Below are 135,043 nucleotides of genomic sequence, written 5' to 3'. Positions count from 1 at the left end.
CCGCGAGCCACAACTACTGAGCCCATGTGACACAACTACTGAAGCCCATGTGCCTACAGCCCGTGCTCCGCAACGAGAAGCCACCGCAATGAGAAGGCCGCGCACCGCAACGAAGAGTAGCCCCTGCTCGCCGCAACTAGAGAAAGCCCGCGCACAGCAACAAAGATACAACACGGCCAAAAATAAATAAATAAAATAAATTAAAAAAAAAAAATATATATATATATATATATAAGGTGGCAGTTGTAGAATCTAGGTGGTGGATGTAGTATTCATTGTAAAATAACTTTTGTGTATGTTTGATATTTTTATAGTAAGATACTATTACAGGAGAAGGGGGAGCGAGAGAATGGTCATTTCCCAGGTCTCAGGTGAGTTCCTGGGATGGGCCACCAAGTGAGGGTGTGCTTGACTTCAGGTAGGAAAGAATTCAAGAGCGAGCCAGAGTAAAGTGAAAGCAAGTTTATTTAGAGAGATACACATTCCATAGGCAGAATGTGGTCCCTCTCAGAAGGTGAGAGCGGGCCCTGGGGTACGGGGTTGTTAGTTTTTATGAGCTGGGTAATTTCATACAGTAACGAGTGGGAGGATTATTTTAACTATTTTGGGGAATGGGCAGGGATTTCCAGCAATTGGGCCACAGCCCACTTTTTGGCCTTTTATGGTCAGCCTTGGAACTGTCAGGGCACCTGTGGGTGAGTCATTTAGCATGCTAATATATTACAATGAACGTATAATGAGTCTCAAGGTCTACTGGAAGTCAAATCTTCTGCCATCTTGGGCCTAGTTGGTTCTAACCAGTTTTTGTCATATTCTCAGCAGCTGTGTCATTCTTTTAACTGTTGTGTCCTGCCCGCTTCCTTCCTGTCTCTATACCAGGAAAAAAAAGTCACTAGAATAAAACAGTATATATTCAGAAATTGTTACCAAACAGAAGTTTGTGTCACACAGTGAAGCCAAACAAACTGTCCAAACTGAGTTTGGAGCAGAGAAAATTTTATTGCAAGGCCAAGCAAGGAGAATGGTTGGCTCAGGCCCAAAAAACCTAAACGCCTCCAGTGGTTTTCAGGGAGGAGTTTTTAATAGGCAAAATTTGAGGTGAGGGCTGCAGGGTGTGTGTGACTTTCTTCTGATTGGTTAGTGGTAAGGTAACAAGGTGGTGTTCCAGGAATCTTGTGCTCAGCCTGAAGTTACCATCCTCCACCCGGGTGGGGGCCTTAGTTGCTGCAGAACTCAAAGATATTGTTAGGTATATTCGTTTGGGAGGAACCACGACCTTGCCCCATCATGTACTATTGTTTCTTGACTGCTCCTCCTTTGTTTCTGCATCCCTTCACTTCCATGATTAGCAATTGTTTGAATCTGCCCTTTGGAACTCAGGGAAAGTCTAGGGGGCTGAAGCCTATTTCCTACAAACAAGAAATGGGGAACACAGAGAGGATTTATACCCAGGAGGGCCCCATGGGGTCCTGCTCAGTTTCAGATTTTTGAAAAATTCTAGGATTCAATTGGATACAAATAATGAAAATAATTTAACTCTGTCACTAGGCCACAATTTTGATGAATTGCTACATAATTTTAATCATAAGAAGGGCTCCAGATGTGACCTTGTTAACTCAGACCAGTAAGTTTCATTTTTCAAACTTAGCATTGATTTCTCAAGCTCTTTTCAAATTCTCACTCCTCCGTGAAACTTTTTGATTCCCCCTACTCTCTTGTTAACTCCAGTCAAATTGGATCTATACCTCTCTTATGCAAAAGTCCCATTCTTACATGAACTGCTTCCTGCTTGTTCCAGCCCGTCCCAGACATTTGTAGGCACTGAGAGCCTGCTACTTGCAGACTTTGCCCCACCAGCCCCAAACTAATGAGGACCTTGCCTGGCACAATTTCTGTTCCTTGTCCTCTAATGGGGATGTGTCTTCTGCCCTAGGCCTTGTGTGAACAGTCTTGGATGTCTGCAGGAACAACGAATTGAGTCTTCCTGTTTACCCCTCCAATGTGCAGTCTAGACAAAGACTTCTGGCCTAGGTCCCTGGTTCTCACTCCAGTTTCCTGCCAGGGTTGCAGCCTGCCCCTGGAGCATATTTCTCAGCCAAAGCTCTGACCCCTTACACAGTTTCAAACTATCATTTCTTGCAGTATTGCTTACACTGACTCATATGATTCTCTCTTTTCTACTTGTTGGCCAGTATCTGCACTGATAAGAAATCCTACAACCATGTCCTGACCCCTCACTTTGGGATCTTCAGAGACCAATCCCAAAATTATGTTCTTTGGACTCAATGATGGGGCTTCATCCCAGCCCCCCCTGCTTGATCCTGATCTCCCCCATTCTTAGATCCTTACTAGAAGGTCCCAGCATGTGAATCTGAGAGCTGTGTTATTACAACATTTCCACACATCTTATTTTTCCAATTATAAGAGCCTTTAACGTAAAAGCTATGTCTAATTTCTCACAATACTTAGCATATTTTTTGCATAGAGTAAATAAATCACAGACTGGCCAAAATATATAACAAATTAGAGGGTTCTGAGAATATTTTCATCAATTGCTGGGAAAAAAATTCTCACCCCCAGTCAAACTGGACACCTAGGTATGTCCAAATACATTCTGTGCTTGCTGGGCTTGCACCTACTTTTTTTTGTGTGTGTGCCTCTCTGTGCAGCATGTGGAATCCTAGCTCCCCAACCAGGGATCAAACCCGTGGCCCCTGCAGTGGAAGCACAGAGTCTTAACCACTGGACTGCCAGGGAAGTCCTACACCTTTTTTTTTTTAATTTTTTTTTTTTAAATTTATTTTATTTTTAATTTATTATTGGCTGCATTGGGTCTTTGTTGCTGCACGCGGGCTTTCTCTAGTTGCGGCGAGCGGGGGCTACTCTTCGTTGCGGTGCATGGGCTTCTCATCGCAGTGGCTTCTCTTGTTGCGGAGCAAGGTCTCTAGGCGTGTGGGCTTCAGTAGTTGTGGCACACGGGTTCAGTAGTTGTGGCCCGTGGGCTCTAGAGCGCAGGCTCAGTAGTTGTGGAGCATGGGCTTAGTTGCTCCGTGGCATGTGGGATCTTCCCGGACCAGGGCTCGAACCCATGTCCCCTGCATTGGCAGGCGGATTCTTAACCACTGAGCCACCAGGGAAGCCCTTTTTTAAAAATTTTTATTTATTTATTTTATTTTTGGTTGCGTTGGGGCTTCGTTGCTGCGTGCTGGCTTTCTCTAGTTGTGTCAAGCGGTGGCTACTCTTCGTTGCAATGCGCGGGCTCCTCATTGCGGTGGCTTCTCTTGTTGTGGAGCACGGGCTCTAGAGCGCAGGCTCAGTAGTTGTAGCACATGGGCTTAGTTGCTCCGTGGCATGTAGGATCTTCCCGGACCAGGGATCAAACCCGTGTCCCCTGCACTGGCAGGTGGATTCTTAACCACTGTGCCACCAGGGAAGTCCCTACACCTACTTTTTAACTACATATATTCTCAGGATTCATCCTAAACTCACTGAGGAGCAATCTCTGAGGGTAAAGTCACAGTGTTTGTTGTATGGGTAGGGGCTTCACACACAGTTTTACAGAGCAAATTATTACAGGGGCTCAGATGCTAGCACTAAATCACCTACTCCAGAGCCCCCTCACTTTAGGGTACCACCTGGGGAGCTTTTCAAAGGCAAATTCCTTAAGCCCAGTTCTGAAAACTGGAAGGGCTTGACAGGAGGACCAGAAATCTGTGTTATAAATCAGCACACAGTGGTTGTGATGCTGGCAGCGCTGGGACAGACTGTGAAAAACACGGACTTGAGAAATTATCTTTTCACCAGTAGAAATTCCTGTCATTCCCTCTTGGCTGGCGTCATCACAAGGAATGCTTTCCCTTGTGTCATTTGGTCCATCCGAGAGTCTCACCTCTAAAATCTGATACGCATTCCCTTAACTCCCCAGTGTGACCACCTGCCAAATCCCCTCTCTGATATAGCATCAAATCCCGTACCAAATCACTGTACCAGCCTGCCATCTCCTACAGCCTGTTCACCATTCATTCATTCGCTCCCCCTTTATTCATCAAACATATCAAATATTGACCATGTACCAGACAACTGGCCTACAAAGTTGAGCAAGACCTGGTTCTCGCTTAAAGATTGCAGCTTGAGGAAGACAGACCCCAAAACCAATCAGTATGACTCAATGCAGTGAGTGCAAAGATAGTGATAAGCATGGGGAGCTAAGTGACACTCCTAACTCAATTTGGGGTGGTGGTGGGGGAGGACATCAGAGTTCTCCTGAAGGACAGAATACCTGAGTAGGAGTTGTCCGTTCTCCCTCTTCCTCAGGGAAATCACTTTAGAAAGCCGACTGTATCACTCTCACTCAAGAACTACCTCAGTTCTAACAACCCAGATAAATGAGACTTACCAGCCTGAAAAACAATAGCAAATCAGCCATCATAAACATCCTAAGTGTAGAAGAGAACAGCTGCAATTCCAATCCCGAGGTCTCTCTGGAACATACTCTACAATGACTTAAGAATTCCTTCTTGGAATGTAATGAAATGGGGAACTAAGAATACATACTTAAACAACACATTTTTAAAAAATTGTGGTAAAATACACAAAACAGAAAATTTATCATTTCAACCATTTTAAAGTGGACAGTTCAGTGATATTATGTCAACAAATTTTTAAAACTTTCAGATGGCACCTGAATAAAATATGTGTTGTCCATTGGTGATTTTAATATATCTGGTATATAACTAAAGTCACCACAAAACTTTTTCTGGGAAATTGGCAGATCATAAACATAAAAAATTTATTTTGCTTTATATTAAACCTTATTGTTTTACTGTTTCAAAATTCAAATTTACTCACAAGAAAGAGTCAGTTTCATATTAGATTTGGTTTAACAAATGCTGCTCCTGCTATTCATTCTTATCACCAAAAAAAAAAGACTATTTGTGACTTAACGATAATATGTTCCAGAAAATTAAAAGTTAAGTTCTCTTAGAAACAATACAAACGTTATCAGTAGAAGTGAAGTATACCAAATTTATATATTCAGGAGAATGTGAAACTTATACCATTGATTGTTAAAGGGTTTTAAAAGCTTTTTATTACATTTGGTAACAAAATTCTAGGCTTAGTTGTAAAATCCTGGGTTAACTATCATTTGGAAATTTAAATATACATTACAGTAAACATTTAGAAAATGTTTTTCTAAAATGTTCCATCTAGGTCAATAAACTTGTCTGTAGAAGTCTTTTATAAGGATTAAAAAAAAAAAAAAAAAAAAAAAAAGAATACATACTTGACATTATACACTTCCTTCCAGGTTTTAACACTACCTGCAAGAGACATGATTTTTTTTTCAGTACACACTGCTCTTTCTCAAATTCAAAAAATATTACTATGTGTTCATTACTGAAAATTGGATAAAGAGCTTAAAAAAAAAAAAAATCAGCCATAATCCCACAATGCAGAGATGACCACTGATAGTGTTTGGGTGCATTTTCTTCCCATCTTGTTTTACTATAGATTTTCAAAAACAAATTTAATTTGTAATGCTGATTATTGCTTTCTAAAGCATAATGTAGTATGAGCATTTTTCCACATTATTAAAAATTCTTCATGAGCATTTTAACGGATGCTTCATGTAGATTTACCATAATTAATTTAACTCTTCTTATAATGCCTAAGCTATTTCTAAATTTTTTCATAATTAAAAATAATGCTGTGGGGCTTCCCTGGTGGCGCAGTGGTTGGGAGTCTGCCTGCCGATGTAGGGGGACGCGGGTTCGAGCCCTGGTCTGGGAAGATCCCGCGTGCCGCGGAGCGGCTGGGCCCGTGAGCCACAATTGCTGAGCCTGCGCGTCTGGAGCCTGTGCTCTGCAACAAGAGAGGCCGCGATAGTGAGAGGCCCGCGCACCGCGATGAAGAGTGGCCCCGCTTGCCGCAACTGGAGAGGGCCCTCGCATAGAAACGAAGACCCAACACAGCCAAAAATAAATAAATTAATTAATTAATTAAAAAATAATAATAATAATGCTGTGGTTGACACACGTGTCTACATTTCAGGTTTTTTAAAAAATTTATTTATTTTAATTTATTTATTTTTGGCTGTGATGGGTCTTCATTGCTGCACGCGGGCTTTCTCTAGTTGCGGCCAGCGGGGGCTACTCTTTGTTGCGGTGCACGGGCTTCTCATTGGGGTGGCTTCTCTTATTGTGGAGCACGGGCTCTAGGCACGCTGGCTTCAGTAGTTGTGGCACGTGGGCTCAGTAGTTGTGGCTCACAGGCTCTAGAGCGCAGGCTCAGTAGTTGTGGCACACGGGCTTAGTTGCTCCGCGGCATGTGGGATTTTCCCTGACCAGGGCTCGAACCCGTGTCCCCTGCATTGGCAGGTGGATTCTTAACCACTGCGCCACCAGGGAAGCCCTACATTTCAGTTTAAATTCTTAGATTTGATTTTTTAAAGTAGAATTACAGAACCAAAGGGCTCAAACATCTTCATACCTCTTATATTATTGTTGACTTCTCAAATGTTTTCACTGAGGCTGTTTCTTCTTACTCTTTTGCGACCCCTTTTTTAAAATTTTAGATATAATTTATATATAAAATTCACCCTTTTACAATGTATAATTCAATGGGTTTTAGTATAGTCACAAGGTTGTGCAATCATCACCACTATTTAAATCCTGAACATTTTCATCACCCCCAAAAGAAACCCTGTGTCCATAAGCAGTCACTTCTCATTCTTCTTCCCCACAAGCCCCTGGCAAACACTAATCCACTTTTTGTCTCTATGGATCTACCTATTCATTGATTCAACAAACATTCACAGAGTACCTCTTATACGCCACACAATCTTCTAGATACAAAAGATATGTAGGACTTCTATGGGAAGAAGTATTAACCTTTTTAGAGAGGTGTTAAAGAAAACCTAAATAGAGAGGTATGCCAAATTCATGGTTTAGAATTTATTATTTAGTAACAATGTCAATTCTCCCTAAAGCAATTTGTAGATTCAATGCAATCCCAATCAACACTCTTAAAAGTTTTGTGGCACTTACAATATTAACATTTTTATGGATATACAAAAGGCCAAAAAGAGCAAAGATTCTTTTGAAGAAGAACAAGAATGAGTTGTTTTGGAATACCAAGATCTATTATAAAGCTATAATAATTAAGACAGTGTGTTATTGACATAAGATAGACAAATCCCCGATAAACAGAAGAGAGAACTCAGCAACAGACACTGACATTGGATGCACAGAGTATATCAACACTGGATATCTGATAGTGGGAATAATGTGCCTTACCAATAAATGGTGCCAAATAATCAGGAATCTGTATTAAAAAAAACAGTAAAATTGGATCCATACCTCATATTATATTTAAAAGTCAATCCCAGGGGCTTCCCTGGTGGCGCAGTGATTAAGAATCTGCCTGCCAATGCAGGGGACACGGGTTCAAGCCCTGGTCCGGGAAGATCCCACATGCCGCTGGAGCAACTAAGCCCATGCGCCACAACTACTGAGCCTGCACTCTAGAGCCTGCAAGCCACAACTACTGAGCCTGCATGCTACAACTACTGAAGCCCATGCACCTAGAGCCCGTGCTCCGCAACAAGAGAAGCCACCACAGTGAGAAGTCCGAGCACCGCAAGGAAGAGTAGCCCCCCACTCACTGCAACTAGAGAAAGCCCATGCGCAGCAATGAAGACCCAAAGCAGCCAAAAATAAATAAATAAAATAAATAAAAATTTTTTTTAATTATGAAAAAAATAATAAAATAAAATTAAATAAAAAGTCAATCCGGGTGTATTATAGACCTAAATGCGAGTGGCAAAACCAAAAGGATATAACAATGGAAATATCTTCAGAAACTTGGAGTAAAAACGTTCTTAAGACAAAAAAGCACTAACTGAAAGAAAACAATGATATACTGGACATCATCAAAGTTAAAAACTTCTATTCATCAAAGGATACCTTGATAAGCGAAAAAGGAAACAACGGAGTAGGAGAAAAATGGGCAAAAGATCTGAACAGGCACAAAAAAATTCCTAGTCAATTAGTATGTATAACAGTGTTCAATCTCATTAGTATTTAGGGAAATGCAAATTAAAACCACAATGAGCTATAACCATTTACTTACCAGATTATGTTACCTAAAATTCAAAAACTTTTACCTAGAGTCAGTAAGGATGTGGCACATTTGGAACTCTTGTACACTGTTGGTAGGTATGTAAAACCATTTTGAAAAACAGTAGGCATGCCTAGTAAAGTTGAAAACACACATAACTAGCAATTCCACTCCTGGAGAAATTCATGCACATTTGCACCAGGCTACATATACAAGGAAACTCATAGTAACACTGTTTGTGACAACCAAATATGGGAACATTGATAGTGGTGATGAATTGTACCACATTTCCTTTTCAAAGAACTATATATCTCTTCCCACCATGTGACTTGTCATGCCTCCTGGGGGAGGTGTATACATACCACCTAATTAGCTTTTGATTTGGCCATAACATACGCTTTGGCCAATAGACTGTGGGCAGAGTAGACATAATATATATTATATCCATGAGTTTCTGTCAGAGCTATTGCTTCTACCTCTTCCATAAAAAGTCATGTCCCAGGGCTTCCCTGGTGGCGCAGTGGTTGAGAATCTGCCTGCCAATGCAGGGGACCCGGGTTCGAGCCCTGGTCTGGGAGGATCCCACATGCTGCAGAGCAACTAAGCCCGTGAGCCACAACTACTGAGCCTCCGCGTCTGGAGCCTGTGCTCCGCAACAAGAGAGGCCGCGATAGTGAGAGGCCCGCGCACCGCGATGAAGAGTGGCCCCCACTTGCCGCAACTAGAGAAAGCCCTCGCACAGAAACGAAGACCCAACACAGCCATAAATAAGAATAAATAAATAAATAAATAATTATAAAAAAAAAAAAAGTCATGTCCCAGAGTTTGCTGCTTTACTCTGTGTCCTGGAATGAGAAAACACACGGAAAAGAACCAAAGCTGATACAGTTTACAAGTATCAAGAGCAAGAAACAAATGTTTGTTACTGTAAGCCAGTGAGACTGAAGGGTTGTTTACTGCAGCAAAACTAATACACAAAAATGGGATAGATAAATTGTGGTATATACCAAAAATGGGATACCATATAGCAATGAAAATGAGACATAGACACACACAATATATAACAACAAAATAATATTGAATAGGGGCTTCCCTGGTGGCGCAGTGGTTGAGAATCTGCCTGCCAATGCAGGGGACCCGGGTTCGAGCCCTGGTCTGGGAAGATCCCACATGCCGCGGAGCAACTAGGCCCGTGAGCCACAATTACTGAGCCTGCGCGTCTGGAGCCTGTGCTCCGCAACAAGAGAGGCCGCGATAATGAGAGGCCCGCGCACCGCGATGAAGAGTGGCCCCCACTTGCCACAACTAGAGAAAGCCCTCGCACAGAAACGAAGACCCAACACAGCCATAAATAAATAAATAAATAAATAAAATAAACCCAAAGTTTAAAAAAAAATAATAATATTGAATAAAAAGAAGCCAGATACATGTGAGTTCCCTGGTGGTCTAGTGGTTAGGATTCAGTGCTTTCAGTGCAGTGGCTGGAGTTCAATCCCTGAGATCCCACAAGCCGCGTGGCACGGACAAAGAAAGCCATATACAAAAGAATATATCCAGTATGATTCCATGTATATAAAGTTCAAAAACAGGCAAAGCTACTCGTCTGCTGGAGAATTCATAGGTAGATGGTGACACTGTAAAGAAAAGCAAGGACATGATTGCCATAAAAGTCAGAATAATGGTTATCTCTGGGGGTGGGGAAGTAGAAGGGAGTTGTGACGGAAAATGATACAAGGTAAGGTTCTATGTTACTGGCAATGCTTTAGTTCTCGAACTGGGTGTTCATTTTAGAGTTTTCTTTAAACAATCCGTTTTCATTATATACATGTCTATGAATATTTCACAACAAAAAAAAAAGTTTTAAAAAATTCCCTGTCATTGCTCATTTGTTCCTCTAAGCCTTCTTTGAAAGTTTCCAGTTACCACTCTCACCTGGAAATCACTATAAATTAATCTCGTAATTGAGATTTCACAAGATGCTAGCTCGAAATGCTTTACTGATAGTCCAATCTAGAATATCTAATACTTCTCTTCTTCTCTTGTTCCTGGAATTTAAAATCCAAAAACCCCCCAGAAAACCACTCACGCCAATCTGGCAAGGTCCACTATTTATTTTTTATCATTGCTGTTGATTAGTCAGAATTCCTTCATCCTTTAGAGGCTTACACATTTTTTCTTTTTAAATATTTATTCCACTATTTTATTTAAGGTTGAGATCAGAGTTGCATGATGATTTCCAGGAACATTTTTTGAAATTCATGTATTTATTCCTCATTCTTCCCTAATTCCTATTACTTATTCAGCGCCTGCAATACAGATGGAGATGAATGAAAATAAAATGATATACTGTTGAGATTTTAGAAAAATTACAATAAAGAGAATATTTAACCCATGCCATATAATGAGAAGCACTATTAATGGGCAGTGCTTTGATTTCCATGTTGTTTTTTAAACATTCGCAATGAGTTATACGACAGTACTGCTCTTTGCAGTTCATCATGACTGGGCCTTTTCTCCCCCTTACTGAAGGGAGATTTTCAGTGTACATTCAGCTTTTCGGTCATCTGCCTGACTTTAATTTTCTAATTCCTCCTTGGTTATCAAATTTTGTCTAGTTTTATTTATTAGATATCACTCCAAAGACCACTTCCTTTCCTACAGTTACAATTCATTAATATACCATTTTCCAAAACATCCTTGCAAGTTTTCCTCATCTAATTCCAACTGCATCTCTGAAAACAGGTTTGTCTTATACCTCCAGGCATTACATGGGTGGCAGGACACAGATAAGACCACACCAATCCATGCAATGTAATTTTCTGTCTCTGGGAGAAATCACAGATGATTGCGGTAAGCACTACAGGTACCCTCTTAGGACATATCTCAAAAACTATGTGGTACACCCCTATATCTGTCAGGATCTAACAAGGAAAGCAGAAAGCACAAATATACAGATATAATATGATTATCAAAAACTGTGGAGACAGCACTTCCCTGGTGGTCCAGTGGGTAGGACTCCACGCTCCCAATGCAGGGGGCCCAGGTTCAATCCCTGGTTGGGGAACTAGATCCTGCATGCTGCAACTGAGAAGTCCGCATGCCGCAAAGAAAAAAAAGATCCTGCACGCTGCAACAAAGGATCCCGCATGCCACAACGAAGATCCCGCATGCTGCAACTAATACCCGGTGCAGCCTAAATAAATAAATAAATATTTTTAAAAAAAATTGTGGAGAGGATGGGGACAATATATGCAGAAAAAAATTCTTTTCAGTAATCATAACTTGGTGGTGATGATTACTAGTATTACTAGTATCACTATTATAACACTTCAGCATGTATAAAGTAGATAAAGCAAAGGAATAGTTATAGGATATTCTAACATCCTCTGTATCCTTCAGAACCACAATTCTTTATGTGGAAGAGATACAGATATAATATGATTATCAGGATTGTGCTTACTTTTAGAGAGAAGCTAGGGACTGTGATGGAGTTGGGGCGTATGAAGGATCTTTTGAGATGGTAGGCAAAGTCCTACTGCATGACCTGGGTGGTTTCTACAAAGAGTGTTCACCTTATTTTAGTAAGCTATAAAAATATATATCTCCTAAAAGTAATTATACATCCAAAGTATTAGCTAAAGAAATATTTAAAATAATTTGTGGTTAATGATGCAGTCACTTTGAAAAAGTTTGGCACTTCCTCAAAAAGTCAAACATATAGTTACCATATGACCCCACAATTCCACTTAGGTAATGAAGACGTGTTCACGCAAAATGTTCATAGCAGTTATACACAAATGTTCATAGCAGCTTTATTCATAGTAGCCAAAAAGTGGAAACAACCCAAATGTCCATCAACTGACGAGTAGACAAATAAAACATGGGATATCTATATAATACGATGTGATACAGCAACAAAAAGGAATGAGGTACCGATACATGCTACAACATGTATGACCCTTGAAAATTTATGCTAAGTGAAAGAAGCCAGCCACAAAATAACACGTGGTGTATGATACCATTTAAATGAAATACTCAGACTGTTGGTTGTTTAGGTCTGGGAGAGGTATGAGGGAGGTGAGGGGTAACAACTAATGGGCATGGTGTTTCTTTCAGGAGAGACAAGATGTTCTAAAATTAGATTGTGGTGGTGGTTGCACAACCCTGAGAATATACTAAAAAAACCTGAATTGTATATTTATTTATTTATTTATTTATTTATTTATTTGGCCGGACAGCATGAGGGATCCTATAGTTCCCCAAAGATCGAACCTGCGGCCCCTGCAGTGGAAACATGGATTCTTAACCACTGGACAGCCAGGGAAGTCCCTAAATTGTATACTTTTAAATGGGTGAATTGTATGGTATGTCAATTATGTCTTATTAAAGCTCTTAAAAATAGTTTGTGGTTGATATGTTCACAATGTGTTCATCAAACCACAGTGAATTATCTTCTGGTTTACATGAATTTTCTTCCTATTTGTCTGCTCCTTCTTGGTATCTGTGTGTACCTCTTTCTCCTTACCCTCCTTTTGGAATGTGATTCTCATTGCTTTTCTCTTATACTCCATACTCAAAGCCTTGAAAATATGGTACATGTCCATGACTTCAAAGACCATTTACATAGTGATACATTCCAAATCTCTCTAGCTCAGATCTTTTTCTTGCTCTGTATCCACATATATCCAACTGCCTATTAGATATATCCATTTCAAAATTCCAAATGTATCCTTAATGGGAAACATGTAAAATTCAACTTCCTATGGAATCACTGTTCCTCTAACTGACCTCTCAGTGCATTCTGTCTATAAATGGCACCAACTTTCAAACAGATGTTCAAAACAGAAACCTGGGAATCAACCAAGACTCTTCCTCCCCTTTACCACACATATTCAATTGGTCTTTTGATTCATTCTACTTACTAAATATCTTTCAAAAATGTATTCCTCTTCAGATTACCAACTTCCATATCCCTGTCAAATGCAAGCATTCAACATCTCCCCCAAATCAATGCAAGAGTTTTTGTACAAGTCTCCCTCATACTATTCTTGCCCCCTTTTAGTCCATCCTCCAATTTAAACCAGGATTATCTAAAGTCTACATTTCTGATCATCTTAGTTTCCTATTCATAATTCTTCAATGGTCTCCTTTAGTCTATAGGGTAAAACATAAACTCAACAAGACATATCCTCAGTGCACTTACATTCCTTTGGGAATTACCTTTTCGCCACTGTGGACAGTGTTGCCTGCCTCAGTAGGACAATAAATCAAGGTGCCCTGGATGGGTGGGTTTATGATATAAAGTCAGTTATGCCCTCTCAGAATTTTGAATCCTGAGTCAAATTATGCAGGGATGGGAAAAAAAAAAATGTACTGGCACTCAGTCACTCTGACAGAAAGTTGAATAGTTCCTGCTGCCTAGAGTTCTGCAGCTGCCCTTGATCCTATTTCCAAGCCTAGTCCTCCAGCTTTCCCATCAATTCTGTGAGCCACTCATCTTTCCAATAAATCCTTTTTGTTTACATTAGCCAAGTCAGTTCTTTTGCTTATGACCAAAAAACCGTAACAGAAACATGGACCCTATTTCCCAGCCTTACCTCTCATAATACACCCTACATGTTTTCCTCTCTTGTAATAGTGAACTCCTTGTAGTTTTCTTAGCCAAAATGCACCCTTCCCCTACCTCTTTCAAAGCCCTTTGACACACAACACAGTCGCAAGGGCAAGTGCTATCTCCTCTCCAAGGCTACTCTGCCTCCTTCATCCCAACCCCCACCAGCAATTCACTGGTACACCTTAAACATAACTATCATTAAGCAAACTATGGATGGCATCCCAACAAGTTACACAATAATGAAGAGAATTTCTTTCTCTTTTCTCCCTCATTCCTGGAACTTGCCATTTTGGCTCTTCTTAAGGAATGTTTTCTTTAGAACGTGTTTCCATTACAAAGCTTTTATTTAAAACTTTCAGGGTTTAGCCATCAGGTGCCTTTCAAGTTATAAACAGTAATGCTCTTTGGGGAATTTGAGAACTCCAGAATGTGGAAATATCTCATATAAATCAGAGAGGCTACTGTTGCAATGTGGAGAGATCAGCAGCATTGGGCTTAAGTTACTGGCTCTTCTGGTTTACATTACAATTAAATGCTTTTCATCAACTGCTCCATATCTACCAGTTTACACTCTAGTTCATTGAGGAAAGAGGGGAAAATAAAATATTAAAAGTGGATGCCTCTGGGGAAAAGGACTAAGGTCAGGAAAGGATGGGGCAGGGATATTTATTTTCATTATAAGCCTTTCTCTATCATTTATTTTATAACCATGTGCATATATTACAGTTTCTTTTTAAATTTGTTTAAATTTTATCTGACTATATTAGCAACACATATTTGCTTATTTTGTCCATTGATATCGTTACCAAATTGTTGCAGGAAGGTGGACCCCTTCCAGGGCCTGAGAGTGGGCTCTTGTCTAACACTCGGAAATAAATTGTCCGAGGAGACACATGTGCTGACAAAGCAAGAGACTTTATTGGGAAGGGGCACCCCGGTGGAGAGCAGGAGGGTAAGGGAACCCAAGAGAACTTCTATGACACATGGCTCACAGTCTCGGGATTTATGGTAATGGAGTTAGTTTCCGGGTTGTCTCTGGCCTATCATTCTGACTCAGGGTCCTTCCTGGTTCTGCACGCATCACTCAGCCAAGATGGATTCTAGCGAGAAGGATTCTGGGAGGTTGGTAGGACATATGGACTGGTGTCTCCTCTCTCCTTTTGACCTTTCCCGAATTCTTCGAGTTGGTGGTAGCTTGTTAGTTACGTGTTCCTTACCAGGACCTCCTGTTGTAAGATAACTCATGTGAGTGGTAATTATCGGGCCTGGCCAAGGCGGGCAGTTTCGGTCAGTGGTTCCCCTAACAAAATTAGTCAACTGGACCTGCACTGGGGTCCTAGCTTGGGCAGAGACCCCCTGTCTCAGCCAGGTGGGTTTTTTTTCTGATTGGAGTCATGCAGCCAACAATGAAACTGATGCTGAGGCTGGAATAGCACAAGCTTTATTCAGTGGCCAAAGAATGGAGAAGCAAAGAACCTAGTTTGCAAAGCAGCTTCTCAACTCAATTGCTGTGGAGACATCAAATATACAGGAAGGTCGAGTTAAAAAGGAGGGAATTGGAAAGAGTGGGAGGAATATTCGTGAGTTATCCCAGAACAGGGGTGTGGTTTGGACCTGGAACTGATGCAACTCTCCTTTTCAGTCCTTGTATGGGCTTCTCTGGTTGTGGTCATGGCAATCGTCAACTGTCATGGCTTTGGTGGATGTGTCATTTAGCATGCTAATGTATTACAATGAGTGTATAATAAGGCTCAAGGTCTACTGGAAGTCAAATCTTCCACCATCTTGGGCCTAGGTGGTTCTAACCAGTTCTTGTTTTTTCTCTTTGCAGCTTCCTCCGAAAACTTTAGTAAGAGTAATTAGTTTCTATTCAAGGGAGGGGCAGCGTTATGATTCTGGGGCTACAGCCTTGGTAACAATATCATTTAACAAAATGTTGCAACTCTAATGATTATTTCCCCCATACCCAGTAGACCAGTGGCTTCCAAATGTTTTTAAAATAAACTTTATTGAGGCATAGTTTATGTACAATAAAGTGCACATACATTTCAATGAGTTTTGACAAATGCATTGGTGTAACCACCACCACAATCAAGATATACAACATTCATATCACCTGAAAAAAATTCCCTTGTGCCCTGTTGCAGTCAATCCCCAACCCCTTTCCCTAGCCCCAGGCAACCACTCATCTGCTTTCCTGTCACCATAGACTAGTTTTGTTTTTACTAGTTTCATATAATAGAATAATGCAGTATGTACTCTTTTGCATCTGGCATCTTTTGCTCAGCAAAATTTTTTCAGAGTTGTCCATGTTATGTGCATGATAGTTTGTCCCTTTTTATTGCTTAGTACTAGTCCGCCGTATGGATATACTGCTTTTGGTTTATCCATTCACGTGTTGCTGGAAATTAGGATTCCAGTTTAGGGCTATTAAGAATAAAGTCGGGACTTCCCTGGTGGCGCAGTGGTTAAGAATCTGCCTGCCAATGCAGGGGACACGGGTTCCATCCCTGGTCTGGGAAGATCCCACATGCCGCGGAGCAACTAGGCCCATGCACCACAACTACTGAGCCTGCGCGCCAAAACTACTGAAGCCTGCACGCCTAGAGCCCGTGCTCTGCAACAAGAGAAGCCACCGCAATGAGAAGCCTGAGCAACGCAACAAAGAGTAGCCCCTGCTCGCCGCAACTAGAGAAAGCCCACGCACAGCAACGAAGATCCAACGCAGCCAAAAATAAATAAATAAATAAAATTAAGGAAAAAAAAAAAGAATACAGTCATCGTGAGCATTTGTGTCCAAGTCTTTGTGTAGATATATGCTTTCATTACTCTTGGAATAAATCCCTAGGAGTGGATTGTGGGGGTGAAACGGGCAAACTGTTTTCTATAGTGGTTGTACATTTTATTTTACTTTAAAGGGTGGTTTTTAGTTTCTTTTTTAATTAATTTATTTACTTTGGGCTGTGTTGGGTCTTTGTTGCTGCGTGCGGGCTTTCTCTAGTTGCGGTGAGCGGGAGCTACTCTTCGTTGTGGTGCGCGGACTTCTCATTGCGGTGGCTTCTCTTGCTGCGGAGCATGGGCTCTAGGCGTGCGGGATTCAGTAGTTGTGGCACACGGGCTCTACAGTGCAGGCTCAGTAGTTGTGGTGCATGGACTTACTTGCTCCGCGGCATATGGGATCTTCCCGGACCAGGGATCGAACGCGTGTCCCCTGCATTGGCAGGCAGATTCTTAAACACTGTGCCACCAGGTAAGTCCCAGTGGTTGTACATTTTATAGTTCTGGTTGCTCCACATTCTGCAACACTTGGTATTTTCAGTCTTTTATTAACTTAGAAAAAAATCAACTTTATTGATGCATAAATACCAAGGAGTTGAACTTCTGGATCATATGTGAATATTACACTTTTAAGAAATAGCCAGAACTTTTCCCAAACTGGTTGTGCCATTTCACATTTTCACTAATTATGTATGAGTTCTGATTGCTCCACATCCTTACCTATATTTGGTGGTATTGGTCTTTTTAATTTTAGCCACTGCAGTGAATGTGTGGTGTTAACTCATTGTGGTTTTAATTCACGTGATAATAAAAAATACTGAACATTATTTCATGTGTTTACTGGCCATTCTTATATCTTCTTTCATGATGTTTCTATTGAAATCTTTTGCCCATTTTTAAATTGTATTGTCTTACCGAGTTATAAGATTTCTTTATACGTATTGGATACAAATCCTTTGTCAGAATATATGTATGGCAAATATTTCCTCCCAGTCTGTGGCTTGCTTTTTCATTTTCTTTGAAGTGTCTTTCAAGGAGCAGAACTTTAAAATTTTGATGATATCCAGTTAATAGGTTTTCTCTTTATGGTTTGTGCTTTTTGCATCCTAGGAAGGAAATTTTTGTCTATCTCAGCGTCATGAAGATTTTCTCATATGTTTTCTTTGAAATTTTTTATAGTTTTAGCTTTTACATTTAGGTATATGATTCATTTTGAGTACATTCTTTGTATGACGTAAAGTAAGGACTGGCTTCTTTTTTTTTTTTTTTCCATATGGATACCTAGCTGTTCTGCAACCATTTGTTAAAAAGACAGTTTTTTCTTCCATTGAATTTACCTTGGCACCTTCGTCAAAAATTAAAAATATTGGCCAATTAATATTGGACTTAATATGTGTGGCTCTATTTCTGGGATCAATATTCTGTTCCATTAATCTCATGACTACCTTATACTAATACCATACTGCTTTGATTACTGTTGCTTTAAAGTCTTTAAATCAGGTAGTAAAAATTCTCCAACTTTATTCTTCCTTTTCTAAATTGTTCTAGCTAATCTAAGTCCTTTGCATTTCCATATAGATTTTGGAATCACCTTGTCAATTTCTACATAAAAGCCTGCTTGGATTTTTTTAAAATATTTATTTATTTAATTAATTTATTTCCTTATTTTTTTGGATGCATTGTGTCTTAGTTGCAGCACACAGGGTCTTCATTCAGGCATGCAGGATCTTTCGTTACGGTGCACAGTCTCTTCACTGCGGCGCTCGGGCTTCTCTCTAGTTATGGTGCGCAGGTTTTCTCTTCTCTAGTTGTGGCGTATGGGCTCCAGAGTACGTGGACTCTGTAGTTTGCGGCATGCAGGCTCTCTCGTTGAGGTGAGCGAGCTCAATAGTTGCGGCACGCAGGCTTAGTTGCCCCGCATCATGTGCGGTCTTAGTTCCCCGACCAAGAATCAAACCTGTGTCCCCTGCCTTGGAAGGTGGATTCTTTACCACTGGACCACCAGGGAAGTCCCACCTGCTTGGATTTTGACTGTGATTGTAATGAATCTATACATCAATTTGGGGATAATTTACATCTTAACAATACTGAGCTTTCCATGGTATATTTCCCATTTATTTACATCTTCTTTAGTTTCTTTCAGAAATATTTTGTAGTTTTCAATACACGAGTCTTGCACATATTTTATTGAGTATATCCTTAAGGATATCATGTTTTTGGACATTATTGTAAATGATATTTTTAAAAATTTCAGTTACTGATTGACCATTGCTAGTATTTTTTGTATACTCACATTTTTTTATATTGGCAGTATACCCTGTAACATTGCTAAATTCACTTATGGGTTCTAGTAGCTTTTTGTAGATTCCTTAGGATTGTATATGCACATGATCACGTCATGTAAAAATACAATTTTACTTTTAAAACTTCTAATCTATATGCTTTTTCTTTATTTTTTCTTGCTTTATTCCACTAGTTAGTACCTACAGTACAATTTCAAATTGAAGTAGTGAGAGCAATTATCCTTTCTTGTTCTCTGTTATATGGGGGGAAACATTCAGACTTTCACCATTATGAGTGTGATGTTAGTAATAGTTTTTTCCCCCAATTTAAAAAAATGTGGTAAAACACATATCAAATTTACCATCTCATTCATTTTTAAATGTGCTGTTCACTGGTATTTTTTTAAATAAATTTATTTATTTATTTACATTTTATTTTTGGTTGCATTGGGTCTTTGTTGCAGCGAGCGGGGGCTACTCTTCATTGCGGTGCACGGGCTTCTCATTGCAGTGGCTTCTCTTGTTGCAGATCATGGGCTCTAGGCATGCAGGCTTCAGTACTTGTGGCGCATGGGCTCTAGAGCGCAGGCTCAGTAGTTGTGGTGCACAGGCTTAGTTGGTCCGCAGCATGTGGGATCTTCCCAGACCAGGTCTTGAACCCATGTCCCCTGCATTGGCAGGCAGATTCTTAACCACTGCGCCACCAGGGAAGTCCTGTTCACTGGTATGAAGTACATTCATATTGTTGTGCAACCATCAATCTCCAGAATTCTTTCAACTTGCAAAATTGAAACTCTACAAACAATAACTCTCCATTTCTTCTTTCCCCCAGCCCGAGCAACCACCATTCTACTTTCTGCCATAATTTTGATTACTCTAGATATCTCATATTTATTTTTTGTGACTGGATATTTCACTAACCATAATGTACTCAAGTTTCATCCACGTCATAGCATATTGCAGAATTTCTTTCCTTTTAAAGGCTGAATAATATTCCATTGTATGTATATACCACATTTTGCTTATCCATTCATCCATCTGTTGATGGGTGCAACTTGGGTTGCTTCCACCTTTTGGCTATTGTTAATAATACTGTTATGAACATGGGAAACAAATATCTCTTCAAGACTCTGTTTTCAGTTCGTTTGGGTATATATCCAGAAGTGGAACTGCTGGATAATATGGTAATTGTTTTTAATTTTTTGAGGAACACCATGTTGTTTTCCATAGTAGGTACACCATTTTACATTTCCACCAACAGTGTACAAGTGTTTCAATTTGTCCACAACCTTTCAAACATTTATTTTCTGTTTTTTGATAGTAGCCATCCTAATGGGTGTGAGGTGGTATCTCATTGCAGTTTTGATTTGCATTTCTCTAATGATTAGTGATGTTGAGCATCTTTTCATTTGCTGATTGGCCATTTGTATATCTTCTTTGGAGAAATGTCTATTCAAGTCTGTTGTCTGTTTTTGAATCAGGTTGTTTGTTTTTTTGTTGCTGAATTTTAGGAGTTCTCTATATATTCTGGCTTTGAATCCCTTATCAAATACATGATTTGCAAACATATTCTCCCATTCTGTGGGTTGTCTTTTTACATTTTTTTCTTTTTTTTTTTTTTTGGCTGAGCAGCATGTGAGATCTTAGTTCCCCAACCATGACTCTCGAACACGTTTCCCCTGCAGTCCTGTAGTGGAAGTGCGGAGTCCTAACCACTGGACCACCAGGGAATTCCCTTTACTCTTTTTTTTTTTTTTTAATTTATTTAATTTTTGGCTGCGTTGGGTCTTTGTTGCTGCTCACGGGCTTTCCCTAGTTGTGGCGAGCAGGGGCTACTCTTCATTGCAGTGCACAGGCTTCTCATTGCGGTGGCTTCTCATGTTGCAGAGCATGAGCTCTATGCCTGCGGGCTTCAGTAGCTGTGGCTCGTGGGCTCAGTAGTTGTGGCGCACGGGCTTAGTTGCTCCGCGGCATGTGGGATCTTCCCGGACCAGGGCTCGAACCCGTGTCCCCTGCACTGGCAGGCGGATTCTCAACCACTGCGCCACCAGGAAAGCCCCCCTTTACTCTTTTAATATTGTCTTTTCGTGCACAAATTTTTACAATTTTCACAAAATCCAGTTTGTCTATTTTTTCTTTTTTTGCCCATGACTTTGGTGTCAGTAGTAGGTTTTTTTAAAAAAGAACTTTATTAAGTAGAGTAAGTCCCCTGCTAATCCTAGTCTGCTGACAGGTTTTTTTTTTTTTTTTACCATGAATGGATGTACAATTTTGTCAAAAAATTTTTTTCAGTAGCTACTGAGATAATCACATGGTCTTTCTCCTTTATTCTGTTAATTCGATGTATTACATTTTCATGTTAAATCACACTTGCGTTCCTGGGATAAACTCCATTTGGTCATGATGTATTATTCTTTTTATGTATTTCTGGATTCTATTGCCAACATTTTGTTAATGTTGCAACTTTAGTGTCTATGTTCATAAGAAATATTTGTCTATAGTTTTCTTTTCTTGCAATGTTGTTGTCTGCTTTTGGTATATGGTAATGCTGGCCTCATAAAATGAGTTGGGAAGTGATCCTTCCTTTTTTTTTTCCTGGAAGGATTAGTATTATTGCTTCCTTAGATAGAAATTCACCAGAAAAGCTACCTGGGGACAAAGTTTGCTTTAGGGAAGGTTTTAAATTGTGAATTCCATGCATTTAGTTGATTTTGGGCTATTCAGGTTTTCTATTTCTTCTTGAATCAGTTTTGGTATTTTGTGTTTTTCAGTGAATTTGTCCACTACAACTAAGTTTTTCAGTTTGTGGGCACAGAACTGTTCACAGTAGCCCCTTGTTATCCTTTTTTTTGGCTGTGTTGGGTCTTCGTTGCTGCGCGTGGGTTTTCTCTAGTTGCGGCAGGCGGGGGCTACTCTTCATTGCGGTGCGCAGGCTTCTCATTGTGGTGGCTTCTCTTGTTGTGGAGCACAGGCTCTAGGTGCGCCAGGTTCAGTAGTTGTGGCACGAGGGCTCAGTAGCTGTGGCTCACAGGCTCTAGAGCACAGGCTCAGTAGTTGTGGCACACGGGCTTAGCTGCTCCATGGCATGTGGGATCTTCCCGGACCAGGGCTCGAACCCGTGTCCCTTGCATTGGCAGGCGCATTCTTATCCACTGCGCCACCAGGGAAGTCCCTATCCTTTTAATATATATATACAGGATCTGTAATAATAATCTTTCATTTCTGATATTGGTAATTTGTGCCTTTTTTAAAAAAAATCTTGGTCAGTATGGGTAAAAGTTTAACAATTTTACTGATCTTACAGGTTTTGGTTTTATTGATTTTCTCTCTCCACTTCTAATTGATTTCTATTCTTATCATTATTTGTTTAATCCTACTTAGCCCAAGTTTAATTTATTCTTCCTCTTCTAGCTTAAGATGGAAGCTGAGATCACTGGTTTTAGATCTTTCTTGTTTTATTGTGTAAGTATTTAAAGATATAATCCTTCTATGCTTATCTTGAGCTGCTTTTTACTGCAACCAATAGTAAAAGTACACATACTCTGGCATACAACAGAGAAAAAAAGTTTCACAAAATGATACTTTCCTTTACTATGTATATCGCACTCTGATATTCTCTATTCTATTCCATTGTTTAAGAAATGCTGTTCATGGGCTTCCCTGGTGGCGCAGTGGTTGAGAATCTGCCTGCTAATGCAGGGGACACGGGTTCGAGCCCTGATCTGGGAAGATCCCACATGCCGCGGAGCAACTAGGCCCGTGAGCCACAACTACTGAGCCTGCGCGTCTGGAGCCTGTGCTCCGCAACAGGAGAGGCCACAATAGTGAGAGGCCCGCGCACCGCGATGAAGAGTGGCCCCTGCTTGCCGCAACTAGAGAAAGCCCTAGCACAGAAACGAAGACCCAACATAGCAATCAATCAATCAATAAAAAAAAAAAATGCTGTTCATGACTGACTAAATTGAAGCATAGTTTCGACATTTTTTATTTGCAATATATATATTAAGATTGGGTTGCTGATTATACCGATTACAATTTGACAGCTTTTCCTGTTTAAGGAGGTCTATTAAATTATAGTTACAGGCTCAACTCCTGTGAGTATGTGGAATAGAATGTATTAAATTTTGTCTTAGGGTAAGCCTAGCAATTTAGCTAAGATTCTTTCTCGTTTCGTATAACAATAAATATCATTTTCTATGACATCCCTGATGAGAGTTCCAACACATTTCAAAGATGTCTTTCATCATGAGTATATAGACTTTGGTTTTATTTTAGGGTTTATATGATTAAAATATTTTACCCATAATAATGTCCTTACTTAGAGATCAGGGACATTTATCAGAATTCAAATATTCCCAGTATGTATGTTTTTATTAATCTTCATGGTATCTAATGCAGGTAAGTTACAAAAAATAACAGGAAACCTTTCAGGTTTATGGATAAAGAAGTTAGAATTTTGAAAGTCAAAAGCATGCAATGCCTCTCAAGAAAAAAATCTAATGCTCTCAATGGTGCATCATTACTACAAAAATTGGAGTGGCAATATAATTGGTTAACACTTTTGAAAAGTAACTTAGCAAGAGCTGTAAAAAACAAAACCAAGAAAACCTCTTTGAGCTATGTCTGGAATTTAATTGACAAAATGATTCAAAACATGGAAAAAGCAGGAAATAAGGAATGGAAACACCCTGAATATACCAAAACAGAGCTAAGTAAACCATGGTGTATCCACTTAGAAATATTATGTAGTCATAAAAATCTTGGGAATTCCCTGGCGATCCAGTGGTTGGGACTCTGCGCTTTCACTGCCGAGGGCCCGGGTTTGATCCCTGGTTAGGGAACTAAGATCCCACAAGCCGCGCAGCACAGCAAAAAAAAAAAATCTTGGTACTTCCCTTGTGGCACAGTGGTTAAGAACCACCTGCCAATGCAGGGGACACGGGTTCAATCCCTGGTCCGGGAAGATCCCACATGCCACGGAGCAACTAAGCCCGTGTGCCACAACTACTGAGCCTGTGCTCTAGAGCCCGCAAGCCACAGCTACTGAGCCTGCACGCCACAACTACTGAAGCCCACACGCCACAACTACCGAAGCCCACACACCTAGAGCTCCGCAACAAGAGAAGCCACCTCCTGCACACCGCAAGTAAGAGTAGCCCCCGCTCGCTGCAACTAGAGAAAGCCCGCGCACACCAACGAAGACCCAACGCAGCCAAAAATAAATTTAAAAAAATATTTTAAAAAAATCTTTACAAAGGGTGTATAACAGCATAGGAAAACATTCATAAAGTAGAGTGTATATATATAACTATGTAGAGGGTAAAACCTATGCATAAACACTGACATTAACAAAAATATTACCTGATTTTTCTGTTGGGTTAGAGAAATGAGTAAATTTTTTCTTATTTTCCTCTATTTTCCAAATTCTATTTAATAGCATATTAATTTTAAAATGAAACATCTGTTTAAAATGTTGGTTGTTAGGATTATAAAATGGAGAAATACTTGATATAAAAAACACAATAAATGTATTTACGGTATGGTTGTGATTGTGTGTGTGTAGAGAGATAGAGAATGAGAGAAAAAATTGAAAGAAAAGTGCCAAAATGCTAGGAAGGGTGGTATAATGTGGGATGATAGTTGAGTATTTTTTTCTCAATATTTTCTAAATTTTTCTGTAAGGTATTTATTGATGTTACCTTTATAGTAAATGCCTTTTTGATAAGTACACCTGGCTAATCACCCTCAGCTCCCCAAGTTTGCACCAAGCCTTATCTTGGCTTGCTGCTGTGACTTGCCTTGTGTCAAAACGACGACAGGCCTATAGTGTATTAAAATTCTTTTTTTTTTTTTTTGGCTGCGTTGGGTCTTCGTTGCTGCGCGTGAGCTTTCTCTAGTTGTGGCGAGCCGGAGCTACTCTTCATTGGGGTGCACAGACTTCTCATTGTGGTGGCGTCTCTTGTTGCAGAGCACAGGCTCTAGGTGCATGGGCTTCAGTAGTTGTGGCATGCAGGCTCCATAGTTGTGGCACGTGGGCTCTAGTGTGCGCGGGCTTCAGTAGTTGCAGTGCACGGGCTTAGTTGCTCCACGGCATGTGGGATCTTCCCGAACCAGGGATCGAACCCATGTCCCCTGCATTGGCAGGTGGATTCTTAACCACTGTGCCACCAGGGAAGTCCCAGTGTATTAAAATTCTATTGTGTCATGTTAGGCTTTATCAAGCTCACAGCCAGATTGGAGGCAAAGCTGCTGCAATGATTTTTCATACTATAGTTGAAAGAACACTGAATGGACCAAGAAGTAAGAAACACTGGTTCTATTCTCAGTGCAGCACTTTTCTTCAGGGAAGTCATTTAACTCTGTTTCCTAATTCCCAAATTAAAAGGATCAGATTGCTTTTGAGAATCTCTAACTGCAGATCATGTACAGAAAGGTCAGACCTGAGTAGGACAGATGCAGGAATTCAGTGTAGACTGAAGCAAGACTCCCAAGAGTTTGGGAAAGCAGGCAGTATGGTTTATAAACTCTCAAATAGAAAAATATAGAGTAAGAACTCAACAATTGGTTGGGTCAAGAACCAAAGATTTTCCAAAATTCTGAGCAAAATTTAGATAAGAAATCTAAGTAATGGCACAGAGCACTAGCAACAGGGCTTGAATAACCCAGGGATTTTTTTTCACTCTATCCAGGAAAGGACAGAAGTTCATGGTTGGATCTGAGCACATGGAATTTAGGTAGGCACTCCAGGCTAGAATGAGAATATGGAGAAAAATGCAGTTCCAGTTATGTGACCGTTTCACTGAGAAAATACTGTGATGAAACCCGGAAGGCTCATTTAGTTCTGAGAGTCAAAGTACTTCTCAAATAGCAGTGTCCAATAGAACCTTCTGGAATGATGGAAATGTTCTATATCTGTGATGTTCAATATGGTAGCCACTGGGTACATGAAACTATTGAGTACTGGACATATAGCAAGTGCAACTGAGGAACTGAATTCTTAATTTTATTTCATTTTAATCAATTTAATTTTAAATTTCAATAGCCACATATAGCTACCATATTGAGCGGCACAGCAAAGGTCCAACAGAATCCTGTTGTTCTTTATTAGTCACAAAATACATAATGAAAGAAGAATCCTTTTTTTAAATATGAAGAACATCACATTTTTCTTTGTAGCCTGTATATTTACATGTATGTATGTATAAAAATTGTGTGTGGTATGGTTCCATGAGAAGCTAAATCAATTCTATGAATTTCACAGAAATTCATGCCCTTTCCAGAGTAAACCTAGATTAACCACTTTCTGGGCTCAACCTGAAAACACATTCACCCAGGATGAACCAGAAACCACCTTGGCCTCCAATGACCTTCTAGACTATGGACAAAGTGAGGGACAGCAACTGCAGGGCTGAGCTGACTGCTCTTGGTCCTGCCTTCATCTTAAGCTTAGACCAGATCTGGGCTCTGGGATTTGGAAGACACAGCTGTTCTTTCAGTGGTACTCATGATAGAATCAATGAGCAAAGACAAGGATGTTCCTAATTATAGACTGTCCCTGTCTCCCCTAAGTAGTAGAGGCCTGTATAACAGTCAAATTGCAGATTTCTAGGGAATTCCCTGGCAGTCCAATGGTTAGGGCTCGGTGCTTTCACTGATGTGGCCCAGGTTCCATCCCTGGTCAGGGAACTAGGATCCCACAGGCCGTGCAGCGCCGCAAAAAAAAAAAAAAAAAGTTACGGATTTCTCACTGGATTCTAGACCTAGAAATCCAGACACATTCCAATTTATTCCTACCCTGACCCAATGAAGAAAAGTGAGAGATAACCTAATACCAAACAGGTTTACTGGTTATTATACACAAAAGAATGAGCAACTTGCAAGTATTCAACATAAAAAGGGCTCAGTACAGGCTACCTTCCTTTCACCCTAAGAAGGCATACCAACTCCAGGCAGAGTGGAATCAAACTTCAAGTTTACATAATAGACATACTCTAAAGAAGGCCCTGCTTTGTTAGGGAAATGGACAAAACTCTCTAAAAGTAAATGGAATGAAAAGAAATTAAAACTGGGATATTGATTCCTGTAATAACATAAACTATTGTTTGTCTATGACATAAGACAGACCAAACATTTAAAATTCAAAAATAAAGTTAATATTTTTCATCTTTATTGAGGTATAATTGACAAAGTTAATATTCTAAAAAGGGAAAAAGTACAGGTAAATTTGTCAGGTACTAATATTTTTAAACTTATGGCTAAGAGTTTTACCAACACCCTTCAAACCAGAAAAAACAACAAAAAATTTAAAGTATAGATTCTTCCAGACACTGAATCCAAAATTTTTCCCTTCTTCAAATCCTTTAAACCCAAATTATGAGAAATAATTCAGTCTGGCCACAGGGAACATTTCTACACAGTGACATAATCAGAACATTTACTTTTTCCATTATTTAACTTATTCATTCCCATCCTAATCAAATTCCAAGAATATAGGAGTAAGCAAGAGGATATAATTTCCCCCAAAGCCTGTGACTAATTTACAACACAAGAAACTTAAGCACTGAGGAAGGCCTTGATGGCAGAGGAAATAAGCCACCTTTATTGGCCTCAAGAACAAACTGCAGATCTCTAAGGCAGATTGGGAGAATCTGGATTTATCCAGGAATCAGTCTTCTCCAAAGCTGGGCAGGGAGGAAGTGTGGGAAGCACAGCTTTTCTAAAAGGATGAAAAATGTCACTTGGAGACACTCTGGTTTCCTGAGGAAGGGAAGGAGACACTAAAACATCTTGTTTTGTACATTTTAGATCTTCCTTGTTTTCCACCATCATTAACTGTTCTATCTCCTCTTTCAAAGATAAATTTGTCTGAAACTCTTGTTTAGGTATCTTGAGGTATGCTTTTTGAGTTATTCTCTGGTCCTTAAACCCCTCTGACTCAGGGCAAATTTGTTTGTTACTGGAATCTTCACTGACTTCTTCCTTTATGGGAGGTAGATGTTGAGGTTCCGCTGTGGTTTGCTTACTCTTAGATTCTCCTTTTAGCAAATTTACATCCTTGTGAGATGTAAAATTTGGAGCTTTATCTAGCCTAGAATTTTTACAGAGTAAGAAACCTCTTACTTTTCCCTCTTTCCCTGCTGTCTCTGTCATAGATTTCTTTGGATGTAGTACTGTCCTTATTAGGAGTCCCTGCGCATTTACTCTATATTCTTTTGCAGCTCTCTCTCTGCGCTGTCTCTGGAAGTCCTTGAGTTGAAGCAGTTCCTCTGGGAGCTCCATACATGTACGCTAAGAAAAGAAAATGAACACAAGTCTACTATAACTAAACTTCTGAATATGGTCCTTAAAATCACTTTAAAATCACTTCTACTACACTTAGTATTTGTCAAGCAAGGGTCTATTCAAATGTGTTCTTATGGCACCCTCTAGTGTCTTCAACTATAGTAGTACTATTTTTCAAGTAATTTAAATATTTTGAATCCAATTTTGTGTGTATATTGTGCATGTGTGTATGTATAAAGATTATACAAAGACAAGTAAGGGTCCATTCCAACCTCGCCCCAACTGCCTTAGCAGGTGCATCCTCTAAAAAGCAGCTTCTTCTGTAGCCTCCAGAGACAGTCTTTGCATATATGATCCCTTACTAAATATTTATCTATTCATTGGATTACATTTTTCAATTTTTATTTTCCCCCAACTTTTTATTTTGATAACTCTTTCTAAAATTATTTTATACAAATGGTTACATAATATTATATATTCTTCTTCTTCTTGATTTTTCCAACTAAAAAATCTGTCTTGGAGATTTTTCCATATTGGCAATTTTAATGGCTGTATGGGTATACCATAGTTTGTTTAACCAAACCCTTGTGGATGGATATTTGGGTTGTCTTCAGTATTTTGTCATTACATAAATGCTACAATAAAGAATATATTAAGAAAATTCCTCTTTGTTACATGAGGCAAATAATTTTTCCTAGGTTGCTTGCCCTTTGACTTTGTTCACAGTATTTTGGCCATACAAAATTTTTAAAGTCATACTTATTCATCTTTTATGAGTTCTGAGTATTTCTGTGTTGCATAGAAAAGCATTCCCTCATACAACTCAATAGCAAAAAAGCAAATACTCTTAATTTAAAAGTGAGCAAAAGACCTGAATAGATAATTTTCCAAAGATATTTAGATGGCCAACAGGTACATGAAACAGGTACATGAAAAGGTGCTTGAAGTCACTAGTTATCAGGGAAATGCAAATCAAAACCACAATGAGGTGTTACTAACACCGGTTAAGATGGCTATTATCAAAAAGACAGATAACAAGTATTGGTGAGAATGTGGAGAAAAGGGAACACTTATATGCTGTTGATGGGAATGTAAATTGATGCAATTTACATTCCCATGTAAAACAGTGGAAAACAATGTGGATGTTCCTCAAAAAATTAAAAATAGAACTATTATATGGTCCAGCAATCCCACGTCTGGGTACATATCTGAAGCATATGAAAACAGGATCGCAAAGAGATACGTACAGTCCCTTGTTCACTGCATCATAATTCACAATAGTCACAATATGTAAACAACCTGTGTCTATCAACAGATAAATGGATAAAGATGTGGTGTATATACACTATACAATACAGTATTCTATACAATAGAATATTATTCAGCCATAAAAAAGAAGGCAGTCCTGCCATCTGCAACAATATGTTTGAACCTGGAGGGTATTATGCTAAGTGAAATAAGTCAGACAAAGACAAATACTGCACAGTATCACTTATATATGAAATCTTAAAAAACAAAAACAAAAATCTGATTTCATAAAAACAGAATAGAATGGTGGTTCCCAGGGGCTGAGGGAGAGGAAAATGGGGACATGTAGGTCAGAGGGTACAAACGTTCAGTTATAAGAAGAATAAGTTCTGAGGATCTAATGCACAGCATGGTTACTGTAGTTAATAGTTCAGTATTGTATACCTGAAAGTTTCTGAGAGTAGATCTTAAGCATTCTCACTACATAAAAAAAAGTTAGCTATGAGGTGATGGATGTTAGTTATCTTGATCTTGATAATCATTCCACAATGTATATCAAATCATCACGATGTACACTTTAAATATACACAATTAATTTTGTCAACTATTCCTCAGTAAAGTTGGGGGAGGAGACACATTCCCTACTGTGACATAATTTTCTTTTAATACTTTAAAAAAATATTTATTTATTTACTTATTTATTTAGCTGCGCTGGGTCTTAGTTGCAGCACATGGGATCTTCATTGCCGCATGTGGGATCTAGTTCCCTGATCAGGGATGGAACCCGGGCCCCCTGCTTTGGGAGTGCGGAGTCTCAGCCACTGGACCACCAGGGAAGTCCCAATACTTTTTTTCCAATACTTTTATAATTCTAGTTCTTACATAAATACTTGATCCATGGGATTTATTTTGGTGTAGGGGAAAGAGATAACAATCCAACTCTGATTCTCCTCCCCCACAATGGTTAGTCAATTGCCTGAGGCCATTTACTAAATACTTATCTTTTTCTCATTGATTGGAAATTCCACCTTTATCCCAACCATTACTGATATATATGAGATCTATTTCTGGGTTCTCTATTCCATCGATCTGCCTATACATGTACCACTCATATTTAGTGCAGACATATAATATGTTTTAATATCTGACAGGACTATTCTTATTTATGCTTATTTATCTCTATAAACACTATAATCACAGTTTGCCAAAGTAATTATGGCTTTAGCATTTTTCTTAGAAGAAAATTAAATTTAAAAGTTAATTTAGGGCTTCCCTGGTGGCGCAGTGGTTGAGAGTCTGCCTGCCAATGCAGGGGACACGGGTTCGAGCCCTGGTCTGGGAGGATCCCACATGCTGCGGAGCAGCTAGGCCCGTGAGCCACAATTACTGAGCCTGCGCGTCTGGAGCCTGTGCTCTGCAACAAGAGAGGCCGCGATAATGAGAGGCCCGCGCACCGCGATGAAGAGTGGCCCCCACTTGCCGCAACTAGAGAAAGCCCTCGCACAGAAACGAAGACCCAACACAGCCATAAATAAATAAATAAATAAATAAAAATTGTATAACTTTAAAAAAAAAAAAAAGTTAATTTAGGGGGCTTCCCTGGTGGCGCAGTGATTAAGAACCCGCCTGCCAATGCAGGGGACACGGGTTCGAGCCCTGACCCGGGAAGATCCCACATGCCGCGGAGCAATTAAGCCCGTGCGCCACAACTACTGAGCCTGCGCCCTAGAGCCCACGAGCCACAACTACTGAAGCCCGCGCACCTAGAGCCTGTGCTCCACAACAAGAGAAGCCACCGCAATGAGAAGCCCGCACACCGCAACGAAGCGTAGCCCCCGCTCACTGCAACTAGAGAAAGCCCGCGCACAGCAACAAAGACCCAATGCAACCAAAAAAAAAAATAATAAATAAATTAATTAATTTTTTTAAAAAAGTTAATTTAGGAATAACTGATTGCCAAAAATACTTAGTGTCCCCATTCATTTAAGTCCTCTTTTACGCTGTTCAGTAATACTTTAACATTTTTTTCATCTCTATATTTCACATTTCTTGTTAGATTTATTTCTAGATAATCTATTTTTTGTTACAATTATAAATGAATTTTTTCCCCCATTATATTCTGTAGTTGTGTATAGGGATATAGGAAAGCTATTAAGTTTTATGTTATATTTGTACCCATTTTACTAAACTGCCTTTTTGTTTGTGGCAGTCTTTTTCAATTGATTCTCTTCAGTATTCAGGTATATCATAGGCAAGTCATCATTCCTATTCCTCCTGTTCAATTTTTATAGTTCATCTTTTTTTTTCTAACCTCACTGGCTAATAGCTTCAGAAACTACTAAAGTAGTGGTGATAGTCACCATTTCTGTATATTTCTTGATATTGATGTTCCCAATCAAATATTAGGTAGTCTTCTTGCCTGAGATATATGCTTTATCATGTTAAAGTACCTATTCCAACTTTAATCAATAATGTATATAGAATATTATCAAATTTTTTCAGCAATAAACAGTGAGAGCAAAATATTAAAAAGTTAAAAAATTGTCCTTGGCTTTACAGTGATAAATGAAAAACATTAAAATTCTCCAATCAAACAAACTATGAAAGGATTTTTACATTGCTCTTTTCTTGTTAAACAGTGAGAGCAAAATATAAAAAAGTTACAAAATAACTTTTTCAGCATTTATGAGATAATCATAAGACTTTCTTGGCCCTAATAAAATACAGAATTTAATATAATATTAAATATTAATAAATATTAATATAATATTAAACCATGCTCGTAACTAGAATCCAGAGACACATTAATAGAAAAGTATAACACATCTAAGTGGAGTTTGTACCAAAAATGCTATTATTTTATTTAGGATTTTGCATCAGTATTCCTAAATGAGAATTGTTTACAGCAGTAGCCTATGAACTTTTTATGTAAGGAGTCAAATAGTAAACATTTTAGGCTTTGTAAGCCACAAACATGGCTTTTGCATATTTTAACTATCCTTTAAGACTGTAAAAATCATTCTTAGCTTGTGAGCTTTACAATAATAGGCCATGGGCCAGATTTAGCCTAATGCAATAGTTTGCCAACAATGTAAGTTTTCTTACATTGTGCTGGCTTCATAAAAATAACTAATGAAATTTACCCTTTCTTTGAAAGATATATTTACTGGAAACATAACTTAATATTGTGAGAAAATTGGTACAATATTTAAGAAAAGAGTTAGGACTTCTAGCACATCAACTTTTAGTTTTATTGAAATACACATCACCAGTTGCAGCATATAAAATAAATGTCAGTGATCATAAAAAATATATATATATATTGTAAAAAAGTGCTTAAGGAGCTGAATTAAGCCCAAGCTATAGCCGCTTCAAGAATATTTATCATCAAGTCTGTTGAAAGAAATTTGGTGCAGCTGTGAAGAGTGGGTATCACTGTGGCCCCCACGAGGACGCAGAGGTCCTGAAAACACAGCCACAGAGAGTGGCACCTACCTCCATGCCTCCCAGCCAGTCTGCAGACCCTTCTCGGTAGGTGTTTAGGTACCCGTCCACCAGGGTAGTTAGATCAGACATCATTTCATCTAGGAGTACCAAGCGAAGGGGGAGCAGGTAGGTAGCTTCCAGGGCCAAAATTTTTAGCAAAGAGGGTGAAAGAGGTCGTGTGAACCATAGTTCTGGGTTTTCCTAGAGACACCAAAACAATTTTCTCTGAATAGTAAGCAAATCTTTAAAGAAAATAATGGTTTATCTAAGTGCTGCTTAACTTAAATCACCATTACTGTCATTTTCTTCAATTATTACCTTCTACTTTCACACTATGGCTAGCCTTCTGAGAATATACACACATATACATACACACACTTATTGTGTGTATACAGTGAGTGTGTGTATGTGATGGGGGAAAGATGTGGGGAGGGAGGGAGGGAGGGAAGAAGAGAGAAAGAGAGAGAGATCAGGGCTTCTCATTCAAAACTGGAGGCAGCAGGACTGATTAGATTATATGGCCAAAATTGCAGCCAATACAGTCATGACCTAAGTTTGCATGCAAGGCTATTAGAAGCTGAAGAAAATCTATCTTACTTTGGGAGAAATAACTGGCATGATTTTTGTTCCACTGCCTTAATCCAAATTCCCAATAAAATCCCCACTTGTCCAACTTGAAAATTTATTTCAGAGTACTTTTTAATTGATAACCAACAAATCTGGATGCTGGCTTTTTTCCACTTGAGACCACAAACAAACTGTTCCCATTTGGAACAACTAAGATTTTGGCAATGTTCATACGCTTACACAGCAGCTGTCATTTCTCTATATAATATGCTGATAATCCCACTCACAAGACACTTGAAAATATTGTTATATGGGACATAGGTTAATACTCACCCGAATCCGTTTTTGTCTCTCTTCCAGAAAGGAGAGATATTTAGGGGCTATTTTAAGGTGTTTGAGTAAACTCTCCTGTAAAGTACTAATGCAGTTTGGAAGAAAGCCGCCTGTTTCCATGGAAAATTGAAGGACATCTGCTACCTGTGGCATTAAAAAAAGACAAACAGACCAGTCTGTAGGATATATACAGAGAGCTATCTCATGACAGAAATAGCAGAAATACATTTAGAGAAACATCTTTAAATACCATTTTTCCCAAGGACCCACATGATAGACAATGCCATTAGAAAATTTAAAGTTGTTAGGTTATCTTATTCTGAAAAATTAGAAAAAAGAAAAAGAAAAAGAAAAAGGATCACCCAACTTTAATGTGTCCCTGTCTATTTTCTTTTCCACTTCTTTTATTTGCCTGCCTTATGGTTATTTATTACTCTTTGGTGCCTTCAAGGAATGGGGAAAGGAAGATAAAATTAAAGAATTACTTTTACTTATTAGCAACTCTGGTAAAGTTTTGGTAAGGAAAGCTAATAAAGTTAAGAATTGAAATCATTATTTGTCTGTGTGTGGTAGGCTAAATAACGGCCCCCAAATATATCCACATCCTAATTCCTGGACCTGTGAATGTTATCTTAAATGGCAAAATGGACTTTGCTGCTGTGATTAGTTAAGGATATTGAGATAGGGAGATTAACTTGAATTATTCAGATGGGCCCTAAATGTAATCACAAGTATTCTTATAAGATGAGGCAGAGGGAGATTTTACTACAGTCAGAAGAGAAGGTGATGTGATGATGAAAGCAGAGACTGGTGCACTCTGAAGATGGAAGGAGCCACAAGACAAAGAACACAGGTGAAAGCTGAAAAGGCAAGGAAACAGACTGTCCTCTCAGAGCCTCCAGAAGAAACCAGCCCTGCTGACACCTTGACTTTCACCCAGTGAAAATGATTTCAGACGTCTGACCTCCAGAACTGTAAGAGAGTAAATTTATGTTTTAAGCCACAAAATTTGTGGTGATTAGTTACAACAGCAATAGGAAACTAATACACTGTGTTAAAGGAAGACAAATTGAAATAATTCTGAATTCCTGCTTCTTGTACTATGAAAATCTGAAAAGAAAAATATGGAAAGATATGCCAATGTCTTCATTAGACAATACATACGAGGTCTAATCAAGAAGCCTGATGGCCTCAAGGGAACAATGAGCAATTTTCTTACATTTTGGAGTAAGCATAGAAGCAATCTCTATATAGTGAATGCTCTTGAAAGAAAACCCAAAGGAACATGTAAACAAGAGAAGTGGCACAAAGTTCATTATAAGCAGATACATAAAGAGCAAACTAAAACCACATACAATAACATAAAGTTGAACTTTTAGGAATTTCTGTTAAAAAATAATTGGCTAACTCATTATTTTAACCCCTCTCCAAAGGCTCTAGGTTTATATATTCAAGATCTCCCTTTCATGGCATTAACCTAGAAGACTAGAAGAACTTAAAGAATACATAATGAAAACTAGTGGGTTTATGGCTCTCACAGCCAAACCAGAAACCCAGATCTAGTATAATCTAGGAATTTCTCATTTCTCTAGGTCCTTTAGATCAGAGAAAAACCGCTTATCTTCAGGCTATCTGGGGCCAGAATAGGCTTTGGGGGAACATCTAGGACAACCTGCATCCCTGAGCTAGATGCCAATTAGCCATTAGCCTTAACTGATACATATGTGGTAAAGGTATAGACATGACTGTCCACCTCACAGTAAGAATCCATGTCAGATTTCCAAATGACCCCAAAATTGTTTGAGTTTCTGAATGCTACAGAGTATGGAGCTTGCTTCTTATTTGAAAATTTCTGGAGCAAAGTGAAAGGAAAAAACCCTAAATAATTATAAGTAACTTTTCTCCAGTACTTCTTCAGTGCACCAAATGTTCTCACATATTGTACAAACATCTTACATGAGAAGTGGGCAGGAATGAGGCACACACAAGAAGACTTTCAATCATTCATCAGACAAGGCCTATTTTCTACAGGAGCTATATACACTGCATTGATTCCAGTGTTTCCCTGCATGCATGTACCTGGGTGTCAAAGACATTATTCAGCAAAATTCCATACTGATGACAGAGGCAATCAGAAAGCCAACGACAATCATGGATAACCTAAGGAATCAGAAGACAGAGACAGAGTTATTAGAACCTGGCTGTTATTCTTACTAGCAGACGAATCAACTTACACACTCACCTTCAAAATTCTCTTGTCTTCTAGTACCATCTGAAGTCCATTGCTGAAAGCACGACTTCCCAGAAGGAAAATGTCAAATAAGTAAACTCGGCTATTTGTGGCCACCTACAACAGACCATCCAGACACACATAAGAACGAACTAGGGAAGGGGGTCTGAGGATCAAGAAAGGCATGTGAAAAATATGTAACAGCCTCATCTTTAAAGTAAACAATAGGCACTCATTGATTCTTAGGGAAAACAGGTTTAAATTTACCTTAAGTAAAAAAAACCAGAACACAAAAACACTATCACTGTGATTTTCAAAAGGAAAGAAAAGGACAAGCTAGTAGTTTAACCTTTAGCTTTTTTTTTCTTTAATGTTTTATGTCTCACCTGTGGCATTCTAAAATCCAGGGATTATAGGTTTAAGGGAAATGAACAATATTTCACTCTCGATAACACAAAATACTATTTCTCTGAGTTCCATAATATGCATGATTGTCTTGGGTGTTACATAAAATTACTCATAAGGGAAGATCCCTGTCCTCTAGCAGTTTAAAACAGGCAACAAATACACTGGCACAAATGGTAGGATGTGAAATACTGTCATTTTGATCAATTTTATACAATTATAAGTATTCTAGGTTGTTTCTGATCATAAAAGTCAGGGAGGCCGTACAGCTGGATAATCTACTGAATCAAAGAATGAACGCAAGAACAGATCCAAATAGGTCTAGACAGCCAGCCACAGGACAGTCAGATGCCATCTTTGTCATTTCAGGAGCTAACTATTGATACAGCTACAATTACCAGGCCTACCAGGCACCCATTCTCAGATCTTTCACGTTGTTTGCCAAAATTTGACACCTGAAATAGTCAATCCCAATCTACCTCTTTAATTGTAAAAATTGAATAGACACATTGTAGAAGTTTGGAAAATAATTCTCTGCTAGACTGTAAACTCTGTGAGAGAAGAGGTTATGTCAGATTCACCACTCGTAACTGAAGCAACCACTAGAACAGAGCCAGGCACATGGACGGCTGTTATCCATCTCTTCAGTGAATCACTGCATCATGCCACACAACACCCCCTTCCATTTTTTCATAGAAAAAATGTATAACACTCTAATAATATGCATTCAAATCTATATCCCACTTGTTTTCATAAACTTTCAAACATTTTTCTATGCTGCATTTGTCATCGATTTTGACAGCCACATAAGATCTATCAAATGTACTGTAATGTCTGCTACTGTTAACTAAGTGGCTTCTGATTTTTCACCACTATAAATGACGCCAAAATGAATAGGTTCTCATGGAAATTTTTCTTCATGTTTTGAACTATTTAGGATAGATTCCCAGAAACAGCCCTGAGAAGTAGGCCAAAGGACAAAAAAACCTTTAAGACTCTTAAAAAATATTTGCTACCTTAAGACATAATATTATACCTGAAAATATCTGACCGCAGATGAAGGTTAAACATTTAAATAATTTAAAGTTAAAGAAAAGCAGTGGGAGGGACTTCCCTGGTGGTGCAGTGGTTAAGAATCCACCTGCCAGTGTGGGGGACACGGGTTCAATCCCTGGTCCGGGAAGATCCCACATGCCACAGAGCAACTAAGCCCGTGTGCCAGAACTACTGAGCCTGCGCTCTAGAGCCCGTGAGCCACAACTAATGAGCCCATGCACCACAACTATTGAAGCCCACGTACCTAAAGCTTGTGCTCTGCAACAAGAGAAGCCACTGCAAATGAGAAGCTCGCGCACCACAATGAAGAGTAGCCCCAGCTCGCCGCAACTAGAGAAAGCCCGTGTGCAGCAATGAAGACCCAATGCAGCCAAAAAAAAAAGAAAAGCAGTGGGAAATACTGACAGAAAGAAAGCAGATTAGAAAAAACAGAACAAAGAAGAAACACAAAATGAAAATAAAGGTTTAGGAATTAAAGGTGCTAGATACTGAGGAAAGTGAGGAGCTGGAAATAGAGGGATAGGCTGGAGGTCTGTATGTGAAGAAGTAAGCCTCCAAGTTATCCCTTCCCACTCCCACGGAGGACAGAAGATATATTCTCTGGATAAATCCAACAAGAGAGGCTCTAGGGTTGGGAATATAAGATATAGAAGAGGGCAGAGGTTTGGTAATGGACTGAAAAATGAGTCTGCACACAATTGTGAGCCTCCAGACCTTTTCCCTTGTAGCTTCCAGCTTGATACCACCAGCCTGTATTGGAACAGGAGGATAGAGGGCTCCAAGGAAGATGGCTTCAAGACAAAGATGCAGCACAGATTATCAGGATAGATGTAAGCATGTGAAAAACTACATTGAGGGAAAAATGTGGGAAGGCTTCGTCACAAATGAAAGGAAAACAAAGCTAGTAAGATGAGGCAATTATCAATTCTATGAAAAACAAAAAGTTGGGCAAGAAAAGAAACAATCTTACTGGCCCAACAAGGAGCAATGGTTACATAGCCATAATCACATATAGCCTGAATCCTGTCTTAACCAAAAATTGGGATATAACTTCCCCCCAAAAAAAACCAAAAACACTAATTTGAAAACATACATGCACCCCAATGTTCATAGTGGCATTATTTACAATAGCCAAGACATGGAAACAACCTAAGTGTTCATCAGCAGATGAAGGGATAAAGAAGATGTGGTGTATATATACAATGGAATACTACTCATCCATAAAAAAGAATGAAATTTTGCCATTTGCAGCAACATGGATGGACTTGGAGGACATTATGCTAAGTGAAATAAGTCAGACAGAGAAAGAGAAATACTGTAGGATATCACTTATATGTGGAATCTAAAAAATACAACAAATGAGTGAATATAACAAAAAAGAAGCCGACTCAAAGATACAGAGAACAAACTAGTGGTTACCAGTGGTGGGGGGAATATAGGGGTGAGGCAGTGGGAGGTACAAACTATTGGGTGTAATATAGGCTCAAGGATGTATTGTACAACATGGGGAATACAGCCAACAATTTTGTGATAACGGTAAGTGGAAAGTAACCTTTAAAAATTGTATAAAAATAAAATCTTTTAAAATTGGGATATAACTAAATTGGGAGGCTCTAGGGAGGTGTGGGTGCTATAAGTGAGCAAAATCTTTGTTTAGCATAATAAAAGTTAATAATTTGTAAAACTGATGAGTAAAGAAAGAGCAATAAGCATATTATCAAAAAAGGAAAATAGACACATTTCAACATGTTAAAAGTAGTTGCCTCTGTACTTTTTTGTGTCTGGTTCCCTGGTTTTTGAGGCTGCTACCAGAGGACACCCCTTGATGGCATGGCTCTGGTGGCCAGGGTGGCTTGTATTCCTGGGTCTCGTGGGACTGTGGCAATCGGAGGGACAGTTCTTGGCAGGCTACCACCCCTAGGGCACTGCACAGACAGTGGACTGGGGCACACTCTCCAGTCTTTCTGTGAAGGAGGGCTCTTCGCTCATCCTGGAGCTTCAGCCTGAGGGGCAGGCTTCAGGATTGGTACACATTAGTGGCCTATGGAGCTGCTCTCAAGAAACATAAGCTGTGGACTCCATCTTGACGCTCTCCCTTGCTCCAGCTCACCTATATCACCCAGAAAAGAGCTTTGACACTCATCTGGAGCCCTGATTTCTGCAACTGCTGCTCAGGGGACACCTCTAGATTGCCTGGCTCTGGTGGCCAGCAAGGTTTATGCTTGTGGTCCCACAGGAATGTACATATTTGCATACTTAAAAAACTGATGCCTGAGGGTCTCACTTCCAGTCACCCTGAGTCTATGTGCTGAGATCCTCCCCTTTAGGACACTGACAGGTCTTGGCACATCCTCAACTACTGGGAGCTATTAAAAATATAATAGGCTGCTTGGACAAGGCAAAGAGGTTTGAAACACAACCAGGAGCTGAGGCAGGGTTGAATGACAAGGTTCATCTCCTACATGAGGCCACTCCTTAAACACTGGGAGGAGTGGTTGTTTCATCTACTATATAGAAACCAACACAGAGAGTCAACCTCAGGAAAAAAAACTTAATGAAATGGAGAGAAATAATTTACCTGATAAAGAGTTCAAATAATGGTCATAAAGATGTTCACCAAACTGGGGAGAAGAATGGATGAACACACTGAGCACTTCAACAAAGAGATGGAAAATGTAAGAAAGTACCAAATAGAAGTCACAGACCTAAAGAATATAATAATTGAACTGAAAAATACACTAGATGGGTTCAATAGCAGACTAGATAAAGCAGAAGAAAAGGATCAGTCAACTCAAAGACAAGGCAGTGGAACTCACCCATTCAGAGCAGCAAAAAGAAAAAACAACGAAAAAAGTAAAGACATCTTAAGGTCTTATGGAACAGCATCACATGGACTAACATTTGCATCATAGGTCTCCTACAGGAGAATGAAATGAAAAATGTAAATGAAATAATGTTTGTCAAAGTACTTTGTCAACTGTAAAGTGCTGTACACATGTACTTTAACAACCTTGTTACTGGATTCTTAAAAAAAAAAAAGCACCACCTCTGAAGAGAGAAATGGAGTGAGGATTTTTCTGTCCTCATAAGCCTTTTAGCATTTTTTTTTTTGCTTTTAATACATAGGGCATGTGATACTTTGATTTAAAAAATTAAACATACAAGTCCAAGGACCTGGTGGGAGAAAACGTGCCCACTGATTTGCTTCTGGTCACAAAGACGATATTTGTAACCAACTGGATGTCCCCTCTGGTATCTAGACAACAAAAGGGGAAAAATTAGGAAATAACCTAGAGGTGCCCAGGCCTGCATTACCAGGAAGTCCACCCTTTTGTTTTGGTAGAGAGAGGTTTTGGTTTGGTTTCTTCCTCCCTCCCCAGCTTTATTGAGATAAAATTAGCATATAACATTGTGTAAGTTTAAGGTATATAACATGATAATTTGATCTAAGTATATACTGCAAAAGGATTACTATGATGAGGGTAGTTAACATATCTGTTACCTCACATGGTTATCTGTGTGTGGTGAGAACTTTTAAGATCTACTCTCTTAGCAGCTTTTAAGTATACAATACAGTATTGTTATCTATAATTACCGTGCTGTGTATTACATTCCCATAACCTATTTATCTTATAACTGGAAGTTGTACCTTTCGACTACCTTCATCCATTTCCCCCATTCCCCCACTCCTGGCAACCACTACTCTACTCTCTGTTTCTATGAGTTTGGTTTTTTTAGATTCTGCATATAAGTGAGAGCATACGGTATTTGTCTTTCTCTAACTTATTTTACTTAGCTGAATCCCTCCAGGTTCATCCATGTCATCACAAATGGCAGGACTTCCTTCTTTTTTATGGCAGAATAATATTCCATTGTACATATATATATCACGTTTTCTTTATCTATTCATCCATCTATGGACACTTGGTTGTTTCCATGTATTGGTTATTGTAAATAATGCTGCAATATGAACAAGGGAATACAGTTATCTCTTTCAGATCCTGTTTTCATTTCCTTTGGATATACACCCAGAATTGGGATTGCTGGACCATATGGTAGTTTTATTTTTAATTTTTTTCAGAAGCCTCCGTACTGTTTCCATAGTGGCTCCACCAATTTACACTCCCACCAACAGTGCACAAAGGTTCCCTTTTCTCCGTGTACTCATCAGCACTTATCTCTTGTCGTTTTGATAACAGCTGTCCTGTGTGCGGTGATATCTCATTGTAGTTTTTTTTTTTAAATAACGATAGCTATATTTTAAAATATTTTATTCATTTTATTTATTTATTTTTGGCTGCTGTGGGTCTTAGTTGCAGCACACAGGATCTTCGTTGCAGCACATGGGATCTTCGTTGCAGCACGCACGATCTTTTGTTGTAGCACGCAGGCTTCTCTCTAGTTGTGGTGTGCGGGCTCCAGAGCTCGCGGGCTCAGTAGTTGCGGCACACGGGCTTAGTTGCCCCGTGGCATGTGGGATCTTAGTTCCCCGACCAGGGATTGAACCCACGTCTCTTGCGTTGGAAAGCGAATTCTTAACCACTGGACCACCAGGGAAGTCCCTCTCATTGTAGTTTTGATTTGTATTTCCCTGATGATTAGTGATGTTGAGCACCTTTTCATGTACCTGTTAGCATTTTGTATATCTTCTTTGGAAAACTGTCTATCCCAATCCTTTGCCTGTTTTAATGTTTATTTATTGATTTATTTATTTACTGGCCACACCGCACAGCATGCAGGATCTTAATTCCCCGACCAGGGACTGAACCCGTGCTCCCTGCAGTGGAAGCGCAAATTCTCAACCACTGGACCATGAAGGAAGTCCCTGCCCATTTTTTTTTTAAATTTAATTAATTTATTATTTTTGGCTACATTGGGTCTTCGTTGTTGTGCGTGGGCTTTCACTGGTTGTGGTGAGCGGGGGCTACTCTTCGTTGCAGTGTGCAAGCTTCTCATTGCAGTGGCTTCTCTTGTTGTGGAGCACGGGCTCTAGGTGCGTGGGCTTCAATAGTTGTGGCACGTGAGCTCTAGAGCGCAGGCTCAGTAGTTGTGGCGCACAGGCTTAGGTGCTCCGTGGCATGTGGGATCTTCCCGGGCCAGGGCTTGAACCCATGTCCCCTGCATTGGCAGGCGGATTCTTAACCACTGTGCCACCAGGGAAGCCCCCCTGCCCATTTTTAAATTAGATTATTTTTTTTTGCTATTGAGTTGTTATGAGTTCCTTATATATTTTGGATATTAACCCCTTATTAGCTATATGGTATGCAAATATTTTCTCCCATTCCATAGATTACCTTTTCATTTTGTTGATCCTTTCTTTTAATGTGCAGAGCTTTTTAATTTTTGTTTTGTTTTAATGTTTATTTTTTATTTATTTTTTCTTATTAGTCATCCATTTTATACACATCAGTGTATACATGTCAATCCCAATCTCCCAATTCATCACACCACCACCACCCCCCGCTGCTTTCCCCCCTTGGTGTCCATACGTTTTTTCTCTACATCTGTGTCTCAATTTCTGCTCTGCAAACTGGTTCATCTGTACCATTTTCTAGGTTCCACATATATGCGTTAATATACGATCTTTGTTTTTCTCTTTCTGACTTACTTCACTCTGTATGACAGTCTCTAGATGCATCCATGTCTCTACAAATGACCCAATTTCGTTCCTTTTTATGGCGGAGTAATATTCCATTGTATATACGTGCCACATCTTCTTTATCCATTTGTCTGTCGATGGGCATTTAGGTTGCTTCCGTGACCTGGCTATTGTAAATAGTGCTGCAGTGAACATTGGGGTGCATGTGTCTTTTTGAATTATGGTTTCCTCTGGGTATATGCCCAGTAGTGGGATTGCTGGGTCATATGGTAATTCTATTTTTAGTTCTTTAAGGAACCTCCATACTGTTCACCATAGTGGCTATATCAATTTACATTCCCACCAACAGTGCAAGAGGGTTCCCTTTTCTCCACACCCTCTCCAGCATTTATTGTTTGTAGATTTTCTGATGATGCCCATTCTAACTGGTGTGAGGTGATACCTCACTGTAGTTTTGATTTGCATTTCTCTAATAATTAGTGATGTTGAGCAGCTTTTCATGTGCTTCTTACCCATCTGTATGTCTTCTTTGGAGAAATGTCTATTTAGGTCTTCTGCCCATTTTTGGATTGGGTTGTTTTTTTTAATATTGAGCTGCATGAGCTGTTTATATATTTTGGAGATGAATCCTTTGTCCGATGATTCACTTGCAAATATTTTCTCCCATTCTGAGGGTTGTCTTTTCATCTTGTTTATGGTTTCCTTTGCTGTGCAAAAGCTCTGAAGTTTCATTAGGTCCCATTTGTTTATTTTTGTTTTTATTTCCATTACTCTAGGAGGTGGATCAAAAAATATCTTGCTGTGATTTATGTCAGTGTTCTTCCTATGTTTTCCTCTAAGAGTTTTATAGTGCCCAGTCTTACATTTTGGTCTCTAATCCATTTTGAGTTTATTTTTGTGTATGGTGTTAGGGAGTGTTCTAATTTCATTCTTTTACATGTAGCTGTCCAATTTTTCCCAGCACCACTTACTGAAGAGACTGTCTTTTCTCCATTGTATATCCTTGCCTCCTTTGTCATAGATTAGTTGACCACAGGTGCGTGGGTTTATCTCTGGGCTTTCTATCCTGTTCCATTGATCTATATTTCTGTTTTTGTGCCAGTATCATACTGTCTTGATTAGTGTAGCTCTGTAGTATAGTCTGAAGTCAGGGAGTCTGATTCCTCCAGCTCCGTTTTTTTCCCTCAAGACTGCTTTGGCTATTCGGGGTCTTTTGTGTCTCCATACAAATTTTAACATTTTTTGTTCTAGTTCTGTAAAAAATGCCATTGGTAATTTGATAGGGATTGCATTGAATCTGTAGATCGCTTTGGGTAGTATAGTCATTTTCACAATACTGATTCTTCCAATCGAAGAACATGGTATATCTCTCCATCTGTTGGTATCATCTTTAATTTCTTTCATCAGTGTCTTATAGTTTTCTGCATACAGGTCTTTTGTCTCCCTAGGTAGGTTTATTCCTAGGTATTTTATTCTTTTTGTTGCAATGGTAAATGGGAGTGTTTCCTTAATTTCTCCTTCAGATTTTTCATCATTAGTGTATAGGAATGCAAGAGATTTCTGTGCATTAATTTTGTATCCTGCAACTTTACCAAATTCATTGATTAGCTCTAGTAGTTTTCTGGTGGCATCTTTAGGATTCTCTATGTATAGTATCATGTCATCTGCAAACAGTGACAGTTTTACTTCTTCTTTTCCAATTTGTATTCCTTTTATTTCTTTTTCTTCTCTGATTGCCGTGGCTAGGACTTCCAAAACTATGTTGAATAATAGTGGTGAGAGTGGACATCCTTGTCTTGTTCCTGATCTTAGAGGAAATGCTTTCAGTTTTTCACCATTGAGAATGATGTTTGCTGTGGGTTTGTCGTACATGGCCTTTATTATGTTGAAGTAGGTTCCCTCTATGCCCACTTTCTGGAGAGTTTTTATCATAAATGGGTGTTGAATTTTGTCAAAAGCTTTTTCTGCATCTATTGAGATGATCATATGGTTTTTATTCTTCAATTTGTTAATATGGTGTATGACATTGATTGATTTGTGTATATTGGAGAATCCTTGCATCTCTGGGATAAATCCCACTTGATCATGGTATATGATCCTTTTAATGTGTTGTTGGATTCCGTTTGCTAGTATTTTGTTGAGGATTTTTGCATCTATATTCATCAGTGATACTGGTCTGTAATTTTCTTTTTTTGTAGTATCTTTGTCTGGTTTTGGTATCAGGGTGATGGTGGCCTCATAGAAGGAGTTTGGGAGTTTTCCTTCCTCTGCAATTTTTTGGAAGAGTTTGAGAAGGATGGGTGTTAGCTCTTCTCTAAATGTTTGATAGAATTCACCTGTGAAGCCATCTGGTCCTGGACTTTTGGAAGATTTTTAATCACAGTTTCAATTTCATTACTTGTGATTGGTCTGTTCATATTTTCTATTTCTTCCTGGTTCAGTCTTGGAAGGTTATACCTTTCTAAGAATTTGTCCATTTCTTCCAGGTTGTCCATTTTATTGGCATAGAGTTGCTTGTAGTAGTCTCTTAGGATGCTTTGTATTTCTGCTGTGTCTGTTGTAACGTCTCCTTTTTCGTTTCTAATTTTATTGATTTGAGTCCTCTCCCTCTTTTTCTTGATGAGTCTGGCTAATGGTTTATCAATTTTGTTTATCTTCTCAAAGAACCAGCTTTTAGTTTTATTGATCTTTGCTGTTGTTTTGTTTCTATTTCATTTATTTCTGCTCTGATCTTTATGATTTCTTTCCTTCTGCTAGCTTTGGGTTTTGTTTGTTCTTCTTTCTCTAGTTCCTTTAGGTGTAACGTTAGATTGTTTATTTGAGATTTTTCTTGTTTCTTGAGGTAGGCTTGTATAGCTATAAACTTCCCTCTTAGAACTGCTTTTGCTGCATCCCATAGGTTTTGGATCGTTGTGTTTTCATTGTCATTTGTCTCTAGGTATTTTTTGATTTCCTCTTTGATTTCTTCAGTGATCTCTGGGTTATTTAGTAACGTATTGTTTATCCTCCATGTTTTTGTATTTTTTACGTTTTTTTTCCTGTAATTGATTTCTAATCTCATAGCGTTGTGGTCAGAAAAGATGCTTGATATGATTTTAATTTTCTTAAATTTACTGAGGCTTGATTTGTGATCCAAGATGTTATCTATCCTGGAGAATGTTCCGTGCGCACTTGAGAAGAAAGTGTAACCTGCTGTTTTTGGATGGAATGTCCTATAAATATCAATTAAATCTATCTGGTCTATTGTGTCATTTAAAGCTTGTGTTTCCTTATTAATTTTCTGTTTGGATGATCTGTCCATTGGTGTAAGTGAGGTGTTAAAGTCCCCCACTATTATTGTGTTACTGTCAATTTCCTCTTTTAGAGCTGTTAGCCTTATGTATTGAGGTACTCCCATGTTGGGTGCATATATATTTATTATTGTTATATCTTCTTCTTGGATTGATCCCTTGATCATTATGGAGTGTCCTTCCTTGTCTCTTGTAACATTCTTTATTTTAAAGTCTATTTTATCTGATATGAGTATTGCTACTCTAGCTTTCTTTTGATTTCCATTTGCATGGAATATCTTTTTCCATCCCCTCAGTTTCAGTCTGTATGTTTCCCTAGGTCTGAAGTGGGTCTCTTGTAGACAGCATATATATGGGTCTTGTTCTTGTATCCATTCAGCAAGCCTGTGTCTTTTGGTTGGAGCATTTAATCTGTTCATGTTTAAGGTAATTATTAAGGTAATTATTATTACCATTTTCTTAATAGTTTTGGGTTTGTTTTTGTAGGTCCTTTTCTTCTCTTGTGTTTCCCACTTAGAGAAGTTTCTTTAGCATTTGTTGTAGAGCTGGTTTGGTGGTGCTGAATTCTCTTAGCTTTTGTTTGTCTGTAAAGCTTTTGATTTCTCCATCGAATCTGAATGAGATCCTTGCTGGGTAGAGTAATCTTGGTTGTAGGTTCTTCCCTTTCATCACTTTAAGTATATCATGCCACTCCCTTCTGGCTTGTAGAGTTTCTGCTGAGAAATCAGCTATTAACCTTATGGGAGTTCCCTTGTATGTTATTTGTCGTTTTTCCCTTGCTGCTTTCAATAATTTTTCTTTGTCTTTAATTTTTGCCGATTTGATTTCTATGTGTCTCGGCGTGTTTCTCGTTGGGTTTATCCTGTAAGGGATTCGCTGCACTTCCTGGACTTGGGTGGCTATTTCCTTTCCCATGTTAGGGAAGTTTTCAACTATAATCTCTTCAAATATTTTCTCGGGTCCTTTCTCTCTCTTCTCCTTCTGGGACCCCTATAAAGCGAATGTTGTTGTGTTTAATGTTGTCCCAGAGGTCTCTTAGGCTGTCGTCATTTCTTTCCATTCTTTTTTCTTTATTCTGTTCCGCAGCAGTGTATTCCACCATTCTGTCTTCCAGGTCACTTATCCGTTCTTCTGCCTCAGTTATTCTGCTATTGATTCCTTCTAGTGTAGTTTTCATTTCAGTTACTGTATTGTTCATCTCTGTTTGTTCTTTAATTCTTCTAGATCTTTGTTAAACATTTCTTGCATCTTCTCAATCTTTGCCTCCATTCTTTTTCCGAGGTCCTGGATCATCTTCACTATCATTATTCTGAATTCTTTTTCTGGGAGGTTGCCTATCTCCACTTCATTTAGTTGTTTTTCTGGGGTTTTATCTTGTTCCTTCATCTGGTACATAGCCCTCTGCCTTTTCATCTTGTCTATCTTTCTGTGAATGTGGTTTTTGTTCCACAGGCTGCAGGATTGTAGTTCTTGCTTCTGCTGTCTGCCCTCTGGTGGATGAGGCTATCTAAGAGGCTTGTGGAAGTTTCCTGATGGGAGGGACTGGTGGTGGGTAGAGCTGGCTGTTGCTCTGGTGGGCAGAGCTCAGTAAAACTTTAATCTGCTTGTCTGCTGATGGGTGGGGCTGGGTTCCCTCCCTGTTGGTTGTTTGGCCTGAGGCGACCCAACACTGGACCCTACCCGGCTCTTTGGTGGGGTTGATGGCAGACTCTGGGAGGGCTCACGCCAAGGAGTACTTCCCAGAACTTCTGCTGCCAGTGTCCTTGTCCCTTGGTGAGCCATAGCCAACCCCTGCCTCTGCAGGAGACCCTCTGACACTAGCAGGTAGGTCTGCTTCAGTCTCCTCTGGGGTCACTGCTCCTTCCCCTGGGTCCCGATGTGCACAGTACTTTGTGTGTGCCCTCCAAGAGTGGAGTCTCTGTTTCCCCCAGTCCTGCCAAAGTCCTGCAACCAAATCCCGCTAGCCTTCAAAGTCTGATTCTCTAGGAATTCCTCCTCCCGTTGCCAGACCCTCAGGTTGGGAAGCCTGACGTGTGGCTCAGAATCTTCACTCCAGTGGGTGGACTTCTGTGGTATAAGTGTTCTCCAGTTTGTGAGTCACCCACCCAGCAGTTATGGGATTTGATTTTATTGTGATAGCGCCCCTCCTACCGTCTCACTGCGGCTTCTCCTTTGTCTTTGCATGTGGGGTATCTTTTTTGGTGAGTTCCAGTGTCTTCCTGTCGATGACTGTTCAGCAGTTAGTTGTGATTCTGGTGTTCTCGAAAGAGGGAGTGAGAGCATGTCCTTCTACTCTGCCATCTTGAACCGATCTCGAGCTTTTTAATTTGATGGTGTCCAAATTGTTTATTTTTGCTCTTGTTGTTCGTGGAGGTTTGTTTTAAATAATTTTCATTTGTGCTGCTAACTCTAACCTAGTCATCTAAAAGCTAAGGTTTACCTAGAAAGTGCATGGAACAAGAGGGAGGCAATTTAATCCCTGAGCAAAACTGGGCTTGATACCTCCATTCCTTTCCCTTTGAGAAAGTAAACACTTCAGAGGAAAGAGTTCAAGAAGGCAGATTGCCAATCCTAATAAAAATATTCTCTCAGTAGGCTGATGTAGGTCTTCACTCAAAGGATGGAGGATGTTGATTGGGAACTCAGCTGGCTTTCTTGGCCCACTCCCCCTTAAATACTGATGATGCTGAGTTTGATCCAAAGGTGGTTACCCATCCTCTAGCTATTCAAGGCTCACTACAAAGTTCTTTGGATATAATGTATATCCTCACCTACATCTCCTTGATCCAGGAAAATGAGAATGATGTGGCAGAAATCTTCTGTGGAAATCTACCAACCAGAGGAAAGATAAGAAATTCTCTGTATTTCGGGACTTCCCTGGTGGTACAGTGGTAAAGAAGCTGCCTTACAATGCAGGGGACGCAAGTTCAATCCCTGGTCAGGGAACTAAGATCCCACATGCTGCGGGGCAACTAAGCCCGTGCACCAGCTACTGAGCTCGCGCACCTCAGCTAGAGAACCCGCATGCTGCAAACTACAGAGCCCACGCAGCCTGGAGCCCGTGCATCGCAATGAAAGATCCTGCAGGCCTCAACAAAGGTCCCGGGTGCCACAACTAAGACCCGACACAGCGAAAAATAAATACAATAAATAGATAAATAATAAATCTTAAAAAAAAAAAAATTCTCCATATGTCTAAGGCAAGAGAACAGAGCTGGGAAAGAAGACCTCAGGTAGAGCCTCTGAGACAGCAGAGACAGCAACGATGATTATAAAGCTCTTTCCTTTTTTTTTTGGCCGCACCACACAGAATGCAGGATCTTAGTTACTCGACCAGGGATCAAACCTGTGCAGTAGAAGCAGAGTCTTTTTTTTTTTTAATTTATTTTTGGCTGCGTTGGGTCTTCGTTGCTGCGCGCAGGCTTTCTCTAGTTGCGACAAGTGCCAGCTTCTCATTGCGGTGGCTTCTCTTGCGGAGCACGGGCTCTAAGCGCGTGGGCTTCAGTAGTTGTAGCATGCAGGCTCACTAGTTGTGGCTCGTGCTCTAGAGCACGGGCTTAGTAGTTGTGGCACATGGGCTTAGTTGCTCCGCAGCATGTGGGATCTTCCCCGACCAGGGCTCGAACCCATGTCCCCTGCATTGGCAGGCAGATTCTTAACCACTGCGCCACCGGGGAAGTCCCAGATGCAAGGAGTCTTAACCACTGGACCACCGGGGAAGTCCCTGAAGCTCTCTCCTTTGAAAATAATAAACTGAGTACAAGAAAATTGAAAGACATTCCAAACAAGCTATAGGACAGTGACACTGGGGTGACATAAAAAAGACAATTAAAATAAATTTACCAGTGAATCTACAATTATTTCAAAATAAAAAGTTTTAAGGAATCTTTTACCTGAAGCCAACATAGTTTCCCATGACGACACACATTAGCTCCTTCTGCTGCCACACTCAGGACACTTTGCTTCTTGATGTGCAGCATCTGGTAAGAAAAGGAAGAAAATAAAAATCTCCAGGAAATAAATGTTGCAATTATGACATCATGAATGGCACAAGTAAAATGGCTAGAAATAAACAAAGTGGATCATATTTTTTTAAACTTACAAAATCCAAAACACATGTCTACTTCACACACACACACACACATACACACACACACACAAATCACACTGAATGCTTCTGATCCTCTTTTCAGTGTTCACAAAGTTATTCCACAACTGGAAAATAAATCATTCATATTGCAAATGCTAATAAGAGTTGAAAACTCAGATACCTTTTGTTACCACTGATGTTACAGCGAAAGGTTTCTAGTCTTTATGGCAAGATTCCTCATGCAAAGAACAGCAATTTACTTTACCTAAAGGGAACTCACACAGTGGCTGAGTCTCATAGTATCTACTGTTCAGAATGAGAAAAACACAGACTCAACAGGTCCTTTAAAGTCTTGGATTCATTAAATTATTCAAAACTGAAATAGGGGTATCCTGGAAACACATGCTGGTCCTCTTATTATCTATATTCTTATATTTCAAAACATTATACAATTCTAAAATCTTTACTGCATAATCCATGAAAATATCTGCGTGGCACAAGATTCTCCCCATTTTACAGGTAGATAAATTACTCAAGAATAGAAAGGCAAAGTAACTTACACTAGCACAATATCTTCCTTTACAGAGCATAAAGTGTTCTATATTCTGAGTATCTTTCATCAATGATAAAAAAAGGGGACTCAACTTCAGTTCCATTCTCAATCAACAAGAAGGCTGCAAAACTAGGAACAAAAGCTGTATTTCCCTACTGATAAGAATTTCCAACTAACTCTTTAAATTTCCAGAGCAAAAATTCTTATCCTATTATTTGTTGTTGTTGTCATGGACCCTTTAAAGCATCTGTTGATATATAAAGAATTCTTGTAACTCAATTAAAATGGCAAATGAATAGATATTTCTCTAAAGAAGATATACAAATAGCCAATAAGCCTATACGGGAAAAGAATCTAAAAAAGAGTGGATACATGTATAGGTATAACTGATTCACTTTGCTGTACACCTGAAACTAACACAACATTGTAAATCAACTATACTCCAACAAAAATTAAAAAAAAAAAGAAAGGGCTTCCCTGGTGGCGCAGTGGTTGAGAATCTGCCTGCTAATGCAGGGGACACAGGTTCGAGCCCTGGTCTGGGAAGATCCCACATGCCGTGGAGCAACTAGGCCCGTGAGCCACAACTACTGAGCCTGCGCGTCTGGAGCCTGTGCTCCGCAACAAGAGAGGCCGTGATAGTGAGAGGCCCGCGCACTGCGATGAAGAGTGGCCCCCACTTGCCACAACTGGAGAAAGCCCTCGCACAGAAACGAAGACCCAACACAGCCAAAAATAAATAAATAAATAAATAAATTAGTTAAAAAAAAAAAAACTAAATGGGAAGCATCTCTTTAAAAAAAAAAAAAAGAAAAAAATAGCCAATAAACACATGAAAATATGCTTAACACTATTAGCCTTCAGGGAAATGCAAATCAAAACCACAGTGAGATACTACTTCACACCACTAGGATGGCTATAATTAAAATGACAGATAATAGTGTCAGTAAGAGTGTGGAGAAATTGGAACCCTCACGCCCTGCTGGTGGGAAAGTAAAGTGGTGCAGCAGCTTTGCAAAACAGTATGGCCAATCCTCAAAAAGTTAAACACAGAGTTATTACATGAGCCAGCAATTCCACTTGTAAGTATCTATCCAAGAGAAATGAAAACGTGTCCACACAAAAACTTGTATATGTATGTTCACAGCAGCACTATTCATAATAGCCAAAAAGTAGAAACCACCCAAATGTCCATCAAATGGTGAAAGGATAAATGAAATGTGGTATATCCATACAAAGGAATATTATTTGGCAACAAAAATAAGTGAAATACTGATACACGCTATAACATAGATAAACCTTGAAAATATTACGCTACGCAAAAGAAGCCAAGCCAATCACAAATGACCACACATCGTATGATCCCATTTATATGAAATGTCCTAAACAGGCACATTAATAGAGGCAGAAAATAGATTAGCAGTTGCCAGGGGCTGGGGGTACTCAGAAGGGATTAGAGGTGTTGGGTAAGGAATATGGGGTTTCCTTTTGGGGTATTAAAAATGTTCTAAAATTCATTGTGGTGATGGATGTACAATTCTGTGAATATGCTAAAATCCAGTGAACTGTACATTTTAAATTGGTAAATTTTATGGCAAGTGAATTATATCTCAATAAAGCTGTTTAAAAAACAAAGAATCTGCTGAAAGCTAACACTCTCTTAAAAAATACACCTGTGCAGGGGCTTCCCTGGTGGCACAGTGGTTGAGAGTCTGCCTGCCAATGCAGGGGAGACGGGTTCGAGCCCTGGTCTGGGAGGTTCCCACATGCCGCGGAGCGGCTGGGCCCATGAGCCACAATTACTGAGCCTGCGCGTCTGGAGCCTGTGCTCCGCAACAAGAGAGGCCGCGATAGTGAGAGGCCCGCGCACCGCGATGAAGAGTGGCCCCCGCTTGCCGCAACTGGAGAAAGCCCTCGCACAGAAACGAAGACCCAACACAGTCAAAAATAAAATAATTAATTAATTAATTAATTAAAAAAAAATACACCTGTGCATACACGAGCATAAGCTTGCTTCTAAACAAAAAACTTAATGACTTCCCTAAAGTCTAACTGTGAACCATACCCTAGGCTGAATAATTAGTTACTGCCATATCTCAAATTAATAAAAGATTATAGAGAAATTGCCTAAATAGAGCATCTAGACTGGTCTTTTAAAAATATAAGTAAAAAAATTTCTGACTCTCCTCTAAAACTGCCGATGGCTCTCCATCTTACTCAAGTCAAACTCAAAATCCTTATGTCTACCTGACCTGCCTCCTGCCCCCTTCCATTCCCTAACACTCTTTTTCACTGTGGTCCTGCCACAATGACCTCCCTGCTGTTCCTCCACACAAGTCAAGTGTGCTTCAGCCTCAGGGCCTCTGCACTTGTAATTATGCCTTCTTTAAGTTTTTTACTAGATATCCACATGGTTAGCTCCCTTACTTCTTTTAGATCTCTGTTCCAATGTCACCTCTTCACAGAGGTTTTCTCTGTCTACCCTAAATAAAATAGGAACTCCCTGTCATTCTATTCACCATACTACACTTTTTCTTCATAGCACTTATCACCAGTTGATATACAATTATGTGTTTATTTTCTTGCATTAAAATAAGCTCCTTCAGGGCTACAACTTTGTCTTGATTATTATTTTAACCCAGACCTCAGAACAATGCCTGGCAAATAGCCGGCTCTCAGATGTTTTGTTAACTCATTAGGAAAAACATTAATGATCTTATAATAAGAGAGAAATTTATGAGACATAGACATGATACCCATTTGCAGATAATACGGAGAATGATTGAGGGCAATACTTACTGCAGCACCAAACTTCTGCTGGAACTCATCAATGACTGTGTATGTCACCTCCTCTTCCTCTACAGGAGAATGTTATTATACTATTTGTCTTCCTTGGCAATAGAATAGCCCTCCCACTAGTTTTAGCCATAATCCTAAAGTCCTACTCTATTGCAACTCAAATGTCTAGAACTACTGAGACTAAGCCTAGAATACTGAGAACTATTTCATTATCACCTGCGTCAGCCCATCCCATAGTGAACACTATTAGCATCCTATTTGTCAGCTGAGAATAAACAAAAGCCCCACTGATGATATCTTATAAAATAAAATATTTACTCATTTCCTTTGATAATCTAGTAATGTTTCCTTCATCGTAAGTTTATGTCTTGAATACTTCAAGACACGTACTTTTAAAAAAAAATTTTTATACAATTTTTAAAGGTTACACTCCATTTACAGTTATTAGAAAATATTGGGGCTTCCCTGGTGGCGCAGTGGTTGAGAATCCGCCTGCCAATGCAGGGGACACGGGTTCGAGCCCTGGTCTGGGAGGATCCCACATGCCGCGGAGCAACTGGGCCCATGAGCCACAACTACTGAGCCTGCGCGTCTGGAGCCTGTGCTCCGCAACAAGAGAGGCCGCGACAGTGAGAGGCCCGCGCACCGCGATGATGAGTGGCCCCCGCTCGCCGCAACTAGAGAAAGCCCTCGCACAGAAACGAAAACCCAACACAGCCAAAAATAAATAAATAAATTAATTAATTAATTAAAAAAAAAAAAAGAAAGAAAATATTGGCTATATTCCCCGGTGTTGTACAATACATCCTTGTAGCCTATCTTATATCCAATAGTTTGTAACTCCCACTGCCCCACCCCTATATCCCCCCCAACACTAGGAACCACTAGTCTCTTCTCTGTATCTGTGACTCCGCTCCTTTTCTGTTATAGTCACTAGTTTGTTGTATTTTTTAGATTCCACATATAAGTGATATCATACAGTATTTAAGACATGCGTTTTCTAAAAGCACATTCATAATAAAAAATAATAGTTTAAAATAAATTAGTCCCGGAGACGGACCAATGTCCACACGTTTGGAATTCTCTGGATCCTGAAAATTAATTATTTTTCTAATTATGTAATTTAAAAGATAAGAGGTATAGCATAACATATAATTCTTCTTCATCTCCCAAACTTTAAAACTCTGGAGTGGCTCAGGACATAGTCCATAAACCGCTTCCTTTTTTCTATCCATACTTACTCTCTTGGTGATCTCATCTAGTCTCAAGGCTTTAAATATCATTTATAGGCTAGATCTTGAATTTATATCTCCACCTCAGATCTTTCTCTTCATCTCTCAGCTTACACTCGAACTTAGGTTGACCAAAACTAAACTCCTAACCATCTCTCCAAAACCTTTCCCACCCAGAATCCTTCCCATACTTCAGGCTGCTCAAGCCCAAACCCCTGAAGTCATCCTTGTTTCCTCTTTTTCTCTCACAACCACATCTAATCTGTCAGTACATTGTGTTGGCTCCACCTCAATATAAATGCAGAATTCCACCACTTCCTACCAACCATACTGCCACCACGAGGGTCCAAACGACCGTACCCACTAGACAAAATTATTTCAGTAGCCTCCTAACTGGTATTCATGCTCTTACGCAGGCCCTCCTCTCAGTATCTATACAGTATCCAGAGTGATTCTGTAAAAACAGAAGTCAGATCATGTTACTCTTCTGCTCAAAACTCTCCAATGGAAAATAGAAGTTTTAAAAAATACCTTCTGTAATAGTATAAAAATAGAAATACTTAGGGATAAATATGGCAAAAGATGTGTAAGACATACAATGAGAACTACAAAACACTGCTGAGAAATTAAAGATCTAAATAAATGTAGAGGTATACTGGGTTAATGGAATGGAATACTCAATACTGTTAAGATGTCAATATTCCCCAAACTGATCTATCAATTAATTGTAATCCCAAAAAGGATTCCAGCAGAGTTTTTTCTTTTTTGGTAGAAATTAACAAGCTGATTCTAAAATTCATAGGGAAATGCAAAGAACAGAGAACAGCTGAAACAACTCTGAAAAAGAACAAAGTTGGAGAACTAATACTACCTGTTTTCAAGATCTACCATATATCAACAATAAACAAAACAGTCTAGTATTGGTGTAAAGATAGAAAAATTAGATCAGTGTAACAGAATAGAGTGTCCATAAATAAATAAACCTATATACATACGGAAAACTGATTTTTGACAAAGGTGCAAAGGTAACTGAAGGGAGAAAATACAGACTTTTCAATAAACGGTGCTGGAATAATTGGATGTCCATATGGAAAAAAAAAACCTTGTCCATATCACATCATATACAAAAATAAAAAATGGATCATACAGGAGTAAAGACGCAGACGTAGAGAATGGACTTGAGGACATGGGGAGGGGGAGGGTAAGCTGGGACGAAGTGAGAGAGTGACTTATATATACTACCAAATGTAAAACAGATAGCTAGTGTGAAGCATCCGCATAGCACAGGGAAATCAGCTCAGTGCTTTGTGACCACCTAGAGGGGTGGGACAGGGAAGATGGGAGGGAGAGGCAAGAGGGAGGAGATATGGGGATATATGTATATGTATAGCTGATTCACTTTGTTATAAAGCAGAAGCTAACACACCATTTTAAAGCAATTATAGTCCAATAAAGATGTTAAAAAAAAAAGTATATATAAACATTAAAAAAAAAAATGGATCATAGACCTAAATGTAAAACCTAAAATGTCTAGAAGAAAACAAAGGAGAAAATCTTTGTGACTCTGAGCTAGGAAAGATTACTTAGATATGACATCAAAAGCACAATCCATAAAAGAAAGAAAATGGATAAACGGTACTTCATCAAAATTTAAAATGTCTGCTCTTCAAGAGATGCTTTAAGAGAATGAAAGGACAAACCACAGACTTGGAGAAAATATTTGCAAAGCATTTATTTTAGAAAAGACTTGCATCCGGAATATATAAAGAACTCCCAACACTGAATAATAAGAGAACAATCCAATAAGAAAATGAACAAAAGATATGGATAGACATTCACCAAAGATATTCAGATGCCAAATAAGCACATTAAAAAATCCTCAACGTCCTTAGTCATTAGGGAAATGAAAAAAACAACCAATCAACCTCCAATGGCTTCTCTTCTCACTGCAGAGTAAAAGCCAAGTCCTTTCAATGATCTACAAAGTCTTCCATGATCCACTCACCCCACTTCATCCCCTACTGCTCTCCTTGCTCCAGCTACACTCATCTCCTTGCTGTCCCTTCAAGATCATGGCATGTTCCTCTCTCAGGCCTTTGCATCTGCTAATTTTTTATGCCTAAAAACCATTCCCCCCAGATATTCATACATCTTGGTCCCTCACTTCCTTCAAGCCTTTACTTCAAATGTCACTATTTCAATGAGACCTGTCCTGGACACTCAAAAATTGTAAAACCACCCTCTCCACACATTTCTTCTTTTTCTTCTGTTTTTTTCTACTTAACATGTGGCACCAGCATACTATATAGTATACTAATTTATCTTATTTAGTGTGTTTCCTGCACCATAACTCAATGAAGGTAGAGATACCAAACTTTGGTATCGCCAATGTCTGAAATATAGTGTGCACTCAAATATTAAATAAACAAATGAATCATGATATTTTATCTTAATTCGGACCCTAGAAACAACAGCCTAGATGAGAATTCCACATAGAACCTTGACTCAGGGTTATACCAACTCTGAAGAGTTCTGAACCACAAGAGAGCCTAGAAAATTCAGAGCCCTGGTACTCACCTGATGGGCTGTACTTGAGGTCATTTAGCAGAGAGGTGGTTGGTGCCTCAGGGGCAGGAGAAGCAGGCTTATATACATTTAGGTCTTCATCTTTTATTGTATCCATCCTGTTTCTTTCTGTATTTAGACTATGCTTACAAAAAACAACACTTAGGTGAACTTGTTCTTTTTTGTTAATGCCACAAACACATCAGTTGTAAGGACTCTGGATCTTTCATAGAGAACCCATTCATCCACTGCTTACACTGATTTGAAGATGCCATCTAAAGATGGAAGGAAACATCCACCTATTTCTTCTCATTTTAGGAATTACACAGCTAGTGAATTACAGTTAAGGCTTTCTACCCTAATGTGTACATCTGGGTAACATCATAATTAAGAAAATCATTCCATCATACCTAACAGAAGATGCCTTTTCTCTTACTGCACCTTGTTCTTCTTCATCCAGTAGTTCCACTGTAAAATAACCAAACGGCTTCCAACAGGGCTTCCAATCTGAAAGCAGTTAACTATCCCTCTGTCCCCTCCACACCCACAGTTTGATTATGTAACACAGACAGTAATTGGGAATGAAATGTTAGTCCATAGAGGCCTTCATCGGCCAGAAATAAATAGAGCAGAAAAGACTATCCAAAGTACTGAAGATCCCTAATCTTACATCCCTACATAGCTTCCTTGGTCATTTAGCAGGATTAGGAACCTCTCTACATATCCACTTTACCCTTTTTGTTCCAGGACACCTTTGTGGTCATGCAGATTGGTTCTAGAGATATCTTTTCTTTCCTATTTATTCCCATCCTAATGCATTTTCCCTCACACTATGTACTGTTTGGGGGTTTTCTCTTAAATCATTCATACTGTCCCTTCCACTTTCTCAGGCTGGTGCATTAACAGTTCAGTGACGTGAAAGGTAATAAAAGCTAGACTGGAAATCACAAAAGAAATATGAGAGAAACATTCCACAGAGACTCTGAAACCATTTATTTTTAACCTAACAGTTGAAGGAATACAGGGAAATATTGTATATCATTGATTCTAAGACGCACATTTTAAACAACTCTGAAATTGGATATGATTTACAGTAAATGCACATGATAGTTTAATTGGCAGCTTCTTTTTCTTTCTTAGGGTGGGAAAAGAAATAATGCACCTTGTCATTAATGGCATCTAAGATTCAATTAAGTACACTTAGGTACTTTTCATGGAAAAAGTTTCTCAGGGGCCACTATGTTTCAAATGTCTCTTTCTCCTACACTGTCTAGAAGTGTTGAGTCTGGGTCAGACAAAGTAAAATTCACTAAAAACTCAGATTAATCAATTATTAGCCTTTATCTTGATACTTCTTATTCAAGGTGCTTTTCAGGGAGAACCCTCTATGGCTGATTGAGCCACAGGGCAAAGAAAGAAGAAGGAGGCCATCCTTTGAGCTTAGAAATTATAAACAAAGGCCAAGTCCTGAGAATGAATTTAGGAAGAAATGAATCCATGTGTACAGATCAGAAAGCTGGTCAGTGGTCAGCCTTCTCCTGAGTTAGGAGATAGTAGTAGTGATTCCTTCATTTTTCTTTACAAACTCATCCACAGCCTAGCTTTGTTCCAGTCCAGAGCTCTGTTCTACTGCAAAGTCTAACAGTTAACACACAATTAACAATCCCTCTACTTCTACCACCATCACTGCCATTTTAAAAAGGTGCTCAAGGGACAAAGAGTGTTTACAGTAGCGTACTCAGTAAGAAACGACAGTTATATAAGCTGGCTGGGGACTTCCCTGGTGGTCCCGTGGCTAAGACTCCACATTCCCAGTGCAGAGGGGCCTGGGTTCGATCCCTGGTCAGGGAACTAGATCCCACATGCCGCAACTAAAGATCACGCATGCCACAATTAAAGATCACGCATGCCACAACTGAAATATCCTGCATGCCACAACTAAGACCTGACATAGCCATAGAAAGAAAGAAAGAAATACTAAAAAAAAAAAAAAAAGCTGGCTGGACTTGTCTGCTTTAAAGTAGGTCTTGATTGGCAGGAGTCCTTTCCTTTCCTCATATCTGCCCCAACGGTAAGAAATGCACAGTTCTATGAAGTCCCAGCTCACCCATTCCGCCACCTCCCTCCACCCCACGCTGATATTCACTCCTCCTTGGAAGGCTTTTTGCTTTTGAGTTCTTGAAAGAAAGAATAGTTCTTGTTCCTAACCCTTTTCTCCTACCCCATTTGGCTTGTCTGAAGCACACTGACCAGATGAGCTTCTATAGCTCTTCCTTTAGGCAAACAATTGTATCTATTCTTGCTAAATTCTTTTAGCTGGCAGAAATAAAGAACAGGGCTACTTCCCACAATTCCAAAATCCCAAAAGGTCTGAAAACCAAAAATTTTTTTAACTCTTTTGGCAGCAAAACCTGAACTGACATACTATTTATAGTCCTATTTTATTCCACTTAATATGATTATCCATCCATTTCTCTGTAGAAATGTGTTTTATTACAGAGTGCTGACCAGACCCACTTGAGGTGTTATGTAATATGACCAGTATATACCCTTTGTTAGCTTTTCGAAAAATCCAGAACTAGCCTGAGATCTGAAACATTTGGCCCCAAGGTTTCAAATAAGGGACTGTGAATGTACTGTGAATGTCTGGTGTTCAATTCGCTTGCTGAGCAAGACAGTTCCTTTCTGTTCAGATTCCTAACTCTGCCTGCGAGCTGAGTCTCTAGTACTGAGTACCAGATGTCCTCACATTGTAAAACCAACATGATTAAAATTCTCTACAACTGTTCTGTTCATAGTACCTACCGAAACAGTAAGATAAGGGACAATTCCCAAATACCAGCTTTAAGAGTTCATAAATGCAAGATAACATCTTAGTTTTCCCTCCCACCCCCAAACACTGAAATGAGGCAGAGCAATGAGTTTATTGCTACTGCAAATCCCGATACCAACATTTAGGGAACATGAAGTTCTCACCATTCACAATCTCGTGTCCAAAAAACATCTTCACTCCTGGGACACTTCGATCAGTCTCCACATTCTTCACTGTTAGAGAAAACAATTCATTTGGTTGATAAAAAGTAATATTCCCTAAAACTATAAGAAAATATGTCTCACAAAAGTGCCCAAATCTGAGTTTTATAAAAATCCCCAAATTATCTTCCCCAAGGAATAAAAAGTCAATAATAAATTACAAAGCTATAACCTTGAAACAAGTAGTATAAAGAACAGAGGGAACCCCAGAATGGTCCAAGATACACTAAAAGGGCAGTAGTAGTACACTGAATTTAAACTTCTTCCAAAAATATTCTAAGGCCTTTGGGGCTAAGGATTATCTACTTATTATATTTCTACTGATTTTTACTCCACCTAACTCCAGAAAAAAACTTAAGTCATCTGACTACTTCTAGAGTCCACACCCTGTTTCATGTCATGCTACATGCTTGAACTATTAATTGTCAGAGACAACAATCCAACTCGTGGCCCAATTACAGGCTCTTCTATGAGTAGGTAAGGGAGTTGGGAGAAGTTTATTTGTCATGTTTACAATACAGTGTCATTTTTTTCTAGATGGCAGTGCTCACAGCAGCTGTATATTTCCACGTTTCTCAGCAATCCAAAACAAATGAGTTTTACCTTCACTAGTCCACTGAATATATTCTTACATAGGTCAAAGATCACCAACTGCCTATTTGTCAAATCCCCAAAAAAGTTTACAATCTTATACTTGGTTCCCATGCATCCACTGACAATATTGTTCTCTCCTTTCTTCTTTGGCTTACAGGACACTCTTAGTGTTTATTTCTTTTCCTACTAATTATCTAAAGCCACCACACTGAGCACCCACTCCAAACCAGGCATCTTGCTAATTATTTGCCTGTGTTTGACTATCCAGTAACATAATGAGATAGGCATTTCACTATCTCCATTATGGAGCAATTTGAGGCTCAGAAAGGTTGAATAACCTGCTCAACGTCACACTACTAGTAAAAAAAGAGTCAGGATTCAAAACCAGGCCTCACTGATTTTAATAAGCATCTTGTAACCAGTGTTCCACTGTCTCCCTGATTTGCTCCTTCCAGGCTCCTTAGCTGTCTCTACCACCACTGCTTGCCCCTTACACACTGATAATCCCTAGGGTGATACTCTTCATGCTTCTTTCTTCTCCTTGAATGATCACATCAACTTCCTAGTTGTCCTGACATACATTATTTCTCCAGTACGGATTATTTCTCTGAGCTCCACTCTCATTTTAAACTAATAGCAGACTTACTGCAATATTTTTCAAATTGATCATTATCTTCTCCCACTAACCAACAAACCTGTTCCTCTTCCCATTTCTATCGATTAATAACAGTACTATACACATAATCTGAGTTATAAATGTAGGAGGCTCTTTGACTATCTAATTCAGCAGTCCCCAACCTTTTTGGCACCAGGGACCGGTTTCGTGGAAGACAATTTTTCCATGGACTGGGGTGGGGGGATGGTTTCGGGATCATTCAAGCACATTACATTTATTGTGCACTTTATTTCTATTATTATTACATTGTAATATATAATGAAATAGTTACACAACTCACCATAATGCTGACAGGAGGTGGAGCTCAGGCAGTGCAAGTGATGGGGAGCGGCTGTAAATACAGATGAAGCTTTGCTCGCTCGCCTGCCATTCACCTCCTGCTGTGCAGCCCGGTTCCTAACAGGCCATGGACCAGTACCGGTCTGTGGTATGGGGATTGGGGACCCCTGATCTAATTGATTACTAGGTTACTTACCCTCACTCCTAAGCATTTCTAGAATCTGTCTTCTCTTCTCCATTCCTTGCCAAACCTTAGCTCTGACTCCCATCGTTTCCTCTTTATTGGGTCCCTTGATTGTCTGAATAGTTCCCTGTCTATTCTCCTTGTCTCTAGTTTATTGCTACTTCAAACCTTCCTTCATGCTGCTGTCATAGTGATGTCACTCCCTGCTTTGTCCAAATGGTACATAAATTAGTAAACAGGTGTAACAGTTCCACCATCAATTCCTCCTTTGGGAAGCCTTCCCCACTGTCCTAACCCTACCATTCTCAGATCTAAATTAGCTGAAATTTTGTGTTTCCATAGCATCTTGTGCGTCCCCCTATCACAGAGGGTATCACACTGCATTACATCTTTCTACTTGTTTACCTGTCTCCTTACTAGACAAAGTTTTTTGAGGACAGAGACCATGTTATTCTTATCCATATCCCTGGTACCCAGCACAGTGCCTGGGATATAAAACTCAGTAAATGATTACCAAATGAATTAATATTGCAAAAGCCTGGTATAGTCCCATCCTAGCCTACAAAAGTCTATTTTAACTCATAATATGGCTTAACAATAACACTAATCTCTCAAATGTCATTTACACGTTTCAACTGTGAACTTGAAATTTATTGTGCCAGGAAATCAACTACTCTTAACAAGTCAATATTCTAGCTGAATAAAAACTATATACTGGGGCTTCAAGGTGAGCACATGGAGGAGGCTAAGACGGTGGCATGCCTAGAGAGGGTAGAAACTCTGAGCCCCTTCCCACACACCTTGCCCTATAAATCTCTTCCATCTGGCTGTTCCTGAATTTTATCCTTTAAAAATGAATTGCAATTGAAACTGGGAGGTGTAAAGGCTACCTTGTGACCAGGAGGATAACACATGGTCGCTGAGGTGGCAGAGCAGGAGCACAAGACACCTGATCCCTCCTGGCATCTTTCAGCCACCGCACCATTCCTCAGTGGTCTGTCTCTGGGCTTCTTTTTGCATGAGAAAAATTAACCCCTTACTGTCTTTGTGAATTTGTCTGTTGAAGCCAAAAGCAATTCTATCTAACACAGTGCTTATTTTTAATTTCAAGGTGCATATGGAAAGAAATTAAAAGAAGTACCCAGTTAAAAAAAACTCTATATATTGAAAATTTCCACTATCATGTCAATAGAAGTATAGAAGTGGGGACAAGCCAGCATATGCAGCCATGTTGCTCTGTTAGGAAAAACAGCATTCTAATCCTCCTCCCACCTTTTCCCTAAAATAGGAATAATGCCACTCTCCCAGTTGCTAAGGGAGCACAGAACCATCACCCAAACTGAGTTATTAGTCTCCTAAAAGGCAGGAGATTATGAGAAATAAAATGAGACCTTTCTTCAGGACAACAATCTTGTTAGGGTCCACATGCTGGAGCACTCCCTCAAAGATGCCACAAACCAATGTGAGTTTCACTCTTCTCCACAAAATCTGGTTGAGGAAATGGTAGTCACTGCTAGGATCCATGCTATTTGATTCCAAAAGGAGTCTTCAAATAATCTTCTTTAAATAACCAAACCCTTGAAAATAAAAGAGATCTATGATTTTTTAAATATTTTGGGGAAAATGGGGTTATTTTTCCTTTCCCCATACCTGGGATAAGAAAAATAAAAATATTAGAGTAATTCAATTCTGTTCATCTTTTTAGAATGATAATGAGAAAAATATCATTGCAAGCACCAACTCTAATTTATACATGGGAAACTGAAAAGTATAAGACTTCAGGCAAGGTGGGTTTGACGTCTTTGTCTATAAAATGGCCTAATATCACTTTTCCTTCCTTAGCTAAATGGAATAAGAAGAACATTTAGAGGCTTTTTAATAGCACATGCATACATCATTTTAACAGCAACCAAAAAAACTGAAAGAACAAATGAAAAAAATTGATATTGGCAAACACCTGCCAACACATTGCAATGAATTGTTTACCCAGAAACGTCTGGGATCTAACCTCTTCTAGATGAATCACATTTCCAGAGTTTCACAGTGTAACCAACCAAAGAATAAGTGACTTAGAACTATCACAATTTATGCATTACCAATACAGCTGCCATGTCACTGCGAGGGCCATTCCACCCCACCCTGGCCACAGCTCAGGGACTGGGCTGCTGTAATGTCACCAGTCATGTGCAGCCTGACAGATTAACTGACACATGCCACACACTGGTTTTGTAAAATTCAACTGTTTTTGTAAAAATGATGCATGCTCATAAAAAGGACAACAATGCAGAAATGTACAAAGAAAAAACTTTATCTTGCAGAAATAGCTATCATTCATAGTAGACATTCTTATAATCCTTAGTGTAATACTGTAAATTAAAAGATAAATCTTTTCTTTAAAAAGTATCTTTTAGAACAATCCTGTTACTCGGATGTCTTTGTATTTAGAACCTCAGCTAAGTGTTCCTCCACAGTGCTTAAATTTAAAAGTGGCTTGCCTTTGCCCCCCTTGGAATAGTCAACCAGTGAATTTTGCAATTTAGTTTAACTATAAAACACTGACCAAATAACTAAGGCCCAATTTGACTAGGAAGAGGTGAGAAGTTACATAGCATTTTTAACCAGATAAATAAATTACACTTTAATATTTTAAGGTCTAGCAAGTACCTTCACAACTATTATTTGTTGCCGACAACAACTACTTAATTTACAGATGTAGAAACTGAGGCTTAAAGATTTAAGACACCTGCCCAAAGTTACACAGCTAGAAGGTAATGGAACCTGAACTAAAACCAGGTCCCTAGTGGAGGATGTGTGCAGTCTAGTGCAAGACAAAGTGTTATGCATCCAGAGAGAACATAAAACAAGTCACCAGAGTGCCTGGAAAAATCATTCTTCTTTGTTCAAGTCAATCCAACTGGTAAAAGGGGAATTTTTACAGAAATAAAAGAGAACATAAAACTGGAAAAACCGGCCCTTAATAGAGGTAAAAATTAATTTATATTTTTAAAAGATACATAAGAAATAAGCTTGTGAAATGCCTGGATAATAAAGAAATTTAAGAAATGTTAAAGTAAATCAGAAAAACATTAACACAAAGCAAAGAAAGCCTCGACTGAGGATGGCTGCAAAAGGTTAAGATTCAAGATTACGAAGGAGCGAGTAAGGTCAGGACCTAGAGATGGGCTTCAAGACAGACTCAGAAAATGGACATTCACGTCGGTGACATCACAGGTTTTTCTACCATACTTACGCTCTCAGGATAAAAAGAAGGTCCTGTGGCCTAGATGGGCATATCCAACATTTCACACTCTGCTTATTCAGGCAGACATCATTAGGTCAGACAAGAGGAAGTCTATCGTGAAAACAATTCAGTAAGACTAGAACCTCAGTCTCCTGCTAAGCCGTCAAAGCCTTAGGTAAAGCTTAAAACTAGTAACCTAAATTGACTTGACCAGCTCGCTAATACAGTGTTCTAGTGCTTAAGTACTAAGCGAAAGCGGTCAGAATTTGGTTCTTCCATAACTCAAACCAGTTCTGTACAAAGTAACACTCAAGGGATGGGTAAGGGGTGTAAAGGCACTGAAGCCACAGGAAAAGAACTGGTTCACCTGAAAGGGTGTACTAATTAGAAGGGGGGGGGGCTCTAAATGTTTCCAAGAAAACAAACAAAAATATGCCACAGGAACAAAATGCAAATTTCCTCGTTTTTAAGGCAAAATAAGAAACTTCAAATAAACGGCGGGTCATACGCTAGAAATTCTCTCCTCCGCCGTTAGGTTTGTTTTTCTTTTTCCTCCGACGAAAGTTTGGGAAATCTTGTGTCTATTTCAGCCAAATGGTGAGTCCTCGAGCTTCAGTCTTGAAGTGAAAAAAGAGGGACTGCTGTTAAGGAAGAACTCTCGGGGAGTTTCAAGGCCGCTGTGGCGGTTATCAAAGAACAGTCCCGAAAACAAACTAAAGTACGCAACGCTGGGAACCCACACTACAGGTCGGACGCCAGCCGGCCTGAACCAGCGGTCCCGTCTGTTTCCCGAGGAGCCAATCGGCGCGCAATCCCGAGGCTGGCTCCCGAGCGCCCCTTGCGGCCGGGAGGAGAGAGGGCCCCCAGGAAGAATCAGGAGGTGCAACTCCCAGCATGCAGTTCCCAGGAGACACACCCTAGCGTTCACCCAAGCGACGTTTTGTCTGTTTTTATTGTTTCTCTCCGCAATCCATGCCAACCATAGGGTGGGATTTCTAGTGTTAGAGTTCTGTGAGAAACAGGTTGGCTACACCGCCTGCCACACGTTATTGTGTTGTAAAACAGTGGTTCAGTGGCGTTGCCCTTTTAATTGCGGGCGCTAGGGCCAGAATTGCCCCTTTAAGGCCGGTGGCATCATGTTTCCGGGGGCGTGGTCCGTCTTTAGCTAGACCCGGCCCGGCACTGGGCTGATTCATTCGGGGGCTGGAGCTAGGAACGTCGACGTCGGCTCCGGCGCTGGGCTCAGCCTCACTCCCAATTGGCTGGTCCTCCGGGCCGCCCTCCCCCGCGCGCCACCCCTGGGTTCCCTTCCCAGTCCGCAGTAGAACCACTGCCCTCTCCCTTCTTGACCCCTGGCTCTTCCTCCCCTTCTTCCCTCCCTACCGCTGCCGCTGTCGCTTCTGGCGCCGCTGCTCCCGGAGGAGCTCCCGGCTCGGTGATGGGGTCCCGGGCCTCCACGTTACTGCGGGACGAAGAGCTCGAGGAGATCAAGAAGGAAACTGGCTGTGAGTTCGGGTAGGGGGTGGGAACGCGGCCGAGCGCCTCTGGCTGGCCTCAGGACCAAGGGCGACTGTCGCTGAGGTCTGGAGATGAGGTGCCGGGAGGTTGGGGGGGTCCTGGGCAGCCTCCAGCGCTGGAGCTTCGGGGATGATGGAGGACCTGTTCTTAAGCTACAGCTACCTGGAGCGGGGCAGTGCCTCTTGTGGGGCTGTCCTTCCCATCAAAGGCGGGAGTCATGATCACCCGTAGATCACTGATCCCGCTCTTTTCTCTTCCCCCTGCTCTTGAAAGCCCCCGAACTCTTTTCCTTTATCTTTCCTCGCACCAACCTCAAATTCAGGAACTGTGGATGGATTCTGTAGAAAACATTCTGTCCGTTCCTGTGACGTTTCTGGGCAAGGACTTAAAACCACTGACAACTGTGGGAAATCAAACAAATTCTTGCCACAACCGGAAAAATAAATCCAGAAAGTGAGATCGTACAGTAAGGCTTTGGAAGACGGGACGGGATACCTTAAAGAATCAGGGGTCTGAGTATGAGACTTCTTTCATTCTGAGCTTGTGGAGAGAAAGCACAGATACTGTGACTACCAGTTTTTTATTTACAGTGAGGATGCTTGCTGTCCTAATTTCAGATCTATTGATTTCTACTATGCTGGTGTATTTCATGCAGTCGCCGTGGAAATTGGATGTGCTCCAAAAACGTCAGTGTGAATTTGTGCTAGGAACTGATTTTTTACAGTCCAGTCTCTTCCTCATTAACTTGAAAGGGGCAACAGAGTTTTGGGAATTCAGAAGCCCGGTAAAACACCATCATACATTTGTGTAGCCCTTGATAATGCATACATTATTTTCTCTTCTCAGTAATTCATTATGACTCTTGTATTTTACGTGAGTTATGTAAACATCCGTGCTCTGAGTCTTCATGATACCTGTCTTTGATAATGAGATGGCCAGTAAATAACTCAGTGGTCCATTTGCAGATAATATTGAGTGCTGGGGGAACCTCAGAATTATTCAGGCAATGGTGGCCTGAGATAAATTAAATGCTGTCCCGTGCTTTCTGACAAGTTCAACTTTCTAGAATCTTCAAGTTGGAAGGGGTGTTATCTAGCCTCATCCCTTGTCAGATTGGTTTACTGCTTTCAGCATCTCCTAACTTACCTTCATTAAGCCTCTCCATAAAGACTTTAAGGACCTCACCGCCTACCAATGTAGTCCTTTTGATGATTTTGAATGAATGACAGAAAGTAGTTAGCTGTTTATAATGTGCAGTACTTATTTGGGCACTTGACCTTATGGTCATTTTATGACTTAGCCTGACTCCAAGAGTAGAAATGTAGGCAGTTTGGACTCAGCAAACGTTTTATTACATTTTGTGGTTATGACCTCTGGCCACACTTGTGAGAACATAAGAACTACTGTAGGTCTAAGGTGACACCAGAGTTAAAGCATTCATGCTTAAAATAAAAAGTCACATAATGAGGGACTGTAAACCAGAGTGAGGGTGGGAAAAAGCTATTTTTGCCTCAAGAGGAAGGGAGCAATAATCCCATTCTGGTTTTATTACATTTGACCAAATGAAAGTGGCCTCGATTGCCTTAGGACTCTGGGTTATATTTTACTGTGTGACCTTGTGAGAACTGAGTACTCCTGCAGAGCTATTTTCCTAGTTGCCGAAAAGTGAATCAAGCCTGAGGGACTCAACCACAACCAGTACAAATGTATGTATTGAGCCAGAAAGCCTAATGAAACAAGTACTTATTGAATTTTTGCAATGTCTATATTCAGTACGACACTGGGTACTCAAAGCAGATGGTGACAAAAGATGCTCACAAACCTGTCATGGAGATAAGCCCACAGGAGTTAGGATTAGCATCAGGACATACAGTACCTGAAATTGTGTGGCACCTCTTTCAGAACTCAGGGAAGAGTCCTTGTGCGCTGGCCTTGAGGAGGACAGGAATTGGGCCTTGATACATGCATGAATTGATTAGATTTGGATAAATTAACCTAGGGCATTTTGGGTGGCTTCCAGGTGCTTTCTCCCCCAGCATGCTACCTGTCATTCTTCTGCTCTGGGAGTTGAGCCATCAGTTTATCCAGTTAGTGCCGATCAGCAGAGTTGATTTTTAAAGCATTAATTTTAGCATGATGCAAAAGGTTTAGAAGAATAAAAACAGTGGATACCTGAGGGTGGGGTAGAGAGGTGGAATTAGTCCTATTTTCCTCTGCTTCTTGTTCTATTAAGAGTTTGGGGAACTATCAATCAGAAACACTTCAAGTTAAGAACAAGTATAAGACATTTCACTACTCGCTTTGTCAGTAAGAAAATGTAGCATAATTGAGTAAAACTGACTTTATATTCAGTGTGAAAGCTTTGCATTCATAAGTCTAAATTGATTAGAATTCATGTATGACTAGGTTATCCGGTATTTGAAATTTAATCTCTAAGTGTTTGGAAAAGTAATTCTAAGTAAGAATTCCTTGTAAGCCTCAACTTCGTCATCTGTAAATGGGAATAATAATAGTACCTACTTTATAGGATTCCTAGTGAGAATAAAATGAGAAAAATGTAAACTACTTAGAATAGTGTCTGGATATGTAATGAGCACCAGGTGTTAGCTATTACCTTTTGAACCATAGATAACAATCATCTTATTGGGAAAATACCATTAGCATATGCTAGTTATAAAAACTATGTCTTGAGCTATATAACTGGAGAGGTGACAGCATTTTACACTTTTCCTATTTTCAGGGGATATTGGATTAGGAATCAGGTTTTCCCAATTCTAAGGAAATAAAACTTTGAAAGGAGTAGAGATCCTGTTGTTTCTAACAGTTTAAAAAACACTGTCTAAAAACACTTTGTGTTGGCGTAAAACATTTGCTATATTGTCTTAGTTCTGTCACCTTCTTTCACTCGTCAGCATTTCCATAAATTAAAATCATTTCAATAAAAGTTGTCATTAAGGGAAAGGTCATAAGTGTCTTGGGAGTTTCTGTATTCTCCACCTTTAGTTCACTTAACTGTGTGGCAATAACCTGGCTGTGAATTACTTAAAACCTTTTAAAAAAAATAGCCACATAATCTGTGAGAAACAACTCATGCCAACTGAGTAGTAATAAATGCCGATTGATTTATTTTTAGCCTCTACCGTCTCGTGTGTGTCATGTGACATGGCAAAGATATTGAACAGGTTTGGGAAGTAAGTTTTACAGGCCAGTGAGGTTTTGTTTGTTTGAAAGGGTGTAGTGATGATAGAACTAGTGTGGGTTTCTCTGTAGTTGCAACAAAGAGCACAAGACAGGCAAAGGCAATTGCTTGAGAATAATTTCCTGGGCTAGAATGTTAGTGAAAGTTCAACTTCAGGCTGCTCCTGCCTCAAAATGCAGGACCCCTTCATGGCCCTCATCTGCCTTGCCATAGTGCCTGAAGGTTCTGTCACTACAGAAGACCCTGCTGCTGTCTTCCAGCTCCTATTTTTTTATTTTTGGCTACGTTGGGTCTTCGTTGCTGCGGGCATGCTTTCTCTAGTTGCAGCAAGCTGGGGCTACTCTTCGTTGCGGTGCATGGGCTTCTCATTGCGGTGGCTTCTCTTGTTGCGGAGAACGGGCTCTAGGCGCGTGGGCTTCAGTAGTTGTGGCACGTAGGCTCAGTAGATGTGGCTCGTGGGCTCTAGAGTGCAGGCTCAGTAGTTGTGGCGCACGGGCTTAGTTGCTCCGCAGCATGTGGGATCTTCCCGGACCAGGGCTTGAACCCGTGTCCCCTGCATTGGCAGGCGGGTTCTTAGCCACTGCACCAGCGGGGAAGCCCTATATATATTTTTTTGATGAACCATTTTAAAGCTGCAGATATTAGAACTCTTCACCCCTTAAGCCTTCTGCATGTATCTCCTGAGAATAGGGATTTTTTTTTCTACATAACCAGAATACTATTATCACACCTAAGAAAGTTGACAATAATTCTATAAATATTATCTATCATTCAGTCCATATTCAAACTTCCCCAGTTATAAGAAAGTTTTTGTTTTTAATCTCTTTTAAGTCTCTTAATCTATAGGTTTCCTGAGAGAGTAGGCCAGCTCTTGAAGTCCTCTTGCCAGGGGAAATGTGAAATATTGGGGTGTGGAGTGTTCAGGAGGAATGGTTAGGGGTGCAGGCTTCAGCCTCTCAATCTTTTGAGAGTTACCTTCGGTTGCACATATGTGCTTTACCTAGGTTATTAATCTGTTCTTCTGCGTTAAGATTTAAGATAAAGGCAAGGGCAAAATGACTTTTTTTCTTATTCCCTTTTCATTTTTACTCTTCACTTTGCTTTTCCTCCTTAGGGCTTGGCATTTCTCTCAAATGCCTTCTTTCTCTGAGCACAGTGATGATAGAAAGGCATTTAGTCAGGAAGATTAGCAGTGTCTTTTAAGTAACCTTTCAACAATAGAAACTAATTATTTGCCCATCAGTGGAGAAAAATATAGCTTCATTCAAGATATGCCCACATTCACAGCCTTTTCTGAGAGTAATTGTCAACTCCTGAGACTTCCTTTGGGTTTCCAAGAATGATGCAGGTTTTGGGCACTTGTCCTGCTAGCCTAGTGCCTTCTGGTAAGAATAGTTTACTGGAAACTTGTCCTGCCTTCATTTGTGGCAGTTCCAATACCTTTTTGTTCCTTGACGTTACTCTGAGGTGTACACCTTGGAGTTTGCTTTATATTCTTTGTCATTAGTGAGTTCAGCACCTGAATTAAAGCCTGCTTACTTGCTGCTGCTGCTTCTCCTTCGTCTCTTTCTCCTCCTTCTTCTTCTGTTCTAACAGAGCTCTTTGTAACAATATGATTGTACCATTGGTTCCGAAATTTAGGAAGTAGATTGAGATGTAACCATATTGAGTTGTGTTAAAAGTTGGCATTTGGTTGTACATTTCTCCACTGATTTCCACATAGCCCAGTTTGTCCTGGAAGATAGCAGTTTTATGGTTGTTTGGATACTTATTTACACATTTATTTTTAACATATTGGTAAATTACGAACTCAAGCAGCCATAAACTGATCTCTTTTTCTGAAATATGGGATGTAATGTCATACCATTACTCACTAAGGGAATTTTAAAAATCGTACTATAAGGTTTCAGTGTCCCTTTCTTTTGGATGGTGTTCTAGATTAGAAAGATGTCTGATGGCTCACTTGTTAGTTGAAGAAGTTGGACAAGTTGACAACATTTCTTCCAACTTAAAAATTTTATAACTTGCTGTACATACTTATATATACATACATATGGAATTTCTAGAAGGAGTCACAGTAAACTGGTAATAGTGTTTGACTCTGGCAAGGGAGACTGAGGAACGCGGTTGTTAGGGTGACTTTTCATTATGATCACTTTTGTACCATTTTTACCATGTGGATAGATTGTTTTCTCAAATAAAAAAAAAAAAACTAGTATAAAAAGAACTGCAATTTGAATATGTTCCTTGTTAAAGAAAAGTAACCTGAAATATATAATACTCAGTGGACTAAATATTATGCAGTTATTAAAGAGGACTCCAATATAGAAAAATTATGAATTAATAAATGAAAAATAAGCTATTATGTTTATGTAAAGTACACAGTGACATATTAGATGATATATGAAGAAATGAAAGCAGTGGTGTTGAGATTGTGAACGAATTTTGTTTTTTCAAAAAATCTTTTGGGAAAGTTAGTCATTCTTTAACTGACTTATTTTGTGAAAACTAAAGGGAACTTTAGTTCTAGAGCAGCCTTCGAGGCCCGAGGCCAAAGCCTAGTCAGGTTCCTGAAGAAAACGGTTGTGACTGGCAGAATCAGGAGAAAGCTGGAGATTAATTAGTACAGCAGTAAAACCGTACCTGCAGGCTCACAATGTAAGGATAATGATGATAATAGCTAACCTGGAGTGCTTACCAAGTGCCAGACCTTTGCCAAGCACTTTCCTCTCCTGTTAGTTCACTCCACAACCCCACTCACTCACCCCTCACTGGTAAGCTGTGGTGCCGTGATTGGAATCAGAACCTGTCAACCTGACTCACAGGAGTGTACACCAAGCTACTGACACCTACCTGACTAGCAGAAAGGTCCACAACTGCTTCAGTGTCTGGACCCCTGCTGGCTCTGCCCTGGCTGGGAATGGTTCTGCCTTCTCCTCTGCTCTCTGCTCTCCTTAGAGAGCCAGTAGTACAGAACGGAGCCCAGCCTGCGCTGAAACCTGACGCTGAAGAATTCACAGCTTTGCCCAGTGTGTCCTCTCATCCTAGCTCTGGGCCACTCACTTCCTGTTTCTCCTGCCCGTGCCCCTGTTTATTTTATCCCATTGTTCCTAAAACCGAAGGTGGATTTTTGTTCCTTGAGCTGGGGGAGGAAGACAACTATCAGAACTCCCTCAGCCACCCCTTTACCCGTGAAGGTGCAGCCTAGGACAAAGTCCACACTTGCCACACCCTTTTTGGCTGTTGTCTTTTCTCCTTTGATAACTTTTTTTTTCCTCCTACCTCCAATCTGCCACGAGACTAAACTATTTCCCAGAAATTCCTTTTTGCATTTCCAAAGTTTCATTGTCTACCTGTAGTTATTACCTCATAATTGTCAGCTTGTGCCTGAGTTAGTCCAAAATGAGGAGCAAAACAGCTTCCTTGTAGATGTCATCTGATGATAACATGACCATTTTACAAATTACCTAATTTCCTTTCTTGGAGCCCTTTCCTTTACTGGGAACTCAGTGGAGGTCATGCCATCACACAGAAGAGGCTGACCCAAGGCTGTGGTGATCTTTTACCCGAAGATCAGTCCTGAGGGAAAAGATAAAGCCACTGATGCTTGGGGTAGGAGTAAATCAGATTTTTAAAATACAAGCTGTTTCACAAGCCCCGATCTTTAATTCAACACAAGTTACCTACCCAGCTGTGCCAGCCTGAAACATCAAACTGATTAATAGAGATGTGTTTTTAATCAAAGCGTGCATTTTCATAGCCTCTAAGTCAGGGTACTGAAAGGTGAAAGTTTCACAATTTCCTTTTAAACTAAATTTGGCCTTGTTTTGTTAAATCTTAACTACCTGACATTTAACACAGTCTTAATTAAGCCTAGACTTCACTCCTGAGAGTCAATTTTGTTTACTCTTGATTTAGTTTATTTTCTAACTCCTTTCATTCTTTCTGCCTTGACACTCTAGAGGTTAGTTGGAGTTGAGATTTCGGCCCACTTTACTGACTTTGAAGCGTTTAATGGTGGCCCGGGACCAGAAGGGCAGCTGGCTTCTGAAGGGCCACATTCAGGTTCAGTTCGAGTGGAGGGCAACTTCTCCAACTGGAACTAATTTTCTGTTCTTTAGTTTCCCACAGTCAGATCACCCGCCTCTACAGCCGGTTCACCAGCCTGGACAAAGGAGAGAATGGGACTCTCAGGTAGGCAGTTCCTTTCTTTATTTTCTGACAACGTCTGAATAGCTGCCTTTATCCAGAGAGCAGACACAATAGGCATCTGGCATGCAGAGAACAGGGACCATTTCTTCACTCATCTTTGAGTATCATTGATCCACAAGGGACTTAAATACTAAGCAGAACAATGAATTTACATTTATCACTAGGTGCTTGCTGCTTTACTCCAGCTCCCCTTAGTTTGGGTGGCCATTGCTCTGGTCCTATGAATGTACCTTTGGGAATTTTGGCTCTCTCTGCTTGAGTTTTCCCACAGCTCTTTCCCAAACATGTTAGCTTTCAGGAGGCTGACCCATAGCAATCCAAGATGGTGTAGGTTGTTTGTCCTTTCCCCTCTCATTTCCCAAGCCAACCCATATTCCTAGGGTACATCAGTTTATATGTATTAATGTTAGATAAGATGTTCAGTATTTTCGTCTAGAGCAGTGGTTCTCAACTGAGGGCTATTTTCCCTTGGGTGGCCAAATATCTGGAGACATTTTTGATTGTCACAGCTGGGGAATGCTACTGATGTCTAGTGGGTAGAGGCCAGGAATGCTGCTGAACATCCTAAAATGCACAGGACAATCCCCCCTAAATGTCAGTAGTGCCACAGTTGAGAAACTGGTCTTGAGTAAGTATATGATTTCAGAGTAATGTAATGCTGTATCATTTCATATTTGTAATTGTCTTATAGTCAAATGAAATATCTCCTTACCACCACCTCCCAACCTAACTCTCAGTAGCAGCATTTTGTTACTATTGTTCCTCAGCTTTGATTGACTGATATAGAATGAAGCTGTTTGCCTTTCTGGCGGCTGTCAAGAAACAATGGAGGACTTCTTTAGAAGCCTTGTAGCATAGGTGTGGGGTGTAGCATAACGGGGGGAGGAATATAGTTGCTAAGCCTTTGTGCATAATCCTCAGGCAGAAGAGCTAGAAAATGCTGATAAATCCATAGGGCCATGTTTGTTTAGGGCAAAATCTGGCTTCACTGTAAGCTGGAATTGACCAAAACCATGCTGCCCAGTCATTAAAGTCAATGACTACGGAATACCTATCACGTGCAAAGACCACGCTAAGTACGTTTTCTTTTTCTTTTTTTTACCGTACTGCTCAGCATGCAGGATCTTAGTTCCCTGGCCAGTGATCGAACCCGAGCCCCCTGCAGTGGAAGCGCAGAGTCTTAACCACTGGACCGCCAGAGAAGTCCCCTCTTTGTCTTTTTTTAATTGAGGCAAAATACGCATAACATAATATTTACCATTTCGAAGTGTACATTTTAGTGGCATTAAGTACATTCACAACACTGTATAATACGTTTATATATTACCACAGTCTAGTTGCAGAACATTTTCATCAGCTCAGATGGAAACCTCATACCCATTGAGCAGTCACTTCCCATTCCTCTCTCTATGGACATTTCATATAAATGGAATCATGCAGTATGTGGCCTTTTGTGACTGACTCTTTCATTTAACATGATGTTTTCTTTTTTTAATTTATTTATTTTATTTATTTTATTTTTGGCTGCCTTGGGTCTTCGTTGCTGCGGGCAGGCTTTCTCTAGTTGCAGTGAGTGGGGGCTACTCTTCGTTGCAGTGTGTGGGCTTCTCATTGCGGTGGCTTCTCTTGTTGCGGAGCACGGGCTGTAGGTGCGTGGGCTTCAGTAGTTGTGGTTCGCGAGCTCTAGAGCACAGGCTCAGTAGTTGTGGCACACGGGCTTGGTTGCTCCACGGCATGTGGGATCTTCCCTGACCAGGGCTTGAACCTGTGTCCCCTGCATTGGCAGGCGGATTCTTAACCACTGTGCCACCAGGGAAGTCCCCTAACATGTTCAAGATGCTTCCATATTATAGTGTGTATCAGTACTTCTTTCCTTTTTATGGCTGAATAATATTCCATTGTATGCATAGACCACATTTTGTTCATCCATTCATCAGATGGTGGAGATTTGAGTTGTTAACACCTTTTGGCTACTATGAACATTTTTGTGTGGACTTATATTTTAATTCTCTTGGGCATATACCTAGGAGTAGAATTGTGGGTCACATGGTAATTTTATGCTTAATTTATTGAAGACCCACCAAACTCTTGCACAGCTCTGTACTGTTTTACATTCCCACCAGCAATGTAATGAGGGTTCAAGTTTCTCCACATCCTCATCAGCACTTATTATCTCTCTTTTGATTTTAGCTATTCTAGTGGATGTGAGTGGTAGGTCACTGTGGTTTTGATTTGCAGTTCCTTAGTGGCTAATGACGTTGAGCATCTTTTCTATGTGCTGGTTGACCATTTGTATGTCTTCTTTGGAGAAATGCCAATTCAAGTCCTTTGCCTGTTTTTTAACTGGATGTTTGTCATTTTGAGTTTTTTGTATGTATATGTATACACACACAATATATATATGTATTTTTTGGTGTATTTATACAAAATGAAAAAAAAAGAAGGGGCTTCCCTGGTGGTCCAGTGGTTAAGACTATGCACTTAACCCACTGCAGGGGGCGCGGGTTCAATCCCTGGTCCGGGAACTAGGATCCTACATGCCGCGCAGTGCAGCCAAAACAAAACAAAACAAAACAAAATGTGTGTGTGTGTAATGATAGATAGAAATGTAAGAGTCAAACTTTATTTTTTGGCCTGTGAATATCTAGCTGTTCCAGCACCATTTGTTGAGGAGACTATATAAATTTGTATTAGAAAAATTAACCAGACTAGAAATTTCTATTTTTCCTTCAGCCCAAATACTTGAATAATTTACTTGAGTTTGGGATTACGTCTTCATAAATTCAGATTTAACCACTAAGTGAAGATACAGAATTCACATTAGTTTTGAGTCCTTTTCTTCTTTCTAGAAAGTGGGTGATTTGTAAATGTGTGCTTTAATCACTTTCATTGTTTGCTGGAAAACAATGGAAAATCTTTTGTAAAAGGAGCTGTTTCTCCTCAGAAAAGGTGAAAACTTTCCATGTGTCAGTTAGTGTTATCTGCTCCTTAAAATCTAGGCAAGATTTTCTCTGCCCCTAAAACATAATTTCACACTCTATGGAAAGCCAGTGAACTAACTCACTCATTTGATAGGTATTTATTGAATACCTATGATGCACTAGGCACTGCTTTCTGTTCTGATTTCTACAAATTCTTGGTAGGGGAAGAGGTGGTAGGAAGTGATAGGGTAATTTTTGATTTCATGGTTACCTGAGTCTAGCTGATTTTTTTGTATTCAGCTTTACAAAGCACTTGATCTGAAATCTGTTCTTTGATCTCCATCATGGTGTGGATTAAAATACGGGAAAAGCCCCAAGCCACCTTGAGTGCAAGAAGAAATTACCCCATTGTACTACATAGTAAACAACTAGCATGTTACAGTTGACCCTTGAACAATGCAAGGTGTTAAGGTGGTGGCCCTCTGCACAGTCAAATCCGAGAATAACTTATAGTCTGCCCTCGGTGTATGTGGTTCCACATCTGCAGATTCAACCAATGATGGATCCTGTAGTACTGAAGTATTAACTATTGAAAAAAATCCATGCGTGGATGGACCCACACAGTTCAAACCCATGTTGTTCAAGGGTCAACTGTGTATATATCAATAAATCATTTTGTTGGACCCTCCCAATATCAGGGATTTCACACTGGCTGTGCCTCCGACAATGGCCATCTCAGCCTCTGGCCATCTTGTTATAGATTGTCGTCCCCTCTCCCCCAACCCCATCTTTTCTACTCCCTCCAGCCGTAGAGATAACCTGGTAAACTCAGAATTCTTTTATAATAATAGAGTGATTTAGCTCTCTCCAACCTTTACTGCCAAACTCAGCTCAAGGCCTGTCTTGACCTTTCTAGAACCCATTAGGGTGCTCAGCCGAATATAAGTTACCTCCAGTCTTTTGTTACCTTTAACAGGCCCCACTTTCCTACGAAAGTTAGTAGGAGAAGTATTTTTCCTTCCACATTTTCTTCACTTTCCTCTCCCAAGATGCTCTATGTCTGCGGCTTGAAGCCAAATTCTGCAGAGTGAGAGACTATAGTGTACCGTCCAAGGTATTCTGTACTCCTTTTTTTTTTTTTTTTTTTTATTTAATTAATTTATTTATTTTGCCTGTGTTGGGTCTTCGTTGATGTGCGCAGGCTTTTCTCTAGTTGCAGCGAGCGGGGGCTACTCTTCGTTGTGGTGCGCGGGCTTCTCATTGTGTTGGCTTCTTTTGTTGCGGAGCACGGGCTCTAGGCGCGCGGGCTTCAGTAGTTGTGGCACGCAGCCTTCAGTAGTGTGGCTCACGGGCTCTAGAGCGTAGGCTCAGTAGTTGTGACGCACGGGCTTCGTTGCTCCGCGGCATGTGGGATCTTCCCAGACCAGGGCTCGAACCCGTGTCCCCTGCATTGGCACGTGGATTCTTAACCACTGCACCACCAGGGAAGCCCCTGTACTCCTTTTTTAAAAGTGTCAGTCTCAGTGGGAACATGAAGCAGAAACTATGGAAGGCTTTGGTTAGAAATGGAGCTTCTGCAAAATGCTTTCAGAGATTCACCCCCAAAGTATGTTTTATAGAACACTAATTCCTTGGCCTACCAATAGGTGTTGAGTTAAAATGATTGGTAATCTTTAGATCGGTATTTCACAGAATATAAATATATACTATAACCTCACAAATCTTACTTTCTTCAGGTGCCATTATTTTGGGTGAAATATTTCTACCACTGCCATTGAAATTGGTCTTTGAAAAGCCAGCTGGGTCCTATAAGGTGCCCTGAAATGGTCCTTTGTAGGGCAGATCAGGGTGAGACCCTGGTCATTATCTGAATACAAAGAAGGTTTCTTTTGTTTAAGTATCCTTGGTGCTGATCTAATCTACTGTGTTAGATGTCAGGATAATGACTACCCTTTGGGGAGGGGAGCAGATAGAGACAAAGGGAACATGAAGGAGGTATCTGGCTACTGATAGGAACCGATTTTTTGATTTGGGTGCTGGTTATAATCTTCACTTGGTGAAAATTCATCGTACTGAATGCTTGTGATTTCTGCTCTTCCCTGTATGTGTGTTATACTTCATTAAAAGTTTACTTTAAAAATATCCTGTGCATTGAGCTTTTTTTGAGCAATTTTAATATTGGATTTTTGTCAGACACTTTTTCTCAAATAATACCATGATGAAAAATATTCCTGGATGGTAAATCCATGCAGGTTAAATTGACTACAGGGGACAGTACAGACCAGTTAAACTCTGCGAGAAAGTTATTACTGAAATTACTAGTTGGCTGTGTTGTTATATATCACTTTAAAAAAGATTACCTCTAGGGAATTCCCTGGCGGTCCAGTGGTTAGGACTCGGCGCTTTCACTGCCAGGGGCCCAGGTTCACTCCCTGGTTGGGGAACTAAGATCCCAAAAGCCGCAAGGTGCAGCCAAAAAAAAATTAATAATAAATAAATAAACAAACAAATAAATAAGATTACCTATAAATTCTAAGAGATTGTGTCCTGAATGGTAGCCATTTATCTGCTTAAAAACTAAGTGCTTTTGAGACTCATTTTCTTCTTTGACTTTATCCAAGAGGGCAGATGATTACAGTATCCTGGATAAGCACTTGCTTTGTACACAATGGTATCAGTCATTCCAGAATGGAGTTTCACAGAACCACGATGCCAGTCTAATTCTCATTCTTTTGGTAGATAATCTTTTTTTTTCCTCTCTGAAACCTTCAAATATCTCCTCCTGATGTTCTGAAATTTCACAAAGTTGTACCTTTTTGTGGGTTATTTTTCATTATTCATTGCTCAGTATCAGGTGAACCTTCTCAATCTAAAAATACATCCTTGAGGGATGTCCCTGGCAGTCCAGTGGTTAAGACTCCACGCTTCCAATGCAGGGGGCGAGGGTTCAATCCCTGGTTGGGGAACTAAGATCCCACATGCTATGCAGCACGGCCAAAAAAAAAGTTAAGAAATGTCCTTTAGCTGGAAAGTTTTCTTCTGCTATTTCTTTATTTCCTCCCCCTCTTATTTCTTTATTGATTTTTATGGCATTTCTGCTGGTTGGCTATTGGACCACCATGACTCAATTTTCTCTCATATTTTCTGATTTTTTTCCATTGCTTTCTGAAAGATATCCTTGAATTTATTTTGTAGACCTTTTGATGAACTTGTCCACAATCATATTTTTAATTTCCAAGAAACTATCTCGTTCTCTGACCTCTGCTCTATCATAGTAGCTTATTTTTGTTTTACAGATGCAAGAACTTATCAAATATCTATTGCGTTACTTACTAGAATGTTTCAGAACTCCTTTTTGTTCCCTGAATTATGATTATCTCTGTTCATCTTGATCCTACTTTTTTATGTTATTGATTTTCCCAAAATGCCAGTAAGTGTTGGTTATCCATTCATATTTATGAAAAAGTGTGGATGGATTACTGTAGAAAACTGGCATGGGCTTGTTTGTGGTTGCTTTCTCCACAGGTCTTTGCCTGGATGGAAGGACTGACTTCAAGCCCTCTGTACTCTGAGCAGGGCCAGTAAGTTGCTAGACCTCACTTTAGGGCATACGGTCAGGGAGCAAGGGGAAAAATTTGCAACTCTTTTCCCCAAATAAAAGGACTGTGTTCCTGGGGAGCCAGCTTCCCACACTTGGCCGAAACCCTGCCCAGGTGGATCTTTCAGTTTCCTTCCATAGCAGTTCTCCATTTTTATCCTGGGGACAAATGGTTTTATATTCTTGGGATGGGTCCTGGCAACAGTGGGCAGCCGATCCATTCTTTAAGAGTTCCTTTAATTAGTTTTTCTAACTGCTACTTCCCTCACCTGGCAAATCTGAAAAAAAATTGTATTACCAAGACAAAAAAAATCATTTTTATCAATTTAATTTAAAATATAAAATGTTTTAGATAACGGAAATTATTGTCATTTCAATGTTAATAAATACAAATAATTACATAATAAATATAAATAGTAAATGATTTATCTCTATTATACTAAAATGTGGAAAACTTCTTTTTTTAAAAAATTAATTAATTATTTTATTTATTTGGTTGTGCCAGGTCCCAGTTGCAGCTCCAGGCCTCCTTAGTTGCAGCAGGCGGCCTCCTTAGTTGTGGCATGCAACCTCTTAGTTGCAGCATGCGTGTAGGATCTAGTTCCCTGACCAGGGATCGAACCTGGGTGCCCTGCATTGGGAGCGTGCAGTCTTATCCACTGTGCCACCAGGGAAGTCCCCAGAAAACTGTTTTCTTAATTGAACGTGTGTTCCCACAGGTATGTCCAACTAGCAGACTTTAATGTCCTCATTATGTATAAGTTATCTAAGCATCTACCCTGGGTCCTTAAAATATAAGAAGTTAACTGTGAGGCTACATCTCTGTATAAGAGAAAGAACTTGAACAGTGAAGATCAGTGTAGAGGGATGGCATTTCTGGTTACTGAGGTCTCTAAAACTGGTTTCCCAGAGCATCTCTGTGCTTGTGCATATCTGGAAAACAATTCTTCATTGTGAATTTTTTGGCCATAAAAAATGCCATTATACATGGTTCTGCTCTTGGATTTGCCTACTACCGGTAATAATGTCTTAATCCTCAAGGAAGATTTTCCTAGGTATACTATGAGATAGAATATAATATTGGTATGTTTTTTAATGAGCACACAAAAATTTGCATTTTGAATGAATTATAACACTTGTGGTACGTGAGCTGCTTGGAGTATTTCTTTTTCTCCATTAGATTTGTGTTGGCAGACAAATTTGAGAAGCTGAGTTTTAGAGATACTGTCCAGATGATCTCCATTCCACTATAGAACAACCAACAATAATAAACTGTATATTGTTTAACAGTTTATAAATTATTTTTTATACTCTTTCATTTTTATTTGTATATTTTCAACTGTATTCCCCTTGATCTTATAGACCCCATTTTATATACAACCTAAATTCTAAGAGTAAAGTTTAAAAGTGTCATAAGACAAGGTTTAGGTCCTTATTGACATTGGAAGTCCATGACTAGATTCTTCATTGAGACCGAAGGGGTTAGGCTAGGTTGTGGACTCAGCACCTGATACTAGGCCTGGTATTTAAACTGTATCTTTTTGCAGCTAAAATTACTTAAGCTCGTTAGACATTAAACTGAGGTATGTGGCCTTGCAATTCAAATCAGCTTTAATCTTCATTTAAAAGGGAGTAATTATTGTTTCTTAACCTCTGTCAAACAAGAGGAGCTACATTGTGTTGATAATGTAGACTTTGTATCATAGAACACATTATATAATAAGAGCTTAGTACATGTTTGTGGAATTAAATAATCAGGACTCCGGTAATTTTCTTTCTTTCATCATTTTAAGCAACCTAGTTATCTTATGAATGGCTTCTTCTAATTCATTAACTGATATAAAAATTATTACCCTAAATGATGAAAGAAGATTAGAATCTGGAGTTATTGTACCAGAACTTTGTGCTTAGTCCCCTGGGTCATTTTCTACCTGTGTCACCACCAGATGTGGTGGAGACGAGCTTGTTGAATTAATTAAGCAACCTGTAAATGTTAAACCACAAGAGGACCAGAGAGTTGAAGACTCCTTGGTAAAATACGAACATTTCATTAGCTTCTAGTGCAAAGAAGGTGAAGGAATAAGTTTTATCTCTTCTGTTAGTAAACGTCTTGAAGGCAGGAATCACCTTTTGAGTTTGTATTCCTTTTTTCCCCCTTTTTATCTGGAAATAATTTCAAACTTACAGAAAAGTTGCAAGAATAATGCAAAGAACTTCATATACTCGATACCCACATTTACCACTTGTTAACATTTTGCCATCTACTTCAGTGTGTATTCCCTGTAACAAGGACATTCTCATATCAAAAATCAAGAAATTTAGCATTTTGATATAGTACTATTATATAATATTCCATATTCTATATGGTCCATATTCCATTTTTACCTATTGGCTCAGTATTGTCCTTCATAACAGTTTTTTTTCCTAGTCTAGGATCATGCGTTGAGTTCAGCTGTATGTCTCTTAAGTCCTCTTTGATCTAGAACAACCCTCTGCCTTTCTCTGTCCTTTATGACATTGATATTTTGTACATATATTGTCTATGTTGTAGGTAGCTTTATATTTTTGGCACAGAATATCAACCAAAGAATTTTAAAAAAAACAGTTACTGAACGTTTTTTGGGAGAGCATCTTTCTTTCAAAAAGTTTATGTACTATGGGAAAGAAGTGTGTTTTTGTAGGAAAAAGAACATGTGCTTTGACTTACAGACTTAGATTTAAATTGCAGTTCTGCCACTTTATACCTCTGTAGCACTGGACGAGTCACTTTATCTCACTGACTCTCAACTTCCTCAGCTCTGGGTCTTCCCTGGCAGTCCAGTGGTTAAGACACCGTGCTCCCATTGCAGGGGGCATGGGTTCTATCCCTGGTCAGGGAACTAAGATCTCGCATGCCACATGGCACGGCCAAAAAAAAAATCAATTTCCTCAGCTCTAAAAGGGTATAGATAAAGTGGTGACATAAAGAAATGCAATGAAGTATATAAACAGAGCTAGAATGTCACATAATGTATATACAGTGAATGGTAACTAACAATATTCACTTCAACAGACTTCAAGTTCTGAGAGGATGACTGCTCTTGCCATATTCCGTTGTTAAATACTTCTAGTCTGTAGAAGGCAATGGAGAAAAGGCCAGTCAATTAGTTGTCACATTTTATTCTTTTCTTTTTTTTTTTTTTTTTTAGCTGCACCGGACCTTAGTTGCGGCACATGGGATCTTTAGTTGCGGCATGTGGGATCTTTTAGTTGCAGCATACGGGATCTAGTTCCCTGACCAGGGATTGAACCCAGGCCCCCTGCATTGGGAGCGTGGAATCTCAACCACTGGATCACCAGGGAAGTCCCTGTCATGTTTTATTCTCTACTTAGATGTAAATATCACCTAAGAATTCCTTGCATTTCATAAGTGCTGCATATCTTCTTATCAAGGGTACAGAAGCCCCTCTGAATTTTTCCTCCCATATTCAAGCTCTGCAGTGTTTGATACTTTGCAGTTGCTCTTCATTCTCCAAACTTACTAAGTACAAAATAGTAATGTTCAAGGAATCATTTACAGGGACAGCTTAGTATTTGCTTGTCAGTTGGTTTACTGACATAACCTGTGTGCTGAATTCACTAGAATGTGGCATAGTCAAACCTGGCTTCTTCCACTCCAGAGTTGGTGCAAGAAACACTTGGCAGCTATTAAAGTGCTATTCTTTGCAGTTATTTGGTATAATTTGCCACAGAAGTAAATTCCAGGAGGTAATATCTTTGCTAGGTTGTACTCTAGCATGACTGAAGGAGTTCATGCTAAGGGCCAATGGTCTCTAACCCAAGGTGATTCTCTTGGCAGCCGGGAAGACTTTCAGCGGATTCCAGAACTTGCCATCAACCCATTGGGGGACCGGATCATCAATGCCTTCTTTCCAGAGGGGTGAGTCCCTGCATATTTATTGGGCTTCCTTTCTGAGGCTAATCTGGAATGTTGCTATCGGTTGGGTCATCTCAGACCATGATCCTCCTGACTATATTAGGCCTCTCTAACTCAATCATATCTAAAATATCTCTACCCTCATCCTTGTTTTAAACTTCAGATAGGTCTATTAGCCCATCTTCAAAGTTGTCTTTAATTTCTGTTTATCTTTGATGTAAAACTAAACATTTTTAAAACTTTTATTTGGAAATAATTTCAAATTTACAGAAAAGTTGCAAAATTAGCAAACAGTATGAGGAACACCTGTGTGTCTTTTCCCAGAAGCATCTGTTGTATTGTTAACATTTTGCCTCATTTGTGTATGCTCTCTGTCTCAGTCCTAGCTAATAAAAACATCATTCAGGCCACATACATAGTTACTACAAATTTCCTAGTAGTCACATTTAAAAAGTAAAAATAAACACGTTAAATTAATTTTGGATAAACAACTTAAATTAACTTTGGCAATATATATTTTATTTAACCCGATATATCCAAAATATTATTCAATATGTTATCAATATTTTAAAACTATTATTACATTGTATATTCTTTTTCATATTAAGTCTTTGAAATCTAGTATGTAATTTATACTTACCACACCTATCAAGTGCTGTAATAATATTAATATAAAATATTATGTATTCTTTTTTTCCAGCTTTATTGAGATGTGACTGACATATAACATTGTATAAGTTTAAGCTGTACAACATAGTGATTTTATATATGTATATATTGAAAAATGATAGCCACAATAATATTAATTAACACATTCATCACCTCACATAGTTACTTTTTTCTTTTTTTTCTCTTTTTTATTTTTTAGTTACTTTTTCTTGTGATGAGAACTTTTACTTCTCATAGCAACTTTCAAAGATACAATTCAGTGTTGTTAACTATAGTCACTTTGCTGTACATTTTATCCCCAGAATGTATTCATCTTATAACTAGAGGTTTGTACCCTTTGACCACCTTCATCTATTTCCCTCATTACCTATTGTATTCTAATATATTACTGATATTCCAATTTTATCAGTTTATCCAACAATCTTTTTAGCATGTTCCCTTCCTCCAGTATAGGATCCCAGTCTGGCTCAGTTGTCATATCTCTTTAGCCTCCTTTAATCCAGAACATTACCTTACTTTTCTTTTACGACATCGACTATGGATATAGTTCCCCTACCACACACACGCTTTCTCAAACAGATTTAGGTTTGTGTAATGTAAAACTAGGCTTTTGATATGCTTCACTAACCTAATACACTGCCTTCAAAGTGCTGAGTCGATATTTACTGATTCAATTAGGTACCTTTTCCTGAATAAAGCTTATCATATAATCTTGTTTTAAGTAATCTCTTTAACAATGTCTTCCTGGTTCCTTGTGACTTGTTTATATGACCCAGAGGACTTTAAAATGTTATCTGGTTGCCAGTTCTTAATAATGAGACTAAGTGTCAGTGAGTACACCATCAGGTAAAATATGTGGAGAGGAAATTTTAGAACTCTGAATTGAGAGCAAAGGAATTTGCAAGTTGAGAAGATGGTCACTCAGTAAATTTGAGTGACAGTCAAAGGGGAAGACTAGCAGCCAGTTCATGTGAAGACAGGACTCAGTCAGACTGAGACCTGCCCTTTTCAGACGAGATCGGGCGTGTTCAGGGTGGTATGGCCGTAGACCCTGCCCTTTTCAGATTCATATTGACCATGAGTAATCACCTACACTTCCTCATTTTCTGATTTTTTTTTTTTCTCTCCCTGAAATGCCCTGTTTGTTTCAGGTGTGGTTTTAGTGCTGAATTCTCACCTTTTTTCACTTCCTTTTTTTAGCCCTTTCAGAGAACTGTCCAGAGATAACTTTCACTGCCGTTTTGTATCCAAACCTTTTGCAATGAAAAGTAAACCCCGTAGAGTCATTTTGCCAGCTTTTTTTTTTTAGTGTTCCCTAGTCACCATTGATTATTTGAAGAAGCAGCTTGTGGAAAGCTGTTTTATAAAGGCCAGACCACCTTTGTTGTGACTACAGTGTCGCCTGTCATCCTTTTCACTGATCTCTTTCTTGCTAAGGACACAATGTGTGCTGATGTACTTGAGGTATATATGAGGAGGCTGAGCATGTCGCTGGGCTACACTGCTCGGCTCTTAGCACGCTGCACCTCTGCTTCTTGCTCTAATCAGATACAGGTATTTGGCTTCTGGGTTTTTTGTTTTTCTCTGGTCGTATTTAGGTTCAATTTGTTTTTAAAGAATGAGATTTGAAAGTAGGACATTGGTATTTAGTTCCCTTTTACTCAGAGACATGCCAGTGATATATGTACTCATTTATCTGTTTTTTCTGGCATGTGACTCAGATCTTATTACACATTCCTTGATTCCTCAGCTCTTAACTCACATTTTTTAGAGATAACGCTCCATTAGCAGTATAGCTACTTTAAAGAATGAAAGGTCATTCTTTTGAGTACAAGCGGCTCACAAGCTAGCCTTTGAACTCTACCTTTAGAAGGTCTCTGATCTCTGTGTTTGCTGGCACTTAGGAGACCCGACATACCACATCTGTTCAATGGGGGCAAAGACTCAGGTATTTTTAGGTAACCACAGGAACCAGGCAACCTGTTCTTTCCATGACTGTCTTAGATAAATAACTATGTCACATGGGACATTCTTTTTTAATATTAAAAACATTCTTTATTCATTCAAGTTTTAGAATTATTTCTTACAGGGTTACTGATTAGCCTGTGGTGTGATAAAAAGATTTTCTCTAATCTTAAGTACCCAAAAAGCTTTATACACAAAGAGGTCTTTCAAAACATTTTGAGGGAAATATCTATCCAATTATGAGGGAATAATAAAATCATGATACAGCCACACAATTATTATGCAGATGGTTAAAATGTTTCAAAGTGTTTATACTGATTGTAGACATGCCTAAAAGTTTTAAAAAAGCAAGCTACAAAATTATGCAGTATGTTCACAATTATCCAAAAAACATAGAAAAATTACTGGGAGATATATTAACAATGATTGTGATTGATTGGTAGAACTAGAAGTGGTATTTTTCTTTTTACTTTTTATCAAATTTCCAAAAATGTATTTATTGTTTCTATAACGAAATAAACTTTATTTCAAAAGCAGCTTTTACATAATATGCCTTAACGTTAAAATATCACTAGGTACATGTGACTGCAGGGGAGACATGAGAGGTGGTTAGGGAGACACTGGGTTGAAATGACTTAACTTGCTGTTTGCTGCAGAGTCTGAAGCCAGTGAGTTCAAGTTCTGGCTTGTCTGATAGCACAGCCCTGCTGCTACTTAAAATCCTCTCTGGGAAAAGAGAAGTAAATTCAATAGGTAACTGACTCTGGTAAGTCCTGTTACCTCTCTAAGTCTGGTTAATAATTTGTAAAGTAAGAATAAAACCTCACAAGCTTGTGGCAAGACTTAACTGAAGATATTTTATGAGCCCTAAAGTACCGTGCGTATGGAAAGAGACCTCATTAAATGGACTTTCAGGCCACTCTAGCTAAACCTGTTAATGTATTGAATTCATAAGAAATAATCACCTTGCCTTGACTGACAAGATGTTCTTTTTGTTATCTTTCCTGATCAGAGAAGACCAGGTAAACTTCCGTGGATTCATGAGGACCTTGGCTCATTTCCGACCCATTGAGGATAATGAAAAGAGCAAAGATGTGAATGGACCAGAACCACTCAACAGCCGAAGCAACAAACTGCACTGTAAGGAGATAAAGTCTTCTGGCTTAAAATATTTGCTTTTCATTTCTCCCAAATCATTTATTTACTCATTCATTCACTGAACAAGCATTTATTCAAACATAGTGGTTAAGAGCTCAGACCCTGGAGCTAAACTGGCTGGATTTGATTTAATTAATTAATTTATCTATGTATTTTTGGCTGCGTTGGGTCTTCATTGCCATTCACGGGCTTTCTCTAGTTGCGGCGAGCAGGGGCTACTCTTTGTTGCAGTGCACGGGCTTCTCGTTGCGGTGGCTTCTCTTGTTGTGGAGCACGGGCTCTAGGTGCGCAGGCTCAGTAGCTGTGACGCACGGGCTTAGTTGCTCCACAGCGTGTGGGATCTTCCCGGACCAGGGACCGAACCCTTGTTCTCTGCATTGGCAGGTGGATTCTTAACCACTGCGCCACCAGGGAAGTCCCAACTGGCTGGATTTGAATCCCAGCTCTGCCACTTTTTGGCCCTGTGTCTTTGGGCAAGTTACTTAAAATCTTTGGGCCTCAGTTTCCTTTTCTGTAAAATGAGATATTAAGGGGTTTCAAACAGGAAGGTTGTGAAGATTTAATGACTTAATATATGTCAAGTACTTCAAACAGTGCCTGGCAATAAGAGTTAGCTGCTAATATATCCTGTGTGCCAGGCACTGTGATAAGTGCTAGAGTGACAACAGTGAGAAAGACCCATCCCACCTTAGAATTTGATAGATACTGGGATGTGACTTAAGTAGGGGTGGACAGCTAGGTTAGTGCAAGACTTAATTTTTGTCCCCATGCCTCTTGCCACCTTTCCTTGGATACTTGTTAGATTTCCCTCTGCCCTTTGTCGATTCATGTATGATATTCCCTAATCCCTTACAATACTTCTCCAAGAAATTAAAATTAAATTTCTCTTTTCATTCAACACAAGTTGAAACTGAAATTGTATTGAACTGGGGACTTCCCTGGTGGTCCAGTGGTTAAGACTCCGCGTTTCCACTGCAGGGGGCATGGGTTCGATCCCTGGTCGGGGAACTAAGATTCTGTATTCCGCGTGGCGCAGCCAAAAAAAAATTGTATTGAATTGATTGAGCCCGAGCTTCTCTTGCTTGGGTGCACAGTGAAGTCTATGAAGCCACAGAATAAGTGGGGCCCATCAAGTTTTTACTGAACGATTTAAAGAAAAATTAAAAGGCTTTTTAATATTGAAACAAATATAGATAATACATTACATACATTTGAAATATAGATAATACATTACATACATTTGAAAGATAGTACATGAAACTTAAACTTTTAATTTGTAGCGCTTGGGCCGTATCCCCAGATCTCCCTTGCTTATAGGAGTGTGAGTTCACTCCTCTGTTAGTATTTCAGGTAAAGAGTTTGAGAAGTACTGAAATAAGTTTTGTTGTATAAGACAGGGAAGATTTTTGAACCAAAATAATAAAACACTACTTTTCTTTACCACAGTATCATATACCTTAATGAAGAGTGGAAAACTTAAGTACAAAGAAAACTAAATATAAAAGAAAATAGAATTCTAATGAATTGGTCTCAAATTTATTGGATACTTTATGTTTATTAGTGAATTTCACTTTCTTCTTTCAAGACTAAATACTGTTTGAGACAAAGCCTTGTGTCTTAATGTTTTATGAGTTTTAGTATATATTTATTACATGTTTGCCTGATGCTGGCATTAGTATAGTAGAAATTTTCTTATCTAAAATGTTGTCAGAACAGGAGTTGATCAGTAATTGAAAAAGTCAGCTAAAGCATAGAATCATAGAAAAGAATACATGGTTTAACATTTTAATTTACCTTAAATTATTTAAAAACACATTCACTGGCCAGTCTTTAGATGTAGGACCAAGAGTTGTTTTCTTTTGTTTTGTTTTGTTTTGGTAAAGTTCTGCTGATGGGAGGTGTGTGACGTTTTTGTGTAGAACACATCTATAATGTATAGTCTAAGGTTTCTGGTTGCAGTTTCTTTTCAGTGGAAAGAGAACTTAAAGGTACTTATAAAGCATTCTGAGAATAGAATCTTCCTGCTGTTTACATTTTTTCCTTGATCTTTTGCAGTTGTCCTTCCACACATACTTTAGCAACAGTTTGGTGGGGTTCTTCTTCTTCAGTGCCTTAATATTGAGTCTTTCAAAAGCAGTCAATCTAATATTCATTTAAAAAATAACTTTCTTTTCACACGTTTCATTTCTTATAAAATTATATAGTTTTATGAAAAATACAAATAGCACAGTTCTAGCACAGTTGACACACCTGACTCTCGGTAAGCATCCAACTCAGCGGGTGGAGTAGACACTCCAGAGTCACCCATTGGCTACAACTATGCAGTGTGCTGCCACATCAGCTGGACCGATTTGCAGAGGGGAGGGGGAGCATCTGTGAATCCAGTGAGTTGGTTAAGAAGACATTTAAGAAACATTCTGTGCTAGGGACTTCCCTGGTGGCGCAGTGGTTAAGAATCCGCCTGCTAATGCGGAGGACACGGGTTCGATCCCTGGTCCGGGAAAATCCCACATGCCGCAGAGCAACTAAGCCTGTGCGCCACAACTACTGAGTCCGCGTGCCTAGAGCCCGCACACTGCAACGAAGAGTAGCCCCCTCTCGCCACAACTAGAGAAAGCCTGTGCGCAGCAACGAAGACCCAACGCAACCAAAAATAAATAAATAAATTTATTAAAAAAACAACATCCTGTGCTCTACGAAACTATGCTTCCTTTTCTAATCCAGGATTAGAGGAGGCTTTAAAGGTTATCAGGTGTAACACAGACCTGTTACCTGAATTCCCTCTACAGCCTGGGCTCTACTTTTTTCACGTCACGAATTCCCTTGGCAGTCTGGTGAATCCTGTCGACCCCATCTCACAGTGTTTGTGAATGCATAAAATGAAATACATAGGATTATAAAGGAAACCAATTATATTGAAATACAATTAACAAAATGTTAAAACAACTTTGTGATACAGTAATAAAGGTGTTTCTTTATTATACGCTAAGTAACAGGATGTGACATTGGAGCCCTGTGGCTGTGGAGCAGCTCTGTATCTTGAATGTGGTGGTGGTTACATGAAACTACATAGGTGATAAAATTGCATAGAACTACACACACATGCACATACACACATGGTGAAATCCAAATAAACTCTGTGGATTGTACCACTGTCAGTTTCCTGGTTTTGATGGTGTATTATAGTTATGCAAGATGGTACCATCAGGAGAGGCTGGGGTGAAGGGTATATGCAAAGTCTTGAGATATTTGTACACCCACATTCGTGGTGGCATTATTCACAATAGCTAAAACAAGAAAGTAACCCAAGTGTTCATCAATGAGTGAATGGATAAGCAAATTCATTAATTCACATTGACCCTAAAGAAAATATTCCAGGTAGCATTAGGGGATTTGGTAGTTACTTAGTGTATCAGTGAGGATGCCTTCAGCTGACTCAGCTGACTTCAACAGTAAGGAGATGTATTATCTCACTTTACGAGTGAGGTGGGGCAAGCATCAGGGTTGATTGTGATGTCAAGGACCCAGGTTTTTCCTATTGCTCTGCTCTGCCATCCTTCGGGTCTGTTTCATCCAAAGGCATGGCTCCTGATGGTCACATGGTGGCTTTCAGTGGCAGTTGGGCTATGTGCTTCCCTATTCATATCTGACAGTGGGGAAAGAAAGACAGAGACAGAGAGACAGAATGCCCCCTGAAGCCATGGATGAGCTTCTTTTAGGAAGGAAGAAGGCCTGAATGCCACCGAAATGGCAGACTTTAGGGTGAGATAGAATAGTAAGTGCTGTGCAAGTTATGCATGGTTTTTACCATTACTTTAGTCTTGGCTTTCAGATCAACTTTTATAGGAAGCTGAACATGAATTAGAATTCTGTTGCATCCTATATGTTAGGATCACATTCATGTAAGTAGACCAGTGAAACCAGAGCTACAGAGGAGTCCTGGATGTCTTCTTCTCTGTCTGTATTTTGGTTTGCTCTGAATTTCCCACAGAGCTGTGGAAGCAGCAAGATGGCGCGTCTTGTTGTAGACTGAGAGCAACTGAACATCGTACACCTAGCAACACATTTGCCACTAAGGCAAATTTGTTTATAGTCCATCTTCCTCAGAGAATAGTCTCTTCGGGGACTCTGAGAGCATGCTTTGTCCTATTTCTTTTTTATGCCGCAGTGAAAGAATGTCAAGGACAATCAGCAAGGCTGAACTGTACGTATGTAGGCACAGGCCCAAGCACACATAGTACTACTGCTCTGTTTGTCTCCCAGGAATGGTTCCCTTATTGTTCTCCTCTTCAGGTCAGTGAGGTTATAAAGTCTAATGTGGAAGGTACAACCCATCTTAGAATGCTCCAGGGCATGGTAAGCTTCCTTTTTGATGTTCTAATTGTCCTCTTAAATAGTTTAAGTTTTTTATAACACATAATGAGTAATGTGGGAAAGGAGTCTGCATGAAGGTATTTTATCTGGACGATGAGGAATATTGTTGAAGTGGCGTTTGGGAGAGTAGCCAAGAAGAAACTGAGCAGCATTATTCACAACAGCCAAAAGGTGGGAGCAACCCAAGTGTCCGTCAACATGAATGGATACACAAAATGTGGTATATACATACAATGAAATATTATTCGGCCTTAAAAAAGGAAATTCTGTCACATGCTACAACATAGAAAAATTTACTTATGCTAAATAACAATAAGCCAGACACAAAAGGGTGAATATTATTTGATTCCTCCTCTATGAGGTTCCTAGAGTAGTCAAATTCATAGAAAGTTGCCAGGGCCTAGAGGCAGGGGGAAATGGGGAGTTATTAATGGGTCAGAATTTCAACTGGGGAAGATGAAGAAGTTCTGGAGATGGATGGTGATGGTTACACAACAGTGTGAAAGTACTCAACTGTACACTTAAATTTTATGTTTACTTTACTATAGTGTTTTTTTGTTTTTTTTTTTAAAGAAGTACCGTGATTAAAATGTAAAGGTTTGACTGAGATCATTCATTTGGTCTTTCATTAAGCAAATGTTTGAGCAACTGCTGTATGCCAGGCACTATTTTAGGCCCAGGATACAATGGTGCATAAATCAGATAAGGTCTTTGCTTTCAGAGATCTTACAATGTAATAAGGGAGATAGACTACATGGAAAAAGACAAGTGAATAAACAGGATTTATGATCGTGGCAAGTTCTGTGAAGGAAATGAATAAGGTAAGATGAGAAAGTGATGGGGGAGGGTGTCACTGCTTTAGAATGAGTGGTCAGGGAAACCTCTCTGAGGAGTTGAAACCCTAATGAGCCAACCATGCCAAGAATAGCAGAAGAGCGCTCTAGGCAGAGGGGACAACTGGTGTAAAGGTCCTTGGATAGAAATGAGTGCTTGGTGTTCAGAGAACAAAGAAGCATTATCAAGAAAGAAGTGAGTGGTAGGAGAGGAGGGCAGAGAGGCGACGGCAGGTAGATGACACTGATTGAGCTCTTCCTGTGTGCCAGGCACTGTTTAAAGTGCCTTTTGTGTACTAACTCATTCAGTCCTCACAACCCTATGAGGTGGATTCTGTTACTCTCATTTTGCACCTCTTGGGCAACTGAGGCACAGAGAGATTAAGTAACTTGCTCATGTAGACACAGCTAGTAAGCTGTCAGGCAGGACTCGGCAGAGTTAGAGTCTTTATTTATTTATTTATTTATTTATTTATTTATTTATTTATTTATTTTAACATCTTTATTGGAGTATAATTTTCAGCTTTCTGTAAATACTTTGGCAGAAAGGGATGTAAGTGTTTATTACAGTTACCCCCCAATTAAGAAATTCAGAAACAGATATTTATGGGTTATATAGCAAACAGATTTCCATCGCAAAATCTTTAGTAAATAACACATTTTATGGTATTTTAGAAAGATGACAGCATATGCAGAAGAGTGTGTGTGTGTATGTGTGTTTAGTTTGGGGAATATATATATATTTTTTTCCATTCATCTGTTTTATTTTTATTTTATATTGGACTATAGCTGATTTACAATGTTGTGTTAGTGTACAGGTGTACAGCAAAGTGATTCAGTTATACATATACATATACCTATTCTTTTTCAAGTTGGGAATATATTAAACACACATTCCTTTAGGAACACTTATGATCCTTGCCTCCTTCCCCTTGGAATCCAAACCTCCTAAGCATATAAAGTCTCAAATTTGATAAAGATAGTTACTCAACTAACCAAATTAAAGAAAACAGACAAACATCAGAGAAAGTCTCTCCTAGTTACTCCCCCTTCCAGAATTTTAATATTGTGCCTTACAAAAAGTAAATTCGATTTTTCTAAAAGTTTTACTTAGACTTTTAGTGGACTCAGCATGTACCCCCCCCCCTTTTTTTTCTTTCAGTGGAGGCAAGGGGTGATGTTTAAACTTTTAGATATTCATCCATGTTCTCTTGCCCTTGTACCTAGTATTAGCTCTGCCTGGAATGCCACCCTTCATCAGATTTCTGTTTGTCTTTCAAGACCTTGTTCAAATGTTACTTGAACCAGAAAGGCACAACTGCTATATGCTTTGTTCCCTCGTATTTCATATGTATGATAGCACTTAGACTGTATTAAAGTGCATAGTGTGTGTTGCTTTCCTCTACTAGGCTGTGGGTTCCAAGGACCAGATCTAAATCTGTATATCTTAATAACTCTAAAGCTGGATTTGGGCCTCTTGATATTGGCAGTACCTACTGAAAACCAAAAATCTTAGTGGCATACTTGAAGTGATTCAAAGCCTCAAAACTACAGTATATTCAGCTATAATTATAAGGTAGTCACTTCCTCAGTGTGATTTGTCACAGTGCCTATAAAATCATCCAGTGTTACCACACTTTTCACTTGGTGGCCCTTCAGGAAAATGGCACTCTCTGAATGATTTTTGCTCTTCTGAATTCTCTCTGTCAGATATCCTAGTTTCTAAAAGGCTTATCTATTGTTAAAGAGGGAGAAGCATGAGAAGGCCAGGACACCATCAAATTCTTGGCATTTCTATTTGACACTGAAGTTCTTTACCTTCAGGATTTCCAAGTAGTTGAGGATTATTTGAAATTTGACATGAATTTGCCGAAGTGGTCATTTTTCCAGAGTAATACTTTGTGTAGTCACCTGTTTGGTTGCCTCTGTGGCTCCTATTGTTGGCTCCCCCTGAGTGCGGTGCACGGTAGACTTGGGCTGTGTGAGATGGCCTAACTGACAGAGCCACTTACGGGTTTTGGATTTTTTTTTTTTAAACATTCTAAGTTAAGAAAAAGGACATTAGACTTATTAAGTTTTTGATTTGTGCAATGAAGGGCCATACTTCATCCAAGCTAAGATGCCATCAATTATGAGATGCATCCCAGTTTCTTAAAAGTTACAATGTCTTTAAAAGCTCTACAGGTAATTGCAGTTGCTTTTGGAAAAACTATTAATTCATTGTCAGTTTTCTGTCAGGTGTCCTTTATATATTTAGTTCCTTGAGAAGGGGCAAAACACTATTGAATTTCCACTAAATTCTTGTTTTTTCCTACCAGTTGCTTTTCGACTGTATGACTTGGATAAAGATGACAAGATCTCCCGTGATGAGCTGTTACAGGTATGTGGGAGAGCTCCCATGCACACGGATAACTTATTCTTGTGGGCAGGAATAGTTCTTTCCTTGAGTAAGCATTTATTTAACACCTGTTGTATGCAGAGTCCTGTCCTAGATATAAAGCAGAGCGGATGACCTGAGGAAACTTGAAATGGCTCCTTGAGTTCTCACAGATGTCTCCACTATTTAAAAGCTAACTAAGTGCAGACTGGCACTAAACTATGTGAGATGGTTTAGATCAGATAGTTCATTTATTGTCAGTTTATTGGTAATTCTGATGACACGAAGGTAAATGCTGCTGTTTCGTATGTCCTTAGGCCTGATGTAAGAGTCAAGGTATTGCTGCTGGGACAATGTAGCTGAGCCACTACTCACTCGCCTTTGTTGCTCCCCGTAGATAATTCCCTGTTCTAATAGCAGTGACTGGCATTTCATCCTATTAGCATTGCCGTTCTCTTTCTCCCCGCTCCCCCTTCCCTAAATACAAGTTTAGGTGGGGAGAAAATTCTCCTTTTTTCTTTTCTTTTTTTAACATTTATGAATCTTTAGGGACTTCTGGCGGTCCAGTGGTTAAGAATCCACACTTCCAGGGCTTCCCTGGTGGCACAGTGGTTGAGAATCTGCCTGCCAATGCAGGGGACACGGGTTCGAGCCCTGGTCTGGGAAGATCCCACATGCCGCGCAGCGACTAGGCCCGTGAGCCACAATTGCTGAGCCTGCGCGTCTGGAGCCTGTGCTCTGCAACAAGAGAGGCCGCGATAGTGAGAGGCCCGCGCACCGTGATGAAGAGTGGCCCCCGCTTGCCGCAACTAGAGAAAGCCCTCGCACAGAAACGAAGACCCAACACAGCCAGCAATAAATAAATAAATGAGTGAATGAATGAATGAATGAATGAATCCACACTTCCACTGCAGGGACACAGGTTCGATCCCTCGTCAGGGAACTAAGATCCTGCATGCTGCGCGGTGCGGAAATAAATAAATAAATAAGTTAACTAATTAATTAATTAAAGGTATTTAAAAAAATATTTATGAATCTTGAGGACCCTAGGGGGCTAACACATTCAGGAATTTCCATGGGGAGATTTCTCTATTTTAAGATAAAACTAAAAAGTGAAGTGGTTTCTACTCACCCTGAAGTAAGTCTGAACTCATTGCCTTGAGAAGTCTTCTAATTTGAGGTTAAGGACCAACCCAGGGTACTCCTGCATTTCTGTGTCTGAGTAAAAACCAAAACAGTCTGCAGGTCAATGATAGTGTCCTTTGGTTTTGAATTGGGGACATCTTTCTTTTTTTTTTTTTTTTTAATATATGTATTTATTTATTTTTGGCTGTGTTGGGTCTTTATTGCTGTGCGCGGGCTTTCTCTAGTTGCAGTGAGCGGGGGCTACTCTTTGTTGTGGTGCGTGGGCTCCTCACTGCGGTGGCTTCTCTAGGTGCGCGGGCTTCAGTAGTTGTGGCGCATGGGCTCAGCTGCTCCGCGGCATGTGGGATCTTCCCAGACCAGGGCTGGAACCCGTGTCCCCTGCATTGGCAGGTGGATTCTTAACCACTGCGCCACCAGGGAAGCCTCGGGGACATCTTTCTTCAGTAAGAAGAATTTAATTTATTTAAAATTGCTACATCTGGGCTTCTGAGTTCTGAAGAGAAAAAATAGAGGCAATCGCTCTATAGTTGCATGTTTTTATCCTCTGGTCCAAATCTAGCTGCCAGAAAGATATTTTTTGGAGTGGAAGGTTGATTTGTTTTCTATTATTAGGATAAAAAAGCCTGCGGCAGGGAGTGAGGAGGAGATCATATGGCCAGAGTGCCAGTCAGTGACTAGAGTGTTCCTCAGGCCTGAAATGACTTTAGGACAAATGTGCTCAAGGATTGTTGAGGTGTCAGAGAACTAATTTTATCCTACCAAGAAGAGGATTTGAACATTTTACCAAAGTTTACTTTTCTAGACACTGCCATTTCTAAAACATTTGGTAATATGTAGTTCTTAATTATTCAGTGGATATTAAAAAGTTTGTTCTTGGGACTTCCCTGGCGGTCCAGTGGTTAAGATTCTGCACTTCCACTGTAGGGGGCTCAGGTTCAATCCTTGGTCAGGGAACTAAGATCCCGCATGCCGCTCTGTGCAGCAAAAAAAAAAGTTTGTGCTAAGTTTGTTATAAGGAAAGGCTGAGTGGTCATATTTCCCTGTTATGATTTTTATAAAAAGTTTTGGTTGGGGAATTCCCTGGCGGTCAAGTGGTTAGGACTACAAGCTGTCATTGCTGAGGGCCTGGGTTCAATCCCTGGTGGGGGAACTAAGATCCCTCCCACACGCTGCGAGGCACAGCATAAGATAAGATAAGATAGGATAAGATAAGAAAATAAAATTTCTGGTTGAACTTTTGGGGGTGATGGATATGTTTATTATCTTGATTGGGGTGATGGTTTTACAAGTGTGAACATATGTCAGAACTTATCAGATTGTACATTTTAAATGTGTACATTTTACTGTATATCAATTATACTTCAATAAAGATAGTTGCTATACTCATTTTATGAGGCTAGCATAACTTGGACATGAAAACCTTGTAAGGACTGTAGTAAGAAAATTACAGCGCAGTCTCTTTCACTCACATAGATGTAAAAATCCAAAACAAAATATCAATACGTTGAATCCAGCAATATATAAAAAGGATACTATATTATAGCCAAGGTGGCTTTATACCAGGAATTCAAAGAATTCAAATCAGAAAACCAATCAATAGTATTTCTCCACATTAACAGATTAAAGAAGAAAAGTTGAATGGTCTTTTCCACAGAATTTTAATAAAATTCATCATCCATTCATGATTTTTTTTAAGGTAGCAATGTTGACTTTTTTTTTTAATTTTTAAATTTTTATTGGAGTACAGTTGATTTGCAATGTTGTGTTAGTTTCTGCTGTACAGCAAAGTGAATCAGTTATACATACACATAGGCTCACTCTTTTTTAGACTCTTTTCCCGTATAGGTCATTATGGAGTACTGACTAGAGTTCCCTGTGCTATACAGTAGGTCCTTATTAGTTATCTATTTTATATATAGTAGTGTGTATATGTCAATCCCAATCTCCCAATTTATCACCCCCACCGATTCATGATTTTTTTTAAAAGTCTTAGAAAAATAGAGATGGGAGCTTTCTTAAACTGATAAAGGGTATATACAAAAAAACCTCACCACACATTAAAAAAATAGTAATAATAAAAGTTCCATGTGCTAATAAACTTCTGACTGGAACCAAAAGTGACACCATGGAGAGGTGGAAAGAGCATTGGCAGGGTATGGAGGCCTGGGCAGGCGGCTCAGGCCACTGGCTGTTGGGACCTGTGTCCAGGCACTTTTGGACCTTTATGTCCTCATTGACAGACTGGATGAGTGATTTTTAAGACACCACCACTCCTGTCTCCACCCCACTGTATACACACAGCACACACGCACAATTCAGTTCTATAATTCTAAAAATAAAACACTTCAGAGAATAATTAGACTGGGACCTGAAGAAGCTGCTGTTTGAGGATGGATTCGTCTAGTTGGCCACACACAGGGAAGATGGCAAATGGCTTGGCCGTTTAATATTTTTGTTAGCATTGCCACTTTTTATTTATCCTTCAATTTGTATACATTTCTACCCAAATGTACAACTTCCGATTTTCAAGAATTGATTTGTGGGTCGGGGGTGGGGGGAACAGTCTTGATACAAATCAATATTTCAGCTCTTTTTTTCTTTTCAGAAAATCCTATAATATACTTTGAAAAATCTATTTCAAGAGAGTGGGGAAGGATGTAAAGGAATAGGGGAAAGGGAGTCCTGTGAACAGCTGGGCTAGAAGGCCTTGCTTTCCTGGGGTAAAGCTCAGCTCTTAACCTGTTGAAGACAGAGGTGGTTGACTAGGGCAACGCAAGGCATCATAAAAGCACCCTGTCCCCCATTTCATATTGTCTAAGAGCCATGTCATTAGAGTTGCTTGTTTTGCTTAAGGTAGCAGTTTTCAATGTATATTCACACCCTAAAGATGTTAGAATAAGTGGGGAGCAGGCGATCTCTTTGTTACGTCTGAGAACAAATTTGGAGAAACAGTGTTTAATTCTCTTTTTTTCCACAGTTCTCGCAACCCTTTAAATGTGCTTGTCATTTTTCTAAAAGGGGGGATTTAGTATTTAACTCTTCAAGGATCTTTATGTTTCTTGACCATACTTTAGGAATAGCTGGGCTAATGCACTGCCTCAAAGAGGACTGCATTCGAGTGAGATTCCAGAAAGCCCTACCAAACTGACTTAAACCTATAAGGGACTAGTTTGCCTCATGCAACAAGAAGCCTGGGGTTAGATTGTCCAGGTTGGTACAGTAGCTAAATGATGTCCAGGAGCCAGGCTTCTTCTTGCTCTGGCATCCGTAACACATTTGACTTTCACCTCACGGTCCCAGGATGGCTGCTGTACCACTAAGCATCATATCTACGTTCCGGGCAGGAAGAATGGAGAGGACCAAAATGCAAAGGACTCTCCCTGAAGTGAGGCTTTGCCTTCCTATTCAGTGACCTTGCCAGAGAGTTCTGTTCTCATCATTGTCTAGAATGGCCTAGATGAGAAGATAAGGGTTTCAGCTTTTTGGCTGTTATATTTGAGGACATCAAAGGAAAAGAGGGTGGGGGTGGCTTTTATCTTTAATTTTAGTAAAAGAGCCCTCCTCACCCCCAAGTCTCCAGTAATTCCTGGCTGTTGGTCCTGCAGGTGCTACGCATGATGGTCGGAGTGAATATCTCAGATGAGCAGCTGGGCAGCATCGCAGACAGGACCATCCAGGAGGCTGATCAGGATGGGGACAGCGCCATATCTTTCACAGAATTTGTTAAGGTCAGTCACTTACCTCTTGGTTTGAAAAAGTTAAATCCTACTACACAGGAGGGAGGGAGAAAAACATTATTCACATAAGAGCTTGAGACAGTATCTCCTGTTGTGACCTTCATAACTGTCGTTGGGTTTTGTTTTTTTTAACAGGTTTTGGAGAAGGTGGACGTAGAACAGAAAATGAGCATCCGATTTCTTCACTAAAGGACTGAGACCAAACTGTTCCTTGCTTTCTAGTATTTAAGAACTGGAACTTGAAAGTCCTCCTGTCCACCAGCCCCACCTCCATCCCATCATTCCCCTTCTCCCAAAGTACTACTGCTGTTGCATGACAACCCCAAATATGTTCCATCAACACAAACCTGCCTTTGGTGTATAAACAGGGCATTACAGAATGGTACACCCCGTCTAATTCTGTTCAGTATCATTCGCTGGGTATCTCCATTTCTAAATATCACCTCCCCCTGTTCTGCTGCTGAATGCCACGTGTCCATCCAGTCTGAGAAGTGAGAGGGATTCATGCCAAGAACCAGCCAGCAAAGCTCTTTTACTGGATGTGGACCGTAGCCATGCTGCCTTCCCCCCAGCTTGGCTCTGGCATGCTCCTTTATCCTTTTTTATACACCCTTTGCTTCCTACTTCTCTTTCACCCAATCTACCATTCACTTAATCTTTCAGTGTCCCTGCTTTTTATTAAGCTTCAGTCCCCTCTGTTCTACTTGGCACCCCAAGCTATGCCTGTTAAATGTATTTCTGACTTGGCAGTATAGTTCAGTGGTCTGGCAGTTTTTAATCTACTTTTACTCTTAAATGGGTCTTTGGGATGTTGCCTCTTCAGGAGCTTTTCGGTCAATACTTCTCTCAGAAGAATGTCTTGACCATCTCTTGGTCCCCTCTGCTCTGTCACCAAAGGGCTGTTGGTTGGAGATGTTCTTGAAAGATAAGGGTTATAGAGACAAGTCTTCTGGGTGGCTTGCCCAGGTCGCTCTACCTCTGGCCTCCGATTCTCAACATACATACCTACGTGGCTGCTCCTGTCAGTACAGTGTTGACTCTCCACAAATTAGCCATATGCCTGCAGGCTTGCTTAGTTTGAGGATGCTGTCACCACCAGAATAGCCGCTCTGACAATATGCTTGTCAGGGGTGTTTCTCATGGCTGCTTGAACAAGGAGACTGGGCACCCTAAAAGTATTCCCACCTCTGCAGCATGGTTTATGCCTCAGTGCTGTGTGCCCTGGAATGTTTTTCACTTCACATTTCCAAGTAGAAAGATAAGTGCCTAACTTATCCCAGTCCACAAGATTGAAAGATTGTCCTCAGTGTCTTGAGGTTTTGCACAAAATTCTCTATGAATTTTACACCTGGCACATGTTACTGCTGGAAGCCATAGTCAGCTCCTACTACAGGTCCAAAGCATTGAATGTATCGTATCATTAGCTGCCTGGTTACAATGACATCCTAGCTCCTCTCTTAGACCACTGCTAATCCCTTAGGAACAAGGGCTCTGGCACTGGTGGCACGACCTGAGGTGGCATTATAGGCCTTTGCATGAACCAGAGCAACTTCTCTGCCTAAGTCAGCTTAGTATAGACCTCATTGAATCAGGCTGTTATTATTCTAACATCTGTCTTTATGAGTCTCTTCATCCATACATCTATCCTTGGCTGATTTTCTCTGACTCATTGCTTGCTTGCTGTTTCCTTGCTTTGGAAGGCTATCCAAGATGTATACACAATACTTTAGGAAGGGAATTACTTTAAAAAAAAAAAAAAACACTGCAAAGGGATTAGGAAGAGTGGAGAAGAAAGAGTGGCCAGGCTGGATGACTCAAGTATAAATGACTGAGGAATTCTTGGTGAAGTATCAGTCTGACTTTGTGATCAAGTGTTGTAATATAGGAATTGTATAAAAGGGAAGAGTTGTCTGACACTGGTCTGTTAGAGAGGTACTTCAGAGGCTCCTTGACCTGCATATTTAAAGTTCCTAAGATTATGGCTTTTTGCTCCTTTTGGCTGTATAGCAAACTGTTTTAATCCACAGTTGTGCCTTATTGTTCCATTAAAATTGTATTCTTTGATCCATCGATAAATACTTGTGGTTAAAACAAAATAACTTGGGTCATTTTTGTCCCTGTGTTTTACAAGAATTTTACATAACTCAGTCCCCTTCTTCAAGTTTGAAATCACAGTGTGTCTCCCTTACTCGGGTTTATGTCTGTGCTATCAAATGCCTTTATTTGAACGTAATTGGAACATGACATGAGATTCTATCGACTTTTATATCTGCTGCTGCCTGGACACAAGAGGTGGGAGTGTTCATCTAGGAGCCAGCAGTATGTGGCTCTGGGCATGGCTTTGACAGCCTTAGCCACTGCCCACTTGCTCCAGGTAGAATTCCATTTCTGTTCTTGACTCTCTGACTCCTTAAATGTAGAAGAGGTCTAAAATGGGGTATCTGTCTATTGCTTGTTAATAAGTTGTCTACCCCCTCATGTACGTACAGTCTCAATGACATATTGTACCCAGCTATTGTTACATGGCTTTTCACATCTTCAAGTTTCAGTCTGCTATGTAGGGTATGAATATCTCTTATTTTAAGGTTTAGTGTCACGCCACAAGACTCAAAAGAGTAATAGCTAGAGTCATCCTATAAATTCTAACACAATACCCTCTTCTTTTCCGGTCCCTCTGCCTCAAAAGTCCATTCAAAATGACTTCCACTGTTTCAGCTTTGCTTCATTTTGAGTGTAATTTTAGGATTTGGAGAAAGTGACAAATAGATGGAGTGACCAGGCCGTCAGTTTTGGAGGAAGCTTAATGTTACTGACCATGGCCATAGGTATACCAGTCTGTGACTAAAATAAGACATTCATTGATACTGTAAAAAAAAATTTTAAGAACATTACAACATTACCTGCAGTTTGAAGAGAATCCCCTTAACTAATTTTATTTCCCTTGCTCCCTTCTGGTCTACCCATGCATTACATATTTCTAAAGTAAATGAAACATAACATGAGATGATAACAGCTTTTAGAAATTAACATATTGTAATATTTCCCCATGTTAACTGTTCTTCCTTGTTTGTATCAACGGTTACATAATATTTTACCAACTTGATGTAATATTTACTTAACCATTACCTTATGTGGCATGCGGGATCTTCCCTGACCAGAGTTCAAACCCACGTCCCCCTGCGGTGGAAGCACAGAGTTTTAACCACTGGACCACCAGGGAAGTCCCATTACCTTATTTGCTTATTGTTTCCAATTTTATGTTATAAAATAATGGTACAATGAATGCCTTTTTGCATATAACTCTTTTTTCTTTGAAAAAATTTTGTGGGAGTGGGATTACTAGAGCAAACTTTAGGCATTTACTCACAGCTTTTGATAGGCTTCAAGAGAATGCCGGAAGCAATCAAATTACTCTCTTTTACCTTCAGTATTCTTTTTAGAATGTTCTTCGTGGTCACCTATTTTTTCAAATTGATTATAGAATCCTGTCAAATTTTGTATTTAAAACACTATTAGAATAGATTGTCTTGATTGGGATTTAGAGCAGGTATTTACTGTAGAGACGCCTCATGGAGGACTGTCTTTAGAAACTGGATTTCTTATGCTACAAGCCAGGTATTTATCCTGTTCCCCAAACACTGAAAGCAGAATTGCTTGGAAGGAAGTCATCATTACTGGACTGAAATTCCCTAAATTCACATTCCTTTGGCTGAGCTTTGAGTCAACAAGTGATTCAAACTGAAGATGGCTGGTATTTGCCAGTACAGACCATTTAACATCCAGATTAATAGAAACTCCAGTTTAGAGATTTTCATTTTCTTTTCCTCTATGCCAAGCAGTGATGAGAGATTTACCCGGTAAGTTTGTGAGGTACTGCAGGCTGTTTCCTCACAGGTCTGAGAGGGAGCAGATAGCAATGAAGAGTCTCGTGTCTTTTAAGATGGAGTAAGTAGGGAATTCCCTGGCGGTCCAGTGGTTAGGACTCAGTGCTGTTGGAGTAAGTAACTGGCCTGACATCTTTACCTAAGGTATAAGCTGATCAAGGACATTGTCTTGAGATGCCAAGACTCAGTTTTCTTCTCTAAGCTCTTAAGTCTCTAAGCACTAGATTCTGATCTCTCATCAGAACTAGGAAGGCTGTTTGTTTGGAGGCATGGTCCTGACACTTCCCACCACCCTTTGCAGTCTATTCAAGAACTGAAGCAGGTAGGTGAATTGTTATATCTAGTACCTGAATGTGGCTGGAGAAATAAGAATTGATCAAAGAAGGTCTCTGGGCTACCACAGTAGATATCAAGCACCATTAACCAGAGTTTGTGTTTTATTCACAAGAAAATCTCGTATTCCCTAAAACACACACACACACACGCACACACACACACACACACAGATATTCTTTAGAAACAAATCTGATAAATTCTAATAAACCTGGTGATATGGTCATCCAGCCCATAACAAATTGGAAGTAGTTAAATTAACAGGCACTACTAGAAACTGGTATGCTGATAACCAAGAAGGGCAGCTGACAAAGGAGGAGACAATATGAAAAACCAAGTAACTCAGTAGGCATTCTAGTGTAGACCAGATAATCCTAAGCAGTTCATTAAACCTGATGGCATTTCAACAACATGTGTTTATAGAAAAGACATCAAGTCATCAAGAAAAGGTCTAAAATGTGCTGGTGCTTATAAGTTTAAGCTTCAATAAAATGGAAGTTTACTTAAGTGAAACATCCCTGATAATACTAAAAAATTAAATGTTATTACATGTAATTCAGGCTGCACCTAGATCTGTGTAACAATACTATTTGTCCTGGTCGATCTCAGTAATTCCTGCCTGGTTTTTCCTTTTCCTTTTCCACATCTTTTTCCTTATCATTTTGTAAAAAGAAATTGTTGATGGTGACTTCAAGCGGTGGCATGGCTTAGAGACATATCTGCAAACAACCTTATGGGCTATGGAGAGAAAAAGCATTATTCTCTATGACACTATATTTCTTGGGGGTAGGTGTTATCTTTTCTCTGTCAACTTGGGAATAGCAGATTTCTAGCTGTTATTAAATTATCCTCTGCAGGATATCTCTGTGGAGAGAAGGCTGCCATGGAGACCCTCATTATTTGATGAAACATTTTCTCAGAACAGACTCAATCTCTGTATAAAAACTTTCAACTTCAGCAGAATGCACATGCTGTACTTTAAATGATTTTGTGCTGCCTCCTACCTCCTCCTGGCAGATGTGGAGCCGAATCACAAACCTGGGAAAGCATACAATCCGTGTTTGTAAAACATGACTGCATTCTGTGAGCTCCTCCTCTGTGCCCATGAAATTAGGGGTAATTCTGGTAGCTTCGTAATCACAGAGACATCATAGATATTGCGAGATGGTTAGAGAACAAAAAGAGGCAGATACTAGCAAAGTTTGCAAAAGGGGAAAAGGGCAGATTTCAGAAATGATCCACTCATTTGTTTGACATTATTCCCCAGCAGAATTTTAGAATGAGTCATTACATGGTTGTGAAGACATGGAAAAGAATTTGATGATCACCAGGATGCTGATGTTTTTGGCAAAGAATTAAGTACGCAAAATTCCTCTCACTTATTTCAAAGTTTTATTAAATTTGTGTGTCAGATCAATGAAATAGGCAGAGTGTTGAGTGTTGCTTTTTTTAAAATTTATTTATTCATTTAGTTATTTTTGGCTGCGTTGGGTCTTTGTTGCTGAGCGCGGGCTTTCTCTAGTTGCAGCGAGTGGGGGCTACTCTTCCTTGTGGTGCACGGGCTTCTCATTGCAGTGGCTTCTCTTGTTGCAGAGCACAGGCTCTAGGCACACGGGCTTCAGTAGTTGTGGCACACGGGGGCTCAGTAGTTGTGGCTCACGGGCTTTAGAGCGCCAGCTCAGTAGTTGTGGCGCACGGGCTTAGTTGCTCCACGGCATATGGGATCTTCCTGGACCAGGCCTTGAACCCGTGTTCCCTGCACTGGCAGGCGGATTCTTAACCACTGCGCCACCAGGGAAGTCCAGCTTTTTTTTAATAAATTTATTTATTTATTTATTTATTTTTGGCTGTGTTGGGTCTCTGTTGCTGTGCACAATCTTTCTCTAGTTGTGGCGAGCGGGGGCTACTCTTCATTGCAGTGTGCGGGCTTCTCATTGTGGTGGCTTCTCTTGTTGCAGAGCATGGGCTCTAAGCACACGGGCTTCAGTAGTTGTGGCACACGGGCTCTAGAGCACAGGCTCAGTAGTTGTGGCACACGGGCTTAGTTGCTCTGCGGCATGTGGGATCTTCCTGGACCAGGGCTCGAACCCGTGTCTCCTGCATTGGCAGGCAGATTCTTAACCACTGCGCCACCAGGGAAGTTCCCTAGAGTGTTGTTTTCAGCAAAACATATGACTGGGTCTCTCATAGTATTCATAAGGTTAAGATGGAGAAAATTGGGTTGGATTACAGTTGATGTGTTTGAGGATGGTAGTTGAATAACCATACACCAAAAAGCTAAAAGATCAGTATCAGCAGTCTTGAAAAAGAGGGACAGAATTGGAATCACACTTCCCAATTTCAAAATTTACTTACTACAAAGCTACAGTAATCAAGGCATGAGGATAGACCTCCTCATGCTCTAGTCCATAGAGCAATGGACTAGAATCATGAGTCTAGAAATAAATCCTCACAATTATGGTCAGCTGATCTTTGACAAGGATGCCAAAGCAAACTGGTGGGGGAAAACAGTAGTCTTTTGATACAACTGGGGCAATTGGATATCCTTATGCAAATGAATGAAGTTGGACCCCTACCTCACACCATATGCAAACAACAACAAAAAATCAAACGACTTTAAAAAATGTATGAAAGACTTAAATGTAAGAGCTAAAGTTACAAAACTTATAGAAGAAAACATAGGCATAAATCTTCATGACCTTGGGTTAGGCAGTGGTTTCTTAAATATGATACCAAAAGCACAATCAACAAAATAAAAAATAGGTAAACTGGACATCATCAAAATTTAAAACTTTTGGGACTTCCCTGGTGGTCCAGTGGTTAAGACTCTGCACTTCCACTGCAGGGGGCATGGGTTCGATCCGTGGTCAGAGAACAAAGATCCCACGTGCCACATGGCATGAAAAAAAATTTTTTAACTTTTGTTGTTCAAGAAAGTGAAAAGATAATCTGTAGAGTGGGAGAAAATACTTGCAAATCATATTCTGATAAGGGACTTGTACCTACATTTTATAAATTACATCTCAACAATAAAAAGACAACCCAATTATGCAACCCTTGGGCACTGTTGCTGGGAATGTAAGATGGTAGAGCCACTGTGGAAAACAGTACGGCTGTTCCTCAAAAAATTAAAAATAGAATTACCATATGATCCAGAAATTCCATTTTTGGGTATATACCCAAAAGAATTGAAAGCAGGGTCTTTTTTTTTTTTTAATCACTGTAGAGTCCGGTTTCTATTCACAAAGAAAAAGCTCCAGTCCATCTTGTAACTTTTTTTGAAAAATTCCTGACATTACAGAACTAAACTGAAATGTATTAATATTCCACTCACATTTCTGTGACAAACAAACAAAAAGTTCATGAGCCAAAAAAACACAAAAAACAAAAAACAAGGAGAAGCTTATAAAACTAAATATGGATCTCAGCATTAGCAGCTGAACAGAGAAAGGAATTAAAATGCTTTAATTAAAAAATCACAAGTGGATGATAAAGTGTGTAGAAACTGAAAACTTACAAACTATTTAAAACCTGGAATCGCTGACTGTTCAGAAACTACTCAGATGGGTCATGGGTAGTGGTGAACAGCAGAAAGGGATTATGGATGAATCTGCATTGTTCTAGATGCTCCCCATGCCACCTGTCTCCGAGGAAAGCCTGACATTTATTAGATATTGAGCCAGGCTAATGCTGGCAGCAGATCCAGTGATGGTAACCTGCTTATCAGTAGATCTTTCCACTGGGTTCCCAATTTTGATCTGCACCCCAGATATCTGACAGATCTCATTGATTTTGGTGCCTTGACACCCGATTATGCAGCCAATCAAATCGTTGGGAACTGTGAGTTCATGAAAAGTAGTGTGAGCAGATGCATCCAAACCACTGAATCCGGTGATGCCATGTGTCATGGGAAAATGAGACTGTTGCATTGCCAACTGGTGGAGCTTGGTCAAATCTGGCTGTGGAATGACATACTGTCCTTGAATGGTATAGGCCTATAGAGGTGGTCCCTCTAGGTCAGCGTTGAGGCACATGGACGGGGTGGTGTGGGGAGCTCGCACTGTCCCTGTCTGTGCTGTACCTGTCCTGACCACCTGCAAAGATGACCGGAGAACTGGAGGCTTGGGCCAGTATGGGATGGTCACACCCTTTGGGGGGGGGTACTGGGAGAGAGTCTCCAACATGACCACGCAGATCTGTTTCACACCCTCAGTGATGGATTGCGGAATGCCAGCAAGAGTGATGGCCTGCTCAGTCGAGCTGGGGAGCATTTCCCCTGCCACCTGGACCTGAGCCCCTGTACTCTCTCCTATTTCCTTGATCTTGCAACCACCTTTCCCAATGAGAGCTACACTGACCAGCAGGGACCACCAGCCTCAGGGTGACTGGGGGTCTACTGGCAGCTGTGCTATTGGTCATAGAGCTGCTGATGTCCTCTTCCAGTTTGTCAATGATCATAACAAAGGCTTTGAAGATGGCATTAGTGGGTCCAGCCAAAGTGATAATCCTCTCAGGACAATTCCCTCCTGAGTTGTTGATATGTGCACCACTCTCCTCGTGCACCTTCCTAACTGATTCTCCTTTCTTTCCCAATGATACTGCCAACTTCCTTTCCATGCATAAGTAGTCGGATGGTGAGAGTGACATTTAATTCACCTTCATTCACACCGGTGTCCATGTCGAGCAGTGTTCTGAGGAGCTGGACTCTAAGTGGTCAAGCCTTTGGTCACTGGTGTGGGTGAAAGCCAAAAACTGCAGGCACGAGACGACTGAGGGGAAAAAAGGAGCCGGCGGGAAGGGGAAGGGCGGGAGGCCGGGGCGGAACAATAGGGGCTGGCAGGAAGGCAAGGGGGCCCCTCCGGAGGGGTGGGGGGGGGAGGAGGAGGAGGAGGAGGAGGAGGAGGGGAGGAGGAGGAGGAGGAAGAGGGGGAGGAGGGGGGAGGGGGAGGAGGGGGTGGAGGAAGGGCGAAAGAGACCCCGGGCGAGTGGAGGGCAGCGGAGGGTGGGCAGGCGGGAGAGGGTGTGCTCTGGCTGCTGCCTCAGCTGGTCTGGGAGAGTAGGGTCTTAAAGAGGTATTTGTATACCTATGTTCATAGCAGCACTGGTCACAATAGCCAAAGGTGGAAGCAACCTAAACGTCCACTGACACATGAATGGAAAACCAAAATGTGGTATATACATACAGTGATATATCATTCAGCCTTAAAATGGAAGGAAATTTTGACACATGCTACAACATGGATGAACCCTAAAGATATTATGCTAAGTGAAAGAAGCCAATCACAAAAGGACAAATACTGTATGATTCCAGGGCCTGGAGGAATGGGAGATTAGGGAGTGATAGCTAAGGGGTGTGAGGTTTCTTTTTTTGTATTAAGGAAATGTTCTAAAATCGTGTTGATGGATATATAATTTTGTGACTATACTAAAAGCCATTGAATGGTACATATAAAATGGATGAATTATATGACATTTGAATTATACCTCAGTATAACTATTTATTTATTTATTTACTTATTTATTTATTTATTTTAATTTTTGGCTGGGTCAGGTCTTAGCTGTGGCATGCGGGATCTTTTTTTGTTGTGGCGCATGGGCTCTTCGTTGCGGCGCGCTGCCTTCTCTCTAGTTGTGGCAGCTGGCTCCAGAGCACGTGGGCTCTGTAGCTGCAGAACGCAGGCTCTCTAGTTGTGTGTGGCCCAAGGGCTTAGTTGCTCCGCAGCACGTGGGATCTTAGGTCCCCCACCAGGGATTGAACCTGAGTCCCCTGCATGGGAAGGCAGATTCTTAACCACTGGACCACCAGGGAAGTCCCTCAATATAACTTTAAATAAAAGATCAGTGGGAATCCCCTGGCAGTCCAGTGGTTAGGACTCCACACTTTCACTGCTGAGGGTGTGGGTTCAATCCCTGGTTGGGGGAACTAAGATCCTGCCAGCTGTGCAGCGTGGCCAAAAAATAAAAAATAAAAATAAATTAAAATTAAAAAAATAAAAGATCAGTGTCAGACTTAAGGAAAACCTTCCATGCCATGCCATGGGATTTACTGTCAGTATTCAGTCCTTTTCAACATCCAAAGACAAAGCATAAAAGTAGTGTTTATTAATTTTTTAAAGTAACATAATGCCATAAAAGTAGTTAATACAGTCCCTCCATGGGAGAAAAGAGGTTAAATTATCTTAATAGTTTGCATTCAATCAATAATAGCTAACATTTAAAATAAAATAATTTTATTTATTTATTTATTTTTGGCTGTGTTGGGTCTTCATTGTTGTGCACGGGCTTTCTTTAGTTGCGGTGAGCGGGGGCTACTCTTTGTTGTGGTGCGCGGGCTTCTCATTGTCGTGGCTTCTCTTGTTGCGGAGCTCGGGCTGTAGGCGCTCAGGCTTCCGTAGTTGTGGCACGTGGGCTCAGTAGTTGTGGCTTGCGAGCTCTAGAGCTCAGGCTCAGTAGTTGTGGTGCACAGGCTTAGCTGCCCTGAGGCATGTGGGATCTTCCCAGGCCAGGGCTTGAACCCGTGTCCCTTGCATTGACAGGCAGACTCTTAACCACTGCGCCACCAGGGAAGCCCAATAATAGCTAACATTTATGTGGCATTTACTATATGCAAGGCACTGTTTAGTGTGCTTGACAGATATTAATTCTAATCCTCACAGCAACCTTAGGAGGCAGGTACAGTTATTATCACCATTTTACAGGTGAGGATATTAGGCCCCAAAGAGGCTAAATGATTTTTTCTCCCAAGATCAAAGCCACACAGCTAGTTAGTGGTAGAGCCTGGATTCAAGCCCAGGAACTCTGCAGAGTCCATGCTCTTAATCATTTCACTCTCCAACAACCTTTATTTTTAACAAAGATAGATGTAAATTCTTGTATTTAGACTAAAAAGAAGAAATGGCAAGCAAGAGACACCTGTGTATTTTAAGATATCAAAAATTTGAAGACCATCACCTTTTAAGGACATTGTCAGAATGATGTATCCCCAAGAACCAAAATGGTGAAGGGTTCAGGGCAACTTACTACCTTGGGCAAGTATAGGAACTAAGGCTTTAATCTAGAGAAAAGAAAGTAGTTATATTAAAATATTTAGTATCTATATATTCATATAGCTAAGGACCTGTCCTTGAAAGGCTCTATTTTTCTTTTTTCCAGAGGACAGAATTAGGTGGGTTAATGTAGAATTTGAAAGCATGGACTTTGGAAACAGATTGGATGGGTTCAGATCCTGGCATTACCACTTAACTAGGCACACGAACTTGGGTAATTCTTCTGTGTCTTCTTCCTTAACGGTAAAATGGGGATTATGATGATGATGATAACACTACCAACATCATAGGTTGCTGTGAGGATTAAATGAGTGCCTGACACATGCTAAGCATTGTATCAGTTTTATTAACGAGTGGAAGTGATAGGTTGATAGAATCCAGCTTATTCTAAGGAAGAATTTCCTAATAATTATAACTGTTCAAATGAGGAACAGGATGTTCCTCAAACTAGTGCATTCCCTAGCCCTTAGTTGCTAGAATTGCTTAAGCAAAATCTTGAATGAACACTTCTGTCAGCAATCTTGAAGAATTCCTAAATTACAATACAGGTTTACCTAGATGGTCTAGAATTCCTGCGTGTTAATTCATAATATGATTACTAGGTTCTCTAAGTAGCTATAACAGTATTTTACAAAAAATGTTTTGTATTTGTTTTTTGTTAAATAAATTTATTTATTTATTTTTGGCTGCGTTGGGTCTTTGTTGCTGTGCACGGGCTTTCTCCAGTTGCGGCGAGCGGGGGCTACTCTTCGTTGAGGCACACAGGCTTATTGCGGTGGCTTCTCTTGTTGCAGAGCACGGGCTCTAGGCTTGCAGGCTTCAGTAGTTGTGGCACGCGGGCTCAGTAGTTGTGGCTCGTGGGCTCTAGAGCACAGGCTCAGTAGTTGTGGTGCACGGGCTTAGTTGCTCCGCGGCATGTGGGATCTTCCCGGACCAGGCATCGAACCCGTGTCCCCTGCATTGGCAGGCGGATTCTTAACTGCTGCACCACCAGGGAAGTCCCTTTGTATTTGTTTTTGTTTTTAGGAATACACATAAGAATATCTGCAAAGGACTTAAATATCTACAAAGGACTTATTAAATTTTTCCTAAGAATTTTATCGTTTTTGATGCTATCGTGAATGCATTTTTTTTTTAATAGTTATTTATTTATTTGGTTGCGCTGGGTCTTAGTTGCGGCAGGCGGGCTCCTTAGTTGCGGTATTCAAACTCTTAGTTGTGTTGTGCATGTGGGATCTAGTTCCCTGACCAGGGATCGAACCCAGGCCCCCTGCATTGGGAGCGTGGAGTCCCATCCACTGCACCACCAGGGAAGTCCCCCAACACAGTTGTTTTCTTAATTTCATTTTTGTTATTAGTATAAAGTTGATTTTTTGTATACTGATCTTGTATCCTACAACCTTGCTAAACATGTAAGTTCTAGTAGTTTGTTTTGTTTTTGTTTTTGCTGTGTCTGTGTCTGTGTTTTCCTTATGACTTTCTACAAAGGATCATGTCATCTGCCAAGGAAAGCAGTTTTATTTCTTCCAATCTGGATGCCTTTTCACACTGGCTACACCCTCCAGTACAATGTAGAGTAGAGGTGGTGGGAGACTGCGTCCTTACCTTGTTTCTGATCTTAAAGGCAAAGTATTGTCTCACCATTAAATGTGATATTAGCTGTAGGTTTAAATGTCCTTTATCATAAGCTTCTGTAAAAATAAGATTCCTTGGCCTCATCTGAAGACTTAGGGAAGTGGATCTCGGAGAGCAGCAGCCGTAGGGAATCTGTACTTCTAGGAAGCAGCTCAGATGACAGCCTTGATGGTGTCTGAGGACCTATACTGCCCATCGCTTGTCGCGCGCCGTTAGAGGAGCTCCCAATTACACTCCCTGCCTTTCCTGGAAGAATCGCTGAAGAAAGAATCTCAATACTCCTACAGTTGGGTGTAGTAAGCAACAAGAGTGTCAGTTATAACAGTTTGACATTCTGCAGAATGGCCCTCAAAGAAAAGTGACGAATCTGCTCTCGCGCATTGACCAGAACTATAAACAGCAGTCTGGCGTTTGGGCTCTTTAGGAGTGGAAATGGGTCAAAGTCAAGAGACAAACTTGAGCTATTAAATTGGTTGCCTAGGTGTCGTGTTATGCCCAGTATTAAAAGTTCCTAGGCCCTGAGAATGAAATTATTAGTTTAATCTATAGCTTAATCTAACGATGGCTTAAAACTGCCATGCGGCCTAGCCAGACTACCTAACCACGAAGTAACACTGCTTCTACGCGGAAATAATTTTACACCCCTAAGAAATGAATTACGAGAACATTTTTCCCTGTATCTCAACCCTGAGATCCAATCAGACGCAAAAACGGACCGAAAAAGTGATGCTGGCGCTATTGATTGACGTACATTCCAACCAACCTACAACGGAAGAAGAGCGCGCCTGCGCAAGACGTTATCCAATCCGTACTAGTGTTAGCGGAAGAGGCGGGGGTTGTGGAAACGGCCGCCGCAGGGTTGGCGGACTTGAGAAGGAGCAAAGATGGCGGAGTGAGGTGCGTCGAGGCCACCTGGCCTTTGGGCCAGGGGGAGGGCCGGCCCCCGGGCGCTCGAGTGCTTCTGCTGGCCCGTGCGAGGTAAGCCGAGAAGGCCAAGACAGGGGAACTAGCAGGAGGTGGCGCGGCCCAAGCCGTCCGAAGAACGGAGTGCGCGGAGCCTGCCAGCAGCTGGCACGGGCCTCGGCCACGCGCGGGTTTCCTTCCGAGCGGCCCCAGGGCGGCAGCCCCGACTTTTGGGCGTGTGTTGCATCACTACTCAGACCCGACCTGCCACTGACCTTCTCAGTGCCTTGTCTTTGGCTGCCTTTGTGCTTTCGGCTTGTTGCCTGATGGTTGCACCCACGCTTCTGTATATGTGGCATTCTCTGCGTCGGCCATCGGTTTATCTTTGAAGAATATCTTTGTTTTATTGATTTATTTATGCTCCTCGCCTCACGAAGTTCGTGTCCACTGTTTTGCCTGAGGCTCGGGTCTCAATCGAGGCCTGTTGCGGCTCTGAGTATTTTGTGTCCCTGTCCCGTTGACCTTGAGATTTGGTGTAACAGGTTTCCCCCACTTCCTGGGATTTAATTTGAGTCTGTGTATCGTGTACGTTCTCTTGCTTACCTTTATTATATGCATTCGTTCCCACTCCCACCTCTCAAACTTTTCTAAGATCTGCGAAAGCAGCTTTGTCCTTGTATGGCCTGATAGTTGCCTAATGGCGCATTAATCTCTGCTGACTCTAGGTAGAATTAACCGTAGTTTTCCAGAACTAAAGGAATCAGTGTACAATTTTTATTTATATATATATTTATAGAGAGAATGAGAAAGAGTTTGGGGAATTATTATTATAAGGTAATTTGTGTAATGGGGTGGGGTTACAAAGTATACGACTGTCAGACATTTGTATTCGGTTCTTGTGTAATTTTATGGGATATCTTTTTTTGTAATTTGGGTTGTTATGACCCCTCATTCGGTCTTTCAGTTAAATTGTGGGAAAGGTTTCTGAGTTGGTGAAGCCTGTTTAAAACTGGCACATTAGTTAGGCCCAGTTCGAATGACATGTCCTAATACAAATGAATGTGTCTGGTATGCTTTTTGCTGGCCCTGGATTTAGCAGAGCTGAAAATACCAGGTAAAGAAATACTTCTAAATAAGACCTTTCTGTTGCTTTTGTCCAGAGTAGTTTTTTCATTTCATCTAGGAGAAGAAAGAAGATACTGGGCAGGGGAAAGGAAAAGAACATTCTTCCTTCCTACCTCACAAGCAGGGGAGTGATCATTTATACTAAAGCAAAGGTCTTTTGTGGGAGAAGAGTGTCCATAGCATCATCAGATTCTCAAAGGGGACAGTGTTTAAAAACTCGAGAACCACTGCTCCAGGAGTTTTGACATCTTTATAAAATTAATGCCAGTGCAGGTAGAGAGTAAATTCTTTTTGATTGTTCCTTCTGAATAGTTTTTGATAGTGATGTTTTTAAGACTAGTTTGGTTCACTTGAATAATTTTGCACATAAATGCATACAGCAAAAGTGAGGGCTGTATCCTTACTGTAATGTTCTTTTTATTTTTCCTTATCACAGGAAGAACATTTTCCTTGACTTGTAGGTGCTTTTATATTCATCTCGAAAAGAAAACAAAATTCTGAACTCAGGATTTGGCAAGTGAGTAATAGTGGCTAATGCTTTCAAATACTGTTTAAGCAGATTGGAAATAGCTAGATAGAAGTAGAACAAGATATCATTAGCTTCAACAGAGGATGAACGTCAAAAGTGACTATAAGTTATTGGTATAATCTCTCCCTGAAGGCACTAAGGAAGGATTTGTTCCACGCTTTTCTTCTAGCTTTGGGTAGTTCTTTGGCTTGTGGCAGCATAACTCCAGTCTTCACAAGGCATTCTCCCTGTGTGTGTCTATGTCCTAAATTCTCCCTTTTATAAGGACACCAGTCAGATTAGGGGCCCACCTGGCTCCAGTATGACCTCATCTTAATTAATTACATCTGCAGTGACTCTGTTTCTAAATAAGGTCATATTTTGAGGTATTCATGTGACAACATAGGAATTTGGGGAGGACACAGTTCAAACCATAATATCTACTTAGTCATATACCTTGATTGTATTATATGAAAAACATTCAATGTTGAACTGCTTTAAGGATTAAAATCTTGTATACCACTTGTATAAGGGACTTAGAGTAGTCAAAATCATAGAGACAGACAGTAGAATGGTGGTTGCCAGGGGCTGCAGGGAGGGGAAATGGAGGTTTATTTTTTAATTGGTACAGAGTTTCAGATTTGTAATATGAAAAGAGTTCTGGAGATGGATGGTGGTGATGGTTGCACGATAATGTGAATGTACTTCTTACCACTGAACTGAACACTTAAAAGGGGTTAAGATGATAAATTGTATGTTGTGTGTATTTTACAATAAAAAAAATTGAAGAAAGATGATTGAAAAACTCCAACTATATGTATTTCAATATTAAGAAAAGGAATAAGAAAAGGGAAAAAGGAATAAATACCCTTCAGCTGGTAGAGTCTTTATCATATGCTTTTAGAGCCAAGGCTTTGTTGCTTGGATTGTAACCTTAATTAAGTCCAGGCAGACTGTTAAATAACACAAATTCAACTGAGTAAATTTATTTATTTAAATTGAAGTATAGTTGATTTACAATGTTGTGTTAATTTCTGCTGTACAGTAAAGTGACTCAGTTATACATATATCTATATTCTTTTTATATTCTTTTCCATTTTGGTTTATCCCAGGACATTGAATCCCAGGATATTGTATAGCGTGCTTTCATTTATGGGGAGGAAATAAATCCACTTAAGCACATCTATATTAGTATAGTCTATCCCACATCTGGGGGCAGAAACTGTCCAACAAACCCAGCATTTGCTTTTCTTTTTCTTTTTTTGGCCATGCGGCATGGGAGATCTTAGTTTCCTGACCAAGGATCGAACCCATGCCCCCTGCATTGGGAGCACAGAGTCCCTGTGCTATACTGTAAGACCTTGTTGTCCATCCATTCTGTGTGTAATGGTTTGCATCTACTAACCCAAACACCCAGTCCATCCATCCCTCCCCCACCCCCCCCGCCCCCTTGGCAACCACAAGTCTGTTCTCTATGTCTGTGAGTCTGTTTCTGCTTCTTAGATAGGTTCATTTATGTCATATTTTAGATTCCACATACATATAAGTGATATCATATGGTGTTTGTCTTTCTCTTTCTGACTTCACTTAGTATGATAATCTCTAGTTGCATCCATGTTGCTGCAAATGGCATTATTTTGTTCTTTTTTATGGCTGAGTAGTATTCCATCGTATATATATGTACCACATCTTCTTTATCCATTCATCTGTTGATGGATATTTAGGTTGTTTCCATGTCTTGCTATTGTGAATAGTGCTGCTATGAACATAGGGGTGCAGGTGTCTTTTTGAATTATATCCACTGAGTAAATTTAAAGATCTGATTGGCTTCATTAAATGATTCATCAGTCAGGTAGCCTCCCATCTAGCAAATAGAAAGGAGCTCTGCTGAGCTGTAGAAAAGGAAAGAAAGGTGAAAAGGGGGCAGAAAAAGGAAATTATTAGCAAAGAATGCGTTATTTCAGGAAAGGTCATCCTCCTAAGAGGAACGGAAGGATTCTGCTGACCAGGTAATTCCAGACTGACTGGTTAAAGGTTACATTTCTGGAGGAGATTGAACTGCAGTTAGGTTAGGTATTAAGTCTTGGTTAGGTGATGTGGGTTTAACACAAGGGACTCCATTTTGGGCCTGAGTAATAGAAATTTGACATTGGTATAGCACAATATTCCTAGCAATCTGTCCATCTATAGGGAACTGATGTAAATAAATGTAGGTGCTTCTGTACTTACAAGGTAGCTTTAAATTCTGATACAGAATTATCTCTAATATACATGAAAGGGAAAAAAGCAAGGTGCAGAACAAGGTGTATAGTGTGCTTTCATTTATGGGGAGGAAATAAATCCACTTAAGCACATCTATATTAGTATAGTCTATCCCACATCTGGGGGCAGAAACTGTCCAACAAACCCAGCATTTGTTTTTCTTTTTCTTTTTTTGGCCGTGTGGCATGGGGGATCTTAGTTTCCTGACCAAGGATCGAACCCATGCCCCCTGCATTGGGAGCACAGATTCTTAACCACTGGACCGCCAGGGAAGTCCCAGCATTTGTTTGTTTGTTGTTGTTTTTTTATAATTTTTTTAAAAATTTATTTTTTATTTTTGGCTGCGTTGGGTCTTTGTTGCTGCGCGTGGGCTTTCTCTAGTTGCAGCGAGCGGGGGCTACTCTTCGTTGTGGTGCGCGGGCTTCTCATTGCAGTGGCTTCTCTTGTGGAGCCTGGGCTCTAGGCGTGTGGGCTTCAGTAGCTGTGGCTCACGGGCTCTAGAGTGCAGGGTCAGTAGTCATGGCGCACGGGCTTAGTTGCTCTGCGGCATGTGGGATCTTCCCAGACCAGGGCTCGAACCCGTGTCCCCTGCATTGGCAGGCGGATTCCCAACCACTGCGCCACTAGGGAAGCCCCCAGCATTTGTTTGTTTTGTGTTTTTTTTTTTTTTTTAATTTTATTTATTTATTTATTTATGGCTGTGTTGGGTCTTCGTTTCTATGCGAGGGCTTTCTCTAGTTGCGGCAAGTAGGGGCCACTCTTCATCGCGGTGCGCGGACCTCTCACTATCGCGGCCTCTCTTGTTGCGGAGCACAGTCTCCAGACGCGCAGGCTCAGCAATTGTGGCTCACGGGCCTAGTCGCTCCGCGGCATGTGGGATCTTCCCAGACCAGGGCTCGAACCCGTGTCCCCTGCATTGGCAAGCAGATTCCCAACCACTGCGCCACCAGGGAAGCCCTGTTTTTAATAAGACACTTTAAAATTTAATTTGAATGACAGTGCTGTCCATTGTGTTTTATGAAATGTGTTCTGAATTTACATAGCAAAGTAAGAAAGTATTTAACTCCCATGGTATATCATTCTTCCTGTCCTTAAAGGAAGTGAAATGTTTGAGCTATTTATTGATGTGTAACAAATTACCTAAAATTTAGTGGATTAAAACAACAGTAAACATTTATTATCGCACAGTTTGTGTGGGTCAGGAGTTAGGGTTTCTGGTTTGGAGTCTCTTATAGGGTTACAGTCAAGATACTAGCTGGGGTGGCAGTCATCTGATTCCATGGTGGCTCATTCACATGGCTAGCAAATTCATGCTGGTTGTGGAAAGCCTCATTCCTACCACTGTCAGCCTCTTCCAGGGCTGCTTGAGTGTCATGATACAGCAGCTGGCTTTTACCAGAACAAGCAATTCAGGAGAGCAAGGCAGAAGCCACAATCCCATCTATGACCTTGCCTCAAAAGTCACTCACTGTCACTTCCTCCTCATTCTGTTGGTCCTTGTTTAGACACCAACTAGTATACTGCAATACAATTCTGACACTAACCGTCTGGAATTAATGCAGACCCCACAAGTCAAAAGGGCATGATCCCCCAAGAAGACTGCTCTCACTTTAGATGCCAGCAGCACTTTGGAGGATCCCCAGGCCACCTGCACTTCTGACCAACTGACTGCAGATTCAAGGGTTCCCATGACCCTGTCAGAACCAATCTTTGGTTTCATATTTATTTATTTTTTCCTTCCTTCTGGCTGCTTTGGGTTTAGTTTATTCTTTTTCTAGTTCCTTAAGGTATAAAGTTAGGTTGTTGATTTGATATCCTTCTTCATTTTTAATTTAAGCATTTACAGCTGTATATTACTCTTAGCACTGCTTTTGCTGCATCCTGTAAGTTTTGGTATGCTGTGTTTTTGTTTTCATTTGTCTCAAGATATTTTCAAATTTCCCTTGTGATTTCTTCTTTGACCCATTGGTTGTTTAGGAGTGTGTTGTTTAATTTCCACTGGTTCATTTACTGTAAATTCCAACGATTTGTAGTCTCCCTCTAGGGACAAAGGCCAGTCAAAATTTTTTTTATACAGTAGTCACATAGATGAACCCTGATTCATTTTTAGAAGGGATTATTAAAGGGTGTGAATACCAGGAGGCAGCAGTAAGGGGGGACCATCTTAGAAGCTGACTACTACATAAAGTCATTTGACTCAGATCTGGCTAGCCCAAGAGCTTCATTGAAAATTCCTATTTTCCCTTTTCATCCTCTCAATAAGTCAGATTTTCTAATATAAAGTTACATTTTTTGTATAATCAACAGCACTAAACAAGTGAGTTCAGAGACCCAGAAATGCGTAGTAAGGCACCAGCTTTACAGGAATGTATTTGTAAGTTTTGTAGATCAGAGTGTATAGTTGTACTTTCTTCACCTAACTCTAGAACCTGTCTATTTAAATTTTAGCTCATGTTGGCTAAGTATATTTAAGAGCCCTGCTATTCAGTTATTCAACAAATTTTTATAAAGTGCTTATTATGGGTCACATGCTATTCTAGGTGCCTGGGATTCACCAGTGAACAAAACAGGTTCCTTCCTGGTGGAGGTTACATTTTAGATAGGACACATGAGAAACATAATAAGTATTGTACCTTACATAAGTACCTTATGTAGTGTTTCATGCATGGATTAAAAGGAAAAGTAGAACAAGGTAAAGGGGAATGGTGGGGATACATCTGTGGATAGGATGGGGGGAACAATGTAATCTTAAATCAGGGCTCAGAGTAGGCCTCTTTGAGAAAATGACATTTGAATAAAAACTTCAAGGTGAGGGGATTAGCTCTGTGGGTGCCTGGGGAAAGAGTCTTCTCACAAAGAGAACAGCCAGTACACAGGCTATAAGGTAGCGTGTCTGACATTCCAGGAAGAGCAAAGAGTCCAGTATGGTTGGAGCCCATGATGAAGGGGGAGATAGAATTGGCATCAAAAGAGATACAGTGGGGATCTTATGGGGAATTTTGGGTAATGGTCAAAACTTTGGCTTTTATACTAAGCTACTATTCATTCAGGTTTCAAATGGGTCCTACAGTTTGTGATTCAAACACGTGAGTTTAGAGTTGAATAGTCATGTTTGAGATGTGAAACTGGGTATTATGAAGAGAATGCAAGCTTATGATGTTCTATCATTATTGCCTAATATTAAGATGTAGATTGGGGGATAAGGTTTATATATGATGAATGTATGCATTTTTATTAGTTGATATTGCTAAAGGAATTTGTCTTTAAAAGAGTCTAGACAGTTTCCCTATTAAGAAAAGGTGCGTTTTGGGGACTTCCCTGGCGGCGCAGTGGTTGAGAATCCGCCTGCCAATGCAGGGGACACGGTCGAGCCCTGGTCCAGGAAGATCCCACATGCCACAAAGCAACTAAGCCTGTGCACCACAACTACTGAGCCTGCGCTCTAGAGCCCACGAGCCACAACTACTGAAGCCCACGCGCCTAGAGCCCGTGCTCCACAACAAGAGAGGCCACTGCAATGAGAAGCCCGCGCACCACAACGAAGAGTAGCCCCTGCTCGCCGCAGCTAGAGAAAGCCTGTGCACAGCAGTGAATACCCAACGTAGCCATAAATGAATGAATGAATAAATAAATAAATTTAAAATATGGAACGCTTCACGAATTTGTGTGTCATCCTTGCGCAGGGGCCATGCTAATCTTCTCTGTATCATTCCCAATTTTAGTATATGTGCTGCTGAAGCAAGCACAAGAAAAGGTGCATTTTTTAAATTGAAGTATAGTTAATTTACAATGTTGTGTTTCAGGTGTACAGCAGAGTGATTCAGTTTTTTATATATATGTGTGTATATATATACATACACACATACATATGTATTCTTTTTCAGATTCTTTTCCATTATAGGTTATTCCAAGATATTGAGTATAGTTCCCTGTGCTATATGGTAGGTCCTTGTTTGCCTATTCTATACATAGTAGTGTGTATATGTTAATCCCAGACTCCTAATTTAGCCGCCATCCCCTTTGGTAACCATAAGTTTGTTTTTTATGTCTGTGAGTCTGTTTCTGTTTTGTAAATAAGTTCATTTGTATCTTTTTTTTAGGTTCCACATATAAATGATATCATATGGTATTTGTCCTTCTGTCTCTGACTTAACTCCACTTAATATGATAATTTCTACATCCATTCATGTTGCAGCAAGTGACATTAAGGAAAAGGTGCTTTTTTTCTTTTTCTTTCTTTTTTTTGGGCCAAGCCACATGGCATGCGGGATCTTAGCTCCCTGATCAGGGATTGAACCCGTGCCTCCTGCACTGGAAGCACGGAGTCTTAACCACTGGACCTCCAGGGAAGTCCCAAAAAGGTGCATTTTTAAAAGACTTCTTTGGTACTTATTTGGTTTATATAGAATTCTTTCAGCATATTTACTTGTGGAAAGAACTAGCTTGTATCTTCTTTACCCCTCAACATTACTGCCAGTTATCTGGCCATTAGAATTGAGCTACAGAACAGTCAAGTGGCTGGTGCAAGCTTTGAACTAGCCTGAGTAAGCTTATATAATGAAACAGCTCTGTTCTCTGTAGGGTTCTAAAGGCCTGTATGTGGATATTCTCAGTTTTTTCTCTCACTTCCTCTGCTGCTTTTATAACAAATGCAAATTCTGTAGTTCTTTACCTTCTGAATTAATTTACATTTTCCTTTTGTAGGCTTTGAATCAGAACTGTCTCGTCTTCAACCAGAAGAGGTTATTCAAGCTCAGTTTGGAGTTGAGAGGTATTTTTGAATCTCTGTGACGTACTAAAAATGGAGGGCTAGGAAGACTAGTTAGCCAGTCACCATTGGCCATTTTTGTAAGCTTAAGTAATTTATTTAAGCCTTTGGTATGTACCTGTGATTTATTTATTTATTATCATACATAAAATTTATCATTTTAACTATATTTAAATGTATAATTCAGTGGCATTAAGTATATTCACATTGTTCTGCAACCATTACCACTGTCTATTTCCAGAACTTATTCATCATCCCAAACAAACTCAATACCCATTAAGCAGTAACTCTCCACTTCCCTGCCCCGCACCCCCCCGACCCCCCGCCCCAGTTCCTAGTTACCTCTCTTCCACTTTCTTTCTCTGTGAATTTGCCTAGTCTAGTTACCTCATGTAAGAGGACTTACACAATATTTGTCCTTTTTTTGTCTGATTTACTTTTGCAGATATTTGCAGTTTAACAAGTGTGATGTTTAACAGCAGTGAACTGCTAATGTTTTTACATGCTTGCATTTGGCGATCATGCTACAGTACATATTGTTTTACCTGTGTTTATAGTTTACAAAATCTTTATTGTTCACTCTTGGTCTTAGGTAGTTGAAGATAATTCCGAGTAAGATGACACATATGGTTTTGAGTATTAAGTATTTAAGCATCAACTTTGGAGTACAATACTGGTTTTATTTATTTACTCTATAAATTTATTTATTTATTTATAAATTTATTTATTTATTTATTTATGGCTGTGTTGGGTCTTCGTTGCTGCACGCTGGCTTTCTCTAGGTGTGGCGAGCGGGGGCTACTCTTTTTTTTTTTTTTTTAAGAAATCTTTGCCTAACCCAAGGTCACAAAGATTGTTTTTAAATATTTATTTATTTATTTGGTTGCGCTGGGTATTTGTTGCGGCACATGGGCTCCTTAGTTGCGGCAGGTGGGCTCCTTAGTTATGGCATGCATGTGGGATCTAGTTCCCTGACCAGGAATGGAACCCGGGCCCCCTGCACTGGGAGCGCAGAGTCCCAACCACTGCGCCACCAGGGAAGTCCCGAGCGGGGGCTATTCTTCGTTGTGGTGCGCGGGCTTCTCACTGCAGTGGCTTCTCTTGTTGTGGAGCATGGGCTCTAAGCATGCGGGCTTCAGTAGCTGTGGCACATGGGCTCAGTAGTTGTGGCTCATGGGCTCTAGAGCACAGGCTCAGTAGTTGTGCACGGGCTTAGTTGCTCCATGGCACGTGGGATCTTCCCGGATGAGGGCTCGAACCCGTGTCCCCTGCATTGGCAGGTGGATTCTTAACCACTGCACCACCAGGGAAGTCCTGCAATACTGCTTTTTTAAACAAATGTTTTATTTTTTTTTAATTTTTAAATTTTTAAATATTTATTTATTTTTGACTGTGTTGGGTCTTTGTTGCTGCGTGTGGGCTTTCTCTAGTTGTGGTGAGCAGGGGCTACTCTTTGTTGCAGTGCGTGGGCTTCTCATCGCGGTGGCTTCTTTTGTTGCGGAACACAGGCTCTAGGGGCATGGGCTTCAGTAGTTGTGGCACGTGGGCTCAGTAGCTGTGGCACGCGGGCTTAGTTGCTCCACGGCATGTGGGATCTTCCTGTACCAGGGCTCGAACCCATATCCTCTGCATTGGCAGGCAGATTCTTAACCACTGTGCCACCAGGGATGTCCCAACATAAATGTTTTATATAGAATCATTTCATGGACTGTATGACTCCGTTTGCATAAGAGGAAATTAACATGTGTATCTCATTTTATATAATGCAAGTTTTTATATAATTCTAGCTTTTTGTATCATACTTACATAAGTTTCCTGGCTACTGCTTCTGCTTTTCTTTCTTTCTTTTTATTTATTTATTTGTTAGTTCTTATTTTTTATTTATTTATATTTTTGGCTGCACCCTTATGCATGTGGGATCTTAGTTCCCCGACTAGGGATCGAACCCGTGCCCCCTGCATTGAAAGGTGGAGTCTTAACCACTGGACCACTGGGGAAGTCCCTGCTTCTGCTTTTCTTTCTTTCTTTTTTTTTAAAATAAATTTATTTATTTTTTATTTTTGGCTGTGTTGGGTCTTCGTTGCTGCGCACGGGCTTTCTCTAGTTGCGGTGAGCAGGGGCTACTCCTCGTTGCAGTGCACGGGCTTCTCATTGTGGTGGCTTCTCTTGTGGAGCACGGACTCTAGGTGCACAGGTTCAGTAGTTGTGGCTCGCGGGCTCTAGAGCTCAGGCTCAGTAGTTGTGGCGCACAGGCTTAGTTGCTCCACGGCATGTGGGGTCTTCCCGGACCAGGGCTTGAACCCGTGTCCCTTGCATTGGCAGGCGGATTCTTAACCACTGCGCCACCAGGGAAGCTCCCCTGCTTCTGCTTTTCCAGTGATAATACTGAATTTGGTGGTGTGGTTGGACATTTTCTTTTAAACAATATGTAATCCAAAAAATTTTTCTCTGTGTTTTAAAATACTATTTTTAAAAAGTAAGCTCATATAGAAGTACCTATCTTAATCTTCCTGTTTTCAATTTATTTTGTATTTTCAGGTATTTCTATGTTGTCTCCTGGAGTGGGGTTGTCCTGCTTCTTTTATCGGGCCACCTTCCCTATTCTTGAAATGTGGATATCTCTTCTCTACACTTTACCTCCATGATTTGGACTGGAAAAGGCTGCTTTTTTGTTCCACGTCTCAGATTCAAAGAAGAGAAGCCCCTGGGATGCAGTCATCCTGCTAACTTTTCTAGGAAGAAAGAAGCAACTGACATGCATCTTCTGCTGCAATTTGCTTAATCACAAATAATTTTACAAGCTGAAAGCTGATATCATTTGAAACAGGTGCTTAGATGGCGATATTTGTGAATTCTTTACCTTTTGTTCCAGACAAGAAGACGAAATAGCAAGCATGCGTGACATCAGGGTGTTTTTTTTTTAACGTCTTCCAGTTTTAGCCACTGTTGTGATAAGCACAGTTGAGACTTGCAGCAGTAAATTCCAAATATGTGTTCTAATTTGAAGTGAAAGAGATGCTTAAAAAATTACATATATATCTAATACCTGGCTCATCCTTTGGCATAGATTTACTGGATAAGAACAAAGGTCCAGTTTTGCAATAAAACCTTTGATGTGATAAAGCAGCATAAAGACAGGATATCACAAGGTTAGTTGCATATGTGAGTACATCATCACAACTCTATAAATACACATTTTTACATGTGTAAGTCCACATTTTTGGATGATAAGAGGGATATTTCTCCTGGAGAAGGAAGCTGTGGTGGACTTCTTTCTCAGAAGTCTTTGGATATGTGGTATTTTTTAATGATTTTTCATTCTTCTAAGGAATAACCACATTGTGCAGATGCTAACCCTATGAGTGCATGCTTGGGTTTAGTGAAAGGTTGGTAAAAGGAAACTAAACAGTTTTGAGTCCAGGGATGGAACCCTCTTCACCACCCTAGGATGAGAAGCTACTGTATTACAAATTAGTTCATTCTTTTTCGTGCAGTCTTATTTATATAGCACTTGAGACTTGGTTTTACATGCTGCTAAGGCTGGAAGAAAAGTGGCAAAAGTGGTTTTTCTGTTCAGAAGATCTTGGGATGGACCCTACAGTATGACCTGCCTTCACCTTTGGACATACAGGAGTGGAGAAAAAAATGTGGAAAGTTTCCATATTACTCCTTTCTCCTAAGAAAAAGAAGGAAAATGCTTTATGCAGCTCCATCTGACTTTATGGCGTTTCACATTCTATAGCTCTGTTTTTTGTAAAAGGATAAGTAACTTTTTTCCTTTGATCCAAGATGGGTTCTTGGGTATTTGATTTATTTTTCTAGGCAATAGGTGTATGTTCGGCTGAAAAGGCTGGGACTGAGGTAACTTTCCCCAGTTGGAACCGAACTTTCTCATCACAGAATGGGCCTCAGAAGAAATGTTCCCAGACTGTGGTTGGGTCAATGTAGATTTAGAAGAAATCCAGGGTCTGAAAAAACTCAAACAAGAAAAATAGTTCCAGTAAGAAATAATGAATTTCCTTTCTTTCTGTTAAAACTTAACAACTATCTGATGAACAGACTACAGGGTAAAGCCGTCCTTGCTTCCAAATCAACAGAGGACCATTGTATGAATTGCCAGGTGTTTACATAAGAAGAATGAAACCTTTATAAGTTTTTGTGAGTAGAGAAAGAATTTAAAGCTGGTTAGATGAAATTAAGAACGAATCATCTTAGATCATCTCTGTGATACAGGGAATGTTTGCCCAGGGCCATACATGTTGTGCTGTTGAAATCTTGGGGCAGATTTACCAGAATTTGAGAGTGATAGAAATAGCCAAAAATTGGAAATATTGAGCACTCTTAATGATTAGTTAAATTGGTCAACCAATTTGAATTGGCATACGGAAGCGTTTTAGTAAAATAATTACATAATATAGATAAAATATAATTTCCTTTAATTGGGGGCAATTACTGAGTGGTAAAGCATAGTGTAAGTAACTTGGATAAAGGTAACAAATTTTTCTCTAAGTAACTTCTCAGCCACTTTCTGATGTTTTCTATCAGTATATTGGAATTGATAGACAGAATGGAACCTACATACATGAGTCCTGTTGGTATGTTGGGAATATCATATCATGGAGAATTTGTATCTTCAGTTGTCTGTTACCCATCCTCCCCATGTTTTTTTGGGCAACTTTTTGGGTAGGATTGTTTTGCAGGGGATAGAGACCCTCTACTGTCAGCACCAGTGAAACCATCTCTGGCCCACTTGTTTGAATAATTGTGTGTGTATCAGACTCATCTTCTCCAGTTGCTTTACATATTTTCATTTCATAGCTAAGAGAACCACTGTTTAATGCTTTCAAGTTGTTTCTGCATCTTCCATGATTTTCACCAGATGGCATTTAACAAAATGGGTATATTCCAGTTGTATTTGCCCAGTGTTTACTTAATACATCTACGTTGTTTTTCCTGGTCTATTTTAGTCCACTTCATGATGGCAAAAGCTATAATTTTAGGCAGGACTATGCCTCTGTCTGTAGCTGTGCCTACTTCCTTTGCTCATCCACGTTAGCTGGCAGTTTTTCTTTTAAAAAGTTGAACAAAAATGGGATATGTGCAATAGAAATATATATATGTATATTTTAATACTTGTGGACAAATGTTACAAGTTGTTTAAGAACAACAAAATCACCAATGTCTTCCATTTTGAGATGTGTATAGTTTTGTAAGCATTAGTGCTTGGTAGCATATTGTAGTGCCATGTTAGGGGTTAGTGCATGAGCCTAGTAATAATTTAAACTTCAGGATGAATTATTGATAATAACTAATAGTGTAAAAAGAGTGGAAAATCTATACCTTTTCTTTTCTCATAAATATCTGAATCCGTGATATTCTCCCTGGGGAAAAGAGATTAAGGCCACAAAGACTCATTTATGAATAGAAATATGGGGTCACAAGGTGAGATACTGTCTTTGAGGATTTTTAAGTTTTCCATGAGGTAGGAAACCAGTTGCCTTTGTGTGTTATGAAACCTTATATCAAAATGAGGCCCCATTTCATGATTCTGCTTTGCTCTCTTTGAGGTGAGACTGTTCTTACACTGTTTTCACATTGTATGTCTTGTAGGTTTATTGTTTTCCCACTCTTTTTGCATCAGATTATTTTACATTTTGCATGTCTTACTGAGATGCTTTGTTAATTGCTCAAGTGAGTGCTTTTCTAATCTGAAGACCATTTATGTTTCCTATCTGCAGTATGCTACATGTTAACAGAAGAACACTGGTCAGTAGTTCAGAGTGTCCTAGATTAATTTCTCATGGGCTTTTCCCGTTTCCAAATTTGCTGAATTGTGTATTGATGAGATTCCAGACCTTTTCATGAGAATTGGCAATGTAGCTAAATGGAGGCTACCTAGGTTGCCATGTATTAATATTAACCCCTGCTTGGTTATAGTAAATTGCCTCAGACAGCTTTCACTCTTTTCTCTTTTCCTTGTAGAAATAAAAGTTGTTTTGTTCTGAAAGCATAGCTTTCTGTAGAAAAGAAATTCCTACCTCTAAAAGCTTTCTTGAGAACTTGGAAATGGCAGTTTTCTGGGGTGATTTTTAAATCTCAGTATTAGGAGAGTCCAGGATTTATTGCCACAGATTCTATAGTTAGTATGATAGGAAATGCAAAACTTTTTTAATGTGGTGTGTCTCGTGTGCAGAAGCAGGCTTAAAGAAATTGACTCTTGGGCAGCAAATCTCGAGGGACCCAGGTTTAGATTCTTATAGTGTACTTAAAGTAGTTGTACTCTTGGTTCAAGTAGTTTAGCGCCTGGGAGAATCCACTTCTGAAAAGCATTTAAACATTTAAAAAAATACCTCTGAAAAGGTAATGAATGCAAAATAGCACAGTATATAGGAAAGAATATTTCCTATTGCAAAAAAAAAAAAGCCATAAAACAAACATAATTTTCAAGAGGTAGAATTTCAGTAGCAATAACAGTTTTGCATGTATACTAAGTTGCGTTAGCAGGGTTGTACAGTAGAATACTACTTGAGTTTGAGGCTCTGTGATAACAGAATTCCATGAAAGGAAAAAGATGTTGTAGGTAAAGAGTATATAAAAGGTACTTTTTTAAAAAAAAAACTATGAATGTATATGAATATATCATTATGTGAGAAATAGCAACTTTTGTGCAAGTTAAAGGTTAAAGACCCTACTTGTTTGCTAGAGCAGAGGGTTAGAGCCATTTAATTTAAGCTTTTCTAATGCTTAACCTGGAAACAAACGACTCCTACTGAGTAACCCCACTGAAGCTCATCGTGTGGGGATTTTGCTTATGATGTTTCTTTTAACAACAGGCATTTATAAAATGGCATCCTTTTTGCTTTGTCACCTCATCTTTCTCCATTAGTTTCCTGGGTACATTTTTTAAAGAGAGAGAAAAGTTTGTTGTGTGTGTATATTTAGAGTTTAAAAAAACGGACCAAGAACTTGGATAGCTGGCTTTTCCTCATGCCTGGTAGTGTAGGGGCATTAGGATTTAAAGGTATGAAGCAAAAGGATTGAAGGGAATGGCCAAAGACAGTACACTGTCTAATGTAGATGTGCCAAGGCCTGTGACTGCTTATTTTAACAAGAACCCAGCGAACTAGTTTCTTGAACTGAAGAATCACACAGCTCTCACATCAGGATGTAATAGTGGAACAAGGGTGACTTCTTACTCCCTTTTACCTCATGTTCATCTTGGCCATTTAGCACCTTGAAGATCCCTGAAAAGATTGTGTCTGTGTTCCCTTGTTTTCCCAGGGGAAAAAACTGAAAGATGAGTGGATCTAAGAAAATAGTGCCTCTTGAATATTAAATTCTTAAATGGCAACTCCAAAGGATAGAGAGAAGGCTATACTAAATTGATTATAGCTCCTCTTTAAATGTCCTATGTCTTCAGTTTTGTGTTAGAGACATTGGAATAACCAAGCAATATTCAAACATCTGCACGATCATGAGGACACCACTGCATATTACAGTGATGTCAGTAACAGTTTAATTACTTAGAACAATTAAAGATTACCCTTAATGGCCACATTCAGTTTTAAATGCTTAAATGTGCTACAAGTTTTTGTGGTCTCAAAGTATGGTTGATACTTTTCAATGTTGTTTTGGTCTCATGTTTACTCTTTGTGTACCTGTGATATGCAAAATATGAAGAGACCCTTGGCCTCCAGGAGTTTACATTCTCATGGTGCTGCTGGTGCAAGCAAATTGCTTCTGGTTTATTCAGAACATTGCTTGGCTGTTAATTATACCATGTTTGGAAGGATTCCTTGGCCAATAGTTTTTAAAAGCAGAGGGCTATGCTAAACTTCAGGGCATTGATTTTTGAGTTTACATTGTATTAGCTCTGCTGTTCATGAACTCCTTTTCCCCAGGGAGCTGTGCAGGTAACGCTCATTAATGTGAATCAAACTATTCTGCCTAAGAGCATCTTCATCATCTCTATACCACCTATGCTCTTCTATGCCGTCACTGTCAGTAAATGGCCAAGAAAACTCACTGCTCCAGAGGACATCTCTCAGTACTCTATTTTCCCAAATTTTTACATCATTCTCTACCCAAAAGGACCAGAATTTGCAGTTAATCCTTTTATAACTGAATAGTGGTCCTAATTTTAACCTTTTTGTGTGTGACTTTTGTACCTCTGTTCTGAAGCAGCATTGTGATAGATGTGGAGCACCTGCCTGCATTTCTAAGCAATCACTTTATTAACCCACATTTTCAGTTGAAACTCTGCATGTACCCTTGTAATTTCCCCTACTTCCTCTGAGTCAAGGGGTTTACTCTGCATGTTTATTAAAGGAGGGTCTGGATGGAAGTGCAAGCAATAGTGGCAGGCCCATAACTCTTACTTTAGAGTATAATATTCTAATGCATGGTTGAAAATGTCCAGTGTTATGTGGCTACTAGTAATTAGATATATGCATTTATTAACAATGAAGCAATATAGACTTAAACCACTAGCTTGAATTTATTGTTTGGTTTATTAGTTTTCATTTTCTAAGATTATCTTACTTCCATTGAAAATGGAAGCTAGAAGATAAACAGGGGCAACCATAAGACATTCAAACTGTCAGGAATAGAGCATAACAGTGCTCACCCTCTAACCTCTTGCCTGGTTCCATTAGTCCCCAAGCATGTTTAAAAACAAAAGGCACAAACTAAGCATGTTCAAATAAATAAAGAAGCTGCTATGGCTATAATAATCAGAAAGGTGCAGAGTTTCAGAAAGAGTATGGAATACCAGTGTGGAAGATGTAGAGTAACTAGGGATGGGGTTTGTCTGATACAGTTTTATGTGGCTTAAGTTTGGATCTCTTAAGACTAGAATCTTGGAAGTGAATAGAGGCAACATGGACATATTTCAGATGTTCCAGGATTTTCAGGTAACTAGGTGACTCTTTGGATGGTACTGGTATTACGCAGCCATAAAAGATCCTTCCAGCAAAGGAGCCCATTCCATTTTATGGAAATAGTCCTTAAAATATAGACACATCTGTGGTTTGGTTTTTCTGTTACTGTATTTAAGTGTTTTTTTTTTTTTTTTGTATTTAAGTTTTTAAAAAAATTTTTTTATAGCTGGAGTTTTATCCTTGATGTTTTGGTTAGACTTCATAATTTGTTGGCCTAAAGCTTTTGATGCCAGGTAGACGGGAGCAAGTTTTCCCGTTTTGAAAAAAAGAAGAACCTTGCTGTTTATTTTCTTACTTGATGCAGAAAATAGATCAGTTCATTGTAATAGCTTAAAATTTTTTGAGATGATTCCTGACTTTGAAATAACCCATGTAAGTACATGTGATCATGACAAATAATGTACAAATGTGATTCATTATATCTGAAAGAGACCTAAGTAGAAGAGAATTCAAGATTAGACTGGATGATTTTCACTAGGCCCCTTCCAGGTTTCATGTTCTATGACTGAAAAATAATTTTTACAAAATTATTTCAACCTCATTTTAATCTTCGCTGTGGGATTTCACTCTGAATACCTTTAGGAATGTTTAAGTGGAATGGTAACTTTCCAGTAGTTCCTAATTGAATAACTTATAGTCCTTTTACCCAATTCAGGAAGTGAAATGTCATATCCCATAGGTAAAGTTTCTGTTTGGTACTTATCAATAACATGTCTACCAAACAATGAAACCAGTAAAGATTTAAGGACAGAGTTTCTCTAATCTCTGTTCCTGTTATTTCCACTAGACCATATTAAAATGCTAATATTAGAATCCCAGGCATCACATTTCTTCAGGAACCCATACTCCTAACAAGAACCTTAGATATCTTAAGGTTAGAATTTTCAAAAGATTTTGTCTCCCTTGGTGATGGTATGCCATGCCATAGATTAAAATATAATTTTCTCCCAGGGATAAATATTCTGGCAATACATTATCATCAGTCCGTAAGCAACAGTAATAGTCTTGGCGCTTACCTTAAAACCACCTATCAATCACTGGTAATTTAAAAGATTCATGTTAGAATAACCTTTGCATAGAGTTTTATTTCAGTAGCTTTTGTTTTTACTTGCTGTTCAGATCTTCATTGCCTCATTGGTATATAAGATAATGTTAAAAGAATTTCATTGAATGTTTGAGGTTTTACAAAAGGCAGCTTGCTTTCTAATCTATGCATCTTTGGGATTTTAGAAGAAATATTCTTTGCTGTAAAAAGGAACTGCTGTAAAAGTTGGAAACTCTGCGCCTGTGTACATATATATTTTGGCAATAAAGCAGCATGGGCTGAGAATGCACTGAAATTTCACTGTGTTGTTACTTGGAATGGGTAATTCTAATAATGCAGTAAATTATGGAGATGGAAGAAGGAGCCTATCCACAGACCTGTGCTTAGGTAGGTGCCAGATGTCAAATAAAGAAGACAAAGGACCTGGGTTTCTTGATGCCAAGTTGTGGCAGTTTCTGTTGTAGTTCAAGGGAAAAACAAGCAACCGTATGAATAAAGAGGCACCTTATTTAAACTATGCCCTTATGCCATCACGTTTTACCTTTAGGGCCAACCTTATGCTAGGTCTAGGAGCAAATGTTTAGTTTCTGGTAAGGAAATAAATAATGATACAATTATTGCCGATAATTAAGAAGCTTTTATATTTAATTTTAAAAAGTTAACTAAAGACATTTTAACACTAATAATTAAGAAGACATCCTCCTAGATTCAGGGGAAAGGAAAGGAGTTTTTTCAGTTTTAAGAAAGCTGTTACAAACTTCCTTGGGATTGGCTATTGTCAAATGAAGAACAAAAGCTATGTGGTTTTTGTGATGTGACAACTAATGTAATAGCTCCTTCCTTTGATTTATGAGACTATTCATTTCACACGCACTGATGTACTCCACTCCCAGGTACTGTGCTAGATGCTGGAGTTATAAAAATTGAGATGGTTTCTGCCATTAATTAAGGAGCTCAAAAGTGTACAACTTGGGGACTTTCAATATGCAATTTTTTTGTTCTCATAAATACATGGAATTTTGAAAACACTTTTATTCAACATATATACAATGATAAATGATAACTAGCCTTAGAATCTGTTAATACCAGCCAGTCATTATTGATGTTATAGACTTCCAGAGGAGCTTTTATACCACTAAGGCCTTGTTTAAAAAAAGTCAACCATTAGTGAGTATTAGTACAATTGGTACAAAGTTTATGGAAGGCATAATATCAAAATTGTAAATGCACATGCCCTTTGACTCTGTTCCACTTTAGGAATCACTCCTACAGAAATACCAGGACAGATACGCAAAGACATGACAAGGATCCAATAAAACAATGGTTAAATTCTGATGTATTCATGATTGAATCATACGCAGGTGTTAAGTAATTTGTGAGGCCTGGTATAGAAAGCTGTCTGTGACATGTATTATTTGAGAAGCAGGTTGCAGAATAA

The 135,043-nt window shown here is 39.8% G+C and overlaps 2 protein-coding genes, 1 long non-coding RNA gene, 1 other non-coding gene and 1 pseudogene across 5 annotated transcripts; 2 read left to right on the top strand and 3 right to left on the bottom strand.

The window, feature by feature from the left end:
• Positions 1-27,163: 27,163 nt before the first annotated feature.
• On the bottom strand, positions 27,164-66,264 carry EXD1 (exonuclease 3'-5' domain containing 1). 2 transcript variants are annotated; one of them, XM_061182238.1, is made up of 13 exons: positions 66,043-66,264; positions 65,544-65,645; positions 63,685-63,870; positions 60,504-60,572; positions 57,938-57,995; positions 57,540-57,667; positions 53,731-53,789; positions 50,182-50,268; positions 35,951-36,055; positions 35,788-35,868; positions 33,709-33,852; positions 32,818-33,009; positions 27,164-28,080 (listed from the first exon to the last, which is right to left on the bottom strand). In XM_061182238.1, the coding sequence occupies exons 3-13, from the start codon at positions 63,815-63,817 to the stop codon at positions 27,421-27,423; spliced, it is 1,716 nt and encodes a 571-aa protein (XP_061038221.1). In that variant the 5' UTR covers positions 63,818-63,870; positions 65,544-65,645; positions 66,043-66,264; the 3' UTR covers positions 27,164-27,420. The 2 variants fall into 2 exon arrangements, with proteins under 2 accessions (XP_061038221.1, XP_061038223.1); XM_061182240.1 differs by lacking the exons at positions 57,938-57,995; positions 63,685-63,870; positions 65,544-65,645; positions 66,043-66,264 and having other exon boundaries at positions 60,504-60,550.
• A 612-nt stretch (positions 66,265-66,876) lies between these two features.
• On the top strand, positions 66,877-103,261 carry CHP1 (calcineurin like EF-hand protein 1). Its single transcript, XM_061180475.1, has 7 exons — positions 66,877-67,039; positions 74,373-74,445; positions 84,821-84,901; positions 88,545-88,672; positions 96,216-96,277; positions 101,026-101,148; positions 101,293-103,261. Exons 1-7 carry the CDS (start codon positions 66,973-66,975, stop codon positions 101,344-101,346), a joined length of 588 nt encoding a protein of 195 aa, XP_061036458.1. The 5' UTR covers positions 66,877-66,972; the 3' UTR covers positions 101,347-103,261.
• A 5,699-nt stretch (positions 103,262-108,960) lies between these two features.
• On the bottom strand, positions 108,961-110,052 carry LOC133085269 (poly(rC)-binding protein 2-like; annotated as a pseudogene).
• Positions 110,053-114,907: 4,855 nt separating this feature from the next.
• LOC133084210 (uncharacterized) lies at positions 114,908-133,846 on the top strand. The gene is made up of 4 exons (XR_009699400.1): positions 114,908-115,033; positions 116,520-116,600; positions 123,558-123,624; positions 126,160-133,846. It is a non-coding gene; the product is annotated as an uncharacterized LOC133084210 (long non-coding RNA).
• Positions 122,492-122,599, bottom strand: LOC133086538 (U6 spliceosomal RNA). The gene has a single exon (XR_009700290.1). It is a non-coding gene; the product is annotated as a U6 spliceosomal RNA (small nuclear RNA).
• Positions 133,847-135,043: the final 1,197 nt, after the last annotated feature.

This window comes from Eubalaena glacialis, chromosome 2, assembly GCF_028564815.1.
Source record: "Eubalaena glacialis isolate mEubGla1 chromosome 2, mEubGla1.1.hap2.+ XY, whole genome shotgun sequence".
NCBI lineage: Eukaryota > Metazoa > Chordata > Mammalia > Artiodactyla > Balaenidae > Eubalaena > Eubalaena glacialis.
This window is presented reverse-complemented; position numbering and strand designations above follow the sequence as displayed.

What these genes read in the sequence shown, in the direction of transcription:
- EXD1 (XM_061182238.1), bottom strand. Translation starts at nt 63,817, where the DNA reads ATGGATCCTAGCAGTGACTACCATTTCCTCAACCAGATTTTGTGGAGA. An exon ending in GATTGTTGTCCTGAAGAAAG is followed by an intron (nt 60,573 to 63,684) that starts GTCTCATTTTAT and finishes TTTCTCTAACAG; the next exon opens with TGAAGAATGTGGAGACTGAT. An exon ending in AGCAGAAGTTTGGTGCTGCA is followed by an intron (nt 50,269 to 53,730) that starts GTAAGTATTGCC and finishes TTTTCTTACCAG; the next exon opens with ATGCTGCACATCAAGAAGCA.
- CHP1 (XM_061180475.1), top strand. Translation starts at nt 66,973, where the DNA reads ATGGGGTCCCGGGCCTCCACGTTACTGCGGGACGAAGAGCTCGAGGAG. An exon ending in CCCGTGATGAGCTGTTACAG is followed by an intron (nt 96,278 to 101,025) that starts GTATGTGGGAGA and finishes TTGGTCCTGCAG; the next exon opens with GTGCTACGCATGATGGTCGG. An exon ending in CTTTCACAGAATTTGTTAAG is followed by an intron (nt 101,149 to 101,292) that starts GTCAGTCACTTA and finishes TTTTTTTAACAG; the next exon opens with GTTTTGGAGAAGGTGGACGT.